The sequence below is a fragment of the Chlorocebus sabaeus genome, chromosome 21 (genome assembly GCF_047675955.1).
Source record: "Chlorocebus sabaeus isolate Y175 chromosome 21, mChlSab1.0.hap1, whole genome shotgun sequence".
NCBI lineage: Eukaryota > Metazoa > Chordata > Mammalia > Primates > Cercopithecidae > Chlorocebus > Chlorocebus sabaeus.
Window position 1 is genome coordinate 1,426,161 of NC_132924.1, and position 143,802 is coordinate 1,569,962.

At 50.8% G+C, this 143,802-nt stretch overlaps 2 protein-coding genes and 1 long non-coding RNA gene across 3 annotated transcripts; all 3 read left to right on the top strand.

Moving 5' to 3' along the window:
* The first annotated feature begins 1,725 nt into the window (after nt 1–1,725).
* On the top strand, nt 1,726–19,289 carry LOC119622726 (uncharacterized). Its single transcript, XR_005239302.2, has 3 exons — nt 1,726–1,815; nt 17,220–17,337; nt 17,869–19,289. It is a non-coding gene; the product is annotated as an uncharacterized lncRNA (long non-coding RNA).
* Nucleotides 19,290–22,969: 3,680 nt separating this feature from the next.
* Nucleotides 22,970–27,296, top strand: LOC119622725 (adhesion G protein-coupled receptor A1-like). The gene is given in 2 exon segments (XM_037995306.2): nt 22,970–23,300; nt 24,237–27,296. Coding segments are annotated over 2 exon segments (1,500 nt in total). The 5' UTR covers nt 22,970–22,983; the 3' UTR covers nt 25,420–27,296.
* Nucleotides 27,297–54,788: 27,492 nt separating this feature from the next.
* LOC140708587 (kinase non-catalytic C-lobe domain-containing protein 1-like) lies at nt 54,789–104,180 on the top strand. Its single transcript, XM_073008720.1, is given in 18 exon segments — nt 54,789–55,255; nt 64,741–64,939; nt 65,568–65,626; nt 82,038–82,184; nt 82,560–82,677; nt 84,735–85,450; nt 87,306–87,420; nt 88,628–88,689; nt 94,592–94,750; nt 96,039–96,116; nt 96,670–96,763; nt 97,327–97,489; nt 97,568–98,116; nt 98,118–98,254; nt 98,428–98,572; nt 99,386–99,471; nt 100,442–100,824; nt 101,166–104,180. Coding segments are annotated over 18 exon segments (3,609 nt in total). The 5' UTR covers nt 54,789–55,153; the 3' UTR covers nt 101,463–104,180.
* Nucleotides 104,181–143,802: the final 39,622 nt, after the last annotated feature.

A 143,802-nucleotide genomic window follows, 5' to 3' on the forward strand; every position in this document is an offset into this window, starting at 1 on the left:
GACTTAGTCCCCCAAAAAATAAAAAATGAAATAAAACCAAGAAGTAGAGCACTATTGGGAAGTCACTCCGGGGCAAATGGGAGAAAGAAATGGAAACAGATTGTCTGATATGTGTGATCATAGCAAGAGGAATTATAGTTCTGTCAGAAAGCTTATAGATGAACTGGTGATATGTGCATAAAAAACTAATACCCCAAAAAAGGCAATGCTTAATGCTAAGAGTTAAAAGAAATGTGTCCAATCATACTGGACTCAGCTGTGAACAATAGTCATAATGTTAATATCTGGTTGTGACTGATTGTTGGTTTAATCCAAGATTGCTGTGTCACTCTATTGAGAAGGTCAGGGGAGAAGTGTATGGGACACAGGTATGTTGAGGCGTGTTGGAGAACTAAATCCTTACCTTCCTTAGTAGGAAGTGACTAGATAATATTTAACAGTGAAAGATGAAGAAACATCAATATAAGCATGTTTGATTTTATAAACTTAAGTACATGTATTTCTTTTTTTTTTTTCTTTTTTTTTTTTTTTTCTGAAACAGAGTTTCGCTCTTGTTGCCCAGGCTGGAGTGCAGTGGCATAATCTCGGTTTACCGCAACCTTCGTCTCCCAGGTTCAAGCGATTCTCATGCCTCAGCCTCCTGAGTAGCTGGGATTACAGGCATGTGCACCACGCTTGGCTAATTTTTGTATTTTTAGTAGGGATGAAGTTTCTCCATGTTGATCAGGCTGGTCTCGAACTCCCAACCTCAGGTGATCTGCCCACCTTGGTCTCCCAAAGTGCTGGGATTACAGGCGTGAGCCATTGTGCCTGGCCAGTACATGTATTTCTTAGAGGCAAATAATTTTTTGAAAAATCCAGAGTTAAGAGAAATAAATTATAGAATATTTTAAAAGTATGTGTACCTATTATTTTGAAATTCCTCTGGTTATTTAACAGTCTTACTGCCTTTCTTTCCAGGACATAATTTCTGTTTTTGGGACATTCAAAAAGTGTGGTTAGCAAACCACAATTCTTCCATTTTAGAATGGCATTGTGAAACCTTTTTTAGAGGACTTAAGACATTAATTTAAAAAATAATTTTGTTCAAAAGAACATAATCTCATTGACTGCATAGCAAATTGTTCCAAATATATTTTAATAACTTCTGACCAAACAAAATCAGAAGATGATTTTTAAGTTCAGTTTGAGCCCATTAAAAATAGAATAGTCAGCTGTGTGCAGTGGCTCATGCCTGTAATCCCAATAGGAGGCCAAGACAGGAGGATGGCCTGAGGCCAGGAGTTCAAGACCAGCCTGGGCAGCATAGCAAGACCCTCATCTCTACAAAATAAAATATTAGCCAGGCATGGTGATGCAGGCCTGTAGTCCCAGCTACTTGGGAGACTGAGGCAGGAGGCTTAAGCCTGGGAGGTTGACGCTGCAGGGAGTTATGATCATGCCACTCTACTCCACTATGAGCAACAGAGTGATATCTTTTCTCATAAACAAGCAAATAAAAGAATAGTCAATGCAAAGCCTATTTCACTAATGCAAAAATATTTTCCAGACAGAATATTTATTTAAAGTACTATTTTTCTGGGTAACAGTAATAATATGTTAAAACAACAAAAAAGAAAAAACTATTTTAGCAATTTTTAAATAAGATTTATGAATAGCAAAAAGTCAGGGGCCTTTTTCTATAACTCAGATAATTAAAATACTTATCTGCTGAACACAGATTACATGAGTTATAATGAAAAAGGAGGACTCCAAGATTCAGAGTCAAAGACTTGCATTCAAATTCTGGCTTCATCATCAACTGGATGATTTGGGGTAAGTCATTTTATTTGTTTGAGCTCCATTTTGTCATCCATCAAGCACCTAGACTGTATTAAGCACTATTTTAGGCGCAGGTGCACAGTAATCATTGTGTGGTCTGTGCCCTCATGGAGCTTACACTCTAAAAGGAAGAATTATCCCAACATTTTGGGAGATCGAGGCAGAAGGATCTCTTGAGACCAGGAGTTTGAGACCAGCCTGGTCAACATAGTAAGACCCCATCTCTGTAAAATAAAATAAAACTAAATTAAATTAAAAATAAAATAAAAAAGGAGTACCAGAGGACAGTGTTTGTTGAAGTTTGAAAGCTGCAGTAAAGAGTTTTTGGTTGTATTTGAGATAAGCCACAGGATGATTTAAGCAGAGGAGTAACTGATCTGATTTACTCTGGTGGTGGTTTTGAGAATGAATTACGAGGGCATAAGAGAAGAAAGAGAAAGTAGAGAAACCTGTTTTAAGGCTATTGTAGTAGTGAGGTATAACAGTGGCTTGGATTATTACAATGACTGCAGAGGAAATAGAGATAGACACAGTGGACTGACTTTGGCTAGAAGGCAGAGATAGAGTGAAGCAAACTTGTGATGCATTAGGAAAAGAGGAAAGAGAAATGAAGAATTTTGTCTGGCTTTTCTTTTTATAACATAAGCAAATAGGTAAATGATGCTGCCATTTGTGAAATGGAGAAGTCTGGGGGAAGAGCAGGTTCAGTGGTGGATATCAAGGGCTTAGTTTTGGACTTATTGAGTATATGTAATGCCTACTAACTTCTAGGAAAAAAACATCAAGATGGCAGCTGGAGCTATCTGAAGTTTTGGGGAGAATTTGAGCAGAAGGTATCCTTTGATTAGCGTTAGTATATAGGAGATACATAAAGCCATGGGACTGGATGAGATCATCTAGGGAAGATGGGCATATGGGGAAATCTGTGGGGTTCAGAACAAAGCCCTGGGCCAGAGAAGGAAGAACCAGATGCTAGAAATTAAGAACTAAGAACCAAGGAAGGAGACTGAGAAGAAAGAGCCTTCATAGTTGAAAGAAAACCAGGAGAGTGTGGTAACACAGAAGCCAAAAGAAGAGTTTCAAGGAGGGTATGAACCCACTGGTCAGCTGGGTCAGAGGCTGCTGAAAAGTTCCAGAAGGTATGGCCCAAAAAGTGAGTGATGAATGTGGCAACAAGAAGGTCACTGGTGACCTCCATGAGGGCAGTTTGGGTGCAGTGGTGGCGACAGAATCTCTACTGGAGTGGGCTAAAGAAAAGATAGGAGATGAATGAGAATGTAGTGACTATAGGCAATGCTTTCAAGAAGTTCTGCAGTGAAGAGGAGCAGACAAATGGAAAGGTAGCCAGAAAGAAATGATGTGGGGTCAAGAGAAGTTGTTTTGTTTTTAAAAAATGAAAAATGTGGTCGGGCACGGTGGTTCACACCTGTAATCCCAGCACTTTGGAAGGCCGAGGCAGGCAGATCACGAGGTCAGGAGATTGAGACCATCCTGGCTAACAAGGTGAAACCCCATCTCTATTAAAAATACAAAAAAAAATTAGCCAGGCATGGTAGTGGGCGCCAGTAGTCCCAGCTACTTGGGAGGCTGAGGCAGGAGAATGGCGTGAACCTGGGAGGCGGAGCTTGCAGTGAGTGGAGATCGTGCCACTGCACTCCAACCTGGGCTACAGAGCGAGACTCTGTCTCAAAAAAAAAAAAAAAGAAAGAAAGAAAATGTTAGCGTAGGTTTCCTTTTAGATAGGAATGATCCGGTAAAGGGAGAGAAATCACTGATGTAAGAGAGAGGCGGTAATAGTTATAAGTCACGTTTTAAAAATCCTGACAGGTGAGTAATTAAATATGAGTCTCTTACATTATATGAAAAACTTTCAGCATGAAGTCTCCTTAACTGTGAATGGTTCTATGAAAATTTCTGGTATTTTGTTAGCTTCTTATTCCTTATATCCAAATATTTAACCTTGAGTTTATGTGTATCCATTTCATTGCTTCCTAAGAGTTTACTTTCTCCATAATTCCTTTCTGTCACATATAATAAGTTTGTGTCCACATGAGACATTATTGTGTTGTGATTTTGAGATGAAGTCTTGGAGTCAGATTGACTTGGATTAAATCTCAGCTCAGTTGAGTGATAACTCTGTGGCCTTGGGAAAAGTTAACTAAAATCTCTGAGCTGCAGTGTCCTTTTCTATCAAAAGTTAACAATAATACCTATTTCATTAGGTTGTTGTGAGGATTGAAAAAAAATATATACAAAGTGTCTGACATGTAGTAAGCCTTCCATAAATAACAGCTGTTACTGTCATTATTATCATTATTCCATAGGCAAATAAAAAAGCAAAGTGAAAAAAATATTCATTCATATTTAAGAGTTAAATTGTGAATTCAATAAACGACAGAAATTTCTTATGAACCAACCAAGTAATCTTTAACTTTGCTTTCATGCAGATTTCATTTAACTATGCTTTAAATGCTTTGAAACTAGAGAGAGGTGTGAACATAAAAAACACCACTGAATTGAACACTTTTATTTTATTTTTAATGTTTTTTAGAGACAAGGTCTCACTCTGTCATCCAGGCTGGGGTGTAGTGGCCTGATCATAGCTCACTACAGCCTCGAACTCCTGGGCTCAAGTGATACCCCAACCTCAGGGGTACTACAAGCTGGTACTACAAGCATGTGTCACCATGCCTGGTTAATTTTTATTTTATGCAGAGACAGAGTCTCACTATGTTGACCAGGCTAGTCTTGAACTCCTGGGCTCAAATAATCCTCCTGCCTCGGCTTCCCAAAGTGCTGGGATTACAGATGTGAGCCACTGTGCCTGGCCCACTTAAAAACACTTTAAAATGGTTAATTTTATGTTATGTGAGATTTCACCTCAATTAAAAAAAATACAATGAATACCTATTATGTGCCTTACTTTGTTTAAAAGTTATGGCCACATTGAACTTTCTTTTCCTTTCCTGGTCAAAAATTTCAAATTAAAGTGGATATTAATAGGTGACAGATGATGGATAGATAGGTAGATAGACACATAAAGGTTTAAGGGTTAAATCTGTCCCCAAGGATGACAGCTTTGAAACCTCAATACTCTTTCCCAAGCAGGACCAAGGACTCCAGGTATAGGCCAGCAATAAATACAAGGTATAGCCAGGCAGCAGCAGCAGAGTAGGGCGCAGTTACAAGTAAGCATTGAGACTGACATTTTTGACAAAAGCAGAAATTCAGGAAAGGCTCCTGTGAGGAAAGCAGACTTGGGGGAAGTCTTAAGCAGCACCAGGGAGAGCTCCCAGCCCGAAGTATATCTGCTCCTGCTATATGCTAAGAAGCTGCCCATTTTCCTCCAGAAATTAAGGTCCTCCCCAGGTTGTCCTGCCTTTGAAGCAGGGCCATCGTGGACTTAAGGATCTTTCTGACCTCCAGTGATGGGGTCCACATCTACTCCCACACAAGAGTCTTTGGTCAAGCTCTCAGGGATCTGCCTTTCCACTGAGCTCCAGTTCTACCTAGAACATTGCTCCTTGAAGTGTGATTTTCGCACAAGAACACAAACCCCTCTACTGTGTTAGGAATGCGGAATTCAAGGGTCCCAACCCAGGTCTACAAAATCAGAATCTGCATGTTAACAAGACCTCCTGCTGATTTGTATGCACATTTAAGTCTGAGAAGTACTGGCCTAGAGAAAGTGACCCCACTAGAACTTGGCAGAGCATGTTTCTCAAGAGCCTTCCTTGGCTTCTTCACTGGATGAGTGATCCTAGGGTAGGAACCCAGTCATTAAAATCATTGGGGATTATACAATAAATCATATAAAGCACTGGGAAGAAATGTGATAAAAATGAAGAAACAAAAGGAACAATTATCTCTAGGCTGATATTTGGTATGCAACAATATGCAACTAGTATTTGGTATAAAATGTGTTTGTTTTTCCATTAGTCTCAGCTATCCTAATTTGAAAGAGCCTCCAAAAATATCAGTTGCTCTTTAGCTTCCGTTAGTTAAGAATTGTTTAATTTTGTTAGACAGTGAAGTTAATTCCCATCACTGCAACAGGAAGAACAATGTCATGAACCCACAAAAGATGTCCCCACCTATATATGGTCACAGTGGCATAAGCTGGGGACACCGTGACTAAAGGCATGTCCTAGTCATTTAAGCTTAACCAGGGTTTAATGGGGACCACCAGAATCAGTGCTAGAAGCTGCATGTAAGAGATGTGTTTTCTGCTTGTGTTTGCTTCTTGCATTTTAATTTCCCAGCAGGAACATTTTTGCCCTGCTTCTTAGATGGCAGTCCCTAAAGAGTTATTCTCTATTTTTGTCCTGCAATGGATTTTCTAGACCATCATTTCAGGTGAATTCTCCGTGAATCAATCCAGTATTCATGAGGCACTGGCTCTGAGTCCAGCTCTGGGCTAGGGAGTGTGAAGGGGAAAGGGACTGGGTGGCAAGATCCGAAATACATTCCAGCTGCACGATTCCTACCCCCTAGAGAGGCAGAGCTGCTGTTGTTTTTTGGTTTCTTTGCTTGTTTGTTTTTTGTTTTTTAGATGGAGTCTTGCTCTGTCGCCTAGGCTGGAGTGCAGTGGCGTGATCTCGGCTCACTGCAAACTCCAGCTCCCAGAAGCGACTCTCAAGTGATTCTTCTGCCTCAGCCTCCCAAGTAGCTGCGATTACAGGTTCCTGCCACCAAGCCCATCTAATTTTTGTATTTTTAGTAGAGATGGGGTTTTACCATGTTGGCCAGGCTGGTCTTGAACTCCTGACCTCAAGTGATCTGCCCGACTCAGCCTCCCAAAGTGCTGGGATTACAGGCATGGGCCACTGTGCCTGGCCTGTTGTTTCTTTTAGTAGACTTCAAAAACAGGAAACCATTGGGAAGAAATGAAAGAGAGGGTAATGAAGTAGTAAATAATGTGGTTCACACTTCAAGTACTATAGAAGGTCAGAAAAGCATGAGTTCTTTCCTATGAAAAGAGGAGAGGAAAGCTTAAAATGGTCCCTGATGAATGTGTTGCAATTTCATACATAGAAGAGACATTAGGGGAAGTTTCTAGGGAGGAAACAGGGAGTGCAAAGGCACAAAGGTGAGAGTTATTTAATATCTCGTATTTTACCTTCCACTTCCCTAAATGAGAAGAAGAATAATCATAGGTTTTTGTGAGAGGGTTAAATGAGATGGTTTTTGTAATTGCTTTATAGATTAAAGGGTTATTAAAATTATTACTCACTGCTGCTGTTATTATCATTGTTACAGGCATGCCTACTGTGTTTAGGACATTACCTCAGACCTATGGATAATCAAACTAATGAACTGATTTCAGTAACCGACTGCAGTGACTTAAAACCGGAATAGCAATTTCTGATTTCTACAACTTACCATTAAACCAGCCAAGATATTTGAATCAGTCTTCTGCATTTTTTTTTTATAGTCAGTCTGTTCAGAAATCAAATTACAGATCAGAAGGATAATGGTGACAATATTAACACTGGCCGTCATTAATTATATAGCAATGGACTGGGCTCTCTGCACACATGCCCTTGCTAATTCCTCACAGCAGCCCTGTGAGGAGGAGACATCACCCCCATTCTGCAGGAAAGGAAGCTGGGGTTCAGATAATTTAAATAACCTATCTATCTTCACAACTAGTAAGTGATGAGCCTGGATTTAAACACATGCTTGTCTGGCTTCAAAGCCTAAGCTGTTTCCCCATGTTACCAGATAGGAACAGGAAATCACAGCAAGAAAAGTCGCTCTTTAGGGTTTCTCCTACCATGCCTGGGTAACATGAACAACAGACTAGGAGGAAAAAATAGCTGAATACGTGAACTAAACTGAACATTACAAGAAGCTTGGAAAACACCCTTGTAACCTGGATCGAGCTATTGATTAGACCAGATTCTAACACCCTTTCTAACCTTTCTTACTCTACTGTTGGGGAGAATGGATTCAAGAGAACCAACCAGCTTACCCCTATAAATTACAGATGTTTTATACGGGAAATGGCAGGGTTATAGCTGCTGAGCCTGATTGGTTGTAAAACTCAATTAGATAAATTACATCCAGAGCACCTCTTCTCCACATAAGGTAGCTTTTCTGTTGTCACTGTTTGTTGCCTCCGCCCCCATAGCTCATTTCTCATCACAGCCTCACAACTACCTCACAGCTCACATCTTGCCCTCAATGTGCTTGCACTGTGAAGCGAATGCTACTGTATTTGTTCTCTAGAAGAGAAAAAAGTGTCAGCTGTTTTCCTGATAAAGTTAGATTTAAAAACTTTTATGTATTTATTTTGGAGTTGGAATCTCACTCTGTTGCCCAGGCTGGAGTGCAATGGTGTGATCTCAGCTCACTGAAACCTCCGCCTCCCGGATTCACGCAATTCTCTTGCCTCAGCCTCCCAAGTAGTTGGGATTACAGGCGTGCACCATCACGCCTGGCTGATTTTTTTTGTGTTTTTAGTAGAGTTGGGGTTTCACCATGTTGGCCAGGCTGGTCTCGAACTCCTGACCTCAAGTGATCTGTCCACCGCGGCCTCCCAAACTGCTGGGATTACAGGAGTGAGCCACCGCACCCAGCCTAGAAAACCTTTAAAATATATATATATATAGTTACATTGATCATAAAGTAAGTTGAACAGTTAGAGGCTGAAGAGGCGACATTAAGAAAACCAAGTAATTATAATAGGGGAGGTGACAGTTTTGTATGGCATGTGACCACTAAGCATCCTCAGGCTCTGAGAGGGACAGAATCAGAATGTGGAGAGCCCAGCCTGGGTATTCAGCACGCATCCATCTGGACTTCCAGAAAGCTGAACTCATTTTCTATCTATAGCATCATTCATTCATTCATTCATTCATTCATTCATTCATTCATTCATTCATTTGAGATGGGAGTCTCACTCTGTTGCCCAGGCTGGAGTGCAGTGGTGCAATCTCGGCTCACCTCAAGTTCTGCCTCCCAGGTTCATGCCGTTCTCTTGCCTCAGCCTCCTGACTAGCTGGGACTACAGGCACCTGCCACCACGCCTGGCTAATTTTTTGTATTTTTTAGTAGAGATGGGGTTCCACCGTGTTAGCCAGGACGGTCTTGATCTCCTGACCTTGTGATCCGCCTGCCTTAGCCTCCCAAAGTGTTGGGATTACAGACGTGAGCCACCACGCCTGGCCTTATCTTTTTTAAAAAAATGTATTTCCCAGGATTATTTTAGGGCAACCACAGAAGTGCTTTAGTTCCTTCCCCATGTCTCTCCCTACCCCAGCCCCCATCACCCTCTTTAGTGATTCTGGGCATAGCACCGGTTGCAGACATGACACCACACATCTAGGATGGGAATTCTTTGGCTGCTTACTTGCAGAAAGAATTTTGAAAACTATGCACCTCCCTGTATATTTTTAGGTTGGCATCTAAAATTTGTCACCGTAAGTTCAAATAGTTTCACAAAATGTAATTTCTAGCATAATGATATTTGAAAATAGAATGGTTCCCACACCCTTTGGAATGATTCCAGTGACCACTAAGCATTACAGCTATGGGATACCTGCTACATAGGGTCATTATGCAGACTCAAGGGCTGAGTTAGAGGCACAGTGCCTGGCACATGATAAATACTATGTCTTTGCCGTATGTGTGGGCTATAAGTATAGAGAGGGAAAGAGACGGCCAGCTGTTAGCGGTAAATCTTTGGAGGGATTGTAGCAGATGATGTTGATGCCCCATCCCACATCCCCTCAGCTCCTGTTTGAGTTCACTGCCAGCTGTGGTTCACAGTTTCTGCCACGGGAAGACTTGACACCTCAAATGACGCATCTCACCGCTTCTCTGCCAGAGGGCTTTCGCCAGCACAGGGAAGCGTGCAATACTGTTGGTTAGGCACAACCTGGAAACAGGCAGTTGACTTTCTCAGGGTTGACTCTTAGCCAATGGGGAGAGGAGCCAGTGGATAAAAGCTCCCGTCTCCCCATCCTCTGGCGAGACAACTGGGGAGCTTATCGTGCTTGGTTTCCCAGAAGGTCCTCAGGAGGGAGCCCTGGTGGCACACACTGGTGACTGCCTGAGGAATGCACGTATCACTGTGTTTTCCTTTCCTGTCCCACGTCCTGCACCTTTTCACTTGTGCTTTCTGGGATCACCTCCCAAATAAACGTCCTGTACCCAAGTTCTCTCAGGATCTCCTTTGAGGGAAACCCAACCCAGTCCAGGAGATACGGGGGTTCATTGTAGTGCTCTTTCCATTTTTCTGTGGTTTGAAACTTTTCAAAGTAAGCATATAAACATTTGTTTAAATGTTTTAGAAGAGCAGCCCTACCGTATGTTTGGGGATTGTACCTGGCCGTGTGCTCCAGAACCTAGTCTGTGATCCTCCCAGACATTCTGTAAACTACTGAGTATCCCTTAATCAGCTCATTTCTGCTTAAAAACAAATCACTGATATTGAATGGCTGTAGTAGCAAGAGGTATAGGAGAGTGATTCTGAATGGGGAATTCTATCACTCAAGAGCAGCTAACACCTCTCAGGCTCTTTACTATTCCTTTTGCTGCCATTTAAAAAAAAATCATGAACATGGTGACTTAAAACAGCACAAACTTATCTTACAGTTCTGCCGGTCAGAGGTCTAACATGGGCCTCACTGGGCTAAAATCAAAATGTGTACAGAGCTGCATTCTTTCTAGAGGCTCTAGAAAAAGCTTACTTTGCTTGCCTCTGCCAGCTTCTAGAGGCTGCCTGCCTACTTTGGCACATGGCCCCTTTTGCCATCTTCAAGCCAGCAACAGTGGATTGAGTCCTTTCAATGTAGCATCTCTCCAGTCCTCTCTTCTGCCTCCCTGTTCCATTTTTAAGCACTCATGATTAGCTTGTCCCCATCTCAAGATCAGCTGATTAGCAACCTTAATTTCCTTTTGCCAGGTGCAGTGGCTCACGCCTGTAATCCCAGCACTTTAGGAGTCCAAGGCAAGCGCATCATAAGGTTAGGAGTTCAAGACCAGCCTGGCCAACATGACTAAACCCCTCTCTCTTCTGAAAATACAAAAGTTAGCCAGGCGTGGTGGCACATGCCTGTAATCCCAGCTACTCGGGAGGCTGAGACAGGAAAATTGCTTGAACCCAGGAGGCGGAGGGTACAGTGAGCCAAGATCGTGCCACTGCACTCCAGCCTGGGTGACAGAGCAAGATTCCATCTTGAAAAAAAAAAAAATTTTTTTTCCTTTTACCGTGTCAGGTAATGAAGGAGTGCAGGAAATGCCATCCCCAAATACGCCAATGTATTGTATTGATTACCTAGAGCTGGAGGTACTTGAAAAACAGCAAAGGCAAGGGGAGGCTTTTTCTTAACTCTCCATCTGTCTAAATACAGATCCTCAAAAAACTCAGTTGTCACCAGTGCCCTCCCCACGAGTTTCATCAGCCAGGGAAGATTAATTAACTCATCACAGGAGGGAAAACAAGAAGCCAACACCACAGCCAGCCAAAGGCCCATTCATTTTTATTCCAAAGTCACTTACTCTCTCCTAAATTGCCTACATATCTCCTCCCCTGTCGCCTGTGAAGAGGGCATACAGGCTGCTAAACCCCACTGGTTTTGGGGGTATTCCTTTTTCTTTCCTGTGATGCCACGTGTACATAATACATTTGTATAACTTTTCTCCTGTTAGTCTGCCTGTTGTCAGTTGGGACTCAGCTATGAAACCCTCAGAGAGTGGAGGGGAAGCCTTCCTGTCCTACAGTAGCATATTCACTGGTTCCAAAAATTAGAATGTGGGCTGTGAGTGGTGGCTCACGCCTGTAATCCCAGCACTTTGGGAGGCCAAGGAGGGGATCACTTGAGGCCAGGAGCTCGAGACCAGCCTGGCCAACATGGTGAAACTCTCTCTACTAAAAATATAAACATTAGCCGGGCATGGTGGTGCACACCTGTAATACCAGCTACTCAGGAGGCTGAGGCATGAGAATCTCTCGAACCCGGGAAGCGGAGGTTGCAGTGAGCTGAGATCACACCACTGCGCACAAGCCTGGGTGACAGAGTGAGACTCTGTCTCTAAAAAACAAAAAAGAATTAGAATGTGGACATCTTAGGGAGGGCCATCATTCTACCTGCCATTCTAGCTCACAGCAGCCTGACCCTCATCTCTTCCTTCTCAAGGATGGTAAAGAACACCTGAGAGGAAGCTGTGGGCTGTGGCTTCCCAAGCAGATAGGTTTGCTGAGGAAATGAAAACAGCCATTTGCCAATGGCTTAAACAGGAGGTCCTTTTTTTTTTTTTTTTGAGAGACAGAGTTCTCACTATGCTGCCCAGGCTGGTCTCAAACTCTAGCCTCAAGCCATCCTCCTGCCACTGCTTCACAAAGTGTTGGAATTACAGGCATAAACCACCATGTCTGGCCAAAACAAGAGCTCTTGCATGCTACAATAAGGAATAGCAGATAATGGCTTAGAACTCTTGTTTGCAAATTTAGGCTTAAGTATAGAGACTTCTATCTTCCCAAGATTATGTCCCCTAAGATAAGAAAATTAGCTATTCTTCAGTTCACAGGGTGTAATATAGGGTGTGTGTGTGTGAGAAATGCTGTCAACCCAGTTTTGAGGCCCTGGTCAGTTCCTTTTCTTAAGCAGCCAGTTACCTCCATACCTCAACCATCTCCCTGACTGGGCCCTCACGCTCTGGGCCACTACACACCCACTCTAACTGCCCTGGGTCAGGTGCCAGACAACAAGGGACAGTCTCTCTGTCCCAGAACTCAGTGAAATTATTCAAATTAGCTAGTAGTAAGCCATGTTCCTCCGCCTCCCACAGACACCACAAGAAAGGGGCATTCCCACAGTCACCCCCTCTCCCCCTTTGCCATGTGACTGACCCGGGCTTCACCTGAGTGGCCTTGCATGGAGTGCTGTTGCTCCCAAGGGAGCTGCAAGTATAACAAAACTGTAAAACTCTGGTTTCTCTCTCTTGATCTGCACCTTCACTTAAGGTAGCATGTTTACAACACAGGGTACGTGCGTTTGATTTTCTTTTTAATTTTTGATTTTTTTTTCCCACCCTGAAAAAAGGGGCTCAGGGAGGACCTTTCTTAACCAGTTCGAGGCTAATTTTAATGTCAACAGAGGGAAGTCCAGAAAGGCCTGAGGCAATACTCTGCCTTCCTACCCTGATGCCCAGAGTTTCCCTCGGGCCGCCCCGCCACAGATGGCAGCAGAGACAGTCCAGGGAGGGACCCAGTGTAACACCATTTTTTATTTGTTTATTTATTTTTAAGACAGGGTTGCCCAGGCTGGAGGGCAGTGGTGCGATCACAGCTCACTGCAGCCTCCACCTCCTGAACTCAAGCGATTCTCCCACCTCAACCTCCCGAATAGCTGGGACTCCAGATGCATACCACTGTGCCCGGATAATTTTTGTGTTTTTTTGTAGAGATGGGGTTTCACCATGTTGCCTAGGCTAGTCTTAAACTCCTGGGCTCAAGAGATCTGCCAGCCACAGCCTCCAGAAGTGTTAGGATTACAGACATGAGCCACCACACCCTGCTTGTGACACTGTTTCTTTGGAACTGTCTTTTGATTAATACAAAAAAAAAGCAGCCTGCAGGGTAGCAACATAAATTCTGACCGAAGAAAACTCCTTCATGAATAACTGCTTTACAGCAAGTCTTTTCTCTCCCCAACAAAACTTCTGAACCTTCTGTGCACTCCTAAACACTGAACTACCCCAAACTTGCAGCCTGACTGCCCCATCTTAGGAGTCCCAGCCCCCAGTCCACTATGCTGGACTGTCTCTACACTCGGAGGAACAGAGAAGCTGGACCCACATGCACATCTGGGCCAACAGCCCCCAGAATCGAAGTCCTCCTTGTGGCCTGTCTCCTCTGCCCCTCCCACCTCACTCTATCCCATTCTCCCCCCTTCTCTTCACCGCAGTAGCCTCTCATTTCCCATTTTTATTTATTTTTGTTTTGTTTTTTCTGCCCACTCAGGTAAAGGCTGCAGAAGGTTCCACCCTGGGGCATTCACCTAGGACAAATAAAGATTAAAGTATTTTTGTTGTTGAAACGGAATCTCACTCTGTCACCCAGGCTGGAGTGCAGTGACGTGATCTCGGCTCACTGCAACCTCCACCTCCTGGGTTCAAGGGACTCTCCTGCCTCAGTCCCCAGAGTAGCTAGGACTACAGGCGCCTGCCACCATGCCCGGCTAATTTTTGTATTTTTAGTAGAGATGGGGTTTCACCGTGTTGGCCAGGCTAGTCTCAAACTCCTGGCCTCAAGCGATCCTTTTGCCTCGGCCTCCCAAAGTGCTGGGATTACAGGTGTGAACCACTGCACCTGGCTGGTTAAAGTATTTTCTTTCTCCTAGTGGAGGGAGATGATTTCACACCTATGAGGGTGAGAGGATGGAAAGTTTCTGACACTTTCGTCTTTTCCCTGCTCTGAAGGAGAAGTGGGTACAGCTGTGCTGAGTTTGCTGCATTTGAGGGCTACTGTATACATTCCGATCAATACTCTGAGTAATTTCCTTCCCCTCTTCATGTTTCTGGCTGAACTATTTGTCAACTTTTCTTGTGGGAACCCCAGTGGTCTCTATTGGAAGATGCATATATCTGTATGTCTCTGCTATGGATTAATACTCATCTTGCTTCTCTGAGTCCAGCCCTGGGCTCCCAGCAACTATACATAGAGAGAGCCCTTCCCTCCAGCAGGCATCGTCTGCCCCAAGGACTGTTCCCAAAGCAAATCCCAGCCTGTGTTCTGTGCATTGTCCCTAACCCTCCCTGATCTGTGGATATGAGATTTGGGCTCATTCATAGGGCAAGATCTTAGAATAAAGTAATGATAAAAGCTAATATACTTCAACATAATGTTCAAAAGCCAAATGAAAAGCCTGGTGTAAAATATATGCTAAAGAAACATCTGGGCCTGGTGTGGTGGCTCACCCCTGTAATCCCAGCATTTTGGGAAGCCTAGGCAAAAGGATCACTTGAGGCCAGGAGTTCGAGACCAGTCTGGCCAACATGGTGAAACCCCGTCTCTACTAAAAATACAAAAATTAGCCGGGTGTGGTGGCGCACACCTGTAATCCCAGCTACTTGGGAGGCTTAGGCAGGAGAATCGCTTGAACCCAGCAGGCAGAGTTTACGGTGAGCCAAGCGCCCTACTGCATTCCAGCCTAGATGACAGAGCAAGACTCTGCCTCAAAGAAGAAAAAGAAAGGAAACATCTGTTGCTTGAGCTCAATTTAAATACAACATTGTTCATACTTATTTTCTAACTTTTAAAATGTTTCTTTCTTTCAAACACAGGGTATGGGACTTTTCTCTGGTTACTGAGTTACCCATTTCCCTATTGGCTCTGGGTCACCAGGAAGGAAGAGGAGTTCCTTCTCCTTCGGTCACTGTGTTTTTTTGGTTTTTTGTTTGTTTTTTTCTCTTGTAGTCCACAGCTCATATCCTCCTCTGTTCCTCACTCATCCCTGCCCATGCAGGAAACCAGGGGTGAGTGTGGGAGGCACAGAGGAGGGTAAGCTTTACTTAAGGTTAAGAGGTAAGTTATTTGTGTGGACTGAATTCAGCTGGCTGTACTCACTAACAGTGTAACCTTGGGTAAATTAGTTTAACCTCTGTAAGCCTCAGTTGTCTTCAAATTGGGGCTAGTAGTATTACTGACACTTTCTTCTGTACTGGTAATTTCTTTTTTTTTTTTTTTTTTTTTTTTTGAATGGAGTTTTGCTCTTGTTACCCAGGCTGGAGTGCAGTGGCATGACCTCGGCTTACTGCAACCTCCACCTGCCGGGTTCAAGCTGTTCTCCTGCCTCAGCCTCTGGAGTAGCTGGGATTACAGTTGCCAGTCACCACACCGAACTATTTTTTTTTTTTTTTTTTTTTTTTTTTTTTTTTTTAGTAGAGATGGGGTTTCTTTTTTTGGAGACAGAGTCTTACTCTGTCGCCCAGACCGAAGTACAGTGGTGCTCGCTGCAACCTCCACCTCCCAGCTTCCAGCTATTCTGCCTCTGCCTCTCAGATAGCTGGGACTATAGGCATGTGCCACCATGTCCAACTAATTTTGTATCTTTAGTAGAGACGGAGTTTTGCCATGTTGGCCAGGCTGGTCTCAATCTCTTGACCTTGTGATCCACTGCCTTGGCCTCCCATAATTTTGGGATTACAGCTGTGAGTCACCATGCCCAGCCTGTACTAGTAATTTTTGTATTACAATAATAATACTGATATCATCTTTGTATTAATAATTTATGTGCCTTAATAATGTCTGTACTAATACAGATATAGTAAAATGTCTGTGGCACCAATAATTTAATTCTGCACAATTTCTGTTCTATACCAGAATGCTAATTTTTTTTGTAAAATGAGGCTAATATAGAGTTATTCTGAATATTAGATGAGAAAAAAAGCAGATAAAGCATTCAGAGTATAGCATATAGTATGTGGTTAATAAATGTTAGCTGCTATTATTATTAATGAGGACATATGTCTTCTAGTCATTCTGCCTGAGCCTTTGCACCTACAGAAACTTGTGAAGAAGATCAAAACTGGCTTGTTTTCAGGTCTGTCTTAGTACAGAAAAGACAGTCCCTGTGAGTGATCTGTGGGGAAAGGAGAACATCCCCTTTCCCTGGGGCCTCTTCAAGGAGTCTGCGCACTACCTCTCCAGCTTTGAAAAGAATTAGTTCCTGCCAAGAAGAGAAATGGGGATGAAGGGGTTGGGATGGAAAACACATGCTTATGAAGCAGGGGCTTTTGTTTTCTCTCTGGATAGAATAGGGATTTTTCTCAGAAGGACAGGGATGGTGATCAGAGAGGGGAAAAAGGGGACCAACTCTCTGGTTTGGGGTTGTAACTTCTGACTGTCCCAGGGAAAGGCATTTTCAGGCACAATGGAGAGTCCAGAGGCAGGAGGGTGAGAGCCCCAGTGTCACTGCATTGGACCCAGGGCTGGAGTAGAAACAAATACTCCAAACCTTGCATGGCTGTAAGTGGAATGAGTGGGCGTCTGGAGGAGGGAATAGGAAGGAGTATCATCTTCCTCACTTCCCCTTTCAGGGAGGAGCCACCCGACTGGATAGAGATGAGCCAAGTCACTTCAGGAAGGCCCTTTTGATGACGTTTTCGTTTTTAAAATTATATTTAATTTTATTTTCAAAGATAAGTACAGTAGCAAGAAGGAGGGAAAGAGTAGTACAAGGTGTTCTATCTGTAACTGTGAACAAACTGAGATCACTCACTGCCTTCAGACTAGCTGGATTATATTTTTAAATCAGATTTTTAGGCCTTCATTTTGTTCTTGTATTTTATTTTATTTATTTTTTTATGTTATGTTATGTTATGTTATGTTATGTTATGTTATTTTATTTTTTGCTTTTTTGAGATGGAGTTTTGCTCTTGTCGCCCAGGCTGGAGTACATTGACTCAATCTCGGCTCACTACAACCTCCACCTCCCAGGTTCAAGTGATTCTCCTGCCTCAGCCTCCTGAGTAGCTGGGATTACGGGCATGCGCCACCACGCCCAGGTAATTTTTTGTATTTTTAGTAGAGACGGAGTTTCGCCGTGTTAGCCAGGATGGTCTCGATCTCCTGACCTCGTGATCTGCCTGCCTTGGCCTCCCAAAGTGCTGGGATTACAGGTGTGAACCACTGTACTCTGCTAATTTTTGTATTTTTAATAGAGATGGGGTTTCACCTTGTTGGCCAGGCTGGTCTTGAACTCTTGACCTCAGGTGAACTCTTGACCTCCGCCTGTCTCAGCCTCCCAAAGTGCTGGGATTACAGGCGTGAGCCACTGTTTTGTTTATTTTAAATGGAGCCATCCTTGAAATGGAGTTTAAAAGTCCATGGGTTAAAACCAATTATTTCAAATATTTTAAGAAGTAAAACAAAAACAACAACAACAAAAAAACCATGTATGATTCTCCAACCCCATAATTACTTCCACCCTGATTTCCTGCTTTCAGCCTGATGGTGCCCAGTCTCTATCCTCAGAAGTCTGGAATGGTTACCAAACAAAAACATTTTGTTTTCTCTCCTTCCTCCCACCACCCAAGATGCCAAAAGGAAAGAAGGCCAAGGGGAAGAAGGTGACTCCAGCTGCTGCTGTTGTGAAGAAGCAGGAGGCCAGGAAAGTGGTGAATCCCATGTTGGAGAAAAGGCCTAACAATCTTGGCATTGGACAGCACATCCAGCCCAAAAGGGACCTCACTTGCTTTGTCAAATGGCCGCGCTTTATCAGGTTGCAGTGGCAAAGAGCCATCCTCTACACATGGCTGAAAGTGCCTCCTGCGATGAACCAGTTTCCCCAGACTTTGGACCCCCAAAGAGCCACTCAGCTATAATACATAAGCTGGCCCACCAGTACAGACCAAAGACAAAGCAAGAGAAGAAGCAGAGGCTGTTGGCCTGGGCTGAGGAGAAAGCTGACAGCGAAGGGGACATCCTCACTAAGAGACCACCTGTCCTTCGAGCAGGAGTTATCACCATCGCCACCTTGGTGGAGAACAAGAAGGCTCAGCTAGTGGTGACTGGACATCATGTGGATCCCATCGAGCTAGCTGTATGCTGCCTGCCCGCAGCCTCAACCTTCTCATCTGGAAAGTGGGTGGTGATAGTGCATGTCTCTGTGTTGTAAAATAAAGGTCCCTGACTGCATTATTGAGGGGAAGGTAAGACTGGGACGTCTAGTCCACAGGAAGACCTGCGCCACTGTCACCTTCACACAGGCTAACTCGGCTTAGCTGGTGGAAGCTATCAGAGCCAGTTAGAACGGCAGATACAATGAGCTCCATCATCACTTGGTAGACAGTGTCCTGGGTCCTAAGTCTGTGGCTCTCATTGCCAAGCTGGAAAAGCCAAAGGCTAAAGAACTTGCCACTAAACTGGGTTAAATGTTCTCTGCTGTTTTCTGTACATAAAAATAATTAAAATAATACAAATTCTCCTTCAAAAACAAAAATACTTTCCTTCCAGACATCTTGCAGGAGTGGAGTTACAATACCTTCCTTCTTGTGCTAATCCAGTGCACACCTCTGAACTGAATGTTGAGAACTGAGCTGAATAGTCTTCCCAAAACAAATGCAACTTGTAGTAAAAGATCATACAGGATGATTTTATTTATCTATAAACAGCAAATTTATAGAAACAGAAAGTAGATCAGTGATTGCCTGGAGCCGGGGGTAGGAGTGGGTATGAACCAAAAATGGACAGGAGGAAACATTTTGGGGTAGTAGAAATGTTCTAAAACTGACTTGTGGTAATGGTTGCACAACTCTGCAAACTTACTAAAGTCATCGAATTGTACACTTACAATGAGTGAATTTTATGATATGTAAATTTGCCTTAATAAAGCTGATGTTTTAAAGTTAGCATAGGTAACTGATTTAAATTTGTATGCCAAATAACACTGGTTAGTATCTACATTAGGACCCTGACTCTACTGCTCACAAACCATGTGAATTGAAATAAATTATTTCATATTCCCCAGCCTCAGTCTCCTCATCTGCAGAGTGGGTGATGATAGGCGTATCTCATAAAGCAGAGTGCCAGTTGAATGAGATAATGTATAGATTCTTAACACATTATATTTTTCCTTAGAAATGAGAATGCGAGCAGGTAGGGAGGTGGGAGTGTTGATTCTTTCTTGACTTGTGGGGGGAAGGTCATTCTGAATTTTTCAATGACAATGATCTAGAAGGAGCATGCTCTAGCACTTTCAGACTCTCAGACCCACCCGTTCCTCTGTGCCCAGTGGTTTCACATTTCCACTTCTGGGTCAAGTTGCAAGGATAAAAGGAATAGTATTTGTTATCAGGCAGAAGGAGTGAGTGGCAGACTGCAGGAGCTCCAGGCTCCTAAGTGACTGTTCCAGACTGGCTGCCCTAAGAGACGCTCTAAGGGAGACATAATGGGGCAAATGAATGTACAACATGGGTCCCTAATGCCCAGATAAGCCCAGAAAAGTCAAGGCTGGCTATTGGGAGCAAAATGAGATAAAAGAGGCAGTGTGGGAGAAACGGGGATGGGCCCAAGGCCAGTTGGGAGGGCTCGTTCTCTCCTTGTGTGTGGAGTGCAGCCACTAGCTCACACCTGCCCTTTTGTTAGCCCTGCCTGGCTTCATCATGCACTCCCTTGTTGAGAGAGACTGACTGAGTTTCAACCACCAGCCATGCCCTGGGAAACAACATCCCACCCAGTTCAGAGAGTCCATTGTGCAGAACACAGACACATTGCATGCTAATAAGTGTGACAGCTGGTAGCAAAGTGCTGAGATAGCACAGCACCAGGGCTTCATTATCCTAAAGGTGTATAAATACCCCACTTCCCTTGCACTTGGAGCAAGTTAACTCTGAGGTCTGGGTTTACACTGGCTCCTGGATTTTCCACAGTGGGATTAAGCTCTGTCACCCACAGTACCAATCTTTTTAGGATGCCTTCCCTTCACAATCTTACTTCCCCACTCAGAGGTCAGAGGAGCCTTCTCTGAGGAAGTGCTCTGCTGGAGACAGCTGGGAAACAGGAGGGACTTAGAAGGATGATGAAGGGGGCCGCAGGAACAGGGAGTTCAAGAGGAGATTTCTGGCCTGGGGAAAATATAGAGGTAGTCCCTGCAGGGGCACATGGAAGCTCTGCTGGAGCAAGAGGTCTGTGGTAGGTGCAGAGAAAGGCCACAGAGAAGAGAGCCATGGGTATGTCAAGGAAAGAGACTTTGCTGCATGACTTAGAGGCTTCCAGGAATGATTGTCTCCTTGTGAGGAGGCTGAGCCCAGGCCCTGCTAGAACAAGCACAGGAATGAGCCTCTCCTATTTAATCAGCCTGGGAGCTGATGTCCCTGGCCCCTTCTGAACTGGCCGACTCTTCTGAAGGGCTTGGGTGCACCTGGGCCCAGTGGTATTCCTTCTCTGAGACCTCTGGCTTATAGACACGGGTCATTTACTTTGCCAAAGTCATGTGTGGCTCACTCCTCCCTGTCTTCACCTTCAGAGAAACATTGGTCTTTATTTCTCCCGGGCCCCCACCCCGCTCGGCAGGAACAAACCGCCAGACTGGCTGGGTGACAGCGCAGGGCAGGTTTTTCCTGCTTCCCATCCAGTGGGGTGGTTGGACGTCTTCTCAGAAAATCAAAGGACTGTCTCTGGTCCGTCCCGCACCACAGCTGTGTGCCGTGGGTCCGTCCCGGACACTTCTGCATCCATGGGCCCCTCTATCTCACTGTCTTATCATCGACTTTGCCTGGCATCGGTGTCACCGCTGTAGCTCTCTTAATCTCACAGTTGGCATTGCATGGCTTTTTCCAACCAGTTACTTTCAACCTACTTGTGTCTTATATTCAGTGTTTCTATTCTAGTCATCATGTTTCATGAGCTTACTATCTATCCTGATAATCTCTGCCTTTGGATTGGAGCTTTTAGCTTGTTAAAATTAACTGGAATTTTGATTTGGTTGGATTTAGTCTACATTTTACTCTTTGTTTTCTGTTTTTACCACTTTAAGTGATTGTTTTGCTCTTTGGAATTCTTCCATTTCTCCTTTACTTCCTTCTTTTGGATTATTTTAACATTTTTAAAATTTTCGTTTTAATGTATCTATTAGTTTTTTTGTTTGTTTCTTTGAGATGGAGTCTTGCTCTGTCACCCAGGCTGGAGTGCAGTGGTGCGATCTCGGCTCACTGCAACCTCTGCCCCCCAGGTTCACGCCATTCTCCTGCCTCAGCCTCCCTAGTAGCTGGGAGTACAGTCACCCGCCACCACGCCCAGCTAATTGTTTGCATTTTTAGTAGAGACGAGGTTTCACCATGTTAGCCAAGATGGTCTCAATCTCCTGACCTCGTGATCCACCCACCTTGGCCTCCCAAAGTGTTGGGGTTACAGGCGTGAGCCACCGCGTCCAGCCTAGTTTTTACCCAGTTTCCTATGGTTGCTCTAAGGGATTAAAATCCACAACCTTCCCACATCCTATGTAGAGTAAAATTGTTCTCTTCATATAACACGTTTATAGAAAACTTGCAGCTGCAGAGGACTGTTTCCTGCCTCCCAGCTTTCCTCCCACAGATGGTGGGCACAGCACCATCCCCACATACCCTGCACAAGGCGGTGCCCAAGTTCTGTCTTGAAACAGTCATTGAAAGAGGGAGGAAGTCAAGAAGGGGGGGACACAGCTTTTCTATTTATCCCTCAGCGTTTCTGGTGACTTCCTTCTTTCCGGACAGTCCAAGTTCCCCCAAGCAGCCCAGGGGTTCCCTGCTGTTCTGATGAAGTCCACAGCATGGACCCCCAGCCCAAGGCCCACCGTGCAGGTCTGGTTAGGGTTTTCCACAGGAGCGGTGCCTGGGGGAGTGTCCACTACCCCTCCACCCTGAATAATTTCAGCTAACATTTCCTGAAATACACGTCCATACATGGCAAGTGCTCTTAGTTTTATTTTTATCAGAAAGTGTCTTTATTTCATCTTTATTTCTGAAGGAAATCTTCTTGGGATATAGAGTCTGGGAAGCACAGGTTTCCTAGGGGGGTCCCCGAGAACTACCAGACCCAGGGCCACCCCTCCCACCCCTGCACCTTGGAGCCCACTGAACGCGTGGGGCAGGGGTCCGTGGCCGACCTGGGTGTTCCCAGCAGCCGGGGAGACAGCATCCATGGGGGATGGTCTCTGAGCCGGCCCCTAGGTCACCCATGCTCCATAGGGCTGGCGGCCAGGGGGTCTCATGGGTCAGGCCAGGGGCTGGAGGCGGTGAGCAAATGCACCTGGTCTGGGACACACAGCATCATGCATGGACCCCTGGGTGCCCTCAGCACGATTGCCAGGCCCTGCAGAGGGGAAGGTCAGCCCCTGCCCTGGGCTTGGGCCGCGCCTGTCAGGATGAGACTGCCCCTCCAAGGCAGGGTTCCTGGGTCTGACAGGGAGCAGAGACTTCCTTCCACCTTCCCAACTTCTTTCCCTGAGGCTAAGCGGGGCTTTAAAACTGTTTAAAACAGGGCACCACGGGTCACTGGCCACGCGCACTACCCGTGGGGAGGGGCCATGACCTGGAGACTCAGTGGGACACGCAGCTCCCTGTGTGACCCCACGCCGCCCCGGGGAGCGGTCCCGCCTGCAGCCAGGGGCTCCCTGCAGCTGCAGAGAAATCAGCAGCTAATAGAGCTCTCCCGGGGCCCACCTGTTCCGAGACATGGCCAGGGCCCTCTCCAGGCGCAGAGGCCCGCGGGAGGCCAGGCGAGGCCGGCACAGGCTGCTCGGTCGGCGGTCTGGGGTCGGGGGTCTTGGTCCCCTCCTGCTCCGCCCGCGCCCGCCGCTCTCCCTTGTCCCGCGGAGTGGGGGAGGGACAGCGCTGTCCCCGGAGGATGCAGGCAGCGACTGCAAGGGGGTCAGCGCCTTCCTCTCCGGCAGGTTTTACCTCGTCAGTGGAGGGGTCCCCTTTATCATCTGTGGGGTCACGGCTGCCACGAACATCAGGAATTACGGGACAGAGGACGAGGACGCGGCGTAGTGAGTACCGGGCGCCCAGAGCTGGGAGTTGGGAGCAGCGGGTGGGCTCTGCCCGAAGTCCCTCCCGGGCACCTGCAGTGGGGGAGACCAGGACGAAGCAGCAAGGCCTGGGCCTGGACCTGGGGCTCGCCCAGAGCTGCGCCCGTCCCAGCTCGCGCCCCCGAGGAGTGCGCAGTGCCCCCTCCTCTCCCAGGGACCCCAACCTAATCTTTGCCTCTGGATGAGTCAGGCCTGGTTAGCCTTCTATGGGAGGGGCCTGGGGACAAATAGCGATTTGGCAGCAGCACGGAGCTCAGCTGAGAAGGGAAACCCCATAGAGTAGAACGAACCCAGCCGTCCCGCCATCGGTGCCCAGAGCCAGCCTGGAACCCCTGATTCAGGCCCTCAGTTCCTTCTGTGGCCCCAGGATGGCCCGCCCGCCTGCCCTCCGCCTGGCCCCGCCCACCCGGCTCCACCTCCACCTGACCCCGTCCACCTCACGCCGGCCACGCCCACCCGGCTCCACCCCCCCCACCCCGCCTGGCCCCACCCATCCGGCGCTGCCCTCTGCTCAGCCCCGCCCACCTAGCGCTGCCTCTTCCTGGCCCCACCCACCCCACACCGGCCCCACCCACCCGGCTCTGTCCTCCCTGCTCCTGCCCACCCAGGCCCACCCTGCACCTGGCCCCCCGTCCGGCTCCACCTCTGCCCACACCTGGGACACTTTCCTGGCTCCCCGACCTCCCAAGCTGGTAGGGCCAATAGGGCCCCGTTCCCATCCACACTCTCAGCGACTCTAGAAGCGCCCAAGGCCCCCAAGCCGCAGTTGTGCAAAGCTACTTGCTGGTCCGGGCGGGTGCGGGGCCCTTTGCTCTGCAGGAGTCCTGAGTCCTGAGTCCCGAGTCCTGAGTCCTGGCCGTGCTGGCCCAGCTGACGCTGACATGCGTCTCCCCACAGCTGCTGGATGGCCTGGGAGCCTAGCCTGGGCGCCTTCTACGGCCCAGCCGCCGTCATTGCCCTGGTCACCTGCGTGTACTTCCTGGGCACCTACGTGCAGCTGCGGCGCCACCCAGGGCGCAGGTACAAGATGCGTGCACAGCCCGAGGAGCAGCGGCGGCTGGCCACGCCCGAGGGCAGCCGTGGGATCCCGCCCGGCACCCCACCCGCACGTGATGCCCCTGGCGCCTCGGTGCTGCAGAACGAGCACTCGTTCCAGGCACAGCTGCGCGCTGCCGCCTTCACGCTGTTCCTGTTCACGGCCACGTGGGCCTTTGGGGCGCTGGCGGTGTCCCAGGGCCACTTCCTGGACATGGTCTTCAGCTGCCTGTACGGCGCCTTCTGCGTGACACTGGGGCTCTTCGTGCTCATCCACCACTGCGCCAAGCGCGAGGACGTGTGGCAGTGCTAGTGGGCATGCTGCCCACCCTGCAGGGATGCCCACTCCGCGCTCGATGCCAACGGGGCCGCGCTGGGCCGTGCCGCCTGCCTGCATTCGCCGGGCCTCGGCCAGCAACGGGGCTTCGCGCACCCACCGGGACCCTGCAAGATGACCAACCTGCAGGCCGCACAGGGCCACGCCAGTTGTCTGTCCCCGGCCACCCCGTGCTGCGCCAAGATGCACGGCGAGCCACTAATGGCAGACGAGGCACACGTGCACGCGCAGGAGGAGGGTGCCTTCGGGCACGACCCCCACCTGCACGGGTGCCTTCAGGGCAGAACTAAGCCGCCCTACTTTAGCCGGCACCCAGCAGAGGAGCCCGAGTACGCTTACCACATCCCGTCCAGCCTGTACGGCAGCCCCCGAAGCTCGTGCACAGACAGCCCCCCCAGCTCTCTGGATGGCCCGGCAGGGGCACACACGCTGGCCTGCTGCGCCCAGGGTGACCCCTTCCCCATGGTCAGCCAGCCTGAGGGCAGCGATGGGAGCCCTGCCCTCTACAGCTGCCCCACGCGGCCTGGCAGGGAGGCAGCGCTTGGGCCTGGTCACCTGGAGATGCTGCGGAGGACACAGTCCTTGCCCTTTGGTGGCCCCAGCCAGAACGGGCTGCCCAAGGGTAACTTGCTAGAAGACCTGCCGTTTGGCACCGATGGGACTGGCAACATCCGAACAGGACCCTGGAAAAATGAAACTACTGTGTAGGCAGAGCAGGGGACACAGTGTTCCTGGAGGAGCTTCAGAGCAGAGCGGGGGGCCCATCTGCCACATGAGGTCACTGGGGGCACCAAAGTGACCCCACTTTTTGGAAGCAGTTCACACCCCTGCCCCTTCCTTGTGAAAGACCTCAGCGGGGAAAAGCTCTGGGCCATGCCCACTCCTTTTATCCCAGTTCCATGTGCTGGTCCCTGCACAAGGCCATCTGGTTTCTGTCCTGTGGCCTCCAGTCCTGGGGCGCCCCAGAGGCAGAGCAGGGGATTCCATCAAAGGACCCACCCAGACCCCAGCGTGGCCCTGCCCGAGATGCTGTCCACAGAGTCCTGGCTTCCCCTGGTGTGGCCAGGCGGGGCCGAGATCGCAGCAGGGGCTGCCCTGACCTTTCCCAGTGTTCAATGTGTGTGTCTTGCGTTCTACTCCAGGGGTGGTGGTGGCAGGTCTGTCCCCAGCATTCTCACCCTGGGCAGAACCCTTGGGACCCACTGCTGTCGTGTGTCTGAGCCACCCCTGCAGCTTCACGGGACCCCTGCACACCTCTGCCCACTCAGTGTCCCCTGTCAACCCTGTCCTTGTCATAGCCCCAGCCCTGCAGGGCTGAGAGCACCACGGATGCTGCGGGCTGCAGCCGCGCTCTGGACTTTGGGGATGGCTGTCGGCCTCAGAGGGCCAATGGTGCTCTCAGGGCCCCAAGCCTTGGGAAGATGCCCAGACATCCGTTAGTGAAGATTCAACTTCCAAAACCAGCCACCGTTGGGACTGGATTCCCCTCCAGTATAGGCACTTGGCAACAAGGTTTATTCCAAAAGGAAGAGGGGCTGGCAGACGGGACATTCTCATGGACAAAATTCCTTTCCCTTTTTCTCATCTCCATGAACATCTGGGCACCAAGCCCTGACTCAAAGGACAGATGTGGATGACAACAAGCCTTCTGTGAAAGCAAGTGGCCCGTCCCTTGGTGGAAGGGAGTCCAGAGGGCCGTGGGTGTGAAACGGAACACAGTTGTCCCTCCCTCCCTCTCTCCTCCTTGTCTGTGACACGTGTTCACCCACACACACACACACGCACACAAACACATGTGCATATCACACACGTATACATACACACAAACGTGCATATCACACACATACACATGCACAAACACATGTGCATATCACACACATACACACACACACAAACACATATGCATATCACACATGCACACACAAACACGTGCATATCACACATATACACGTGTGCACACACAAACACACGTGCATATCACATGCATACACACGCACGCAAACGTGCATGTCACATACACACAAACGTGCATATTGCACACATGCACACATACACGTGCATGTCACACACATACACATGTGCACAGATAGTTAACACACACACGCACCTGCCATGCACATGTGTGCATACACGTAGCGGTGTGTTTTCCAGCCGCCCACACACTGGGTTTTCATTGGAGAGTGTTTCACCCTGCAAACGTCCATGTCAGCAGACTCGTGGCTGCACTCTGCTATCCGGTCGGGAGGTCTCACCAGGCGCAGAGCCTCCCTAACGTGCACCTCCGCGAAGAGGGCTCTTGGGGAGTGTTCCCAGCGCCTGCTCGGTGGAAGGGCTCTCTGGAGGCTGGCACTTAGTATGTGAGTATGAGGAGCCCCACTCCCCGGGGTGTTGGTAAACTTGACCGTGACGCTGTAACCCACGGTGTGCTCCTCCCAGCAAACCCCGTGTGTCCTTACAGGTCAACCAGACGGGCCACCGGATGACTGCCAGGCAGCTCTGCCTCTGCCTCACCTTTTCACCTGCTTCCGTAGCTGGTGTGAACCCGAATCCCCATGCTGTGCTGTGTACACACTGTAGGTGCAGAACTGTCCACACAAAAATACAGTCTTGGCATCGTTGGTTCTTTGTGAGGCTGGTTAATAGCATCCCCGTGTGTTTTTCTCACCCTAGATGGGGGTAGAGGGACACCTGAGCGTGTGGCCCCCTTCTGTGTCCTGGATCTCGGGGCGAGGCTGCTCTGCCTGGCCCCTCCAGCCCCTCATGAACTTTCTGCCCTCAGTGCTTCTGGCTGAGCAGAGAGGCCTCCCACCATTCAACCAAAGAAAGTCAACATTAAACATTAAACCTCTGTGTGTTTCTATACTGACTTAGCCTCGTGAGTCCACTTGGGACCAGTGTTGGGCCATATCCATTTGCACGTAACGTTTTGGAGCATAAACATCCACAGCCTGACCACCCCAAAGGGCTCCTGGCTCAAAGTCAGCTTCCACCAGACCACGGAGCCAGAGCCAAACCCCGCGTTTCGCATCTGACTTTTGTGCCACTTCCTTCCTTGAGTGTGCCTGGGTGTTGGATGGGATGGAGCGTGGGTGCATGCCGACCTGTGTGGGCATGCTCATGTGTATGCGTGTCAGATGTAATGAAGTGTGGGTGCGTGCTGGCCTGTGCGGGTGTGTGTGCTCGTGTGTATGTGTGTCAGATGTAATGAAGTGTGGGTGCGCGCTGGCCTGTGCGGGTGTGTGTGCCTGTGTGCCTGTATGTCTGCGTCTTGGATGGGATGGAGCGTGGGTGCATGCCAGCCTGTGTGGGTGTGCTTGTGTGCCTGTGTGTTTGTGAGTGGCATGTGGGTTGTGTGGGTGTTGACGTGTGTGTGAGAGTGTGTGCCTGTGTGGTGTGCAGGTCCCTCTGTGGGAGTTGTGTGCACACATGCACGTGTGTTTGAGGGTAAGTGTGCATGTGTGTGCATGCTCTTCAGAGGAACATCGTGAGGCGGCCCCTCCGCCCGGCCTCTGGGCTGGTGTGTCACCTACCACACAGCAACACCGTGATGACTTTAGTCAGCTTAAAGGACTAGGAAGCAGAGGCCGCCTGTGCCTCCAGACCCTGACAGTTCTTCTCTGGAGCGGTCCTAGCTGAGGAGGCCTCCAGTCCTGGGAGACACACACACAGTGGCGTATGCTGCGTCTCTCGCGAAGGCCCCGACAGGGCTCAGATCTGGGCAGCTCTGTCTCTGAATGAGCTACCCCTGCAGGGGCTTCGGGCAGCTAAGGAGCCCCCACAGGGTCTGTGGGGAAGGGTCTGGGTCAGGGCCCACAGGCTCCACCTGCCTGACCAGGACTGACGGCAGCTGCAGGAAGCCTGTGTGGGGACCCTGGAAGGAGCTTGGGGCCCTGCCCGGATGTGGTGAGTGCACCCCACATGCAGAGACCGGCTGCAACAGGCACTTCCGCACCTACCCAGTGCCCAGATGGTGCCTGACCAGTCCTGTCACTTGCCCCCTGACCCTTAGTGCTTGCATTTCTCAGGGGACGCTGTCGGGACCAGCATAGGCCTGAGCTGGAACAGTGGGTGTGTTCACTGCGTAGGGACCGTGGACCCTGCTCCCCCGTATTCCCGGTGGACCCTGCTCCCCCGTGTCCCCCGTGGACCCTGCTCCCCCGTGTCCCATGTGGACCCTGCTCCCCCGTGTCCCCCGTGGACCCTGCTCCCCCGTGTGCCAGGTAGACCCTGCTCCCCCGTGTCCCCCGTGGACCCTGCTCCCCTGTGTCCCACGTGGACCCGTGGACCCTGCTCCTCCATGTCTCACCTCGCCACACTTCCCCTCCACTGCGCTGCCAGGGTTTGCACCGAGCCCAGAGGCTTCCACAGAGCCATTACCGCACAGGCAGCTTGGGGTGGAAATCCTGCCTGCTGTACTCAAGGCCAAAGACTGTTCTGTGGCCTTTGAGGCGGGTGGGGTGGGGGTACCTTGGGCAGGTGGAGGCCGGCCCTATGTCTGCAGGGGCAGCGTGTGCGCAGGGAGGCAGGGGACAGAGGAGGTGGGGAGAGAACAGGTTGAGCACCCCGTGAGGACAGACAAAGTGCTGTGAGGCCAGGTCAGTGGTGGGGTAGGGGCGGGGCCTGGTGGGCATCCGGGAAGGCTACTGGGGACAGGGACAGAGAAGCCAATTTGGAGGGTCCCTGGGGCCAAGTCTGAGCAGGCATCCGAGTACTGTCGTTCAGGGCAGGCGGAGCAGGAGGGGCATAGGAGGGCCTGGCACACGTGAGAGGCCTGTCCCTTGGGCCACAGTTAGAAGACCAGTGTCTCCCAGTGAGACAGGTCAGGCTACAGGGGCTCAGCGGCCAGACAAGCCCCTCATGCCCACCGTGCCGGCTCCTCTGGGCCCAGAGGGAGGGCTGCTAGGTGAGCTGGGGCCCAGCAGGGCAGCTCCCACCACCCAGTGCTGGCTGTCCAGGCCTCCTGGGGGCTGCAGGGCCAGAGCCTGAGCACAGACATGGCTGCCCACAGACGGTCCTGCATGGACCCAGGACCCCGGACCCCAGACTGCATCTCCCCGGCCACAGATCTGCAGACGGCTGAATTCCAGAGGACAAGCAGCGCAGCTCAGGCCCAAGTGGGCGCGGACTCAGACCTCACACTTCTGTCCTGTGTCCCAGGAAATGACCAGGGCTGCCAGGGCCTGCATTTCCTTTCCACTCCCGTCCCAGGATGTGGGTACTGGGGAAAACCAGTGTTAAGAGGACCCTCTTAAACTCACTCTAATTACTTCTCTTCTACATAAATACCAACAACTTCCCTTGTAATCACAGCAGACTCCATACTCACAACTCCAACCACACCCAGCATAGCGCTTCAGGGAGGCCTGCAGTGCAGAAGCAGCAGCAGAGGCACCCAGAGCTCACGACCCTCCCTGCCAGCCTCCCCCAGTCTCTTCCAGACGTGGTCACTGAACAAGCCACAAGGGGATGCAGGGCTGACCACAGCCAGGGACATAGCGGGTGAGTACCGCGTTTGTGCCCTGATTCAGAGATTTCTCCAAGTCCAGGTCCTAGATGGGTGAATACCCCTGGTGAGGGACAGTCTGGGTTAGTACTGGTGTCCCTGTCCTGGTTCGGAGAGTACCCTTGGTCTAGGTCCTATGGACTGAGTACCCTGGTGAGGGACAGTCTGGGTTAGTACTGGTGTCCCTGTCCTGGTTCGGAGAGTACCCTTGGTCTAGGTCCTATGGACTGAGTACCCTGGTGAGGGACAGTCTGGGTTAGTACTTGTGTCTCTGTCCTGGTTCGGAGAGTACCCTTGGTCTAGGTCCTATGGACTGAGTACCCTGGTGAGGGATTGCCTGGGTTAGTCCTCCTGTGTCTGTCCTGGTTCGGAGAGTATCGTGGTCCACGTCTTCATGGAGTGAGGACCTCTGGCACGCGGTGCCTCCCTGTTAGGGTTGATGCTCATGCTGGATTCACAGTGAGGCTGTGTTGCTGGGTGAAATACTCGAGGCGACAGTAGTGAGCTGTGCTGCTGCAAGATGAGGACACATTTTCTGGGCTACTTTGTTGGTGCCACTGATGTGGGCTGAACTTTCACCCTCCGTGTGCCCAGGTGGTGGAGGTGGTGGTGCGTTTGCATGCACTACGCCGAAGCTGCGCCCATGTGTCCTGTGTGTTTGGGAGGCTGAGTTCTCGTGGTCTGAGTCGTCTGAATTGAGTACTAGGTTCTGTGTCACGTGGGCTGTGTATCTGTGGTCTGTGTCTCCTGGTAAACACTGTTTAAAATGAGTTCTGGGGTCTGTGCCACCAAGAGCATGCAGGACGCTGGCATGGGCTCAGCTGCTGGGGTAAAGACTCCTGTCTCCACTGCAGCACCTGTGGCTTCGGTGCCTCGGTGGGGTGGGGCTGATGGCCTGCAGATGAGCAGCGTTAAAGGAAAAATGATTCAATGACGCTTGTTAAAACACAGCAGACTTCATTCAGGGCCATTGGGTCCCTGGGTGTGAGATAGCCTGGGTTAGCACCATTGGGGAGCTGGTCTCCCGGTCCCTGTTGGGGGGTTCTGGTCTCTGGGTCCTTGTTGGAGGGGGGCAAGTCTCTGCATCCCTGTGGGGGTGGGGTGCTGGTCTCTGGGTCCCTGTGGCGGGGAGCTGGTCTCTGGGTCCCTGGGGCGGGGGTCTGTTCTCTGTAGGGGGTCTGGTCTCTGGGTCCCTGTAGGGGGGTGGTCTCTGCATCCCTGTGGGGGGCTGCGCTCTGGGTCCCTGTGGGGGGCAGCAAGATAGTCAGTCAGTGGTGGGATTCTCACCCAGACTTGCTCTTTGGACCAGGGTGGGCTCATTGGTTAACTGGGGAGGAAGGAAGAGGCAGCAGCCAACCTCAGCAAGCAGCTGGGAAGGCCCAGCGGGGCCTCAGCTCCAGGCAGTGCCTTCGGGGGGTGCAAGGAAGGGCTGCCAGGTTGGGACAGCCCTATGCGCAGCCGCCCCTGCATCTCGAGCTGCTCCAGGCCTGCGGTGGGGCCCACTGCCTGCTCCTCAAGCTGCCTCAGCTCCTCAGTGGGTGTTGGTGCCTGGGCTGCAGGGAATTTCTCCTCCTTCTTCAAGGGTGACCCTGGGAGCGGGTCCCGGCAGCTGGGAAGGGAACATGCACAACTAAGTGCCCGCTGGACTCTGAGGCTGGACTTGCAGTTGGACAACCGACCTCGGCAGCCCTGGGTGGGTCGTCCCTGCCCTGCCTCTGCCCCTGCCCTGCCTCTGCCCTGCCCTGTCTTGCCCCTGCCCCTGCCCCAGCCCTCCTCTGCCCCGCCCTGCCCTCCCCTGCCCCTCCCCTGCCCTTCCCCTGCCCCTTCCCTGCCCCTGCCCCAGCCCTCCTCTGCCCCTGCCCTGCCCGTCCTGCCCCTCCCCTGCCCCTGCCCCTACCCTGCCTCCCTGGCCTGCACCCACTTCTCCATCCGGCCTGGTCTCTGGAGTGAGATGCAGCTCCAGCACATCCCTGACACCTCTGACCCTCCGGGGCTGTGAACTCGCGCCCATTCACACTCCTTCGTGGGACCCCCCGGCCCACAGGCAAACCGGGGCCAGAGAGGGCCAAGCTGGCTGCAGGGGCATGGCAGACCAGTGGACGTGGCCTTATGTGGCGCTAGCGACAGCCTCACAGTATAGCCACGGGCCCCAGTCTGTGGGGCTGCACATTAACCACTCTAGCTTACTGTGTCACTTACACGTCATTAAAGCTTAAAAATGATTTCACACACACCCAACAAGAAGCAGGGTGACGTTGGGGAGGGGCCAGGTGCCTGGGCCTGGCTGAGTAACATCAGAGCGGAGGGCAGGGCTGGAGGAGACAGCCCAGTTGCAGGGTGTCAGCCTCCTGGATGCGCTAAGGAGCAGCCTCAGGCTCAGTTGGATTTCACAGGTAGGACGGTCATCCATGGGAAGCAGAAATAAGAACCTTGTTAGTGTCTTGTGTGTGCAGGGCCTCAGGCCTGCTCTGGAGGTGCTGACCCAGGGGCCTCGGGAACCACGATGGGCTCCACGCCTCTCACATGCCAGGTCCCGAAGCCACCATCCCTCTCCTTTCGCATGCCTCCCGCCTTAGCACCGTGCCAGGGCAGCGACCCTCCCCTGCAAGGCTGGGGCCTCCCCAGGTCACAGGGGAGAAGGGTAGGCAGGATGCGGGGACAAGGGCAGGCAGGATGCGGGGAGAAGGGCAGGGAGGATGCGGGAGAGAAGGGCAGGGAGGATGCGGGGAGAAGGGCAGGGAGGATGCGGGGAGAAGGGCAGGGAGGATGCGGGGAGAAGGGCAGGGAGGATGCGGGGAGAAGGGCAGGGAGGATGCGGGGAGAAGGGCAGGGAGGATGCGGGGAGAAGGGCAGGCAGGATGCGGGGAGAAGGGCAGGCAGGATGCGGGGAGAAGGGCAGGGAGGATGTGGGGGAGAAGGGCAGGGAGGATGTGGGGGAGAAGGGCAGGGAGGATGCGGGAGAAGGGCAGGGAGGATGCGGGAGAAGGGCAGGCAGGATGCGGGGAGAAGGGCAGGCAGGATGCGGGGAGAAGGGCAGGCAGGATGCCGGGAGAAGGGCAGGGAGGATGCGGGAGAGAAGGGCAGGCAGGATGCGGGAGAGAAGGGCAGGCAGGATGCGGGGAGAAGGGCAGGCAGGATGCGGGAGAAGGGCAGGGAGGATGTGGGGGAGAAGGGCAGGGAGGATGCGGGAGAAGGGCAGGGAGGATGCGGGAGAAGGGCAGGGAGGATGTGGGGGAGAAGGGCAGGCAGGATGCGGGGGAGAAGGGCAGGGAGGATGCGGGAGAAGGGCAGGGAGGATGCGGGGGAGAAGGGCAGGGAGGATGCGGGAGAAGGGCAGGGAGGATGCGGGAGAAGGGCAGGCAGGATGCAGGGGAGAAGGGCAGGCAGGCCCCACACAGAAACTTCTGCGACCAGATCCATGACGCTGCCCTCTGACATCAGCGGTATTTGTGCCTCCCCCAGGGGCGTCTGGGAGCTGGTGGAGTCCAGGCCACAGCTGGGAATGCCTCAAGGGAAACCATGTGTCCCAGCCTCAGCCTGCAGCCCTCCTGGAAGGAGGGGTGAAATATCACAGCGTCCACAGTTGGAGTGCCTGGAGAGCACCAGGGACCCCAGCCTCCCGCCCCTCAGGCCACAGCATCAGGAAGGTCAGCAGCCCCTGTGGGAGGTGTGGCAGGGCTCAGGCAAGCAGCCTCCACTGTGAGTATGAAAGCAAGGCCGCCGGGGAAGGGCCTGTGGTCGAGAGCACCCAGTGAGGTCCAGATCCCAGGGGGAGTTTGGTTGGGAGACCTCTGGTCCGTGGGCAACAAGGACACGCATGGTCCTGTACCGTCCCCTTCCCAGGCCCAGGAACCACCGGCAGCAGCTGAGCCCTGGGAGCACCCCAGCCAGGCTCTAAGGGAACCTACAGGGGATCTGGTGACTGGGGCTGGGTTGGGGCTGGGACCTCCCGGGCTCTCTCACGTGTGTTTCGGCCCCATCTCCAGTGTTCAGATGAGGACGGGGCTCAAATCCCCGCACTGGGCAGGGGTGGAGCTGGGACCTTGAGCATCGGGTCCCAGGAAGGCCCCTCCAGCTGCTCATAAACACGTCAGGGCATCAGTGGGCTCTGGGACCCTGACCCTGCTCTGTGGATGGCGTCTGGGCCTCAGCCAGGAGGAGGCCTCCTGCTCTGAGCTGGTTTTTGGAGAAGCCATTGAGGCACAGAGGAAATGCTGGACTGCAGGACATCCTAGAGGCCGGGACACCCTCACCAGTGCTGGGATCTGGGGGCCCGACGCCCCCCAGGCCTCAGCCTCACTGAGCGGCCATCGTCACCCCGAGGGCCCACAGCACTACACAGCATCCCGGAGCCCCATGGCCTTGTTCTGTCCTGGACCAAGCACCCAGCTCCCGGGAAGTCCTGCCCCCACAGACACCCCGTGCTTGTTCTGTCCTGGACCGAGCACCCCGCTCCCGGGAAGTCCTGCCTCCACAGACACCCCGTGCTTGTTCTGTCCTGGACCGAGCACCCCGCTCCCGGGAAGTCCTGCCTCCACAGACACCCCGTGCAGGCCGGGACCTGGACCTGCAGAGCCACACACCGAGCAGCCCTGGTTTCTGCTGCTGCCCTGGGGGCGGGAGCCAGAGTGTCCCGGTGCTGAGGAGCACGGTCCCAGAGAGAAAACATGAGCGCATTAAGTACGTACCTGCTTCTCAGGTCTTTTCATCTTTTTCTGAGAAACGTATCCTATTTAATTGAATGAAAAGGAGCGTTCTGTTATTTTCCAAGAAACGACCTTTCATCCAGGAAAGGTGATGGGCTTTTTGAATTTTATTTACAGAACACTGCAGTATAAAATCAGTTTTGCTGTTCATGCATTTGGGAACGGCATGGCTGATGAGCTAGACATGTCTTGTTTGGATTCAGTTGGAGCTTATTCTGGAATTTTGTTTTAAAGATAAACAGTCATTTATAATGGCTCAGTCTAAAGGCCAGGAAGGTCTCACCTGGCCCTGCCCCTCAGACACGCACCCACCTCACGTCACCCTTTGCCTCACAGTCTGACTGCCACCTCCCCCATCACCTAGTAAGGCCCCTTATGAAACCATTTCCACGAATAGAGCAAGAGGAACAACAAGCTGTTCTTTATGCATTGAGAGAACTGTTTCTTGTAAGCGTCTCCGTCTTCTTGCACTAAGTAGTGCATGTAATCTGCAACGTTCTGGCCCGTGATGCACTTCCATGTACTTCTGCATTAAATTCCTTGTTTTCAGAATCGTAACCAGGGAATTGTTTGGTGCTGTGAGGGACAGACCAGCCTCCGTCCACAGCTCCATCCAGGGTGCCAAAAATTCATTGCCAGTGGTAGTTCTGGCAAGGCCTGCATCCACATAGCAGGTAAAGGCACCTGGCTGACCATCAATGCTTTCCACATTGTATTCATCACCAGTCACCTCCACTTCGCCTTCTTAGATCCTGTCCAGGCCAGACCTATTGAGAAGCCTGCGGGCCAGCAGCAGCCAGGACAATACCCTGCAGTACAATTTATCAGGACAACCTTCACATGGTGTTTTGGCAGTTCATGTGCATATGCTGCACAGACTATCATATCCCCCTCTATCTGGGCATAAGCAATCTGACAAATGATTTCTCTGTTTGTTACACGAACGATCATCCTGTATTTGGGTGTGTTGTCTTTATTTTTATCCTGAATCACCAAGTGTTTCCGAGCATAGTAATCAGTTTTACCCTCTCATCGTCTTCTAAATTTCACCTGGTATCTCTTAAAGTAGGTCTTATTCTTAACAACTTGAACAAACCCCATCCTGCGAAACAGAGACCTGCATCTGCAGCTTGACAGAGACCAGCCTCTTGTCCCTTTTTTCACTTTTAAAAACCTGCTTGTAAGAATCAATCCAAGAAGTCCAGTAACTCAAGTGGCCAGAGTGCTGTGTGTCCTCGAAACAGCCACACCAGCTCTCTAAGACGAGGTCTTCACCAGGCTGGTGAACTGCCTGGAGTGACAGAAATAGAATTCAGAATATGGCTAGGAGCAAACATCGTCGAGATTCAGGAGGACAGCAAAACCCAACTCAAGGAAAATAAGAATCACTATAAAGTGATACAGGAGCTGAAGGACGAAAGGGCTAGCATGAAAAACAACCCCATGGATCTGACAGAGCTGAGGAAACACAATACAAGAATTTCAGGCTGGGCTCGGTGGCTCACACCTGTAATCCCAGCAGAGCCAAGTCACACAGTACAAGAATTTCAGGCCCAGCGCAGTGGCTCACACCTGTAATCACAGCACTTTGGGAGGCTAAGATGGGTGGATCACCTGAGGTCAGGAGTTCAAGACCAGCCTGGCCAACATGGTAAAACCCCATATTTACTGAAAATACAAAACTTAGCCAGGCATGGTGGTAAGTGACTGTAATCTCAGCTACTCGGGAGGTTGAGGTAGGAGAATTGCTTGAACCCAGGAGGATGAGGTTGCATTGAGCCAAGATCATGACACTGCACTCCAACCTGGGTGACAGAGTAAGAATCTTTCTCAAAAACATTCTTTAAAAAAGAATTTCACAATGCAATCACAAGTATTAACTGCAGAATAAACCAAACTGAGGTAATAATCTCAGAACTTGAAGACTGGTTATCTGAAATAAGACAGACAAAAATAAAGAAAAAAGAATGAAAAAACCTCCAAGAAGTGTGGAATTATGTAAAGAGGCCAAATCTATGAATCACTGGCAACCCCGAAAGGGAAGGAGAGAAAGCAAACAACTTGGACAACGTATTTCAGGATCTCATTCGTGAAAACTCCCCCAACCTTGCTAGAGAGGCCAACAGTCAAATTCAGGACATGCAGAGAACCCCTGCAAGATTCTATACAAAAAGATCATCCCCAAAATGTCTGACATAATCATCAGATTTTCCAAGGTCAAAATGAAAGAAAGAATGTTAAAGGGAGCTAGAGAGAAAGGGCAGGTCACCTACAAAGGGAACCGCATCAGCCTAACAGCAGACCTCTCAGCTGAAACCCTACAAGCAAGAAGAGATTGGGGGCCTATATTCAACATTCCTAAAGAAAAAAGTCTTCAACCAAGAACTCAATATTCAGCCAAACTAAGCTTCCTAAGTAAAGGAGAGATAAGATCCTTTTCAGATAAGGAATTACTGAGGGAATTCATTACCACCAGGCCTGCCTAAAAAAGATCTTGAAAGGAGCACTAAATACAGAAACAAAAGACCAGCTAATACAAAAATGCACTTAAATACACAGACTAGTGGCACTATGAAGCAACCACACAAACACACCAGCATAATAAGCAGCTAACAGCACAGGGACAGGATCAAATCCACACAGATCAACACTAATCTTGAATAGAAATGGGCTAAATGCCCCCACTTAAAAGGCGTAGAGTGGCAAGCTGGATACAAAACCAAGACCCAATACTATGCTGTCTTCAAGAGACCCATCTCACACATAATGATACTCATAGGCTCAAAATAAAGGGATGGAGGAAAATCTACCAAGCAAACAGAAAACAAAAAGCTGGGGTAGGAATCCTAACTTCAGATAAAACATTTCAAACCAACAAAGATCAAAAAAGACAAAGAAAGGCATATATGGTAGAGAGTTCAATTTAACAAGAAGACCTAACTGTCCTAAATATATATGCACTCAACACAGGAGCTCCCGGATTCATAAAACAAGACCTACAAAGAGACATAGGCTCCCACACAATACTAGTGGGAGACTTCTACACTCCACTGGCAGTATTAGACAGGTCACTGAGGCAGAAAATTAACAAGGATATTCAGGACCTAAACTCAACATTGGACTAAATGGATCTAATAGAACTACTTATAGAACTCTCCACCCAAAACAACAGAATATACATTCCTCTCATTGCCACATGGCACATACTCTAAAATCACATAATTGGATGTAAACTAATTCTCAATAAATATGAAATAACCAAAATCATACCAAATATACCCTCAGACCACAGCACAATAAAAAAAAAAAAAGTCAAGACTATGAAAATCACTCAAAACCATGCAATTACATGGAAATTAAACAACATGGCCCTGAATGACTTTTGGGTAAAATTAAGGCAGAAATCAAGAAGTTATTTGAAAATAAAGAGAACAAAGATACAACACACCAGAATCTCTGGGACACAGCTAAGGCAGTGTTAAGAGGGAAATTCATAGCATTAAATGCCCATATTAAAAAGTCAGAAAAATCTCCAATTAACAACCTAAATTCACAAGTAAAAGAATTAGAGAAGAAAGAACAAATCAACCCCAAAGCTAGTAGACGAGAAATAACAAAAATCAGAGCTGAACGGAAGGAAATTGAGACACATAAAACCATTCAAAGGATCAACAAATCCAGGAGATTTTTAAAAAATAATAATAATAAAATAGGCCACTAGCTAGACTAATAAAGAAGAAAAGAGAGAAGATCCAAATAAACATAATTACAGATGATGAAGGGAATGTTAGCACTGACCCACAGAAATAAAAGCAGCCATCAGAAACTACTATGAACACTTCTACACACACAAACTAGAAAAGTTAGAAGAGATGAATAAATTCCTGCACCCATACACCCTCCCAGGACTGAGCCAAGAAGAAATTGATTCCCTGAACAGACAAATAATGAGCTCTGAAATCGAATCCATAATAAATAGCCTACCAACCAGAAAAACTTCAGGACCTGATGGATTCACAGCCGAATTCTACCAGATGTACAAAGAAGAGCTGGTACAATTCCTACAGAAACTATTCCAAAAAATTGAGGAGGAGGAATTCCTCCCCAGCTCATTCTATGAGGCCAGCATCATCTCAACACCAAAACCTGGCAGAGACACAACAAACAAGAAAACTTCATCCCTGGGATGCAAGGTTGGTTCAACATATGCAAATCAATAAGTGTGATTCATCACATAAACAGGACGAAAGACAAAAACCACATGATTTTCTCACTAGATGCAGAAAAGGCTTTCCGTAAAATCCAACACCTCTTCATGTTAAAAACTCTCAATAAACTCGGGATTGAAGGAACATACCTCAAAATAATAAGAGCCATCTATGACAAACCCACTGCCAACATGATGCCGAATGGGCAAAAGCTGAAAGCATTCCCCTTGAAAACCGGCACAAGACAAGGATGCCCTCTCTCACCACTTCTATTCAACATAGTACTAGAAGTCCTAGCCAAAGCAATCAGGCAAGAGAAAGAAATACAGGGTACCCAAATACGAAGAAAGGAAGTCAAACTATCCCCATTCGCAGACAATGTGATTCTGTATCTAGAAAACCCCATAGTTGGCCCCAAAACTCCTCCAGCTGATAAACAACTTCACCAAAGTTACAGGATACAAAATAAATGTACAAAAATCACTAGCATTTCTATACACCAACAACAGCCAAATCAATATCCAAATCAGAAAGGCGATACCATTCACAATTGCCACAAAAAGAATAAAACATCTAGGAATAGAGCTAACCAGGGAGGTGAAAGATCTCTACAATAAGAATTCTAAAACACTGCTCAAAGAAATCAGAGAAGATGCAAACAAATGGAAAAACATCCCATGCTTGTGGATAGGATGAATCAGTATCATTAAAATGGCCATACTGCCCAGAGCACCTTACAGATTCAATGCCATTCCTACCAAACTATCAATGACATTCTTCACAGAACTAGAAAAAAAACTATTTTAAAATTCATATGGAACCAAAAAGGAGCCCAAATAGCCAAGGTAATCCTAAGCAAAAAGAAGAAAGCTGGAAGCATCACGTTGCCCAACTTCAAATGATACTGCAAGTCTACAGTTACCAAAACAGCATGGCACTGGTACAAAAACAGGCACATGAACGGAACAGAAGAGATCTCAGAAATAAGACCACACATCTACAACCATCTGATCTTCAACAAAGCTGACAAAAACAAACAATGGGAAAAAGACTCCATATTCAATAAATGGTGCTGGGATAGCTGGCTAGCCATTTGCAGAAGACTGAACCTGGACCCCTTTCTTACACCATATACAAAAATTTAACTCAAGATGGATTAAAGACTTAAATATAAAACCCAAAACTATAAAAATCATGGAAGACAACCTAGGTAATACCATCCTGGACATAGGAATGGGCAAATATTTCATAACAAAGACACCAAAAGTAACCGCAACAAAAGCTAAAATTGACAAGTGGGACCTAATTAAACTGAAGGTTTCTGCACAGCAAAAGGAACTATCAACAGAGTAAACAGACAACCTACAGAATGGGAGACAATATTTGCAAACTGTGCGTCTGACAAAGGTCTAATATCCAGCATCTACAAGGAACTTAAACAAATTTACAAGAGAAAAACAATCCCAATAAAAAGTAGACAAAGGACAAGAACAGACACTTCTCAAAAGAAGACATACACGCAGCCAACAAGTATGTGAAAAAAAGCCCAGTACCATCGATCATTAGAGAAATGCAAGTAAAAACCACAATGAGATACCATCTCACACAGGTCAGAATGGCTGTGACTAAAATGTCAAAAAATAACAGATGCTGTTGAAGTTGTGGAGAAAAGGGAACACTTGTACACTATTGGTGGGAGTGTAAATTAGTTCAACCATTGCAGAAAGCAGCATGGAGATTCCTCAAAGAGCTAAAAACAGAACTACCGTCCGACCCAGCAAACCCATTACTGGGTATATATCCAGAGGAATAGGAATCTTTCCACCATGAAGACACAAGCACGCAAATGTTCATTGCAGCACTGTTCACAATAGCAAAGACATGGAATCAACCTAAATGCCCATCAATGGCAGAGTGTATAAAGAAAATGTGGTGCATATGTACCATGGAATACTATGCAGCTGTAAAAAAGGAGATTGTGTCTTTTGTGGGAAAATGGATGGAGCTGGAGGCTATTATTCTTAGCAAACTAACACAGGAACAAAACACCAAATACCTCATGTTCTTACTTATAAGTGGGAGCGAAATGATGAGAACTTATGAACACTAAGAAGGGAACCACAGACACCAGGGTCTCGTTGAGTGGGGAGGGTGGGAGGAGGGAGAGGAGCAAAAAAGGAACTGCTGGGTACTGGGATTAGTACCTGGGTGATGAAATAATCTGTACCACCAACCCCCGTGACATGTGTTTACCTGCGTAGTAAACCTTCACATGTTACCCCAAACCTAAAATAAGAGTTAAAAAAAAATAAAAACCTGCTTATAATAAAGGCTGAATGGAGCTCACAGCCAAGGCAACCTGGAAGGGTGTCCCGGCTGGCTGCTCCCAGCTTGGCTGAAGTGAACTCTAAAGTTGTGTTTTGTGCCTCAGTTTCCTCCTTTGGGTCCACAGAGATGTGCAGTCCAATGAAGGGTGGCGGCCAAGGCACCCCCAGGGCCCAGAGCCTCCTCTCCAGCCGTGCCTCCCTTCTGGCACCTCTCAGGCTCAAACCCGGAAGCTCATCGGATCTTGTTGCTTGGGGTTTTCCAGAGTGTGGTCTCCAGACCCCTCTCCGGGAGGGCAGCGTTTCCCAGAAATTTCCCACCTGGATCCTATCACTGCTGGTCTCCCTGAGGATTCCCGTCCTGGGGCCTCTCCAGGGGGCCCACCTGTCCACCTCATTGCCATAACCGTGGAGTTATCACAGGCCTCCTCATGAATAACAAAAGATACTCCCGTCACTCAGAACCTTCCTGGGGTCAGGGATCCCCATCCCACACACGCTGACAAAACCAAGTGTGTTTCATAAAATACCACAAATAAAGAAAAGAGGGGTGAATTCCTGGGGGCAAGGGGCATCAGCTGGGCGTGGGGGCAGACGCCTGTAATCCCAGCAACTCAAGAGGCTGAGCCAGGAGAATCGCTTGAACCTGGGAGGCGGAGGTTGCAGTGAACCAAGATTGCGCCCCTGCACTCCAGCCTGGGCTACAGAGCAACACTCCGTCTCAAAACAAACAAACAAACAAAAAAGTAGTGCCAAAGGAGCAAACTAAAACTCTCTCTGGAGGAAGATAAAGTAATCCTAGGCCTCAAGTAATTTCCAAGAATACTTTTGCAAACACAGTAGCCAGCACACAATTTAAAATAATCAGGCACCCAAAGAGAGAAGATCACACCCATAAAAGCCATCAAGAAACAGCAGACAACAGGAAAGACGCGTGGGGCCGCAGCTCATGGAGTTCTCAGACAGGCTTGTGAAGGTGACCCGCGCTTGCCCACCATGCTCAACAACACACAGGAATCAGTCACTCAAAACCAAGGTCCCTGGAAATCCGCATGATTTTGAGCCCTTACGGGAATCAACAACGGGACCTGACTCACAGGACAGGCAGCTGCAACCTTTGTTCCCTGTTTGCAGATCAGCCTTTTCTTGACCGACATTGTTTTGTAAAATGTAGAAAACTGAAGGCGCCCGGGGAAGACCCTTCCTCTTCCCTCCCGATCTTTGTTAGAATTAACTTGCCTTTCTTCCCTGACTGACAGAGACCTCATGACCACCACATAGTGTAAGTCTGTATGCTAAATATGCTCTTCTAAATGGAAAACAGAAAACAAACAAGGTATAACTAATCAAATTGCTATCACTCACGAGCCAGCCTTGTATGAAAAATGTTGTAACCCTTTTAAAGTTCTCTGTTTTCTGCATATATAAGGGAGACCTTAACTTTTCGGCTTTTTCTTTGGAGTCTGTGTTATCCGGATGGCTATTTTCAGCTTCACCCTTGAATATACTCTTTTAAACTGGATTCTGATCCTTTTGATGTTTGAGAGTTGACAGACATAGAAACTAAGGTTGAGAATTTTGGCAGAGAATCAGAAACTATTAAAATTTTAAAATAAAAGGCCTGAAAAAGAAATAATGGAAAAAAATCCAATGAATGCATTTAATGGTAGATTAGACATAAAGAGAGTTTGTGAACTGGAAGATAGACCATCTGAAAACATCCAAAATAAACCTAAAAGATAAACTACAGAATAGAGGGCAAAAGACACACAGTGCAGTGTGCACAGATCCATCACGCATGTGTCCCTGGAGTCCACGAACGCTGGGACGAGCTGGGCAGAACTGTCTGTCACACATGCATCCCTGGACTCCACGAATGCCGGGACTAGCTGGGGGCCAAGAGAGAGAGAACAGGAGGGAACGCTGAAACAGCGTCTAATGACAGAATGGTGAAAACTTTCCCAAACTGATTAAACACACAAGCCATGGATTCCAGCAGGTCTACATGAGGAGGGAGAGAGACCCTCTCATATTGTGTTATATTGTTTTATACTCAGTGCCTGTTTTAAGAAAAAAACAAGGAAGTAAAACCAAGGACAAGCAGCCCGGTACCCAAAACCAGGCCTGGGCCTGCCTGGCCTAAACCCAGTAGTTAAAAATCAACTCATGACTTAGAAACCGATATTAGTCATAGATTCCAGGCATTGCATAAAAGAACACAGTGAAACTCCCGGCCCTGTTTTGTTTCTCTCTGACCACCGGTGTATGCAACTCCTGTCATGTACCCCTTGCTTGCTCAAATCGATCATGACGCTTTTTTTAGTGTTGTGAGCCCTTAAAAGGGACCGAGATTGTGCCCTCAGGGAGCTCGGATTTTGAGGCAGTAGCTTGCCGACGCTCCCTGCTGAATAAAGCCCTTCCTTCTACAACTCGGCGTCTGAGAGGTTTTGTCTGCGGCTTGTCCTGCTACATTTCTTGGTTCCCTGACTGGGAAGGACAGCCGAGGCAGCCCCTTAGGCGGCTTAGGCCTGCCCTGTGGAGCATCCCTGCGGGGGACTCCAGCCAGCCTGAGTGACGCGATCCAAAGAGCGCTCCCAGGTAGGCAATTGTCCGGTGGAACTCCTCACCAGAGCAGCACGTCGCAGGCCCCCGCGGAGGATTAACACCGTGGCTGAACACTGGGAAGGAACTGGCACTTGGAGTCCGGACATCTGACACTTGGTAAGACTAGTCTTTGGAACTTGCCCCACTCCATCTGAGTGGAAGCGTGGCCTGATCACCCATGGTGTGCCTGGATTGACCCTTTTGTTCTGGTTTTGTCTTGACTTGAATTGCTGGATACTTTGGATTTGGTTTTGACTCGGCTTAAATCTCTTGGTACTCGATTTTGAATTTTGCGGTATTCTGATTTGGGTTTGGTATAAAGGATAAAAGTGTGTGTGCCCTCTGTACCCGTTCTTTGTTTTGTGGTGAGTGTGTGTGGTGAGAACGTGGTAGTTTGTCTTGGGAAAACATGGGTCAGGTGCAAAGTAAGCCCACCCCACTAAGAACCATGTTGAAAAATTTTAAGAAAGGAAAAAAAGGGGGGGAAGCAGAATTTATATAAAAAGAATGTTATATGGTAAATTCTTGTCCTAAAATAAATTAACTGGTTATTTTTTTAAAAAATGTTTGTAATAAGTCAAAAATTGAGGCATGTCAAAAAAATTGCCTGTGGAAGTTGTAAAAGAAAAAAAGTTATAAAAAAATCTGTATGCAAAAAAAGTTATATAATTTAAAAGTAATAAGGCCTCCTGAGCACTCTTGAAAAAACAGTTTATGTGCAAGTTGTATAAAAAAGTAAAATATACATTTAGTGAAAAGATTATAAAGAGGCATAAGAATGTGGATTTTTACCTACATTAAAAGGTCAAAAAAATATTGTTTTGAAAGTTTAGGCAAGTTTTAAAACGTTAATTGTAAAGAAAATTCTATGTGTAAACATAATAGCTAAAGTTAAAAAGGTATCATCCAGTTTTTCTGTGAACTGGACATTAAAGTAAAAATGCAAAATGCAACAGGTTTTTCTTAAAACATCAACCTGCTCTTTAACAAAAATTATAAAAGGTTAACAAGAGTCTATAAAATCTTACCTTATGCTCAAACATGAAAAATTGGATGAATATGTCTACAAGGTTTTATTAAAATTAATAACACACTAATATAAAGGTAAAGTTTAGCTTATCTGGTATAAAAATCATACAAAAAGAATTATTAAATATAAAATGGTGTTTAGCTTTTTTTTTTTTGGTCTAAAAACTAATAAAATTAGGTGCTAAAGGAAACATTCATTTTACTAGAGGATCATAGAAGTTAAAGACTTAAAACAAACTTTGGCAATCAAGACAACACACCAAAATGCAAATGCCTGTTGAAATGGATCAAATATTCCATCTGCATGTTAAACAAAAGCAATTGTTATGCTTGTGCACATGGCAGGCCAGAGGCTCTGACTGTCCCCCTTCCACTGAGGTGGTCCTCCAGTCGACCAGGCGTGGGCTGCACAGTAGCTCTTCTCTAGAATTCTACAGCCTGGAGTAATAAGTCATGCCAGCCTGTCTCTGCTATATCCCAGAGTCCCTGCGGGTCAGCCCCCAGGGGCCATCCAGCTTCCGTCTCCCAACACTAAGTTCGCTTCATGTCTCTCACGGCAGGGAGGAAACTTAGCATTCCTTGGAGACCTGAAGGGATGTGATGAGCTTAAGAATTTTCAAGAGCTTATCAATCAGTCAGCCCTTGTTCATCCCCGAGCGGATGTGTGGTGGTGTGTGGTGGACCTTTACTCAGATGTGTGGTGGTGTGTGGTGGACCTTTACTGGGATGTGTGGTGGTGTGTGGTGGACCTTTACTGGGATGTGTGGTGGTGTGTGGTGGACCTTTACTGGGATGTGTGGTGGTGTGTGGTGGACCTTTACTGGGCACTCTGCCGGATAACTGGAGCGGCACCTGTGCTTTAGCCCCTTTCACCCTGGCATTTCATCAATCAAAAAAAAAAAATAGCAATTGGAGTTTTAACCCAGACTGTAGGACCCTGGCCAAGACCAGTGGCCTATCTCTCAGAACAACCAGATGGGGTTTCCAAAGGCTGGCCCCCATGTCCAAGGGCCCTGGCAGCAACGGCCCTGTTAGCACAAGAAGCAGATAAGCTAACTCTTGGGCAAAACCTAAACATGAAGTCCCCCCATGCTGTGGCGATTTTAATAAATACAAAGGACACCATTAGCTAATAAATGCTAGACTAACTAGATACCAAATCTTGCTCTGTGAAAATCCCCACATAACCACCGAAGTTTGCAACACCCTAAACCTGCCACTTTGCTCCTGGTATCAGAGAGCCCAGTTAAACGTAACTGTGTAAAAGTATGGGACTCAGTTTATTCGAGTGGGCCTGACCTCCGAGACCATCCTTAAACATCTGTAGGCTGGGAGCTGTACATGGATGGGAGCGGCCTCGCTAACCCCTGCAAAGCGACTCTGAAAAAGACGACAAGCCCTGCTCCAGTCACACCCGGCAGCTGACTGTTCCACGCATGGCTGAAGCATGAGGAAACTCAGTGCAGGACTCATTTTCCTTACAATTTGGACTTGTACAGTAAGGACTTCAACTGACTTTCCTCAGACTGCGGGCTGTTCCCACTGTATACGTCAAGTCACTGAGGTAGGACAAAAGATTGCTACAGTTCTATTATTTTATGGTTATTATAAGTGTACCTGGACTCTAAAAGAAACTTGTTTGTATAATGACATTCTATCCAAGTTATGTAGCCCAGGAAATAACCAACCTGATGCGTGTTATGACTCATTTTAAGCCTCCCATGATCACAGTTTTTAAAATAAGACTAAGGACTGGTCCTTTTTGAAGTGACACAAGTAAAGTAATAGCTACAACAGAAAAAAAGAGGGGTCCCCAAAAATGTAACCTTAAAATTTGACACCTGTGCCACTGTAAACAGTAAGCAGCGTGGGATGAGATGCGGTTCTCCAGATTGAGAAAAAAAAAAGTTACACAGCAGAAAATGAGTACATCTGTCAAGAATCCTGTTTATGTGAAATATGTCAATACTGGTCTTGTGTCATTTGGACTACTTGAAAAAAAATAAAAAATAAAAAAGATCCTGTTTGGCTCCAAAAGGGAAAAGTCAGCCCCTCCTGCATGAGTAAGAGCTGCACCCCTTTAGAACTGGTCATCACAAACCCTCAGACCCTGAAGCCATGTTTAAAAATTAGTTGCCAGCACTGGGAGGATTTAAAAATCTTATAATAAAAGTTATAATAGTAATAAGAACCTGCTTACTGCTCCCTTGTTTGCTACCTGTACTTCTTCAAATGATAAAAGAACTTCATCGCTACCTTAGTTCACCAAAATGCTTCAGCACAAGTGTACTGCACGAATCACTATCAATCTATTGCACAAAAAGATATAAGTAGCAAAAATAAGAGTGAGAACTCCCACTAATAAAAAGTGAGAGTCTCAAAAGGGGGGAATGAGGTGAGAGAGAGACCCTCTCATATTGTTTTATATAGTTTTATACTCAGTGCCTGTTTTAAGAAAAAAACAAGGAAGTAAAACCAAGGACAAGCAGCCTGGTGCCCGAAACCAGACCTGGGCCTGCCTGGCCTAAACCCAATAGTTAAAAATCAACTCATGACTTAGAAACCGATATTATTCATAGATTCCAGGCACTGCATAAAAGAACACAGTGAAACTCGCGGCCCTGTTTTGTTTCTCTCTGACCACCGGTGCATGCAACTCCTGTCATGTACCCCTTGCTTGCTCAAATCAATCATGACGCTTTCATGTGAAATCTTTAGTGTTGTGAGCCCTTAAAAGGGACAGAGATTGTGCACTCAGGGAGCTTGGATTTTGAGGCAGTAGCTTCCTGATGCTCCCAGCTGAATAAAGCCCTTCCTTCTACAACTCGGTATCTGGGAGGTTTTGTCTGTGGCTCGTCCTGCTACATATAAACTTCCAACTAATATAGAATAGAAATGAAACAATACAATATTAACTAATACAAAATAAGTCAGAAGGAAAAGGGAGTAGAGAACAAGTGGAAAACAGAAAACACTTAACAAATGGTAGATTTAGGCCGAGCGCAGTGGCTCACGCCTGTCATCCCAGCACTTTGGGAGGCCAAGGCAGGTAGATCACTTGAGTTCAGGAGTTCAAGACCAGCCTGGGCAATATGGCGAAACCTGGTTTCTACTAAAAATACAAAAATTAGCCAGGCATGGTGGCACATGCCTGTAACCCCAGCTACTCGGGAGGCTGAGGTGGAAGAATCACTTGAACCCAGGAGGTGGAGGCTACAGTGAGCCGAGATATGCCACTGCACTCAAGTCTGAGTGACAGAGTGAGTCTCTAAGAAAGAAAAGAAAGAAAGAAAGAAAAGAAAGAAAGAAAGAAAGAAAGAAAGAAAGAAAGAAAGAAAAGAAAAGAAAAGAAGAAAAGAAAAAGGGTGAAAATCAGTGAGTTATACAATCATCTCAAGAATTTAGGAAAATAATAACAAATTAACCAAAAATAGAGAAATGAAATCGTAAAGGTAAGAACAGTGGCCAGGTGTGGTGGTTCACATCTATAATCCTAGCACTTTGGGAGGCCAAGGCAGGCAGATTGCCTGAGCTCAGGAGTTCAAAACCAGCCTGGGCAACATGGTAAAACCCTGTCTCTACTAAAAATAAAAAAAAATTAGCCGGGCATGGTGGCATGCACCTGTAGTCCCAGCAACACGGGAGCTGAGGCAGGAGAATCGCTTGAACCCAGGAGGTAGAGGTTGCAGTGAGCGGAGATTGCACCACTGCACTCCAGTCTGGGCAACGGAGTGAGACTCTGTCTCCACAATAAATAAATAAATAAATAAATAAATAAATAAATAAATAAGAGCAGAAATTAACAAAGTAAAAAATATACACCCTTTTAAAGGGTTCATAAAATGAAGATAGTCCTGGCAAATCCAATCAAGAAAAAAGAAAGAAGGCACAAGCAAGAAATATCAGGAATTAGGGGGGCTATTCCTTCAGACCCTACAGAAATTAAAGGGTAAAGAGCAGACAGATAATACATGCGAGTTGATGCCAATAACGTGGAAAAGAGAGAAATTCCTAGGAAATATGAAAGCTTTTTTTTTGTTAGAGATGGGGTCTCACTATGTTGGCCAGTCTTTAACTCCTAGCCTCAAGTGATCCTACTGCCTCAGCCTCCCAAAATGCTGAGATTATAGGCATGAGTCACTGTGCCTGGCCTGAAAGCATCTTAATAGTTGTATAAGTATTAAAGAATTGAATTCATAATTTGAAACCTTTGTGTTTAAAAACAAATGCCTTTAGATCCAGTGATGGCCTCACCAGAGAATTCTATCAAACATTTAAGGAAAAAATAACAGTAGTTTTACTAGAACTAGAACTCTTTCCGAGAATAGAAAAAGAAGAAACGCATCCCAATTATGTCATGAAGAAGCATAATCTTGAGACTTACAGCTAACAAGGACGTTATAAGAAAGACACATCACTGGCCAATGAAAATAAACGCAAAAGTTCTTACACAAAATGTTAGTCAACCACATCCAGCATGTTCAGTAAAGAGCCTATATCACAATCAGAGGGAGGGAATGCAAAATTAGTTCAACATCAAACATCGAGCCATGTAATCTAACACGTTATTGGAAGATGAGAGAAAGTCACAAAATCATCTTAGTAGATGCAGAAAACACATTTGATAAAATTCAGTGCCTATTTGTGATTTAATAAAACACTTGGCAAATTAGCAAGAGAAGGAGACTTAATTAATCTGCTAAAGGAAGTTAAAAAACCTGAAGCAAAATTACACTTAATGGTGAAATGGAAAGCTGGCTTTCTCTCCCACGGGGAACTCAGCAGAGTGGACGGCCACTACACCTGCTGTTCCATTGTTCAGGAAGCCCTGGCAGGGACAGTGAGGAGGAGGAAGAAAGACACATGAGAAGGATTAGTGATGAAGAAGTCAGCCTGACATTATTCTCAGATGATATGGCTGCTTACATAGAAAATTCAAAGCAATGTGAAGATCCGAATTAATAAGCAGGTTTAGCAAAGTTGCCGGATACAAGGTCATTATACAAAACCCAACTTTATCTTTATAGGCCAGCACTAAACAGAAAAGAAGTGTTTTGCAAAGACAGAACCTACAGTAGCACCACAAAATATCAGACATTCATGCTAAACAGAATAAAAGATGCCTAAGGCCTTTTCACAGAAAACTACAAAATATCACTGAGAGAACACGATGATGATCTGAACATGTGGAAAGAGATGCACGTTCACAGATGAGGAAGCTGTGCAGGTCAGCGCAACCCCAGCTACACTCCGAGGCACACGACATGCTGCTTCCAGGTGGGTCTCAAAATGCAGAGGACTGCGGGCAGCCAGGACCTTCTTGAAGAAGAAGGAGGCGGGGGAAGAGGCAAGGGTGGGCTCTGTGGAGACTTCTGTGTCTGTTGCAGAACTGACAGAAAGACCGATGGGAAAGGACACAGTCTAGAAACAGACTCACACCTGGGCACACTCCACCCAGTAGAAGCCAGGCTGGCAAAGCAGAGGGTGAAGGGCACCTTCCCAACACCTGCCCCCATGCCCAGCCATCGCCAGTGCGGGGAAAACAGGAACTTCATATATGTGTAACGTAGGACCCGGCAACCCCACTCTAAAGATAGGCCCCACAGAAACACGGGCACCCGAACAAAAGATGCCCCAAATCTAGAAGCCTCCCAAGTGCCCACCAGCAGTGGAAAGAGAACTAAGACTATAGAATATTCATGTAATTTAATACAATCCAGTAACAATAATCAATCAATTACTACTGCCCATAACAACATGGTTGAACCTCAGAGACAGTGAGTGAGGAAAAATGCACGCGCACACACACAAATACACACACACACACAAACACACACACACACACACAAACACACACACATACACACACATACAAATACACACAAATACAAACACACACATACACAAATACACGCACATACACACACAAATACACACATACACACAAATACACACGCATACACACAAACACACACATACATACACATACAAATACACACATACACACACATACAAATACACACATACACACACACCCACAAATACACACACATACACACATACACACACACATACACACACATACATACACACACACACAAATACACACACAAATACACATACACACAAATATGCACATACACACACAAATGCACACACAAATACACACAAACACACACATACACACACAAATACACACAAACACACACATACACACACATACACACACACAAATACACACACATACAAATACACACACATACATACATAAATACACACACATACACCCACAAATATACACACATACACACACAAATACACACACACAAATACACACAAATACACACACATACACACATACACACACATACACACACATACATACACACACATACACAAATACACACACAAATACACATACACACAAATATGCACATACACACACAAATGCACACACAAATACACACAAATATACACATACACACACAAATACAAACACACATACACACACATACAAATACACAAATACAAACACACACACAAATACACACAAATACACAAACACACACAAAAATACACACATACACAAATACACATACACACAAATATGCACATACACACACAAATACACACACAAATACAAATACACACACACACACACAAATACACTCACACACAGGGGGACGGGGGGCTCCGTCTGCTCCCAGTTGCCCTGGTTACCCTGTGGGGTGAGCCTGGCAGGACAGGGCCAGCCCAGCAAACCGAGACAAAGTGAGGAGGCCGTGTTGCCGCCAGAGTCACAGGGCAGCTCCCTGCAGAAGGCGGTCATGGTCCACCGCCATTTACTTCAACATTTACTTTTTTCTGTATTAAATATCTGATTTATTGAAAATTACATGTGTGTTTGCTGCAAAGTGTGATGAGGAGTTAACAGAAACTAGGGCATAAAAATAAGTCATCATGAGATACAATCTGGGCAAAAACCAGATGGCTATGATGCGTCTAAGGAAAAATGTTAGCATGAAGATCTCGGACCGTTAAAGAAGACTGTGTTTACGGATTCTTTAAATGACTGACAGTAGGTATCAAAACCATTTTGGCATTTAGCTCCCTAGATACATTTACAGGAGTGACTGACAGTTTTATTTCAAAATGTGAGTATTTACATCACACCAGAAATGACATTATTAGCCATTATTTACATGTCTGGATTTTTAAAGAAACGTAGATGTTGACGTCAACACGTGCGAGTGGTTTGGCAGCTTTTCAAAATTGTTTTAGGGAAAATGAGAGCCAAGGCCCTGAAGACCCCTGCTCCACCTGCCTCAGCCCAGTCCAGCTGAGCGCCGACTGCGGGAGACCAAGCGAGAAGGACAAGGCCCATCCTGACAGTGTCCAGCCATAACAAGGGCCCAGCAACCCCCTCCGAGCAAGGTCTCAGGAGAAGAATCTGGGTGTCCTACCCTGGCCCCCTCGTGGAGGAGGGAGGATGGGCAGGGCCTGGGCAGGGAGGGAGGAACCAAGTTCTTCGCTCCAGCCCGGAGCCGCAGTTCAGGCAGTTGCCTCCAGCAGAGGGGAATGTCTGGTGGGAAAGGGCAGTGAGGTGCGGCAGAGGATGGATAGCGGCCAGGGAAAAGTTGGAAGTAAGAGGACAAGAGTGCCACCAAATCATGGGCCTGGACCACGGACCTGATCGTGCAGCCGGGAAGCCCCTCAGAATTCCGACACCACTGCAAGCGTCCTCAGGAGGAAGCCATGCCAGCACATGCTGGGCACACAGGGCTGGCACCGAGAGGCAGGAGGGCTGGATGAGGAGGCCGTTCCTTGTGGCTCACGGAGGGCTCTTGGCCGTTTCTGCGTGGCGCCCAGAAGCTGCTCACCAGCTCTGGAAGACACGGGGCATTGAATCCAGATCCTGGATGATCTTCAGAACTACGCCCTTATCCAACACAACTGAGGCGCCAGGACCAGGACCGACATCACACCCTCTGCTGGGGTCAAAGCTTTAGCAGGAGAGGGTGCAGCACCTGGAATGACTCGCAAAACGTCTGGAAGTTCCCACCACTCCCCGAAATAACAGAGACCAAAGCCCACAGATCTTTAAAGGAAAGCAGCAGGTGGGTAAAAGAAAGAGCCTGCGGCCCCTGCCCGAGGCCCCTCCCCACACGCCCACACGCCTGGTCCTGAGCAGAAGCAGCTCCGAGTGACCTAGGTGCGGGAAATGCCTGCTGAGGGGTTTTAGGCTGCAAGAACCGAAACTTCCACGGCCGACTCCAGGAGCCCCTGAGTTCTGCATTTTACCAAATCGCATGCACTTCTTTCCAGGAGTGCTTGCCGTGTGGCTGCCCCCCAAATTATGGGGCTACCTTTGCCCCCTATTCAGTTTCTATGTCCTCACTCCTAAGCCTGCGAGGTGATGTGAGCACTCGGTGACAAAGTCCTGTGTTTGTGGGGTCCCTGGTGCCTTCCCTTTGGGGTCACATCAGCCCGGCGTTCCCCCAGAGGCACAAGTCTGGATGGCCAGAGGCGTCAGGGCCACATCCAGACCTGACAAAGGAGGCTGCACCCGACTTGCAGCAGAGGGCCTGGAAGCCCAGGGCTCAGCTCAGTGTCCAGGTCTGAGCACCCGCGTGCAGCAGGACCAGGCTCCTGGAGCAGCATCTGCCTGCCACGTCGGCCTCCTTCCGAGACGGGGATGGGGGCACTGCAGGCCCTGTGGGGCCCACAGAGAGAGCTCGGGGACAGCTGGCTGAGGCCACACTTGGTGAGACGACTCCTCTCCAGCTGTACCCCACCCCACCTTGGCTGCTGCCCAAGCTTCCAAACACCCAAGGATGGGGGAGGCTGCACCCGACTTGCTGACTCGGTGGACCAGGGTGGGCCCCAGGGTGGGTATTTTGAATAAGGTGGGGCTGCCTGGCTGGACGCAGAGAGTCTGCCCAGCACCTGCCCCACTCCCAGCCTCGGGCTTCAGTGCCCACCTGGCTGCCGGGGAGCTGAGCCCCCCGCACTCCCTGCCAGGCCTGAGAGCCCGGGTGACCTGACCCAGAGACAGTGCTGGGAATTCACGTCCCTGAGCACACTGCACCCTCCGACTCTTCGGTCAAAAGCCCTGCCTCCTTCAAGCCAGGAGCATGTATTAAGTGCCTACTGTGTGCCTGGCCAGTCACACGGTGGGGCCAGGGGGTGGGGGGAGCTGACAGCCTGGCCCTGAAGCCGCCCCTCTACTGTGGGAGTACTGGGGGTGGCCGGGAAAGGTGAGATTCGCCTCTACCCTCCTTGCCCCGTGGCCAAGCTTGGGGTTATCCTGGCTCTTCTGACCACCCTGGCGCTGAAGAAAGCCCTGGGGGGGCTTTGGGGCAGGAAGAGGTAGATCAAGAGCCCCAGGCCCCCCCGGGACCGGGGAAGGTCGGGTACCCCGTGGGGTCTCTCTGACGCCTCCAGGTGGGGATGAGGCACCGTTGTTGCCCCCCCAACACCCCCGGGCCTCCGAAAGACCCTCGCTCAGGAGGGACCCCGGTCCAGCGACCGCCCCGCCCCTCCCGGGCCCCGCCCCTCCCGGGCCCCGCCCCCTGTGGCCCCGCCCCTGCGGCCCCGCCCCCACCCCGGGCCCCTCCCGGCCCTGCCCTGCCCGGCCCAGCGCTTCTGCAGAGGCCACCCCGGGACTGCGGCAGCCCCGCCCGGCGGCAGCGGGCGTGGGCGGGGGAGGTGGGAGGCGGCGAGGGGGTCGGCCCGTCCGAGCTCTCCTGGGCGCCGACTCCACCCCTCGACCGTTGGGGCCCAGGTGGGGTGCAGACCCCGGGCCTCCCCACGGAGGCCACACGCCTGGCTCCGCCCCCGGTGCCTCCCCCAGGAAGGAGCGACGTCCCCTGGGCGCTGGGTCCGGACAGCGCCGCGCAGCCCCCGCGCCCCCGGGGCCCGCCCCGTATCCCTGCCCGCGTCCCCCGGAGACACTGCGGCAGCTGCGGGCGAGGGCCGGGCGCGTCTCCATGGAGCCGGGGTGCGCGTAGCCGAGCCCAGCCCAGCCCTGCCGGAGGCCCCGGGGCCGGTGCGCGGCGCGGCCGCAGGATGCAGGCCATGGACCCAGCCGCGGCGGATCTCTACGAGGAGGATGGCAAAGACCTGGACTTCTACGACTTCGAGCCGCTGCCCACCCTCCCCGAGGACGAGGTGAGCCCCCGGCCCCACTGGGGGGCCCCTTCCGCCGCCGAGGGCTCCGCAGAGAGCGCCCGGGGGGTGGACCCGGGAGGGGCTGTGAGCTCCCGCCTCCCCAGGCGCCCTCCTTGGCCGGGGGGTGTCCCACCGCCGTTCTCAGCCCCGCGTTAGGATTTTCACCTGGAGGGGACAGCACCCGCTAATGCGCACGGGACGGCGGCGGGTGGGCAGCCCCTGCAGAAGTTGGCGCGCCGTGGCTCCTGGTGGAAACCCTGGTGGGACAGTGTGGGGGCAGCAAGGAGGACGGTAGGGGGTCTGCTTACTCCCTGCCGGGCCCCAGGAGGCCAGCGGGGCTCAGGGCAGCAGATCCCAGTCAGGCGCGGTACAGGAGGCCCCAGAGCTGAGGTTCAGGAGCCGGGGGTGGGGAGAGCGCTGGACGACCGCCCCCCCAGACTGAGAGCTGCTTCCCTCTCTCTGGGTCTCCGGGCCTTCACCCAAGACCCCCCTACCCCGCAAGGTGCAGAGGGGCTCTGCCTGCCATCTGCATACCCTGGCGCTTCTGCTCATGGACCGCCCACCCTACAGCACTGACTGCCCAGAGCCCACCTTGGCTGGGTCTGACCCTGTAACTCAGCTCTGGCTTGACTGGGATGGAGTGGACAAGGCAGCGTGAGAGGTGGCCCCGCAGGGATGCAGCAGCTCCCAAAGGGACCCTCATCCTCCAGGGATTCGAGATCTGCCAAACCTACAACAGGCAAGAGCCCAGACGCTGGGCCCCTGTGTCTCCAGTGACAGCGTCGTCACCTGCAGCCATTAATGGGATGCTGCGGCGGCCTCTGTTTAAACAGCCGGCCAAGCAAGGCTGGAGCAGGGAATCCCGGGTGCAGCAGCCCCGGGCCTCACCCCCTCGCAGCCCCCACCTGCTGCCCCAGGGGAGTGGGCTCTGAAGGGATAGGGAGTTTCTGCTGTGGAAGCCCCGTCCTTCTGGGAAGGTTCAGCCCCAGGAGGCTCTCTGCTCAGCCACCTAGAAAGTGCTAAGGCTGTGCGGGGGTTGGCGCTGCCCCCGCCCCCACCATGGCCTGGATTTGGTGCAGTTGAAGGCTGCAGAGAGGAGCAGCCAGGGGAGTCAGTAAAGCTTCGAAGATCACCATGGCTCTGACTGAGAGGGAAGCGCAGCCCGCAGCCTTTAGAAATGCCCCAGGATACATCCCAGGGTATCTGTTAGGAGGCTGCCTCCCCATCACTCTGAGAGGTGACCCTGAGGACGCACCTCTTCCCACAGCCCCATCGCGGATCAGGGGCCTGAGCCTTGAGGGCCTCCCCGCTCCATATGGAGGCAGCAGCCGGTGCCCCGAACACAGAACATGCCGCACCAGGCATGAGCCCACTTGAAGCCACAGGCTGTCTTTCTGCATGCTCCCCACCCCCACGCACACACCAGTGTCCTCCGGCCGGCTGGACAGCTCCCGCCTGGCACAGTGCTGGGGTGGGGGCTCCACCCTGTGATGGCCACAGAGGCCGTTGAGTTAGCAGCGTGCAGTGGGAACGTTCAGGTGGGCCCATCGCAGACACTCCTGGAAAGCATCAGGGGTGGTCCCTGGCCCAACCCTGTGCCCAGCACTGAGCCCAACATGTCCTGTGTCTCAGAATTCCCCTGGCGTTCAGACTCTGCTTCCTGCACATGTTCGGCTTGGAAGGTTCTGAAATCTCCATCAGGGCACGTGGCTGCACCTGACTTGCATTGGAAAACCATCCTGGGTGAGGTGAGAGCACGGTGAGGCTGCATCATCATCCCAGAGTGCCAGGAAGGCCAAGGGCGCAGGGCAGCTGCTGGGAAAGCACGGTGGCGCCAGGCCCAGGACACACGCAGGCTGCGTAAGATGTAGGAGCTCACTCATTCTACAGCTAGTTGTAACAGCTGTCTCCACGATGGGGCCAAGAAATAGACCCTTATGGACACCCACCAGAGCCCCTGGAATGTCCCTCCCTTGATATGATCCCAGAGAAAATCCAAATGGCTGCTGAACATGTGAAAAGATGTTTGCTCATTGCAATCAGGGAAATGCAAAATACACCCCCACAAATGCCTTCCCAAGACCGCCAGGCTGGCAAGAACTGAAGAGCGGACAGCGGCGTGTGCTGGCAAGGACGTCGCAGCAGCTCTCCCTCGCGCCAGTGGGAGGACAAATGGAGCAACCTCTTTGGAAAACAGCCCAGCATTCGCTGGCAAAGTAGAAGGCACCAGTGCCCTGTGTCCCAGCAACTTCACTATGGTGTGGGCCCCGGAGACACATGGCCGTGCATGTGTGAGAACACTCTCAGCTGGAACCCACCAGAGCATCAGCAAGTGGGCCAGCAGGTCCTGGAGGATTGGATCCCTGGCCAGGTTGGATCCCTGGCCACTTGCAGGCAGCACCACTGGGTCAGCACAGGCAAAGAACCACCAGCACACAATAGACAGGAGATGTTCTGTAGGGGTGATGCAAGGAGGGCTTCCTGGAGGAAGTGTCCTTCCCGGGATTCCCATGAGATTTCATCTACTGTGGATGGCAGTATGGGATCTGAGGCAGAACAGCGTGATCCAGACAGAACAGTGGCTGCAGAAGAGGCACACAGGCCAGGCGGCCGGGGTCGATGGATGGGCAGTGCTGGCTGCCCCACAGGGATGCAGATGAGACAAAGCACGTGCACCGGTTTGGGTGCCAGAGCAGGACGTGTCCCAGGTCCCTGAGAGGCAGGCAGCACTGTCACCCCTTCTGGAGTTCAGCAAGTGCCTCCCAGAACCTCCTGTGTGCCGTTGTGAGGCTGCACTCAGAGTCTGAGGGTGGACGGGATGCAGTCACTGCCTGGAGGGGCACACAGCTGGGGGCTCCCAGTAAAGAAGAGCATGTTCCCTCTACAGGGTCCATATGGCATCTGTGCCAGGACGAGCTCACAGCAGAAGGCACCTTGGGAGCTGAGGTGGTTTTGTGGTGGGGGCCTGGCAGTGTGGAGAGAGCTGTCCAGAAGGTGGTTTTGTGGTAGGGGCCTGGCAGTGTGGAGAGAGCTGTCCAGAAGGTGGTTTTGTGGTTGGGGGGGGGCCTGGCAGTGTGGAGAGAACTGTCCAGAAGGTGGTTTTGTGGTTGGGGGGGGCCTGGCAGTGTGGCGAGAACTGTCCAGAAGGTGGTTTTGTGGTGGGGGTCCTAGCAGTGTGGAGAGGACTGTCCAGAAGGTGGTTTTGTGGTTGGGGGGTGCCTGGCAGTGTGGAGAGGACTGTCCAGAAGGTGGTTTTGTGGTGGGGGGGCCTGGCAGTGTGGAGAGAGCTGTCCAGAAGGTGGTTTTGTGGGGGGGCCTGGCAGTGTGGAGAGAGCTGTCCAGAAGGTGGTTTTGTGGGGGGGCCTGGCAGTGTGGAGAGAACTGTCAGGAAGCCTCTGGGGATTGGCAGCCAGTGCTCCCAGCAGTGACTGGAGTTTTGTATTGGTCCCGTTAGAATCCCACGGCTGAAAGAATCGGTTGGTCATAAGACAGTGATTCGAAATGTGCCAAATGATCCAGGCGTCCCTGTGTAACCCTGGCTCAAAGTCTGCCTGGCCGTGTGGCGGGGGGTGTTGGAGCTTTCTGAATGCACAGAAGCCCCTAATGTGGACTTTCATGAGATGAGGGTCCCCGGTGGGAAGTGTGCCCTGCCCTCTGAGGCCCAGGGACTGGCTGATGTGCTGCTGTCCTGGAGAGCAGCCCAGTCCTGGGGGTTCATGTCCACCTGCCTTCCCAAATCCCTCCTCCCACCTGGGATGGAGGTGGAGTTCGTGGCCACACCATTGCAAAGTGGGGACCAGTCTTTCCTGCCCTGCAAGGAACAGGTCTTAGGTGGTCCACGCTCTCAGACCTACCCCATGGCTCACCCAGGCACACCTTGCTAGGGATGGCGAGGGGCAGGGTGGGTGGTTGGTGGGCTGGGCTGGGTCATGAAGAACCCTCTGGGCCTGCTCAAGAGGCTGGGTCTGTGCCAGCAGATGGAGTCACTGAAGGCTGACCAGCCACGACAAGGTCAGACTGTATTAGCAGGGGCAGGAGAGGCTAAAGTGTGGAAAGTCACGAGGCCCTAGCCTGCCGTGGGGCCCTCATGGGTGCTGGGCATGCAGATGCGCAGGAGGGGGCGCTGGGCAGACAGACAGGCGTCCGCCAGCCGAGGCCGGCGTTGCTATTCACAGCACGTCACCTCCTTCCCAAGCGTCTGCCACAGCCCATTAAACTCCTGTCCAGGCCACCTCGGCAGCCCCGCAGCCCAGCTGGGCATATTTTACTTGAGCACGAAGCCTTCTGGCCTAGCTGTGGACTTGAACCCACCTGGTAGCAAGGCTTAGAGCCCCAGGGTCTCCAAGGGCCCCTTCTGGAGGTGACTGTAGGACGCCCAACTGGCTCCTGACCTCGGAGGTGGTCGTGGGGGTGTCTGCTGGGATGTGGGTGGGCCCCCGCGGACTTGGGGTCCCGAGGCTAGTGAGTGCTGCCTGTGTCTCTCCCAGTCTCTCTCGTCCTGTTCCGGCCTCTTAGGCCTGTCTGACACCCTTCTTCGCTCATCCAGCCACTGTGGATTCAGGCACGCGGGAGTAATTCCTCACACCTGTGGCAGAACAGGGCGGAGGCTGCAGGTCCCAGAGGGCAGGTGACCTGGGCCCAGAGTTCAGGCCTGGGAGCCCTCAGCACATTGCAAGACCCCCAGGTGGCTCCGGCCCCTGTGTGAGCGGAAGCCCCCCCTCTAGACAGCGTGCACCAGAGGGGCTGAGACAATCCTGAGGGGAGGCTTCAGCCACAAACCCCATGGAATTCACCCCTAAAATCATCCAGAGAATCTCCGATGGAATTCAGACACGCCCGCCTCTCCTAGGCGCTAGGGGCTCCAGGTATCCGGCTTCCCTGAGGGGAGGAGGGGGCTGCCCACCGGCAGGTGTCTCCCCTCTGGGTCTGAGCAGGAGGGCGTGCTGTGCGCGAGGGGTGGCCCTGCTGGCACGGCTGACCTGGCTCCATTCCCGGGTCCACAGGTCTCGACACTGCTGTGTGAGCTGGCAGCAGGCCCCTGACCCGTGAGCAACAGCCAGAAGGCCCCCCAGGGCCCCGCAGGGGGACAGGGACCGGCTCAGACACGTGTCATGCTGGCTCCCTTCCTCCTAAGCAGCACAACCTATGGGGTCCTCAGACTTATTTACCGCTTAGTGCACGTCTGTGCCCATGTTTGCAGGCATGTGTGCGTGGGCACATAGCGCTGTGTGCATGTGTGTGCCAGTGCACAGGAGTGTGTGCATACGTGTGTGCCTGTGTGTGCAGGTGCATGGGTGCGCGCACGTGTGTGCATGTGTTTGTGTGTACACAGTGCCCAGGCGCCTCTTTAACCAGCCCCTCAGGTGTCGCTGGGAGCTTCAGGCTCTCTGGAATCCTGAGGAGTCCTGGGCGGTACAAAGAGGACGGCAGGCTTGAGCGCAAATCAGAGACACCTTTGATCAATCAGCGAACACAGGAATGGGGCAGGGAGATTCCTGCGATAGAAAGAGCTGGAAGGGCCTGGGTAATGATGTCATCAAGTCCCTCCCTGGACCCCAAGAAGGAGATGGATGGGGGATGTGCCAAGACCCCACGGACAGACGCAGACCCAGCCGCATGGCCAGGCCCCACCAGGCGCCTGTGCCCTGATTCCATCACTTGTTGGCCTCCTGCTTTGGTTTGAGCCCTTCATCCCTTTCCTGTGCCTAGAGGGCCTCTTGCAGTGCCAGCCGCTGGGGCATGGTGGGGGGACCAGAGGTGGGAGGTGCCTCTCAGGACCTCAGCCCAGTGGCACTGGTAGAGCCAGAGCCGCCCTGTGCACTGGGAGAGAGGGGAAGTCAGGGATGGGGGAGAAGGGGCCTCTGCCACCTCCTCACCTGCCCTGTCCTCCGAGGCCCCGTGTCCAGAGCCTTTCTTGATCTCACCCACGTGCATCCAGGCTGCAGCCCCCAGCCACCCCCTCCTACCTCCACATGGGGTGCCCTGGCCGGGAGCAGCACACCCAAGAGGGCCTTCAGCTCCACATCTGGGTACGTGCGAGTGTGGATTGTGCAGCCTTGGGTGTTCCTGTGAGGGTGTGTGCACCAAACGTGGGAATGGGTGTGTGCGTGTGTGCGGGTATACGTATGTGTCTGAGTGTGCCTGCATGTGGTCAGTGTTAGGCATGTGTGCAGTGGCATGTAGTATGTATGTGAGTGTGAGGTCTGTGTGTGCATGAGGCTGTCTGTTCATGTGTGTGAGACGCGGTGGGACTGTGAGTGCGTGTGAGACACGGTGGGACTGAGTGTGTGTGAGAAGCGATGGGACCGTGAGTGCATGTGAGACGCAGTGGGACTGTGAGTGCGTGTGAGACACGGTGGGACCGTGAGTGCATGTGAGACGCAGTGGGACTGAGTGTGTGTGAGAAGCGATGGGACCGTGAGTGCGTGTGAGATGCGGTGGGACCACGAGTGCGTGTGAGACGTGGTGGGACCGTGAGTGCGTGTGAGACGCGGTGACTGAGTGTGTGTGAGAAGCGATGGGACCGTGAGTGCGTGTGAGACGCAGTGGGACCGTGAGTGCGTGTGAGACGCGGTGGGACCGTGAGTGCGTGTGAGATGCGGTGGGACCATGAGTGTGTGTGAGACGCAGTGGGACTGAGTGTGTGTGAGAAGCGATGGGACCGTGAGTGCGTGTGAGACGCAGTGGGACCGTGAGTGCATGTGAGACACAGGTGGGACCGTGAGTGCGTGTGAGACGCGGTGGGACCGTGAGTGCGTGTGAGACGCGGTGGGACCGTGAGTGCGTGTGAGACGCAGGTGGGACCGTGAGTGCGTGTGAGACGCAGGTGGGACCGTGAGTGCGTGTGAGACATGGTGGGACCATGAGTGCGTGTGAGACACGGTGGGACTGAGTGCGTGTGAGAAGCAATGGGACCGTGAGTGCCTGTGAGACGCAGTGGGACCGTGAGTGCGTGTGAGACGCAGGTGGGACCGTGAGTGCGTGTGAGACGCAGGTGGGACCGTGAGTGCGTGTGAGATGCAGGTGGGACCGTGAGTGCGTGTGAGACGCGGTGGGACCGTGAGTGCGTGTGAGACGCGGTGGGACCGTGAGTGCGTGTGAGATGCGGTGGGACCGTGAGTGCGTGTGAGACGCAGGTGGGACCGTGAATGCGTGTGAGACGCAGTGGGACTGAGTGCGTGTGAGAAGCGATGGGACCGTGAGTGCGTGTGAGAAGCGATGGGACCGTGAGTGCGTGTGAGACGCGATGGGACCATGAGTGCGTGTGAGACGCGGTGGGACCATGAGTGCGTGTGAGACGCAGTGGGACTGAGTGTGTGTGAGAAGCGATGGGACCGTGAGTGCGTGTGAGACGCGGTGGGACCGAGTGCGTGTGAGACACAGTGGGACCGTGAGTGTGTGTGAGAAGCGATGGGACCGTGAGTGCGTGTGAGACGCAGTGGGACCGTGAGTGCGTGTGAGACGCAGTGGGACTGTGAGTGTGTGTGAGACGCGGTGGGACCGAGTGCGTGAGACGCAGGTGGGACCGTGAGTGCATGTGAGACGCAGGTGGGACCGTGAGTGCGTGTGAGACGCGGTGGGACCGTGAGTGCGTGTGAGACGCGGTGGGACCGTGAGTGCGTGTGAGACGCGGTGGGACCGTGAGTGCGTGTGAGACGCAGGTGGGACCGTGAGTGCGTGTGAGACGCAGGTGGGACCGTGAGTGCGTGTGAGACGCAGGTGGGACCGTGAGTGCGTGTGAGACGCAGTGGGACTGAGTGCGTGTGAGAAGCGATGGGACCATGAGTGCGTGTGAGACGCGATGGGACCATGAGTGCGTGTGAGACGCGATGGGACCATGAGTGCGTGTGAGATGCAGTGGGACTGAGTGCGTGTGAGAAGCGATGGGACCGTGAGTGCGTGTGAGACGCGGTGGGACCGTGAGTGCGTGTGAGACGCAGGTGGGACCGTGAGTGCGTGTGAGACGCAGGTGGGACCGTGAGTGCATGTGAGACACGGTGGGACCGTGAGTGCGTGTGAGACACGGTGGGACCGTGAGTGCGAGACGCAGGTGGGACCGTGAGTGCATGTGAGACGCAGTGGGACTGAGTGCGTGTGAGAAGCGATGGGACCATGAGTGCGTGTGAGACGCGATGGGACCATGAGTGCGTGTGAGACGCGATGGGACCATGAGTGCGTGTGAGACGCGGTGGGACCATGAGTGCGTGTGAGATGCAGTGGGACTGAGTGTGTGTGAGAAGCGATGGGACCGTGAGTGCGTGTGAGACGCGGTGGGACCGTGAGTGCGTGTGAGACACAGTGGGACCGTGAGTGCGTGTGAGATGCGGTGGGACCGAGTGCGTGTGAGACACAGTGGGACTGTGAGTGTGTGTGAGAAGCGATGGGACCGTGAGTGCGTGTGAGACGCAGTGGGACTGTGAGTGCGTGTGAGACGCAGTGGGACTGTGAGTGTGTGTGAGACGCGGTGGGACCGAGTGCGTGAGACGCGGTGGGACCGTGAGTGCATGTGAGACGCGGTGGGACCGTGAGTGCGTGTGAGACGCAGTGGGACTGTGAGTTTGTGTGAGACGCAGTGGGACTGAGTGTGTGTGAGAAGCAGTAGGACTGTGAGTGTGAGAAGTGGTGGGACCGTGAGTGTGAGAAGTGATGAGACTGAGTGTGTGTGAGTAGTGCTGGGACTGAAGTGGTGAGACTGAGTGTGCACACACCTTGCACCAGTGTCTGAGTGTCGATGTATGAGTGTGCCCTGTGTTGTCATGTATCTGTGTGGGATGCATGTATGGGGATGTGTGTGTCTGTGTGAGGGTGAGCACATGTGTGCTAGGTGGGGATGTTTGTGCGTGTGCGTGTTCATGGCGGTGTGGGTGTTGGTGGCAGCCATCATGGTCACAGCTGAGCCCTCACGGAGTCCAGGAGCCCACTCAGATTTGGAGGTGTGTCCACATGGGGGCGGCCAGGCCATGTGGAGGGAACCGCCGTGATTGTGTCCTCGGTGTGAACTGCCTGGAACAAATGTTGGCAGCACGTGTGGTTGTGTGTTGTGTGAGTGTGTCAGCGTCACGCCCCGTTAGCTCTGCACAAGTCCACAGTTGGGCATCTCGACTCAGTCGCCTCACTCATCTGTTGGCAGCCTCCACAGGCCGGTCGAGCCGTGAGCCTGTGGGGTCAGGGGTGCCCCAGGGCACAGGTGACCCAGCAGCTCTGGCTGAGCCTCCAGGAGGAAGGCCCCGTGCCCAGCTCCAGGAGCAGACACCTGCTACAGGCAACCCACTGATGGTGCCACCAAATGTTCCATGACTCTGACGTCCAGGGAACAGCAGGACAACTCTTGAAACAAAACGAGACGTGGCCTGAAGCCCTTTCCCTGACCCACGCATTGAAACGCTGCCACGAGCCGTCCCTTTCCCCGTGGAATAGTCTCGGCGGGGGTGCTGGGGCCCGGCTGAGGGTCCTGCTGGGCTCACAGCCAGGGCCTGTCTTGACAGGAGAATGTGTCTCTGGCTGACATCCTCTCCCTGCGGGACCGCGGCTTCAGCGAGCAGGAAGCGTGGGCTGTGTGCCTGGAGTGCAGCCTGTCCATGCGGAGTGTGGCCCACGCCGCCATCTTCCAGAGCCTGTGCATCACGCCGGACACCCTGGCCTTCAACACCAGCGGGAACGTGTGTTTCATGGAGCAGCTCAGTGGTGAGGCAGCCGCGGGCATGGGGCAGAGGTGCCTTTCGGGGTGGGTATGAGCACAGGCTCTGCGGGGCAGACGCTTGGAGTGTGCCTGGACCCGGGTTTCCTGTGGAGACCTTCTCTTCCTCAGGAGGGACTCAGGCCGGAGAGTGGCCGAGGGTCCGTGGGGTGCCTGCTGGGCCAGGGCAGTCAAACCCACCCTCAGACGCCAGAGGGACACTCAACCCACCCCAGCCCCGCTCCGCTCGGGACTTCCCCTAAGGGCAGGCCATGCGCCTCTTCTGTCTCCCTCGGGCCAGTCCCGCAGGCCCTGCTGTGAGTGGACGCCGGCCCGGGAGGGTGGGACACCCCTGCCTCGGTGGGCCACCTGCTCCCACTGCGTGGGCCCTGCCTGGGAGCTGGTTTCCCCTGGTGAATGTCTTCAGCTTCCTTCTTGGGGAAGTGGTAGAACCCTTCCCTCTTTCACTTTGGAACCCATTTCCCACCATAACCGTTAAGGAGCTAATTTCCCTTTTTCGCAGCCTAAAATGGTCTGGGGACGCCAGGTCCACGGGGAGGGGACCTTCCCGGCTGGCGGGTTCAGGTTCACAGGTGTGACTAGAAGCCTTCTCTCCTTCTCTGTCTCCTCCCTAAGACGACCCTGAGGGTGCCTTCGTTCCCCCGGAGTTCAACGTGACCGGGAACACCTTTGAGGTAAGTGCCGGTGGGGGTAATGTGCCACGCCCCCCCTTACCTCTAAGGTGGCCTCTGCCATTAACTCAGAAACGCACCTGCCTTGGGGCAGCCTCTGCGAGTGGCCTCTGGCCAGGAGCAGAGCCCGGTTCACTGGGCTGTAGGGATGGCCTCTGGGACACACCCAGCTTCGTCCCCTGCAGTGTCCTCTGCGGGTCCACACAGACTGTGGGAGCAGCGGCTTCGGCCACGTTTGTTGTCATTATCATTTTATAGCATGTTTTCTGGAATGCGAACTTACTACACTTAACATGTTAAAAGTGACCACAAGGCCTCCAGGCACAGCTGCGGGCATGGGTGTGGGCGTGGGCCACCCTGGGTGCCTCATCGCCCAAGTCATAGAGGCTGCTGCTCCCAGAGCAAACCCCCGTGTAGCCCCTCAGGAACCCTTTGTGTGGCACGAGTCGGGCAACAGCAGCCCAGCACCTCAGGGTCAGCACCTGCGTGGTCGGCTGGAAAGGGGCAGAGTCACCCTGCGGCCCTTAGGTTTGGTCCGTCCATCAGGCTGGGCTCTGTCCCCAGGCAGGGAGTGGCCCATTGGTGGTTCCTACTGTCACAAAGCCCATGGCAGAGAAAATAACACAATTCTTAAGAAATAAACAAGTAACTAGGAACTCAAAGATCTTCCCAATAAAAGTCCATCGGCTGTGTCATGACCTTAAAATTTGACCTTGAAAGTAGAGTCTGGGGGCCAGGCATGGGGACTCACTCCTGTAATCCCAGCACTCTGGGAGGTCGAGGCGGGTGGATCACTTGAGCCCAGGAGTCTGAGACCAGCCTGGCCAACATGGCGAACCCCGTCTCTACTAAAAACACAAAAATTAGCTGGACGCAGTAGTGCATGCCCGTGGTCTGAGCTACTCAGGAGTCTGAGGCAGGAGGATCTCTTGAACCCAGGAGGTCGAGGCTGCAGTGAGCCTAGATGACGCCACTGCGCTCCAGCCTGGCTGGCAGAGCAAGACCTTGTCTCAAAAACAAGAAAAGAAGAGTTTTGGGATGGCTCCCCGTGTCCCTCTTACTTTCACTTTGAAACAAGTGAGCCTGGTGCCCTTTGCCATGGGAGGCAGGCAGAGTGCCCCAGGGGGCCTCTGCTGCGGGAGTCCTATGTTTTAGTGCACCCCAGTGTCCAGAACCCAAGCCCCTGTGGCACGTGGCCTGGTGGCTGTGGTGTGGAGTGTGGCCTCATGGCTGTGATGTGGCATGTGGCCTGGTGGCTGTGATGTAGCGTGTGGCCTGGTGGCTGTGATGTGGCGTGTGGCCTCATGGCTGTGATGTAGTGTGTGGCCTGGTGGCTGTGGTGTGGCGTGTGGCCTGGTGGCTGTGATGTGGCACGAGGCCTGGTAGCTGTGGTGTGGAGTGTGGCCTCATGGCTGTGATGTAGCGTGTGACCTGGTGGCTGTGATGTGGCATGTGGCCTGGTGGCTGTGATGTAGTGTGAGGCCTGGTAGCTGTGATGTGGCGTGTGGCCTGGTGGCTGTGATGTAGTGTGTGGCCTGGTGGCTGTGATGTGGAGTGTGGCCTTGTGGCTGTGATGTGGCGTGTGGCCTGGTGGCTGTGGTGTGGCGTGTGGCCTCGTGGCTGTGATGTGGCACGAGGCCTGGTAGCTGTGGTGTGGAGTGTGGCCTCATGGCTGTGATGTAGTGTGTGGCTTGGTGGCTGTGATGTGGCATGTGGCCTGGTGGCTGTGATGTAGTGTGAGGCCTGGTAGCTGTGATGTGGCGTGTGGCCTGGTGGCTGTGATGTAGTGTGTGGCCTGGTGGCTGTGATGTGGCGTATGGCCTCGTGGCTGTGATGTGGCATGTGGCCTCGTGGCTGTGATTCCTGGTGCACATGAGGGTGTTTTAGTTTTGTGCTTGCATTCCTAGTTACGTCATAATCCAGCTCAGACCTGGACGTGACCTCAGTCCAGCCCGTGCCTGGCCCCCCCCACTCTGTGGTTCCCCCGTGGGACTCTCATTCCTTCGTTTTTATCCCACGTTGCTCGTTCCTCCAAGTCCTATTGTTTCACTGGTGCCGTTTTTAACTTTCTGAAAAGAGTTCAGGCCATGTGTGATCTTCTGGGACTTCCTTTTATGTATTCTTGTTAAACTTCATCTGCAGAGCACTGTGTGGCCATAATGTGGCACCTGCTGTGTGTTATTCTGTCGGGTGGAGGCCACGTTTAAATCCCCGCTTGTGGGGGCACCAAGGGGTGCAGGTGTTTCCTGGTGTGTACACCGAGAACAGATCTGGGCGAGGTTTCTCTAGGGTGTGTGCCCAGGAGGAAGTGTGGCTCGTGGGAGAGGTGGACGTACATCTGTTCCTGGAACTCCTCCAGCCACATGCTGGAGAGCACAGTGTGAGGATCGCTGGCTCCCACAGGACGTGAACGTGGCAGGGGACTGGGGTCTGGGGTCTGGCCTGGGGTCTGGCTTCTGTAGGACACAGGTGTGGCAGGGGCCTGGAGTCTCATGCATGGGAGGGCACCACGCTGCATCTCTTTCCTGTGTCATAGGGGATGTGGGTGAGGAGTGCCTCTCTAGTGAAGGTTTATAACTCTAAAATGTATTGACTGCCCCTAAGAGCGTTTGCTTATGTGAGTTCTGTCTCTTCATATTTACGATGTTATAAATTAAAACTAAGACATTTTAAGTTATCTATTAATTCATTTAAAAACCACAATGCCCATTGTATGTTAACATACATAACACTTTTTTGAAGAATATTTTCCCTCCAAAATTAGTGAGAAGAGTGGCATTGGGTTGCGTATTTGTAAATCTTTCACATCTGGGTTGTGGAAAATGCCTGGATTTTCACGGCAGCTTCTGCATTCAGTCGGCTGTGATATCACATTGCGTGGCCCCAGCCCCAACCCCAAGCCCAACCCCAGCCCTAACCCTAACTCCACTGTCCGCTCGGGAGGGAGGGGGAGTGACTGAGGCGAATGCCGTCTCAGCATCATTACAGAAAGAGTTTAACCTCTTGAGCCACACTTGGAGAAAAGCTGGCTGATGGTGTCCTCTGCCGAAAAGTGGTTGCTCAATTTTAACATCATCAAATATTTTAATGGTTCTTCTGTTAGGGTCTAACCTTCACAAGAAACCTTTCCTGTTTCAAGGTTGAGCCGATAGTCACTACTATTTTCTACCAAGAGTTTTAAGTTTTGTTTCACATTTCATCCACCTGAAGTTAGTTTAACGTTGCAAAGTTTTGTTGTAGGGGTCTTAGATATCGTTTATTAGATTTTCCTCAGGAATGTGATGTTTTCTGATTCTATTCTAAAATTCATTGTCCTCTTTTTGTTTTGGTTTGGTTTTGAGGCAGGGTCTTGCTCTGTCACCCAGGCTGGAGTGCGTTGGAGCAATCACAGCTCACTGCAGCCTCCACCTCCTGGGCTCAAGTGATCCTCCCACCTCAGCCTCCCAAGTAGGTGGGGCTACAAGCATGTACCACCATGTCCAGTTAATTTTTCAAAATTTTTGTAGAGACAGGGTCTTGCTCTGTTGCCCAGGCTGGTCTCGAACTCCTGCCTTCAAGTGATCCTCTCTCCTTGGCCTCCCAAAGTGCTGGGAATAAAGGCATGAGCCACTGGGCCCAGCCAATTGCCCTCTTTTTAATTACGTTTTCCTGTTTGTTTGTTGCTAGTCTACAGAAATGAAATGCACTTTTTTTTTTCTTTTGAGATAGGGTGGAGCACAGTGGCATAGCTCACTGCAGCCTAAAATTTCTGAGCTCAAGCAATCCTCCCACCTCAGCTTCCTAAGTAGCTGACACTATAGGCACATGCCACCACGCCCAGCTAATTTCTTTATTTTTATTTTTGTAGAGGTAGGCTTGTGTTATGTTGCCCAGGCTGGTCTCGAACTCCTCGGCTCAAGTGATTTTCTTACCTTGGCCTCCCAGAGTGCTGGGATTACAGGCATGAGCCACTGTGTCTGGCCACAATTCACTTTAATATCTTTATTTTATATCCAGCCATCCTGCTAAAGTTTTTTTTAATATTTCTAATAACTTATAGATTCTTTCAGTTTTCCTATTTAACTGATTAATCACTGATTAAAACAAGTGTCTTTCCTCCTATCCCATGGTCCTGCTACACGTTTTCCTTCCTTCTCTTACTCAATGCTGCAAGGAACAGCAATGAGTCTTGGAACAGAAGCAGAGTGAGGCTGAGCACTGTCCCATCTCAGGGAGAAACTGACCACTCTCCCCATCTCCCATTCTAAAAAGAGTGCTTTTCACCTTCCTCATCCAGAATGGTGCCTGCCTCCACCACGAGTCCCCCTCGATGCTGAGTTTTATCATGAATGTGTGTGTCAATTTTACAAGATGTTTCTTCTGCATCCTTTGACATGATCCTTTAATTTTTTCTTAAGATTCTCATAGTCACATCTTTATTTTCTTATATTAAGTCATCCTTTCTTACATAGAAAAATCTAAATTGGCCTAGTGTCTTGTCTTTCTTATACACTGTTTAATTTGATTTACTAGTACTTGCTTCAGATTTTTGTGCATATTTGAGCGGACTGGCGATTTTCCATTCTGTTGATGTTTTCACTGGTGTTGGCTTCAGGATTGTTCTAATCCTGTATGGGCAGCACCCCTTCCCTTTCTTTGTGCTGTTTATATAAGAATGGGATGATCTGTTCCTTGAAAGTCTGGTAAAACTCACTTACAGGGCCATCTGTTTTCTTTAGGAAAGATTTTTAACTACTGCTCAGTTTTTAATAGCTACAGGACTGGCTAGGCACAGTGGCTCATCCCTAGAATCCCAGCACAGGGAGATTTGGGGAGGCTGAGTCAGGAGGATGACTTGACGACCAGAGTTAGAGACCAGCCTAGGCAACAAAGTGAGACCCTGTCCCTACACAAAATTTTAAAAATTAGCTGGGTGTGGTGGCATGTACCTGTAGCCCCAGCCACTCAGGAGGCTGAGGCAGAAGGCGACGCATGAGCCCAGGAGTTGAAGGTTGCAGTGAGCCAAGATTACACCAGTGCACTCCACCCTGAGCAGCAGAGTGAGACCCCACCTCTTAAAAAAAGGCTTACAGGACTGATCTCTGGTGTTTCTTACTGAGTCAGCTGTGGGTCTACTTTTTATGTTTGTAAAATCTCCAGCCTTCAGCTGCAGGTGCTCTCCTCTTCAGCCGCTGCACTAGCTGCAGGTCACCCTAATTCTCTGACTGGACAGTTAATTTGTGCTTTCTCTTCTCAGTCTCACTAGGGCTTGTTTACTACATTCATTTTTCCGAAGAGCCTCCTCTGTGTCCCGTCTGCGCTCCTGGCGCGTCTGTGTTTTCTTTTCCATTGATTCTTGTTTTTCATTCTCTCTTTCCTTTCCTTGTTCTGAGTTTAGGATCCATCCCTTTTCTGACTTGAGCTGGACATTTAGGTCATTGGCTTTCAGCTTTTCTTCCTTTCCAGTATCAGTAAGAGTACTTAGGGCTATGAATGTTCCTCAACATGTAAGTTTTGTTGCATCCTGTGAGTTTTACTATGTAATGTTTGCATTATCATTTACTTCTAATTTTTTTATTTCCACTGGGATTTCTTCTTTACCCCTGAGTTATTTAACAATGTGAACAGATTGGTTTTTTCTTACTTTTTATTGAGATATACATGCAGAAAAATGTATATATCACAGACATACAACTTGATGGATTTTCACACTGAACATCTGTGTAAGCAGCACCCAGATGGACGGCAGCAGCCCCTGCCTGTCCCCCAGGTCACTGTCTGGACAGCACAGAGCAGAAGTTGCGATTTTCCTGTTTTTGTGCCTCTTGTGGGTGGGCAGGCTCATGCAGCACTTGTCTTTGGTGGCTGGTCCTCCGCCCAGAGCCACGGGTGTGAGATTTATTCTGTGTGGCCATGGGTGGCTGGTCCTCCACCCAGCGTCCAGGTGTGAGATTTATTCTATGTGGCCATGGGTGGCCAGTCCTCCGCCCAGCATCCGGGTGTGAGATTTATTCTATGTGGCCATGGGTGGCTGGTCCTCCACCCAGCGTCCGGGTGTGAGATTTATTCTATGTGGCCATGGGTGGCCGGTCCTCCATCCAGCACCATGGGTGTGAGATTTATTCTATGTGGCCATGGGTGGCTGGTCTTCCACCCAGCACCATGGGTGTGAGATTCCCAGCACCATGCGTGTGAGATTTATTCTATGTGGCCATGGGTGGCCAGTCCTCCGCCCAGCATCCGGGTGTGAGATTTATTCTATGTGGCCATGGGTGGCCGGTCCTCCACCCAGCACCATGGGTGTGAGATTTATTCTATGTGGCCATGGGTGACCGGTCCTCCGCCCAGCGTCCGGATGTGAGATTTATTCTGTGTGGCCATGGGTGGCCGGTCCTCCATCCAGCACCATGGGTGTGAGATTCCCAGCACCATGGGTGTGAGATTTATTCTATGTGGCCATGGGTGGCCGGTCCTCCACCCAGCATCCAGATGTGAGATTTATTCTATGTGGCCATGGGTGGCCGGTCCTCCGCCCAGCGTCCGGGTGTGAGATTTATTCTATGTGGTCATGGGTGGCCGGTCCTCCGCCCAGCGTCCGGGTGTGAGATTTATTCTGCGTGGCCATGGGTGGCCGGTCCTCCGCCCAGCATCCGGGTGTGAGATTTATTCTGCGTGGCCATGGGTGGCTGGTCCTCCGCCCAGCGTCCGGGTGTGAGATTTATTCTGTGTGGCCATGGAAAGCATTTATTTCCAACAGTCGTCTCTAAACTTCCAAACACACTAGGGCTTTTATGTGTCATTTTCATTCTCTTCTTAACTTCTCCAGCCTCCACCCCATGTGGCTCCCCTCTCCACCCTGCTGCCCTGAGCACCCATGGGCTCAGTGGCCCGGCCTGGAAGACTCAGACCCCTCCCCCATTGCTGGCCTGTTTGCTTGGCGTTCATCCCCGACATGCAGGCTTAGCGAGTGTCTGGGCTCACAGAGAGCAGGGTGAGTGGGGTCCTGCCTCTTGCTGGTTCCGGTCTACACAGGTGACAGACTTGATGTGAGACCCACAGGCTGGGGATCCACTAGTGCTGGGACGTGAGAATGGGGCTCCAAGGCTCTTGTTTGCATCAGAGGCCTCCAGAGGCCACTGTGAGAAGGTGGAGTTTAAACTGGGACCTGAGGTTGAGTAGGGTTCACTAAATGAAGACGGGGAGCTTCCAACACAGAAGGGCGGATGGTGAGTGAGAAGGTTGCTGATTCCACCAGGTGTGTAGCAGGCAGTGTCAACCAACAACTAGCCAGAAGGTTATTTGCTAAGTTATTTTCTAAATAAATAGATTGATGGTTGGAGCATAGATGATTGATGATGGATGAATGGAGGGATGGATGAGTGGATGGACAGGTGGGTGGATAGGTGGATAGGTGGGTGGTTGGGCGGGTGGATGGGTAAATGGACAGGTGATGGTGGATATGTGGATGGATGGGTGGTGGATAGGTGGACGGGCAGATAGATGGTTAATATGCGGATGGATGAGTGGATGGATGGGTGGATGAACAAGTAGATGGTGGATATGTGGATGGATGAATGGGTAGATGGGTGGATAGTGGGTATGTGGATGGATGGGTAGATGAACAGATGGATGGATGGTTGGATGGAAGGGTGGATGGATAGATGGATGGTTAATTTGTGAATGGATGGGTGGATGTGTGGATGGGTGGGTGGATGGGATTATGAACAGGTAGGTGGTGGATATGTGGATGGATGGGTGGGTGGAAAGATTGGTGGACAGGTGGATATGTGGATGGATGGCTAAATGGCTGGGTGGGTGGATGGGTGGATGGACAGATGGATGGTGGATATGTGGATGAATGGGTTGGTGGATGGACAGGTGGGTGGACAGGTAGATAGGTGGGTGGATGGGCAGGTGGGTGGGTGAATGGACAGATGAGTGATGGATATGTGGATGGATGGGTAAGTGAATAGTTGGATGGACGGATGGATAGTTAATATGTGGATGGATAGGCGGATGGGTGGATGGATGGTGGGTGGATGGGTGGATGAAAAGGTAGATGGTGGATATATGGATGGATGAGTAGGTGGATGGTGGATACATGGATGGATGAGTGGATGAACAAATGAATGGATGGGTGAGTGGATAGATGGGTGGACAGGTGGATGGTGGATATGTGGATGGATGGGTGGATGGATGGGTGGGTGGGTGAATGGGTAGATGGACATGTGGTTGCATGGATAAGTGGATGGATGGGTGGGTGGGTGGATGAATGCATGGAGGATGAATGGGTGAGTGGGTGGATGGGTAGATGAATGGATGAGTGGATGGATGGGTGGGTAGATGGTAGATGAATAGGTGGATGGGTAGATAAGTGGATGGATGGGTGGATGAACAGGCACATGGATGGGTGGGTGGATGGGGTGTGTGGATGTTTGGGCGGAGGACAGATGAGTAGATGAATGGGTGAGTAAATGGATGGGTGGGTGGGTGGGTGGGTGGATGGATGGATGGATGGATGGATGGATGGATGGATGGATGGATGTACAGGCAGATGGATTGATGAGTGTATGGATGGGTGGTTGGGTGGATGGATGGGTGGAGGATGGATAGGTGGGTGGATGGGTGGATGAACAGGCAGATAGGGATGGATGTGTGGATGGATGGGTGAATGGACCGATGAGTGTATGGATTAGTAGAGGACAGACAGGTGGAGGATGGGTTGATGGTGGGTAGGTAGATGGGCAGATATGTAGATGGATGGGTGGGTGGATGGGTGAATGGACATGTGGATAGGCAGTTAAGTGGATGAATGGGTGGATTAATGGATGGATGGGTGGATGGTTGGGTGGGTGGATGGATGGCTGGGTGAATGGATGGATGGATGGATGGATGGATGGATGGATGGATGGATGGATGGGTGAATGGATGGGTTGATGGATGGATGGGTGGATGGGTAGATACATGGATTGATAAGTGGATGAACAGGAGGATGGATGGGTAGATTTGTGGATGGATGATGGGTGGGTGGATTGATGGAGGATGGATGGGTGGGTGGATGTGTGGAGGATGGGTTGATAGATGGGTGGATATGTAGTTAGATGGGTGGATGGATAGATAAGCGGATGGATGGATGGGGGATGGGGAATGGGCACACATATGAATGGATAAGTGGATAAATGGGTGGACGGATGGATTCCAGGTGCCTGGATGGAAACAAAGGGGAATGGAGGGAAGGAATGAATACCCTGGCTTTCCGTGTGCTATGGAGCTAAGTTCTATTCTCAAGGCTGAGAGAATCACTGTTGAGAGCATGATCTCAGGAGTGGTTGTTGCTGGTCTCCTGCCCTCTGTGTGTGCAGTGCCTGGTAGGCATACGTGCAGTGGGCCCTGGCTATCTGGATGCTCAGCCAGGTTTGCAAACCTCTGGTCCACACTTTTGCCTCCACATCTTTGCCCAGGTTGCTCCTTTGTCCTGGAGTGTCCTCTCTTGTCTTCTCATAGCTTCACTCACATCTCCTTCATGGAATCCTCCCTGACCCGTAGCCCACAGAGGCTGGCCCTGCTCCTGTTCCTTGAAACTTGATGTAGTATTGCTAAATGTTCTCTGGGTCTTCAGGTATTAGATCCCCTGGAGATCTGGGCTGTGCTTGGTGCTGCTCAGCACCCCTGTGTCCAGGCTGAGGGAGATACCGTCTGGGGTTATTCTGCTCAAGCCATTGGCCACAGACAAGAATGCTGCTGCCCACTCAGAAGGAACACTGTCCACAATCAAGCCGAGCCCAGCTCAGAAATGTGCAGACGTGCCTTAGCTGGACTGGCCAGGCCATGGCAGGGCCAGAATTCAGATGCAGCCTCTGCCATCTGAGTCTACATTCCCTGCTGCCCTGTGTGGCAGCTGACCCACAGTAGATCACCCAGCTGTGTGCCAACCTCTGCTCACAGTCTTCTGCTGGGGACCCATGCAGCTGCTGCCTGGCAGAGAATGTATCCACGTCCATGTCCAATTGTGTGTCTGTGTCTCTGTGCACATGTATACAGTATAGTGTGTGTCATGTGCATGTGTATGTAGTACAGTGTGTGTTTGTGTGCAAGGTGTGTGCATATGCATGCAATATGATATAGTGTGTTTGTGTGCACATGTATGTGGTGTGGCGTAGGTGTGCATCTATGTAGTATAGTGTGTGCATGCATGTAGTGTGGTGTGTCGTGCTGATGTGCACATGCATGACATGCTATGTCTGTGAGTGGGTTGTGCATACATGTATGGAGTATGTGTGTGGTGTGTTTCATGCACATGTGTGTATGATGGTGTGCATGTATGTACTGTGGTATGCATCTTGTACATGTATGCTGTGTGTGCATGCATGTAGTATGGTATGTATCATGGGCACATGTGTGTAATGTGTGTGCATGCACATAGTGTGGTGTGTGTCATGAGCACGTATGTTGCATGATGTGTACGTGCAGGTATGGTGTGTATCATGGGCATGTGTGTAATGTGTGTGCATGCCTGTAGTATGTGTCATGAGCACGTATGTTGCATGGTGTGTGTACATGCATGTGGTGTGGTGTGTATCATGGGCACATGTGTGTAATATGGTGTGTCCGTGCATGTAGTATGGTGTGTGTTGTGGCCATGTTACATGGTGCACATACATGTGTGTTGTATGGTGTGTGTAGCATGCCTGTGTGTGAACTACAGTGTGTGCATGTTTGTGGTGTAGTAAGTGCATGCACGTATGTAGTGTGTTATGTGTCACGGGCACATGTGTGTAGCATGGAGTGTGTGTAGCATGCATGTGTGTGCAGTGTGGTGTGTGCATGTATGTGGTGTGTGTGCATGCATGTGGTATGTGTCATAGACACGTGTGTAGCATGGTGTATGTGTAGCATGCATGTGTGTGCAATGTGGTATGTGTGCATGCATGTAGTGTGTTACATGTCACGTGCACAGGAGTGTATCACAGTGTGTGTAGCATGCATGTGTGTGCAGAGTGGTGTGTGTGCATGTGTGTGCAGTGTGTGTAGCATGCATGTGTGTGCAGTGTGGTGTGTGCATGTATGTGGTATGTGTGCATGCATGTAGTCTGTTATGTGTCACGGGCACAAGAGTGTATCATGGTGTGTGTGTAGCATGCATGTGTGTGCAGTGTGTTGTGTGCATGTATGTGGTGTGTGCATGCATGCATGTAGTGTGTTACGTGTCATGGGTACACGTGTGTAGCATGGTGCGTGTCTGCAGCGCTGGATTGATTCTCAGTCTTTGGGTGAGAACAAGGCTTTCAGTGGGTGGTACTTTTTATGTTTTAATGTTCACAATGAAACGTTTTAAACATACAGAAAAGAGAGAATAAGAACAGCACACGCGAAGTCACATTAGCGAAACTACAGCAAGTTTCAAGAAATAGACTTTCCACCCAGCCTCAGAAATGACCCACAACTGACTGGGCTCAGATTTGCCTCTAAAAGATCAGGCCCGTCTTAACATGTAACCACAAAGCCTCGGCCACACTTGGAAACGTTCACAGCCACTCCCAGCCTGGGTGGGTGTGGACTGAGGGTTCGGGTCCCCCCTCCGCCGCCCAAATCTTGCTCTTCCAGCCATTTCCCTGCGGGATCTGAGTGGGATCCACACACCTGGCTGCCTCCATACCTCCTGAGTTTCGTATGACCCCACACCCCTGCCTCTCTTCCTTATGGTTTTTGTTGAAGAAAACCTGGTTTGTCTCTGAGGCCAAGTCCAGGGTAGTCAGGGGCTGTTGGACTCAGGTTCCTACCAGGGCCCATCGAGGGCGTGTGGCCTCTGCTCCCCGACAGCCGTCAGTGGCCGCCACGAATCCTTGGAGCCGCCATGGTAGTCCTTGCCTCAGTTTGTGAGCAGGGCTCCCACTGTCAGGAGAGCCACCCTCATTGACACCAGGCAGCCGCAGCAGACAGTCCCTGCGGACAGGGAGGTGGCAGGCTCGACTCCTTCTCTTCATCCACCCGTTTTCAAAGCAGCGAGTGCATCCAGTGTCCTCCAGCGCTAACCAGTGAGCTTGGTTTTATGATTTTATGAATTTAAGATTCACACGTCTTTGATGGGATTTGGTCCATTCTGCTGATGCCAACTGAAGCTCAGAAGGCGCCCCGGTCCTTGGCACCCAGCTCTGCTGGGCTCCGACCCACTTCCTGGTGTGGCAGGATGCTCCAGCCCCTTCTGTGGGGTTCCTGTCCCAAATCTGCTCAGCCATTTGTCTGCAGAGCCCTGGCCAGCGAGGCCCTGTCTGGGCCCAGGCGGCCCTGGGAGCCCCCGGTGCGTGTTCATGGTGCCCTCCTGAGGCCCGGGCTGCGACGGATGCGCCGTGCTGAGTGCTGCAGCCAGCACTTCTCTGAACCGGTCACCTCAGGTCCACCGGAAGTGCTTCCCAGGGCCACGAAGAGCCTCCCAGGCTGACCCAGACCCTGACCCAAGGATCTCTGGCAGAGCAGAGGAGGGGCTTCCTGAAGTGAGACTCGGGAGAGTGGAACCCACTTGCTACCCGCTAGAGAGGGGCCTTTTCAATTTGGAGAAAAACTTTAACCAGTGCTGAACCGAAGCCCGTTTGGCTTGAGTGCATTTGCTCAGGAATCGCATCTCGAGGGGGTTTTTGCGTCCACTTCCCGCGGGTGGCCAGGCCCTGTCCCCACTTGAGGCAAGAGCCACCGGGATGCCCATCGTGAGTGCAGGCGCCGTGGGAGCTACAGGCTCATACCACACTGAGGCCTGGAGCAGGAAGCTGCATCGTCCACCTCCTCGACCTGGCTCCCCGTCGCCCTGTGGCCCGAGGTGTGATCATTTCATGCCTGATCAGCCTCCCTCTGGCCTGTTCCCCTCCACTGATGGCCGAGCCCAGCCAGGCAGGGCCACTTGGTGCTCCCAGGACAGCCTCCAGGTTCTCTGGCCCACAGGCCTGGAGATCAGGCCCAACCCTCCCTTCCTCTGCCAGACGCCTGCCCACGGTCCAGCCTTATCCCGCTGCCCTGGGGCCTCTGATGTCCTTGTTTCCTGAAAGGGGCCTTCCTTAACAACACAACCTCCAGGGAACTCACTCAAACAGCTGCTCTTAGCCGGCAGCTCAAATACTGCAGTTTCTCAGATTCCGGCACAGTCTTCCCACAGAAAGCTGGCGGCTTCATCAAATACTGCAGCTTCTGATTCCAGCACAGTTTCCCACAGGAATCTGTTTCTCCGTGTGTCGCCATCTCCTGACCCCGCCGGTGGTACACAGCTGTGCTTCCCTCCTTCAGGGCGCACCGCCCTTCAGGCCAGAAGCTTCCAGAAGGCAGAAATGCTGAGCTCCCTGCAGCAATGCAAGGCGGGCCCAGTACGGCTCTGCACCTTGAGGGCCGACTGCGTCCTCTGGGCTCCGAGGGGCCACTCTCCCGCGGCCATGCAGAGACCCGGAGATCTGAGGCTCCGCGGCTGCAAGGACAGCGTCTCGGGGCAGGAGTCGTCCTTCCTCACGGTGCCAGCCAGAGGGTACTCTCCAACTTCACACCCCAGAGAGTGAGGCTGCAAACGGATTAGGTCTGGATTTAAAATTATAAAAATATTAGCAGAAACAAAGGAAAGCTGACCCTGTCGCCTTGGGGTGGAGAACATCCTCCTACAAAGCTGCTGAACACAAACAGGTTGGATTCCACACGTTAGAGCGTAGAGCTCTGGAATGTGAGAAGACGCATAAACAACGTCAGAAGCCGGCAACAGACGCAGCAAGCGTGTGCGGCGACCAGGCTGAGGCGAGCCCTGATGTGCACAGGCACCCAGCAGCCCCACCTCAGCGGAGAAAGCACAGTCCTTGCATGGGGATTTAGAGGAAAAAATTAAAACTGTGAGTCAATACAAACAGATGCTTGGTCTCATTCATAATTACAAAAATGCAAATTAACTCGACGAGTGAGTTTCCCCTAACAGATTGGCAAAGCTGCAGAGACTGGTGCTTCGGCTGTGGCTGGTGAGTAAACCGGTCAGTCATTTATCAGGACGGTTTGTCACAGCTGTCAGAATTGTAAGTGGATGTGACCTGGGACCCAGCATCCCCCTTCCTGGAATTGAGGCTTCACACACCTGACGTGGCTGCACTGACATCACACGGGGCCCCCACTGACGCCACACGGGGCCCCCACCGACGTCACACGGGGCCCCCACCGAAGCGTCAGTCATGACAACAGAACATGAGAAGCACCCACAGCGGCATCAGAGCAGAGGGGTGGACCCTGTGTGCCCAAACACGCATGTCACAGGTCCCCCAGGGAGGCGGATCCCAGCCTGGGCACAAAAGTGTGGCAGGTCCCCCCAGGATGGCACAGGAGACCCCAGGAGTTGGCAGCAGAGCAGCCATTGGGGCTCCTGGCCCAAGGTGCAAAGGGGCGGTGGTTGTGGCCAGTGCCAGGCGAGCCGTGAGGGGACGGGGAGGTGCCAGGTCCCCTACCAGAGGCACGTGCACAGCAGGGAGTCTGTGGGGATGGCCAGTGGCCGGGGGCCTGGCTGGTGTGCCAGGTGGGCTGCCCCAGGGCACCAGGAAGGGCACAGGAGGGAGGGAGTAGAGGAGAAGCTGAAACCAGCCTGCGGGGAGGCAGGGCCAGGCATGGGGCAGAGAAGGTCAGTCTGGGTTCCTGACCTGGAAGGAGATTCATGCCGTGAAAAACCCAGGATGCAGGGCAGAGTGCAGCTCGGGAGAGAGAAGAGATGCGTGTCCGGCTGCCTGTGTGTGCTGGGTGTGCACGTATGTGTCTGCATGTGTGCCCATGTCTAGACTGTGAAGCCCCAGGACCGTCCACACACACACACACACACACACACACACACACGCCAGACTGTGGAAGTGGAGCCGTCTGCGAGGTGCCGTTCATGCCCCAGAGAAGAAAGTGTGGGGTGCTGCGTGCTCCTGGTTTCTTCGTGACACTTTCTGTCTTGCTCAAATAAGACATCTCAGGAGAAAAAGGAGTTTGAGGCAGAATTGGATGAGCTTGGTGATGGTGGTTGGAGCTGGGCTCAGGTGGAGTCAGGGGCCCTGGGATCTGGCTGGGTCCCTGCAGCCTGACCCTGAGACAGACCCTGACAGAGAGGGGGGGTCGGCCAGGATGACCAGCTGGCCTGGGGCCCCGGGATGCAGGGCTTTCTGTGAAGACTGGACGCTCCCTGGTCACCCTGGACCTCACGACGGAATGGAGAGGCAGGTCTCAGGGTTCTGTGACGACATCTCGAGACCACTCAGGGAGACGCCTGGGGCCAGGGCAGCCCAGGACACAGGTGCATGTCCACTCAGCCAGCCCAGGACACAGGTGCATGTCCACTCAGCCAGCCCAGGACGCAGGTGCGTGTCCACTCAGCCAGCCCAGGACGCAGGTGCGTGTCCACTCAGCCAGCCCAGGACGCAGGTGCGTGTCCACTCAGCCAGCCCAGGACGCGGGTGCGTGTCCACTCAGCCAGCCCAGGACGCGGGTGCGTGTCCACTCAGCCAGCCCAGGACGCGGGTGCGTGTCCACTCAGCCAGCCCAGGACGCGGGTGCGTGTCCACTCAGCCAGCCCAGGACGCGGGTGCGTGTCCACTCAGCCAGCCCAGGACGCGGGTGCGTGTCCACTCAGCCAGCCCAGGACGCGGGTGCGTGTCCACTCAGCCAGCCAGGACTAGAGTGGACACTGAGGGACACTTGGGGACCCCAGACTCCCCTCGGGAGGGGAGCACAGGTGCGGGGGCAGAGCAGGCCCTGGGTCAGGTCCCAGCTCCACACATGAGCTGTGTGACCTGCGACGTGGCCCTGGGCAGGTTCCTGAGCCGCCCCGGGTTCTGCTGCTGCTTGTGGGGAAGGCACACGCAGCCGTCCTGGGAAGAAGCATCCAGGCCTGCGGTGCGGCTATGTCCAGGGCGGACTTTGTGCAGAGCCCACGTTCTCAGGCAAGGGAGGAAAACCCAGACTTTCAAACAAAAAGAAAAACCCATCTTTGCTTCTACTGAAATCCAGTTTTTGAAGTTTTGAAGTTTTTGACCTAAACACTGAAAGGCTTCGCCCTTGAGAGACGCGGCAGCGGGAGGAGTCTGTGCCCCTCAAGGCTACTGTGGGCAGGAAGCCCAGAGGGGTGGGGCCATGAGCCAGCACAGAGCCAGGCCCAAATGCATGGGTGGCGTGGGCGCGAGTGGCGTGGGTGCAGGTGGCGAGGCCATGGGTGGCATGGGCGTGGGCAGTGTGGGCACAGGTGGCAAGGGCGTGGGTGGCGTGAGCGCAAGTGGTGTGGGCAGTGTGGGTACAAGTGGCGAGGGTGTGGGCGGCATGGGTGCGGGTGCTGCTTCCCCTCAGGGGAATCTCCACGATGCCTGAAACTCGAGCTCCTGGCCCGGAAAAGCGGTGGCCACGGTCGGGGTGGCACACACGCACAGACCCCAGAGCTGATGGCCCGTCATGCCCACAGGCGCACATCTACTCCCTGGGGGCCACACGGAAGGCCGCCGTCAAGTACGTGGCAGAGCCCACACTGGAACTCAGGCTGAGCCAAGACCTCGAGGCGCTGCTGAGCCGGATGCAGGCGGAGGACCCCGGGGACCGGCCAGACCTCGAGGTAAGTGAGGCTGCCCTGGGCCGCCCAGGTTGTGACCCTGACCTCACAGGCCCAGACACCATGTGCTCACCCCACACACGCCCGGCAGCCTCCCCTGGGTTCCATGACCACAGTCCAATGGCATTTTGCTTAAAGGAGGACTTGGTTTTTTATTGTCCGTTTTTGATATAAAAGGTCTTGCTTGTGACAAGCCTCCCGGTTCTCTGCAACCTGGATGTGCTGCCTTTTCATACTAGAAAATTGGCAAGACAGGCGCAGGCAGGCTGTGGGGACTGTCCCCAGGTCACCTTCAAAGGATCCGGCCCTGTTGGGTGGGCGGCCACGGGAGATGGCCCCTCCTCCGAGCCTTCCTGTCTGAGGCACTCACGTCCCCAGAGCATCATCGCACTGTGTGAAGAGAAGCTGCAGCTCACGTCCTCCTGCCGCGTGTGCCGGAGCCTCTCTGCCGTGGGGAGGAGGGTCCTCTCCATCGAGTCCTTCGGAGCACTGCAGGGTGAGCTCTTGAACCCATACACATGCATCCTTGTGCGTGCACATATACCTGTGTACCCTGTATACACACGTGCACACGCATGCACACACGCTGCACACACCCATGCACACACACACGCTGCACACACCCATGCGCAGACACACTGCACACACACCCATGCACACACCCATGCACAGACACACTGCACACATCCATGCACACACCCATGCACACACTGCGTGCACACCCATGCACACACACTGCACACACACCCTGCACACACACCCATGCACACACACACTGCACACACACTCATGCACACACACACGCTATACACACCCATACACCCTGCACACACACCCTGCACACACACCCATGCGCACACACACTGCACACACACATGCACACACCCACTCATGCATTCATATAGATCACACGCACTCGTGTACTCACACAGCCACACACAAGCGTTCAAATAGATCACATGTGCCCCGTACACACATATTCACACTTGCTCACAGTCACATGCAAACTCAGACACGCCTGTTCACATTGCACACGCCCACACCAGAATGCACACATTACATGCCCGCTATCATGCCTACCACGTCCACTGTCTCACACGTGGTCAAACACGCGAACATGCTGGTCCTGTGCACACACCCGTTTCCACACTCTCATGTGTATTGATTGTGCCAGCCTTGCAGGCACCCATGCAGGCAGAGGTGACTCTGGGTCAGCTTCAGAAGTCCGTGGCATTGGTGCCGGGCACATGGGTGTTAGTCTCACAGGCATTTACATAAACGAACGCGTTGATGTGTCACAGCTGATTTTCACCTGCCCCCACCACGGGTGCCAGGCGGGTGCGTTACAGAGCTGCGACCGAAGCATTTGGGGTATTCGTGGCTCACGCGGATTCTGGCATCTCTCAGGCCACCTTTGAACAGAGGCCGTGTCTGTGGGGCCTCAGGAGGGTGGCCGGGGGGCACCGTCCCGAGGAGCCTCACGGTGGCCGGCAGGGCCCTCCCTGCCGAGTGAGCACGTTTGCAGCTCAGGGTTTGCGCTGCTGCGGGAGGGGCGCAGTGTGGAGCAGGCAGTTTGTGCAGTGTGGAGTAGGCAGAACAGAGACACGCACGGCAGAGAGAGAGCAATGCCGTGTGTGGGAGGCGGCCACTGACGGCTGTAGCCACATCAGGTTCTTCCTGTGGGGACTCACGTGTGTAATCCTCGTGGAAAACGACATGCCTTTGGGTGAGATAATTCGACAGTCCCCGGCTCCCATAGGAAGCCCCAGCAGGAAGCCCCACCTGGCCTGGGGAGAGGCAGCCCCAGCCTCTAGTTAGCCAGGATGATGTGATGAGTGGGGCAGGTGAGGAAGGCGGGAGCCTCCTCCTGTGAGAGCCTGCAGTGGGGTCTGTGGTCAGGGGAGGGGAGGGGAGCGGCGCCCAGCAGCCGAGAGAGCCTGTGCTGCGGTCTGTGATGGGGGAGGGAGGGGAGGGGTGCCTAGTGGTCGTCCAGCGGTGGTGAGAGCCTGCACTGGGGTCTGTGGTCAGGGGAGGGGAGGGGAGGGGAGGGGAGGGGCGCCCAGCAGCCGTGAGAGCCTGCGCTGGGGTCTGTGATTGGGGGAGGGGAGAGGAGAGGGGGAGGGGAGGGGAGAGGAGGGGAGGGGAGGGGAGGGGCGCCCAGCAGCGGTGAGAACCTGTGCTGGGGTCTGTGATGGGGGAGGAGAGGGGAGGGGAGGGGTGTCCAGCGGTGGTGAGAGCCTGCACTGGGGTCTGTGGTCAGGGGAGGGGAGGGGAGGGGAGGGGAGGGGAGGGGCGCCCAGCAGCCGTGAGAGCCTGCACTGGGGTCTGTGGTCAGGGGAGGGGAGGGGAGGGGAGGGGAGGGGCGCCCAGCAGCGGTGAGAACCTGTGCTGGGGTCTGTGATGGGGGAGGAGAGGGGAGGGGAGGGGTGTCCAGCGGTGGTGAGAGCCTGCGCTGGGGTCTGTGATGGGGGAGGAGAGGGGAGGGGAGGGGAGAGGTGGGAGGAGAGGGGCAGGAGGGGTGCCCAGCTGTGACCACGTCTTGCTTGTGCCCAGATGTCAGCGAGAGCAGCTGGCGGGAGAGGCCTGTCCCAGGAAACGCTGGGCCCAGGAGGCCACCTGGGAACCCCAGCGCTGACCCGGAGGTTCTACCGGCCCCCAAAGGCTCAGAGTCTGAGGCCAGCCGGGGCCCCAGAACCTCCCCAACCAAGGTTCTGCTGTCCACCCCGGTGAGAAATGGCGAGAGCCACAGCCGGGAGGAGCTGGCCAGCCTTGTCCTGGATGCCGAGCGCACCCTCGGGGACCTGGACAGAGACGCCCTCAGGAGGAGCCACCTGCGGAAAGTGCAGACATTCCCCAGGCTGCAGTCCGACAGCCCCGAGGCCACCCCCTGCCTGCCGCTGACCCTCGGGAAAAGCCAGCTGCCCATATCGGAATTATTCCCTCCGGACCCCAGGAAGGCCTTTCTGGACAGGAAAAATGGCCTTTCTAGCTTCCAGGCTCAGCCCAAATGCAGGCTGTGGCCGGAGTAGGAGCTGGAACACCAGCTGGGAGGGGTTCCCTGTGCAGGCCGCAGCGCGGACAGGGGCCCTGGGGCGCCCGGCAGTCCAGGACAGCCCGAGACTTCACACCCGAGTCCGGGGCCAGCAGACGCCAGACCCCCAGCCTGCCCTGCACACCCTCGAGATGCTAGCGGTGAAGCCCAGACTCCTGGGGACGATGAGAGAATTCCGGAAGGAGCCAGGCAGCTGGAAAGCGCAGCCGCAGAGCAGGTGGGTGGCCGGGTCTGGCCGGGTCTTGTGTGTGGGCGGAGAGTCAGTGGTCAGTGAGTCCGGGCTGGGCCTCTCCACAGCCACAAACGCTTTAATGCAGGGAATTAACCTTCACCCTCGCTCCATAATTAAGACATTTTTGTTGAGCTGCCCCGTTTCTGAAGGAAGCTGTGGCTGCGGCTGGGGATGCCGTCACCCAGGCATGGCCTCTCGGGTGGACATTTGCCTCAGGATGACCCAGAAGGCAGCCGCCGCCTCAGCCTGGCCCAGGCTCCTCGCTCCTCGCACAGCCCTGCACGGCCGTCCCGAGGGTTAATTTTCTTCCGGGAAGCAAGGCCAGCAGCCCCGGCTCCATGACGTCATGTCAGGGGCTGTCTCCCCGGTCCTGACGCTCACAGCCTTCCTCATCTTCCTGTTCCGATGGTTTTAAAAGTTAGAAACCAAAGCTGTGGGCTGAGCTTGCTCATCTGTGGGGCTTGGTGGTGTCGGTGCTGGGCCACCTCCACGGCCTCCACAGGGACACTGGGATCTGGAGCAGCTGCCCGGACGTGGCATCTGTGCAGGATGGGGCCTCCCCAGCCCAGTGCTGCCCCTGGTCAGCTGCTGCTCGTGAGGATGGAGGATGCTACTGGAGCCAGTGTTCTGGGGGGCCTGGCCTGTCGGCCCCTCTGTCCAGCTGAAGACACTTGGGCCAAGGCCTGGCCAAGGGCATTGCCCTCCTTGGCTCCTCGGTGAGCCACCCCCAGCTGTGTCCCTGTGAGCAACTCAGGGCAAGGACACCTGAAGCCAGTGGCCCACACGCAAGTCCGTCTGCCAGGCAGCGCCTGGCCCGGGAATGGGGATGCCCTCAAGCCACCTGTCCCACCAGGCCTTGTTGACCTGAAGGACAAGAGCAGGTCATTCTGTGGCTCGGGCTTTTCTGCATATCCTGAGCACGTGTGCCCCGTCACCCTCTACCACCCTCCCACTGCTCTCCCTGGCAGCACGCCGTCCCACACAGGGCACACGGAGGCACAGGGTGGCTGAGCCACCTGGCAGAGGGTGGACTTTGGTCCCAGCTGTCCATGGGGCCTTGGAGTGGAGAGTGGCCTCCCAGGCTGAACGCATGCCTGGTGTCAGGGTGTGTGTGTGCGTGAGAAAATGCACCCAACAAAAGCCACCACTTTCACCCTCTGCAAGAGCCCAGCTCAGTGGCACCGTGTGTGTTCACGCTGTTGCACAGCTGTCCCCCCACCAGCCCACACGAAACCCCAACCCCCCAGCCCGGCCCCTGCACCCCAGCCCGCCCTCCGCCTCCTTGAGCTCCGTCCAAGGGACCTCGTGGGAGTGGGATGGACAGTTCTTTGTGTCTGGTCTCTTCACTGAGCCCACTGTCTGCACAGTTCCTCCCCGGGGCAGCCTGCGTGAGAACGCTCCCCGTCCCGAGGCCAAGCGCCATCCACACTGCCCCTGCATCCGTCCGTGGATGCCTGGGTGCTCCGTGCATTGGCTGTTTCGAGCCGTGCTGCTGCGAACATGGGCGTGCACATATGCGTGAGCCCTGCCCTCAGTTCCTCGGGGAATGTGGCCACGTGGAACTGCTGTCACCTGGGAGGTGTATGTCGAGCTTTTTGAGGAATGGCAGCACTGTGGTCTGCAGTGGCTGCACCATGGGACGTTTCCATCCACAGGGCCAAGGGCCCCAGTCTCCCCACGCCCCCCACATGCTGGGTTTGACTTGGGACCTCCCCAGCCCTTCTGTCAGGTGTGGAGCGGAGTGGGCCTCGCCCTGGCCTGTTCCCCCGGTCATGTCTCTGCAGGCAGCGGGCCCCGGCAAGCGGTGTCCACACTGACCTCACCGCTCTCCTGTCCACAGTGGGTGTCCCTGCAGGACCTCCTGTCCCAGCTGGGCCGGCCCTTCCGGGAGTACGAGCTGTGGGCCCTGTGCCTGGCCTGCCTCCGCGCACTACAGATGCACCCCAAGCACCCAAGTGATGCATCCCCTCGCCGTCCCATCGCCCCTCCGTCCTGTTCCCCCGCCATCCCATCGCCCCGCCGTCCTGTCCCCCTGCCGTCCCATCGCCCCTCCGTCCTGTCCCCCCGCCGTCCCATCGCCCCTCCGTCCTGTCCCCCCGCCGTCCCATCCCCCTGCTGTTCCATCCCCCCACCGTCCCATGCGTACTTGGCCCCCACCTGAGCCAAGGGACCCAGGGGCAGCCAGTACGGTGTCTCTGGTGAACGGAGCAGGCGGCTCCCATCTGGAGCACCGTGGAGGTGCCTGCTGGGTTGCAGCACCAAGGGAGGTGTGGGGACAGATGCCTGCAAGGCGGGCCTTGAAACCGGTGACCCTGTCCTAAAGAGGAACGGGGACCTTGCCATGGCCCACACATTCTCAACACAGTGACGTTGTCCCCAGGGAGGCAGCAGTTGGCTGTGGAGTGGGGAGGGAATCTTCAGCATTGTACTGGTCTGCCCCGTCAGAGCCCAGCCCTACCAGACATCAGGGCAGACAGATGGTGCGTCTGTGACGTAAAAACACCCTGAGGGTGATGAGGGCAGCATCTAAAAGGGCTGGGGGAGAGGCCATGGGAGACACACCTGGCTCCAGTGTCCGTCCGCCGTGGGCCCAGAGCTGGGGGAGAGGCCATGGGAGACACACCTGGCTCCAGTGTCCGTCCACTGTGGGCCCATGGCTGCCCCGTGGGCCCTGACCCGGGACAGGAACTGCAATGCAGGGGCTTCGGCTGAGGAGCTGTTGCCTGTGTTCTCCCTGCTGCCCAGCTCCCTTTCGGCCACAGTTGTGCTGCTGCAGCCACTGTGTGGGCTGGGGCAGTGTTACCCACAGGGAGGGCCAGGAGGGGCAGCTCCAAGGACCCCAGGGGCTGGGGGCAGGCCGTGTGCGTGCCCTGGCAGGTGCGTGCCCGTGCCATGGGGAGGCTGGGGGTCTGCGCAGCCTGACCGAGGCTCTGCAGCTCCTTCCCCCCTGCCAACCCCAAGTGCAGGGCAGCACGCATGCCCGCCCTGACCCAAGCTCTGCCACAGCCTGCCTGTGTCTGGACTCCGTGCTGGTTGCTGAGGACGGGGCTGTGCTCTTCCAGCCACCCCCTGCCAACGGTGAATGTGTGGGGTCCCCCTCAGGCCGAGTCCAGCACCGGCTCGCCAGGGGTGAGGAAAGCTCAGCCGGGTTTTCTCTCTTAGGTCCCTATGACTCGTTCTTTCTGGCTCCCGAGCTGGTGGAGGAGAGGCTGGTAACTGAAAAGGTACCTGGGGCCTCCTCACCCTTCCCCAGCCCTGCCCTCAGCCCTCGGGGGTGCCACGTCCCCCATCTGTCCAGCAGCCCCTCGTCAGGACTCAAGGGAGTCAGGGCAGCCCTTCCTGGCCAGGCGGCCACAGGCAGTGTCTGCCAGCAGGGCCGTGGCTCTGGCCGGTGCACTAGGACCGGGCTCAGCGTGGACAGCACTAGTCATGTGCCCTAGAGCTCACGAGAACTGAGGGCTCAGCGTCCAGGGATGTGCATAAGGTGCCTGTGAAACAAGAGCATTATTAAAATTTAAATTATACAAATTTAAATACAATTAAATAAATTACATTCAAAATCAAGGTAGAACTTCCACTCAGGAAGGATAGAAATGTGTACTTCCCCGCTCCTCCCACCAAGGAGGAGCACTAAGCACCCTGCACTAAGCACCCTGCACTAAACACCCTACAATAAACACCCTACACTAAACACCCTGCACTAAGCACCTTGCACTAAGCACCCTGCACTAAACACCCTACACTAAACACCCTGCACTAAGCACCCTGCACTAAACAAACACCCTGCAGTAAGCACCTTGCAATAACCACCCTGCACTAAGCACCCTGCACACTGTGCAAAAAACAAGCACCAGGCCACCTGCAGGAGGAGAAGGCAGCTGGCAAGGGGCCTCTGGACCAAGGAACAAGGCAGCCGTGAGTGGCCTGGATTTTCTTTCTGCCTCATATATTGAGACTTGGATGTAAAGAAGCCAGAGACTGGGAAAAACCAGTGGGCACACACACACTAAAAGCTGTGCTTTTTCATCTTCTGGGGATGTTGTCTAGAGAACTCGGAATGGTCCACCATTTGCCAAACCATTGAAGGCTTTCCTGCAATCTAGTCTGTAATGAAAAGAGGCTGTCGCGAACCCCAGCAGTAGATGGTTCACCTTTACACCAAGAAGGCTGGGAAAGCGCCACAATCTGCAGGTGGCCCAGGCCGACCTCAGAGGGTTGGTGCTGTGAGACCTGAAGCTCTTACGAGATTTCTCAAACAAAAATCGCGTCCATGAGGCTGCAGTGGCTCTGGGTGTGTGTTCCTGTAGGATCTAGCATCTTTCCTCTTCAAGGAACAAAAATCGCTGGGAAAGTGTTGAGGCACAAGCACAGAGTCAGAAAACTAAAGAAAAATATGAAGCTTTTTTGAGTAATAAAAAAGAATTTAAGCCCCAACAGGCCAGACACGGTGACTCATGCCTGTAATTCCAGCAATTTGGGAGGCCAAGGCAGGCAGATCACTTTAGTCCAGGAGTTTGAGACCAGCCTGGGCAACATGGCGAAACCCCATCTCTACTAAAAATAGCCAGGTGTGGTGGCGCATGCCTGTAATCCCAGCCAGGTGTGGTGGCACACGCCTGTAATCCCAGCTACTCAGGAGGCTGAGGTGGGAGGATTGTTTGAACCCAGGGGGTTGCAGTGAGCTAAGATCATGCTACTACACTCCAGCCTGGATGACAGAGCGAGACCCTGTCTCAAAAAAAAACCAAATACCCCAACAGGGCCAGGTGTGGTGGCTCACGCCTGTAATCCCAGCACTCTGGGAGGCCGAGGCAGGCGGATCACCTGACGTTAGGAGTTCAAGACACCCTGGCCAACATGGTGAAACCACATCTCTACTAAAAATAAAATTATCCAGGGGTGTTGGTGTGTGCCTATAATCCCAGCTACTTGGGAGGCTGAAGCAGGAAAATCGCTTGAACCCAGGAGGCAGAGGTTGCAGTGAGCAAAGATGATGCCACTGCACTCCAGCCTGAGTGACAGAGCAAGACTCAGTCTCAAAAAAATAAGTAATAAAATAAATGCCCCAAAAAAAGCCTGGGTCTGTAATCAGAGGACCAGGGAGAACCAGGATGCGCTTATACTCCCTGCTGTGCACCAGCCAAACCCCACGGGAGCACTGTGTCCCTGCCCAGCAAGGGCCGAGCCTGGAGCCTGGACTCATCCTTGTGAGACTGCAGAGAAGTGCCCAGTGCCTGCCCTGGCCCCAGGTGGCCTCAGAGAAAGTGAGCAGGAGCCAGGACCTTCCTTCCCTGCAGCCTACCCTGCAAGGACAACTGGAAAACATGGCTGAAAGGAATCGGAGACTGCACAAGCAAGTGGAAACGCATCCCATGCTCACAGATGGGCAGGATCAGTGTTGGTAAAGTGGCTACACTGCCCAAAGCAATCCGCAGAGTCGATGCTATTGCTATCAAACTACCAATGTCATTTTTCACAGAATTAGAGGAAACTATTCTAAAATTCATATGGAACCAAAAAAGAGCTGAAATAGCCAAAGCAATTTTAAGTGAAAAGAACAAAGCCAGAGGCATCACGTTACCCAACTTCAAACTATACTACAAGGCCACAATAACGCAAACAGCATGGCACTGGTAGAAAAACAGACACATAAACCAATGGAAGAGAACAGAGAGCCCAGAAATAAGGCTGCACACCTACAACCATCTGATCTTTGACAGAGCTGACAAAATCAAGCAATGGGGAAAGGACTCATGATACCAAGAATCAGGAAGATGTCAAACTGAATGAAAAAAGGCAACCAATAGATACCAACCTGGAGATGACAGAAATGTTAAAAATGACTTTAAAATTTTTAAAGCAACCATCATAAAATGCTTCGTTGGGCAATTGCAAACATGCTTGAAACAAGTGAAAAAGTCTCAGCAAAGAAATAGAAAGTTTCAACAAAGAAATAGAAAATGAAAAGAAAAAGCTAATGGAAATTTTAGAACTGATTTTTTTAAAAACTCAACGAATGGGCTTAAAAGCAGAATAGAGAGAGCAGAGGAAAGAATTGGTGAAATGGAGACAGAACAATAGAAATTACACAGTTTGGACAACAAAGAGAAAATAGACAAAAAAAACTGAACAGAGACTGAGAAGCTTGTGGGACTATAAAAAAAGATCTAATATCCATGTCATCAAAATCCTGGAAAGAGAAGAGAAGGAGGGTGGGGCATAAAAAGTACTCAAAGAAATAATGACTGAAAACTTCCGAATTATGGCAAGACTTATAAAGCTACAGATTTACAAAGGTGAGAAAACCCCAAACGTGATCAATGCAAAGAAATCCACACCAGGACATATCATAGTCAAACCTCTGAATACTAACCCTCCCCTCTCCAAAACAATAAAAGTAAAAAAAAGAAGAGAGAGAAACAGCAACTTACATATATACATATGGGGGGAAACAGCTCAAATGATCAGATTTCTCATCAGTAATTGTAGAGGAAGTGCATAGCATCTTTTTAAGTGCTGAAAGAACTTTCAACCCAGAAACCTATTTCCAGAAAACATATCCTTCAGAAATTAAGGAAACAGGCTGGATGCAGTGGCTCAGGCCTGTAATCCCAACACTTTGGGAGGCCAAGGCAGATGGATCACCTGAGGTCAGGAATTTGAGACCAACCTGGCCAAGATGGTGAAACCCCGTCTCTACTAAAAATACAAAAATTAGCTGGGTGTGGTGGTGGGTGCCTGTAACAATCCCAGCTACTTGGAGGCTGAGGCAGGAGAATCACTGGAACCTGGGAGGCAGAGGCTGCAGTGAGCCCAGATAGAGCCATTGCACTCCAGCCAGGGCGACAAGAGTGAGACCCTGTCTCTTAAAAAAATAAAGGAGGAAGAAGGAAGAAAGAAGAGAAGGGAGGAAGAAGAGCAAGAAGAAGGAAAAAGGAGAAGGAAGGAGGAGAAGAAGAAGAAGAAAGGAAGAAGATTGACAGAGTAATGTTTAGAAACACGACCTAACCATGTACTGTCTACCAGAAACTCACTTCAAATAAAACAATGTAAGTAGGTTTCAAGTTAAAGGAGTTAGAAAAGATACATTATGAAAATGATAAAAAGAAAGCAGAAGTGACTGCATTAATATCAGGTAAAGTGTACTTCAGAGCAAAGAAAATTACCAGAGACAAAGAGGGACATTATATAACAATAAAGGGTCAATCCACCAAGAAGACATAGCAATCCTAAATGTATATGCGCCACATAACAGAGCTGCAGAATATGTGAAGCAAAACTGATGGAATTAATGGAGAAACAGATGAATCCACAATTATGGTTAGAGATTTCAGTTTCCCTCTCTCAACACTTGATAGAACAGTCAAGCTGTAAACCAGTAAAAATATGAAGGAACTGAACACCACCAGCAATCAACAGGGTTGGGTCAACATTTAAAGGACACTCCACCCAACAACAGCAGAATCCACATTCTTCTTAGCTGCTCACTGACTCTACACCAAGCTAGACCAAATCCTGGGCCATAATGCAAACCTCAACACATTTAAAAGAATTTAAGTCATACAAATATGTTATCTGACCACAGTAACAAAAATAAAAGGGAAATTTTCCAAACACTTGGAAACGAAAGAACACATTCTAAATACTCTATGTGTCAAAGAAGAAGTTTCAAGGAAATTTTAAAAACATACAGAACGGAGTGAAAATGAAAATGCAACAGATGGTATACCAAGATTTTTGTGCCAATGGCGATGTGCTGGCTAAGATACTGGACTATAGTTTTGCAAGCTGCCACTGTTGAGGAAACTGGATACAAAGTACATGAGCTCTCTCTATATTATTTCTTAAAACTATGTCAATCGACAGTTATCACAAAATAAAACGTTAATTTTTTAAAAGTGTAGCAAGTGCTCAAAATGGGTAATTTCCTACTTATCTGACTCTAGTTGGCTGTTACTGTGCTCACAGGGCTGTCTGCGTCTGCTGTGCCTGGATGGTGGGAACTCTATAAAGGGGAGCTTCCTCTTCCCAGCTCCACACTCAAGGGCACTGTGTTGGTAGCCGGAAGTCAGCCACGTGGGAGTACTTACACCAGGGAAAGCAGCCAGCGCTACAAATGTCTTGTTCTGTTGACTCTCTGGACTTAACTGAAGTGATGGAGAGCACGTGGATAATGTGATTAAACTTAAAAGTGTGTCATGTCTGTAGCCGCTCCATTGCGGATAGCCCGAAAGATGGAGGACATGGTCTTCCAATATCCACCACGATCATCTGATTCAGCAAAGACGTCGCTCAGAGCAGTGCCCTGAATTCCAGCATGGGTCTCTCCTGTTTCACTTCCATCTCATTTACTGAAATGAATGAAAGCATCAACCAACACTCATGTTGGAAGCACCTGTGTATTGCGGTGGACCGCAGATGAATGTCAGTAAAAATCAATGAAAGCCTTCAGTGAGAATCGACAGGCTCTGTGGATCTTACAAAAAGTGCATGAAACAGTGCGCTGTGCATCCTTTCCGTCCGCAACGGGCCGAATGAACTCAGTTTGCACAAAAAGTGTGTGAAACGGTGCGCTGTGCATCCTTTCCGTCCGCAACGGGCTGAATGAACTCAGTTTGCACAAAAAGTGTGTGAAACGGTGCGCTGTGCGTCCTTTCCGTCTGCAACGGGCCGAATGAACTCAGTTTGCACATAGGCGGTGCAGTCGCTCGGAGAGCCGGTTGTTAGCCATGTAGCAGCACAGCACCGGGAGGGGGGCTCCCGGGAGCGGGGTCTGTGAGGTGGGAACTGTGCCAGCCAGTTCTCCTCAGACCCTCGAGCTGCTGCCTTCGTGAGGAGGGCGGAAGGCGGGAAAGTCCAGTTGAGGCTTCCAACCCTCAGGTGTTTTAAAACACGGACAGAACCACAGGGGAGAGTTCGACCGGCAGGTTCCTGGACCATGACCTGGAGGCAGATGTGGGGGTCCAGGGTGGGGCCCGACAGATGCTGAGGAGGGTTCCTGAGGAGAGGCCCTCTGTGGGGGCAGTGCCTGGGTGCCCCTCAGGGTGCCTGACGTGGGCAGGTCTGCTGGGCACAGTGGCCCACAGCCCTGCAGTCACCACCACTGTTCTGTCCCCACCCGCCCAGGCCTCTGTGTACTGTGTGGCCGCCGTCCTGTGGACCGCAGCCAAGTTCAGTGTCCCCCGCAACCACAAGCTGGCCCTGCCACGCAGGCTCAAGACCCTCCTCCTGGACATGGCCAGGCACAGCACCCCGGAGCGGCCGTCCGCGGCCGAGGCCATCAAGGTAACCACACCGCTGTCATAGTCCCAGCCCAGGGTCTAAGGACTGTGGGCAGTGGCCACCCTCAGTGAGCTGGAGGTGGAGGAGCACAGGCTGCCAGTGTGCAGGTGATGAGGCCACCAGCTCTGTTTCCAGGTCCTTGTTTCTAGACGTCAGCCAGGTGATGAGGCCACCAGCTCTGTTTCTAGTCCTTATTTCTAGACATCAGCCCGGCCATCACATGGGGAAGGGAGTGGGTTTTGCGTCATGGCCACATCCATGCGGGCGGACAGCATGGGGGTCTCTGCTGCTCCCCACCACGGCCATTCCTCCTGTGGAGCCTGCTCTCTCCAACTTGTCCAAGAAGCCAAGGCAGGGGCAAGGGGTGTCCTGTGACCACGTACAGACCCCTGCTCTTAGGCCCTGCTGGAGGGGAGCAGAGAGAGGCCTCCACACCCCACCCCCCACCCTGAACCCCCACCTCCTCTGAGGATCCCACCAGCCCCGCCCCTCCCTGCCTGATCTCCCTGCTGGACTCAGGCTTTGGGGCTGGGTTCTAACACACTCCTGCTGGGACCTGCGCCCACCCCCAGCAGTTGGAGCTGAGCCGTGTGTGGGTGATCAGGAGGACCTCCTGGGGAGGAGCCGAGCCGTGTGTGGGTGATCAGGAGGACCTCCTGGAGAGGAGCCGTGTCTGGAGGAGCGGAGACGGCCATGGAGCTGGGGACCTGGGCCCAGCCATCTCCGCCTCAACTGCTCTGTGGCCTTGGGTGGGTCGCTCAGACCCTCTGGGCCTCTCAGGCCTCCTCTGCCATGGGAGGATGAGATCTAGAAATGGCTGGATGTCCGCTAAGCAGTGAAAGCAGATTTTATTTGGTGACTACCGAGAGCCAAGGAAGCTGAGCTCAGTTCCCACATGCACAAGGCCTGGGCTTATAAAGGGAGAACAGGAGTGGCCGGGGGCAGCGGGTACGGGGCTCAGGTGAACGTGACCAAGGGCTGCTAGTGTCCAGGCGCCGAGGCCACCAGGTCTGTGGCCAACGTTGGGTTTGGGATTCTGCCTTGCAGACAGCCTGGCGGCCAAGGGATTCTGCCTCCCAGAGAGCCTGGTGGACAGTGGCTGACTGTGAGCCCTTTTCAGGAAATGCTCTAAGAAAGGCTCGTCCTGGGCCTGTTGTCAGGTGTCGATGAGAACAAACAGGAAACCCTCCTGGCAGCCCTGAGCTTTTTCAGATGGGGACCCAGCGACATGGGGACGGTCGCAGCCGTAGCTGAGGCCTGTCGGGACGTGTGAACCGTCTCCTCCCTCCAGGTGTGCGGCAGCTACCTCCTGCAGCGAGGCATGGACAGCCGGAAAATCCTCGCCCACCTCAGGGCTTCCACTCGCCAGGTGGGGCGGGGCTAGAACAGCTGGGCCGCCTCCTCCCCCACTGCCCTTAGCTTCCTCCCACCCGCATGCGCTTGCCCCTGCCTGGCCGCCTCTGGCAGCCCCACACCCAGGTCTGCTGACCACCGAGCTGTGGGCGGGTGCGTCTGGGGGTGCGGGTGCATCTGGGGATGCGGGGGACACTGGGGTTCTATCTCCTGAAGGCCCCACAGTGGCCCCCAGGGAACCAGATCAGGATTGGGGCAGGGTCCTAAGGATGGCCGCCCAGCACCCACCCCGGGCACAGAGAGCTTTGGGAGTGTGGGCCCTGAGTCTCGCCTGGTGCCGGCGTCTCCCACTCCCCGGAACCCACGGAAACCTGGTTGGATTGGGAGGCAAAAGGGCCCCAAAGGCTCCCTCTCCAGGCAGAGCTCAGGCCGTGCGGCCGCCACACCCAGCTCCTCCCCATCAGGAAGCTCCACCGCACCAGCGGGCGGGTGGGGGGTGCCCCGTGGGTGTTGCCGGTGCTGGCGGAGTTCCATGGTCACCTGGCCCAGGGCTGTCACCTCCTCCCCAGGTGTACCAGGAGGAAGAGACCATCAGCCTCCAAAACGCCTTCTCAGTGGTTGAACTGAAGCCAAGTGTGGCACCAGTCCCAGAGCCCAGCCCAGGTGGAGGCCCTGACCAGCCCCTGCTGCCCCACTGGCCCCTGCACCCCACACCACAGCTGCCACCTTTGCATGGACAGACACAGCCGGGCACCTCCCGGAAACCCGGGCAGCAAGTCTAGAGCTCGGCCAGCGTGGCCAATGCAGCCCAGCCTGCCTGCCCCTGCCAGCCCCCATCTCTCCCAAAACTCCCGGTCCCTCAGGCCCCAGTTCCAGGTTCTCACTCCCATCTCCCAGCAGCTGGCCCTCCCAAGCCCACATCTGGAGACCCCCCCTGCCAGGGTCCACACAGAGCCCACCCACCCCTGTACTGAGCCCTCCTCAGCAGGCCCTTCCAAGCCACCTGGTGAGGCCTGGTCTTTCTGGCCTGTCCCCGCCTCCTGGCCCTCCCCCCAGCACCAGCCACACCCACCCTCCCATTCCAGGGCCAGGCCGGGCACAGAGGAAGCCGCTGGGGACATGCGGGAGGGGACGTGGCAGCCGCACACCGGGTGGGATGAGCCGGTGGTGTGGCACGTGCTGGGGCCACTCCGCCCGCCCGCACCCTCAGCCCCCTGGGTCCCCAGGCTTCCTGCCGGTGAACAGCGACACCAGGCTTGTGGCTGTGCCAGGGCTGGTGCCCAGCCAGTGCCCCTGCTGTGAAGAAGCCACCCAGCTGCCTGCAGCGTTCACCTCCGAGGCCACGCACTTCAAGCCCATCGTCCTCGCGCAGGACGCAGTTATGGCCAGGTGAGCTTCGTCCCCACACCCGGGAGCTGCTGGGTCCTGGGCATGGGCAGCCCCTCCTGAGCTCCGCTCCTCCCGTAGGGACCAGCCTGCCTTGGCCCAGGAGGAGTCCCAGGAGAGGGGCAGCCAGAGAGAGGGAGACGGTGAGGAGAAGCTCTCCCCAGAGGCCCTCGCCAGGTCCCCCAGCCTGAAGACACCTGATGGGCCGGCGCCTGGTCCAGGGTCCCAGGGAGCAGCCCCAGAGCTTCCTGGGGAGTCAGCGCAGCGTGACCCAGCCCAGGGCTGCCCCTGCCCTCCACCCCGGGCCCCAGCAAACCAGCCAGAGGAGGCCTCATCGGCAGCTCCCAGCTCTCCAGTCCCCTCCCCGCCCATGAAGGCATCTGCGCTGCCTGAAAGGCCAGGGCCATCTGGGCAGGCCCCACCTGGAGTCACTTCTGGGGGTCTCAGGCCCGACACCCTGGGGCCCACCACAGCCCACCATGGCCCACGCCACCCGCCCAAGCCTCCCCGGAGCAAGGCCACCGAGCGCCCGGGCCAGGACCCAGAGGGCCCCAGGGCCACCCCTGCCGGGGAACGTGATGACCAGAGCCCAGACAGTGTCGCAGAGAGGCCACGGCCCGCAGACCGGAGGCCGTCTGCCCTGCATGGACACCTCACCAATCCCAGGGAGGACGGCCTGCCCGTCGCTAAAGGAGGCCACACGCCTCATCCAGGAGGAATTTGCCTTCGATGGCTACCTGGACAATGGGCTGGAGGCTCTGATCATGGGTACGTGGGGGCTGCAGATGCCCCAGAGGAGGCCTGGGCCTGGGAGAGCCCCACAGGGGACTCAGGGCCACCCCACACCCACCCCCCAGCCCCGCAGCCGAGATCAGCCACGAGGAATCCAGACAAGCAGCCTTGCCACCATCTCACTTGTCTCCATCGTTTTGCAAAACCAGGGGAGTACATCTTCGCCTTGAAAGATCTCACCTTTGCCACTTTCTGTGGCGCCATTTCTGAGAAGTTCTGCGACCTGTACTGGGATGAGAAGTTGCTGCAGAACCTCTTTAGAGTGGTGAACGGGCAGGCGTCGCCCTCCCCAAGGTGGGTGCCCAGGTTGGCCCTGCTTCCCCCCGCCCCGGACGCCCACTGTGCTCGGGCTCTGCTGTCCCGACGCGGCCCAGCCTTCCCCTCCCAACCCTCGGCTTCTGTCTGGCTGCCGTCTCCAGGGGGCCACCCTTGGTGGAGCTGGGGTGGGGGGTCCCAGCAGCCCCTCCTGGGCCTGACATCGACCCACAGCCCCTCGTGGGCCTGACGCTGACCCACAGCTTTCCCATCGGGCCTAAGTTTCTTCTGGAGGAAGAAAGGGCTTGTAGGGAATATGAGGCAGGGGCTCTCCGGGAGGCTGCAGGGGGCCTGGGCAGTGGTGGCCACAGGGCTTCCTGCTCAGAGGGACCAGTGTGAGGGCCCCAAGGAGGAGAGGAGACTCCCAAACAGGCGGCCCCAGACCCTGCAGGGCCCAGCACTGAGCCGTGTTGGGTGAAGCAGCAGCCACCCCACATTGCCTTGCTCACAGCTCCATGCAGTGCTGGCAGCCCGGGCAGCTCCTGCGCCTGTGTGTGGCGTAAACTCACAGCTGTGAACAAGTGCACCCACCCCAGTCCCGGCCTCCTCAGCCCCGCAGCCCTGAGAGGCTGCTCCAGAGCCCCCCAGGGACCCCAAGCAGTGAATGATCCAGGGATCCCATTGGCTGCTATGCCCCTTAGTGACCGGGAGGGTGAGCTCCTGCTGCCTCCATTGAGGGCTCCGCATGGCGGTGTGGGCCTGTGGGCCTGGCCCTGTGGAGACTGAGCCTCCTCCCAGTGGGCAGGGGTGGAGACGTGGGGATGGCCACCTGACCTGCATTCTTGCTGTCAGCACGGTTGAGGACACTGGGTCACAGCTCGAGGGCAGCCAGAGCCCCCGCTCCCCGTCCAGCAGGAGGCCCTCGCTGCACCCCCTGGGTAAGTGCTGGGCAGGCCCCGCGGCAGGAGCTCTGCAGGCTCCTCCTGTGTGCTCTGCAGGCTCCTCCTCTGTGCTCTACAGTTCAGGGGGCACCCCGGGGTCCTGGCAGCCTCGGACTGCGCGGCTCTGGCGGCACTGCCTTTGCCCCACGGGTGCCCCAGCCAAAGGCCGTCCTCTCCTGGGGGTGAGCAGGAACCCAGGGCCTTGGAGGTGAGGGGTCCTCTGTCACCAGTCACTGGGACAGTGGGAGCCGCCAGGAGCCAGGCGGGATCCCCTCTCCAAGCAGAGGCGGGCCTGTGAGCCCGGGGCTTTGGTAACAAGGCAGAAGCAGCTGCCGAAAGACCCTGGGGCTGGGCTCCTGGCTCGTTAGCCCCGGGCTCCCAAGGCACATGAATGCCAGGCTGGGAAAGTCCCAGCGTCCGGCCAGCAGACTCGGTGTTAGGGACAAGGTGGTGGCAGTAGTCACCCTCAGGCTGTCCATGGTCATGGCCAGGTTTGGTGATGGACCCAGTTCCTATTACAACAAGTCGGAGACCAGGCAGGCAGACTGGGGCATGAGGCCTGTGCACTCCTGGATGGCAGGAAAGCCAGGGACAGAGCTGGGGACCACTTTTTAAATTCCAGAAGAAAAGAGGAGAGCGTGAGGGGGCAGAGGGACACAGTGCTGATAGTGGAGTCAGCGAGGACAGGGCCCGGCCCCACCCCAGGCCGAGTAAGTTTGGAACCAGTGAGGGCCCAGAGAGGGGCTCCATCTGGGGAGAGGCCTCTCGCTGTAACCCGGCCCGTGCGGCAGTTCAGGGTCCAGCATCTCCCCGGCACTGGGAGGCGGCAGTGCCTCGGGGGTGCCTGTGGTGGGTGCAAGAGAGAAGGGCGTCGGGCACGAAGGCACCACCAGCCTCCCATTAAAGCCTGCCCGGGCTCCGCCCACAGGAACTGCTATCCATGTAACCCGTGTCTCTTTCTTTCAAGGAAAAGAGAAGCCAGCCATGGCCAGGACCAGCAGCAGCACCTTGGTGTCGGATGTGGACTCGGAGGCACTCTCCCGGGGAAACTTCGAGGTGGGGTTTCGGCCTCAGAGGTCCGTAAAAGCCGAGAGAGCGCAACAGCCTGAGGTTGGCGAGGACAGACGGCCAGCTGGTGGGGCTTCGGACGCGGAGGCAGTGACCCGACTGGCCAGGTCCAAGGGGGGCATCCCGGCCCTGTCCCCTGGCCCAGCCGGATTCCAGAGCTGCAGCCCCGGCTGGTGCAGTGCCTTCTACGAGGCCGACTGCTTCGGGGCCGACGTCCACAACTACGTGAAGGACCTGGGGCGGCAGCAGGTGGACGGGGCCCTGCCCAACGCCCAGAGCCCGGTGAGTCCCAGGCCTCGGCACTGCAGGGTGGTGCAGGGGCCTCCTTCCAGCAGGGCTTCCCGGTCACTGCAGGTGACAGATGGCACCGTGTACCCAGAGCCCCTACCAGGATGACACTGTGGTCCTGGTGCCCCCACCCCGTGGCCGTCAAAATGGTCAGGGCCCCCTCCCCGGGCTGAGCTCCACGTCGGGGCAGGCTCGTCTGCACGGGTGCTCCTGGTGGCTCCAGGTCTGGGGGCACGGAAGGGCTTTTCTCTCATGGTTGCTGGGGCGACGGGTTCACAGGAGGCCCCTCCATGCTCGTGACCCGGTTGCGTTTGGCCGTGTCTCCCGTGGGACAGGCACCGTCTCCGGGCGCTTGGGCAGCCTCGCTCTGCGGTGAAGGAAAACACCAGAAACGCCTGCCCAGCAAGTCCAGGCTGGGCCTGGTCACCGAAGACTGGCCTGGGCTTTCTGGCCAGCAGTGCCATCCTGGGTCAGGAGCAGCTGCAACTCCTCCCTGGCCAGCAGGGAGAGGTCTTAGACCGGGGAGTCCTGGGTGCAGGAGAGGCCTGCAGAGCTCTGGACTCAACGCGGGGCCAGTGACCCAGAGCCCCGACTGGGGCCGCAGCCTCCAGAGCCCCAGGACTCCAGGGTAGGTGACAGGAGGGGCCCAGTGGCCATCAGCTCCAGGAACCTCTCCCACCACCATCTGCCTCGAGCCTCGAGCCACAGTGGGAAGCCTCCCCCAGCCTCTGGGCATCAGAGCTCTTCCTGGGGCTCCTACTTGCTCATCTCCTGCCGCCTCCCAGCCTCCACTCTATGACTCGGTCCAGAACATGAGCCGGCGTCTCTTCAGGGCAGGTGAGGGGACAGGGGTTAAGCTCTGTGAAGCGTTCACTTTATTCAGCTTCTGGGCCACGTGAAAGACCCACATGGTGCTACAGCCTCTGCACCTCGGACACCCCACACAGGGCCTGAGGGGGCTTCGAGGACACAGGCCTCCCCTGAGGCTGGGGAGAGAGAAGGGCAGCCTGCACAGCAGACACCAAACGACCTGGCCCCCAAACACACGGCATCCCCCAGGGAGCACTTGGCCCCAAAACTCACGGAGTCCAGCAGGGAAAACTCGGCCCCCAAATGCCCAGTGTCCTGCAAGGAGCACTCGGCCCCCAAATGCCCAGCGTCCTGAGGAGCACTCAGAACCTTAAACGCCCAGTGTCCAGCAGGGAGGACTCGGCCCCAAGTGCATGGTGTCCTGAGGAGGACTCGGCCCCCAAATGCACAGCGTCCAGCCCGTGGCCACAGCCTCACATTTCTCTTGGAGGAACTACTGTGTCTGTTTCAAAACAGGAGGCTCAGAAACACAGCAAGGGCAAAAACTAGCTGGAGACAGATTTTCACGTCTGCAGTCCCGAACACGCACAGCGCAGCCCCGAACACGCACAGTGCAGCCCCAAACACGCGCAGTGCAGCCAGGGCCATTCGCTAGGGCAGCCGGAGCAGCTGGTGGTTGGGTGTTTCCTCCTTTCAGCGCTGACCCGCACCTGCCAGCGCCAGCCGTGTGCCCTGGGGCTGTGGAGCCGGCATCCGTGTCTCCCAGAGTCGGGTGAACAGCACTGGTGTGGGTTCCTCCCCCATCTGTCTGCACTGGTGAAGCCTGGCCTCGTGTTTCCCTCCTCACCGCCCTGCGTGTGATGTGGATCTTAGTTCCCGTAGATTTATTAAAATCAGTCAAGACCGTCCTTCTCAAGGAGTCTGCCTGTGGTTCCCGCATGAGGGACGCCCCTAACGGACGTCGAGTCTGACTGTGAACGGAGGCTGTGGAGGTGCCGCCCCGAGACGAGTCTGCGTGAGCTGCACTCCAGCCGGGTGGGCATCCGGGCTCGCAGGCACCCACCTCTGGGTTCTCAGATGCCTCAGGGTACACAGACCTTTCCCGGGAGATTTTCTCGACATCAGCATCTCTGCAAATGGACGGGGGTGAGGGAGCCTGATGGAGCCTGGCGCGGGTGACCTCTGGGGCCCAGACGAAGGCCCTGTGGTGCAGGCCATGGGCGACGTGGCCACCACCGTCCTCAGAAGCCAGGACCAGGTGCCCCAGCAGCAGAACACAGCTCCGTGGGGATACCTGCGTTTACCAACCTCAACCTGCCCAGCCCAGCAGGTCCCTTCCTTGATGATGGAATGTTCTAGATGCTGTCCACGGGGTAGCCAACACCCACGTGTGGCTCCTGAGCTCTGGAAACATGGCTCATGTGACCGAGGACCTGATACTTTAATATCGCTGCACTTTAGGCAGCCACAGGCAGCCTGCAGCCCGGTGTGGGAGGCGGGGTTGGGCAGTGGGATCCAGACGGCTTGGGGAACCTGGCTTAGTGGCCGAGGTTCTGCAGAGGGCCTGGTTTTTACGCAGCTGGGACCACGGCCCACACCGCCGTAGCCGGGAGCCTGGCCCTCCGTGGCACCCCCACTGCCGTCGCTGAACCCGTGCACGGGAGAAGACAGCACAGGGACCCCATCTCCATGAACCGCCAGATAGAGCGGATTCAAGTAGTTACACAGAAATGTCGCCTGCATTTTTTTATTTTGCAAAAAACATTCAAAAATAAACACTATCAACAGTGTGCCCTGAGCCATCCCTGTCACAGCTGTGCCTGCTGAGGATGCCAAAGGGGACTTCAAGGCCAGAACCTGTAGCTCCGTCTCCTGCAGAGGGTGGAGGGCTGGCTCGGAGACAGTGGCCTCCTGTGTGTCCAGAGCGGGGTCTAGGGGATCCCTGTGCCTGGCAGCAGCAGGACCCTGGGGGGACTTTCTGTGCCACTGTTGACTGTGGGAGCAGAGCAGAGGTGCCCGTGCTGACATCACAGGCCGGCCGGGTGTGGACAGCTGAGCCACAAGTGGCAAAACAGGACACGGAGTGAGAAAGCAGACCCAACTTCTTATAGAGGCCACGGGGACCCTGCCAGGACAGTCTCATCCAGAGCTTGTTTAGAAGAATCTGTAGAATCTGTAGAAAACTAATGGCCAAATGTAAGATATCCTGAAGATAGTCCAGTTTTAAACAGGACCCATGGCATTGCCTTCTCCTCACCATCTTGCGGACACCAGAGCAGCTTGCAGGGTAATCCCTCTCCTACCCAGCAAGATAAAAGGAAGGGGTTTAGTCTACTCCTAATCCTGTAGTTGCTCAGAAGATAAGCTTTCTTGGCCTTCAGGCACTCACTCTAGCTGGCTTTCTTTTGGGGGTTGCTCCCAGCAGTGAGCACAGTGAATTTTGCAGGCTGGGAGCCAACAGAAAGGCACCATTAACAACACCCACCCCCATTGCCCTGAACACCACGCCTTTGTCCAACTATTAAATGTCTCCAAGGTCCTCCCAGGAGTTTTGTTTTTGACATGCAATATTTGCTTGTTGTACATTTTTTATTGAGCCATCATTCTTAGTAGCGCTGAATTCCAGAAGATGAGCAAACACCACTCATTTCTACTTAAGATCATTTTGGGCTAAGTGGCCCAGAGGAGAATTCCAATGTAGGTAAAGAGTTCCTAACACAGGATGGAATTCTTTATTTTGCTTTTTGGAGAAGGACAACAAAGATGAGGTGTGGGGTGGGGAATGGAGGAGGAATTCAGCCCTTCACCGTCATCTGCTTTAGGTAATGCGAAGAGGGAAGTCCATCTAGATCCATGGCCAGTCAATGATTCTTACGAGCCCTAGAGCAGTGGTCCGCAGCCTTTTTGGCACCAGGGAGTGCATGGAACGTGGGGGTCAGGGGAGATGATTTCAGGATGAAACTGTTCCACCTCAGATCATCAGACATTAGATTTTCATCAAAAGTTTGCAACTAGCCAGGCGCGGTGGCTCATGCCTGTAATCCCAGCACTTTGGGAGGCTGAGGAGGGCAGATCACCTGAGGTCAGGAGTTCAAGACCAGCCTGACCAACACAGCAAAACCCTGTCCCTACTAAAAATACAAAAATTAGCCAGGCATGTTGGTGTTTGCCTGTAGTCCCAGCTACTCCAGAGGATAAGGCATGAACATCGCTTGAGCCTGAGAGGTGAAGGTTGCAGTGAGCCAAGATTGCACCACTGCATTTCAGCCTGGGTGACGGAGTGAGACTTGATCTGAAAAAAAAGGGGTACAACCTAGATCACTTGCTTGTGCAGTTCACGATAGGGTTCATGCTCCTATGAGAAGCTAATGCTGCTGCTGATCTGACAGGAGGTGGCACTCAGGCAGTAATTGGAGCAATGGGGAGTGACTGTAAATACAGATGAAGCTTCACTTGCTTTCCTGCCATTCACCTCCTGCTGTGGAGCCCAGTTCCTAACAGGCCACAGACTGCTACTGTCCATGGCCCTGGGGTTGGGGACCCCTGCTGTAGAGGACTCAAGGAATAACAGACCCGGGTATGCCTAGATGTCTTCCTCTAAAAACAATCTTGGGCTGGGTGCAGTGGCTCACATCTGTAATCCTAGCACTTTGGGAGGCTGAGGTGGGAAATCACCTGAGGTCAGGAGTTCAAGACCAGCCCGACCAACATAGTGAAACCCCATCTCTACTAAAAATACAAAAATTAGCCGGGTGTGGTGCCAGTGCCTGTAATCCCAGCTACTCGGGAGGCTGAGGCAGGAGAATCGCTTGAACCTGGGATGCAGAGGTTGCAGTGAGCTGAGATCATGCCACTCCCATTCCCCAGATATGCTCCAGGGACCAGGAGACACAGATGCTTGGGCTCACGTTGGAATGAAAGTCGCATTTCCCCTTGTTGTCATCATGTCCTGTGCACAGGTCAGCCACCCCTGTACCTTTGTCGCTCTTGTCATCCACCAGAATGATTTCCTTCAGCAGGTGTGTGGGTGTGTGATTGACAGAACTGTGCCCTGACCGCAGGATCACCGACAGGGCCTCGTTCACAAAGATGAATATGATGGATATCTGGGGCAGGTCCTTGGAGTACTTGAGCTCCTTACACCTGGGGAAGGAGAGAGCTGAAACGCAGAGTCAGAGGAAGGATAAAAGCTCAGGCGCTGCAGCTCAGGCGCTGCAGCTGGACACTAAAGATTTCAGCCGAATCCTCATCCAGTCCCCCAAGGCGTGAATCACTGGTTCCCTTGGGCTTCTCCTTGGCTAAGAACTGAGAATAAACCCTAAGAAGGATAGCATTGACAGATGCAGCCCCACTTCCCCAAATTCACCACCCTACAGGAAAGGCTCAGCATCAGTACCAGGCGTATGTCTACCTGCATCTACCTGTGCCGCCTACCTGTACCCTGCGCTTCAGGGCACACCCACACAACTGCTGACTCCAGCCCCACCATTTCCTTGCCTGAAACCACCTTTGCTGATGCCTAAGCAATTACTCCACCTCCTAAATCTCTCAACTAGAGACCACTGGGGAGTGGGCACAGTGGCTCACGCCTGTGATTTCAGCAATTTGGGAGGCTGATGGGGGAGCATTGCTTGAGGCTAGGAGTTTAAGACCAGCCTGGGCAACATAGAAAGATCCTGTACCTACAAAAAAATTTTAAAATTAGCCAGGTGCAGTGGTGCATGGCTGTATTCTCAGCTACTTGGGAGGCTGAGGTGAGAGGATCACTTGAGCCTGGGAGGTCAAGTCTGCCATGAGCTGTGATCATGCCACTATACTCCAGCCTGGGTAACATAATGAGACCCTGTTCCCCCTCTGCCAAAAAAAAAGAACACCAGGAATTGATGTGTTAGGTTGGTGCAAAAGTAATTGCGGGTTTTGCACCAAGCTAATACAAATACCCCCAGCTCCCTCAGCACTAGAGCAGGTTAAATGTCAATTCCTGTAGCAGGATTATGCCCCCATCACCCACAGGAGCAATCTTCATAACACACCCTTTGGAGTGGGGGGTGCCTTTCCCTCCCAGTCTTACTCCCCACTCCCCTAGTGATGCTCTCTTCACCTCCAAAATAAACTACTTGCACTCAAACCTTTGTTTCAGGTTCTGTTTCTGGGGGAATCCAAATGAAGACATCTACTGAACCCACTAAGTGCTCCGTATTATATTATACTAGAGGTTCCTGCTGTCACAGAGGTAACATTCTAGGAGAGGAAATAAAACACCCATGCCAGTCATAGTAAAGGAAAAGTACCCTACACCTGGAGGAGTGTGCAATCTAAGGCACACCAGCTATTCTGCGGGCAGTCCTAGAATCTCCCTGGAGACCAGAGACATGACAACCTGCCGACATCCCTCCCTCAGAATACCCAGCAGCCCTCACATGCCTGAGCGCAGAGATTATAGGGAAGAATTCCTCTCATTCAGGCTGGACTCCAGAGCACACAGCTTTGGCCTTCTCTATGGCTCCAGGTGATGTAAGAGATGATTTAGTACCCGGGGAACGTGCTCTGCTTTTCTCAGTCACAGGTGCACCAAGAGTCTGTCCAGGCAGCACTGAGGAATTTTATTTTATGCTTACACCTGAGCCACATTGGAAATAGCAGAGAGAAACACAGTAGAATGGAGTGCCGAGGTACGTGCACTTTAATGCGTGCGTCTTCTCCTTGTAGGAGATTGCACAACATACAGCACAATAGGATAGGGAGCAGAACAAAGAAAACAGATGAAGCCATGGAGTGAGGGAGGAGCAGAGCTGAAAAGGGAGCAAGAAATAGGCTGTTTCTCATGCTGAGCAGCTTGAGCTACGTCAGGCCATATTAATCATGTAGGCAATTTTCAGAAGAAAATAGTTTTGTTAGAGTATGTGTTTGTGTCTCCTGGAGGAGATTGTCCAGTGATGCATTGATCAAGCAGCCTCATTTTTACCGTGCTGCTGTAAATCTACTTCTGAGGGCTGCCAGGGAGATGACAGTGATTACTGACAGGCTCGTGGGCAGTTGGCAGGAATCATCTCATTGACTGTGTGGTGGTCCGCAAGTCAAAGGCACTCCAGAGGGTCCCTTGGAGGCCCCTCGACCAGAGGCCAGCAGCTGTCCTGTGCCTGGTAGTGTGGCAGCTGTCCCATCTCAGCTCACTCTCACCAGCGGTACACGTGTGTGTGTTACCAGAAAGTGGTCCTGATTCAGACCCCAAGAGAGGGTTCCTGGACCTTGAGCAAGGACGAACTTGGGGCGAGTCCGTAAAGTGAAAGCAAACTTATTAAGAAAGTAAAGGAATAAAGAATGGCTATTCCATAGGCAGAACAGCACCCAGGACTGCTGGTTGCCCAATTATATGGTTATTTCTTGATCATATGCTAAACAGGGATGGATTATTCATAAATTTTCTGGGAAAGGGGTGGGCAATTTTCGGAATTGAGACTTCCTCCCCTTTTTAGACCATGCAGGGCAACTTCCTGACATTGCCCTGGCACTTGTAAACTGTCATGGTGCTGGTGAGACTGTCTTTTAGCATGTTAATGCATTATAATGAGCATATAATGAGCTGTGAGGACAGCCAGAGATCACTTTCATCGCTATCTTGGTTTTAGTGGGTTTTGGCCAGTTTCTTTACCACATGCTTTTATCAGCAAGGTCTTTGTGACCTGTACCTTGTATTGACCTCCCATCTCATCCTGTGACTAAGAATGCCTTAAACTCCTGGGAATGCAGCCCAGTAGATCTCAGGCTTATTTTACCCAGCCCCTATTCAAGATGGAAATCTCTCTGGTTCAAACACCTCTGACACACGATGTCAGAGGCTCACAGAACACACCCACTGACTCTGTGCATGTCTTCCTGGGGCTGGTTTCTCTGATCCTTTGCTTTTAACAGCTTCTGGATTTTGAAATTGAAAAGAAACGAGGCCAGATTGTACAGTCCTAGCACCATCTTCTCCACCCACAAGCAATGGGGTTACACTGCAATCAAGGATCTGGTTCTAAGTCAAGTCTCTTAGCTGAAGCAGACAACTCCCCCTGGTGAAATGGGAAACCTAGCAGCCTTCAGGGTATGGCGTCCTCAGTCCTGCCCTTTCATGGGTCCAGGTGGCCATTTAATAAATCACAGGGGATTTCGGAAGTGAAAAGTGCTGCATTCCACCTGGGACCTGTAACCCTGGTCACGCTGCTCACACCACCTCTCTCCACAGCTCAGCTTCTTCATCTGTGAAACTGTGGCAGGCCAGGTCTTACTAACAGCTGGACAAGCAGACCTCTGTAACAACTGTTTCAGCACTCAGTGCTTAAGTTAAATATTAAAAGCTGAAAGAGCCGGTGTCCTTATACAAAGGCTGGAAGGTAACAAAAGCCCACTGAGAGTTTTGCCCAGGCCTTTCCTGGGCCTTGAAGCAGGACAAGATAACAAAGGAATTCTCAACAGGACTCATTTAGGATGAAACAAGTTTTCAATGGAGGTCTGAAGAAATTCCCCAGACCTCCACAAACAAGTTTTATTGAGGGGTCTAAAGGAACTCCCTCCATGATTTAGCAGGAGACAAGATAAGGGTAATCACCCCTAGCACAGGGACCCATGTAGATTAAGTAAATTTGCTGAGGCTCCAGAGGGAGGTCTTCAGGGCTCACACCTTAGTTATAGATTAGAAGAAGCTAAGCTGGGTGCAGTGGCTCATGCCTGTAATCCCAGCACTTTGGGAAGTCGAGGCAGGTGGATCAGAAGGTCAGGAGTTCAAGACCAGCCTGGCCAATATAATGAAACCCTGTCTCTACTAAAAATACAAAAAAAAAAAAAAAAATTAGCTGGGCATGGTGGCAGGTTCCTGTAGTCCCAGCTACTTGGAGGCTGAGGCAGGAGAATCGCTTGAACCCTGAAGGTAGAGGCTGCAGTGAGCCAAGATCGTGCCACCGCACTCCAGCCTGGGTGACAGAGCGAGACTCCATCTCAAAAAAAAAAAAAAAAAAAAGAAAGAGAAAGAAAAAGAAACAAAAAGAAGCAGCAGCTAATCACTTACGTCTTTAGGTGAATGCATGCTTACATGTAGACATATAGCTTAGAAGGTATACAAGTTCTAAAAACTTCGTGATTTTGAGTTGGTCTAGTGATATTTTCCAGGCCTTCTCCCTGTACCCAGTTACAGAAATAAACTCTCTTCTTTCCCATTTCATCCGCGTTTTGTTGTTCAGCTGAGGGAATAAGCAGCCCTGACCCTCAGTTTGGTTCGGGAATAAAACTGTCGAAATAATCCACCCCATGCCTAGCTCCAGGCTTCCTGTAAGAAGCAATGGAGATACAGCCTGTGAGCCCATGAAAATGTCCCTGGGTGTTAGTTTCCTTTCTAACCCTCAGTCAGGACCCTCAGCTGCAGGTCTGTTGGAATTTGCTGGAGGTCCACTCCAGACCCTGTTGGCCTGGGTATGAGCAGCGGAGGCTGCAGAATAGCAAATATTGCTGAACAAACAGAAAGGACATCCACACCGAAACCCCATCTGTATGTCACCATCATCAAAGACCAAAGGTAGATAAAACCACAAAGATGGGGAAAAAACAGATCAGAAAAGCTGAAAATTCTAAAAATCAGAGCACCTCTCCCCCTCCAGAGGAACACAGCTCCTCGCCAGCAATGGAACAAAGCTGGAGAATGACTTTGATGAGTTGAGAGAAGGCGGCTTCAGATGATCACACCTCTTTGAGCTAAAGGAGGAAGTTTGAACCCATCGCAAAGAAGCTAAAAATCCTTGAAACAAGATTAGACAAATGGCTAACTAGAATAACCAGTGTAGAGAAGTCCTTAAATGACCTGATGGAGCTGAAAACCATGGCATGAGAACTACGTGATGAATGCACAAGCTTTAGTAGATGATTTGATCAAGTGGAAGAAAGGGTATCAGTGACTGAAGATCAAATGAATGAAATGAAGCGAGAAGAGAAGTTTAGAGAAAAAAGAGTAAAAAGAAACAAAGCCTCCAAGAAATATGGGACTATGTGAAAAAAACAAATCTACGTCTGATTGGTGTACCTGAAAGTGATGGGGAGAATGGAACCAAGTTGGAAAGCATTCTGTAGGATATTATCCAGGAGAACTTCCCCAACCTAGCAAGGCAGGCCAACATTCAAAGTCAGGAAATACAGAGAACACCACAAAGATACTCCTTGAGAAGAGGAGCCCCAAGACACGTAATTGTCAGATTCACCAAAGTTGAAATGAAGGAAAAAATGTTAAGGGCAGCCAGACAGAAAGGTCGGGTTACACACAAAGGAAGACCCATCAGACTAACAGCAGATCTCTCAGCAGAAACTCTACAAGCCAGAAGAGAGTGGGGGCCAATATTCAACATTCTTAAAGAAAAGAATTTTCAACCCAGAATTTCATATCCAGCCAAACTAAACTTCATAAGTGAAGGAGAAATAAAATCCTTTACAGACAAGCAAATGCTTAGAGATTTTGTCACCACCAGGCCTGCCCTACAAGAGCTCCTGAGGGAAGCACTAAACATGGAAAGGAATAACCAGTACCAGCCACTGCAAAAACATGCCAAATTGTAAAGACCATCGATGCTAGGAAGAAACTGCATCAACTAACGAACAAAATAACCAGCTAACATCACAATGACAGGATCAAATTCACACATAACAATATTAACCTTAAATGTAAATGGGTTAAATGTTCCAATTAAAAGACACAGACTGTCAAATTGAATAAAGAGTCAAGACCCATCAGTTTCCTGTATTCAGGAGACCCATCTCACAAGCAGAGACACATATAGGCTCAAAATAAAGGGATGGAGGAAGATCTACCAAGCACATGGAAAACAAAAAAAGGCAGGGGTTGCAATCCTAGTCTCTAATAAAACAGACTTTAAGCCAACAAAGATCAAAAAAGACAAAGAAGGCCATTACATAATGGTGAAGAGATCAATTCAACAAGAAGAGCTAACTATCCTAAATATATATGCACCCAATACAGGAGCACCCAGATTCATAAAGCAAGTCCTTAGAGACCTACAAAGAGACTTAGACTCCCACACAATAATAATGGGAGACTTTAACACCCCACTGTTAACATTAGACAGATCAATGAAACAGAAAGTTAACCAGGATATCCAGGAATTGAACTCAGCTGAAGCCATTCACTGACAAAGCTAGAATTTGACTTATAGGAAAACTGTAATTGTAATGAAGTGATCTGAAAAAAAACAAGAAAAAGGATCACTCCTGTTTTCACCACATGAACACATCAACTGTTCTCATTTTCTCTATGTTCCTTTCAGGTACTATCTGCACATTTCTGTCTCTATTTTATATATAAGTTACAGTACAGTTGACCCTTAAATAACACAGGTTTGAATTGCATGGGTCCACTTATACATGGATTTTCTTCTGCCTTGACCACCGCTGAGACAGCAAGAGCAACTGATACGGTTTGTCTCTGTGTCCCCACCCAAATCTCATCTCAAATTGTAACCCCCATGTGTCGAGGGAGGGACCTAGTGGAAGGCAACTGGATCATGGGGGTTTCCTCCATGCTGTTCTCATGACAGTGAGTTCTCACAAGATCTCATGGTTTCATAAGTGCGGTTTCCCGTGCTCGCTCTCTGTCTTTTCTGCCACCTTTTGAAGAAGATACTTGCTTCTCCTTCACCTTCCACCATGATCCTAAGTTTCCCGAGGCCTCCCCAGACATGTGGAACTGTGTCAATTAAACCTCTTTCCTTTATAAATTACCCAGTCTCGGGTCTTTCTTTATAGCAGTGTGAGAACAAACTAATACACCAACCTCTCTTCCTTCTCCTTATCAGCCTACTCAACATGAAGGTGATGAAGATGAACACCTTTATGACAATCCACTTCCATTCAATAAACAGTAAATAGATTTTCCTCTTCCTTATGATTTTCTTTAAAAACATTTTCTTTTCCCTGGCTCACCTTTATTGTAAGAATATGATATATAATACATATGACCTACATAGTATGTGTTAATTGACTTTATGTTACTGGTTAGGCTTCTGGTCAACAGTAGACTATTTGGCCAGGTGCAGTGGCTCATGCCTGTAATCCCAGCACACTGGAAGGCCAAAATGGGCAGATCACCTGAGGTCAGGAGTTTGAGACCAACCTGGCCAACATGGCGAAACCCCATCTCTACTAAAAATACAAAAATTGGCCAGGCACGGTGGCTCACGCCTCTAATCCCAGCACTTTGGGAGGCCGAGGTGGGAGGATCACGAGGTCAGGAGATTGAGACCATCCTGGCTAACACGGTGAAAACCAGTCTCTACTAAAAATACAAAACATTAGCCAGGCCTGGTGGCGGGCGCCTGTAGTCCAGCTACTGGGGAGGCTGAGGCAGGAGAATGGCGTGAACCCAGGAGGCGGAGCTTGCAGTGAGCCGAGATCGCGCCACTATACTCCAGCCTGGGCGACAGAGCAAGACTCTGTCTCAACAACAACAAAAAAAAAATGCAAAAATTACCCAGACATGGTGGCACATGCCTGTAATCCCAGCTACTCGGGAGGCTGAGGCAGGAAAATAGCTTGAACCCAGGAAGCGGAGGTTGCAGTGAGCCGAGATCACACCACTGCACTATCAGCGGGAGAGACAGAGCAAGACTCCATCTCAAAAAAGAAAAAAAAAAAAAAAAAGTAGACTATTAGTAGTGAAGTTTCTGGGAGACTAAAGTTATATGTGGATTTTCAACTGCTAGGGAGGTCAGCACCTCTAACCCCTGCATAGTTCAAGAGACAATTGTAGCCATCAAAAAATTTTTCTCATATTTTCCCCTTCTATCTCCAAAGCTACAACGAGGCTGGTATTTTTGTCTATGATGGTACTATTTAAAAACATTCTCCAGTACTTCTTTAATTATGTTTTCACTTTTCTTCAAGATAAATACTAACACAAATAAAAACATAAACTTTAAAAAAAAAGTCTGAAAGAGCATAAATAGATAATCTAAGCTCACACTTCAAGGAACTAGAGAAACAAGAACAAACCAAACCCAAACCCAGCAGAGGAAAAGAAGTAACAGGCTGGGCATGGCGGCTCACACCTGTAATCGTAGCACTTTGGGAGACTGAGGCAAGTAGGTCACTTGAGCCCAGGAGTTCGAGATCAGCCTGGGCAACATGGCAAAACCTTGCCCCCTATCCCCCCACAAAAAAGTCAATTGTACAGACAAGTTTTTACATTATGCTTATATCATAAAAAGTACTTATTTCAGATAGATGCAAGCTTCTACATATTCATATTTATAATTATATGAATTCATATTTATATCATAATTCATAATTACATATTCATAATTATAATCTTAATGAATATATAGTAGTCTGTTGATCCAATATACCATAATTTAAATGACCATTCCATTCCTATTAATGTTTTAGGTGGCTTCCAAATTCTTAGCATTAAAAGCAGTGAGGGGCCACGCAGAGTGGCTCACACCTGTAATCCCAGCACTTTGGAAGGCCAAGGTAGGCAGATCATTTGAGGTCAGGAGTTTGAAACCAGCCTGGCCAACATGGTGAAATTCCATCTCTACTAAGAATACAAAAATTAGCCAGGAGTGGTGGGTGGGTGCCTGTAATCCCAGCTACTTGAGAGGCTGACGCAGGAGAATTGCTTGAGTCCAGGAGGTGGAGGTTGCAGTGAGCAGAGATCGTGCCATTGTACTCCAGCCTAGATGACAGAGGAACGCTCTGTCTCAAAACAAAAACAAAAAGCAATGAGGCCATCAGCATTTTCATGCATGTGGCACTTTTTCCCCTTTATGATTGATTTCCCTAGCTTAAATTACCAGAAGGAAGATTACTAGTTCGGAGGTACGAAATATTTTTATAGCTCAGAGTATGTACTTCCAAATGGCTTTCCAAAGGTGTGATTCTGATTTTACAAGGCCACCAGCTATGGGTCCAGGCAAAATTTCACCTATACAGGCTAGGAATGCAAAGACACCTTTGCAAAAAAAAGTCCTGCTCTCTGCAGACCTTTCCCAGTTCACACCAGTCCTCCCCCATTGATTTCTCCTGTTTTTACTAAGTGATCTCTGTGCTCCTCTTTAAAGAATTTTCCACCTCCAGAAGCTAATTTGAAATACTAATTTACACATAGAACTCACCTTCATTATCTCTAGCCTTTGCCCATTAAAGAGACAGAAAAATCTAAACCAGTTCAGTCCCCAGTGTCCACAGGGTGTTAACCTTCAGAGACGCAGAACTAGAGGTTGCACATACACCCAGGGGTTGCTCCAAAGTCTCCACTCTTTCACAGCAAAGCATTATATTTCCACCTAGACTTGGCCAGACATTGCCCAATCTTCCAGTTGCCTCCCCCCTTCCCAAACATCCCAAGGACAACAAATGTACCTGGAATGTCACCATTAGCATGGACTACTCCATACCTGTGCCCTTCCTTATACCCGTGGACGACAGGCAGCGCAAAGTAAAAATGGCAACATTCTGACTCACAAAATTGGGATGGTTTTTTAAAATAGTCTCTCTTTTTAGCTCACTCTCTTTGCATGGCCCACAAAGAATCTTCCCACTTGGTATACATCATGTGTGGGGTTAGAAAAGCCCACAGACTTCAGTCATATTGTTGGCAATGACAAAGGTTCCATTAAGTGAGTGAATGGAGGACAAGGGCAGGTGGGTGCCGAAGACTTAGAATGTAATTATTTCAACCACTTATTATCCAGGAGCCAAGAAAAGAACACCGATACCAAGAGGCATTTGGAAGGTCCTAGAGTGGGGCTGGGTGACATTGATTAATTGCTTTTCCTGAGAAATATACATTTCTTCCTAGGGGTCCTTCCCAAAAGACAGATTTTTTTTTTTTTCTGGAGATAGGGTCTCACTCTGTAACCCAGGCTGGAGTGCAGTGGTGCCATGATAGCTCAATGCAGCCTTGAACCCCTGGGTTCAAGTGGTCCTCCCGCGTTGGCCTCCCAAGCAACTGGAACTACAGGCGTGCACCACCATGCCCAGTTAATTTTTATTTTTATTTTTGTAGAGATAGGGTCTCACTATGTTGCCCAGGCTGGTCTCCAGCTCCTGGCCTTAAATGATCCTTCCACCTCAGCCTCCCAAAGTTGTGGGGTTGCAAGCATGAGCCACCGCACCCGGGCAACTTTTAATCCAAGTCTTGGGAATGGGAGGGATCCTAGTCTCTGCCTTCATTCTAAAATCTTCATTCCACAAAATTCTCATGTAGTATCTCTTCATTCCTCACCATAAGCCTAAGAGGTTGGCATTTTTATTATCTCGTTTTATTTACAGATGGGGATAAAGGAGCTGGATGACTTGCTCAAGATCACAGAACTAATAAAGGGCAAGTTAAGGTTCAAACTCAGATCTGTGTGGCTCCAAAGACTCACATACTGACCACCAAGCTCTCTTCTCTCTTAGACGAATGCTCCCAGAAAATAAAAGAGCCATGAAACCAAACGCTACAGTGTTAGGTGTTAGAACTCCAAATGCCAGGAATTACTGAAATTTCTTAGTGTCAATCAACCCTGAATGACCTTGGCAAGCATTCTCCATGATGACAGCTGACCCAGAGAGAGTGAGCAAGTGGGAGCCAAGATGGATGCATTGAACTAGAAGAGTTCGGGGTGTCTGTGCAGCCGGGCAGGATCTGGATGGAGCACAGCTGGGCATGTAGTAGCAGCAGGTGGATGCTGGAGCAGTTCTGTATTCACACTCTCTTCTTAACCGCTAAACTGCTCTAGTCACTCCCTTCCTAAACACGGGCACAGCAAATGCCACCTCTAACCCCGCACCTCCATCTCTCTTTCCCTAGTTCTCAATCTAATTTCTTGGCATAGTCATCCACATCAGTTCCATTTTAGCATTTTTTTCATTTTGCACCCTACCCCGCTTCAATCTGGCTTCCAAGAACCCTTGATCCTGCCAATGACATCATGACCTCGGCTTGGCCAAATTCAATAGACTCATTTCAGTCCTTATATGAACAGACATTTTTCATTCTTGCACAAGTTTGGGTGTTGTTTTTTCTCATTCCCCATACAATCTGCCCCCAAATGTGTTGTTTTGTGAGGTCTCAAAGAGGAAAATAGGGACAAGATCAAAGGAAGTTAAAGGGCTGGATGCAGCAGCACCCATCTGTAGTCCCAGCTACTCTGGAGGCCAAGGTGGGAGGGTCACTTGAACTCAGGAGTTTGAGTCCAGCCTGGGCAACTTAGCAAGACCCCATCTCAATAAGAAAAGAAAAGAGAAACAATAGCAAAGGAAGTTAAAGGATTGCATATTTCTGCTTGTGGAAAAGACACCTTTAGTAGAATTAAGATTGCCCAACATGTGATACATCATAAAGCAGGCAAGAATTATATTGGACAAGAATGATGAGCAGACACTGAAATCATTGAAGGGTGGATGTGTTAGTCTATTTTCACACTGCTATAAAGACATACCTGAGACTGGGTAATTTATAAAGAAAAGAAGTTTAATTATAAAGAGGTAATTTATAGAGAAGAGAGATTTAATTGACTCACAGCTCCCACATGGCTCGGGAGGCCTCAGGAAACTTACGATCATGACAGAAGGGGAAGAAGCACATCTCACATGGTGGCAGGCTAGAGAGGGCAAGAAAGATCAGAGAAAACTGCCTTGTAAAACCATCAGATCTCGTGAGATATCACTATCACAAGAACAGCCTTGAGGAAACCACCCCCAGAATCCAATCACCTCCCACCCGGCCCCTCCCTCAACATGTAAGGATAGGGAGATTACAATTCAGGATGAGATTTGGGTGGGGACACAGAGCCAAACCATATCAGTGGACTAGATAGATTATCTAGAATATTCTTCCCAACTCAGATTCCAATGACCAACTAGTTGTAGGCCACAGAAAGGTAAAGTTCACCTGCAGTAGTTGTGTTTTTACCTCAGGTGGTGACTTGTTAAACTGTACAGATCAATGAACATTGAGTGTCTTCTATAGTAGGCCCAGTAATGGGCACCCTGGGAGACATAAAAGGATGTGAGTTAGCATACACTTTCTGCTGTTTATGACAGAGACCTAAAATGACACCAGCTTTACCAGGGAAGATGGTAGTCTTGCACGGCAAAGTCCTCAGGGGCCCAACCTGTAAGTTCCTCCCCACTATCCCTAAATGTTGCCCTCTTCCTTGTGGTCCAAGCTGGCTCAAAACTACATCTGCATTCCAGCCAGTGGTAGATAAGAGGTGATTCAGTTTGGACGTTCATCCCCTGCAAATCTCTATATTGAAATGTGGTCCCTAAGAGGTGGGCCTAGTGGGAGGTGTTTGGGTTTTGGAGACAGATGCCTCATGAATGACTTGGTGCCCTCCTCATTGAATTGAGCAAATTCTTGCTCTACTAGTTCACATGAAAACTGGTTGTTTAAAAGAGCCTGGAACCACCCTCTCTCTCTCTTGCTCCCTCTCAACATGTGACATGCAGGCTGTCCTCCCTCTTCGCCGTGAGTGGAAGTTTCCTGAGGTCCTCACCACAAGCAGATGCTGGCACCATGCTTCTTGTACAGTCTGCAGAACCATGGGCCAAATAAACCTCTTTGCTTTATAAATAACCAAGCCTCAGGTTTTTTTTGTTTTCTTGTTTGTTTGTTTTGTTTTTGAGACGGAGTCTCGCTCCGTCACCCAGGCTGGAGTGCAGTGGCATGATCTTGGCTCACTGCAAGCTCCACCTCCGGGGTTCACGCCATTCTCCTGCCTCAGCCTCCCCAGCAGCTGGGACTACAGGCACCCGCCACCACGCCCAGCTAATTTTTTTTGTATTTTTAGTAGAGAAGGGGTTTCACCGTGTTAGTCAGGATGGTCTCAATCTCCTGACCTCGTGATCCGCCCACCTTGGCCTCCCAAAGTGCTGGGATTACAAGCGTGAGCCACTGTGCCTGGCCTCATTTTTTTTTTTTAGATAAGGTCTCATCCTGTCACCTAGGCAGGGGTTGAGGGGCATGATCATGGCTCACTGCAGCCTGGAACTCCTGGGCTCAAGCAATCCTCCTGCCTCAGCCTCCCAAGCTGCTAGGACTACAGGTGCACACCACCACATCTGGTTAATTTTTCAATTTTTTTGTAGAGACCGGGTCTCCCTGTGTTGTCCAAGCTGGTCGGGAACTACTGGCTTCAAGCAATCCTCCTGCCTTGGCCTCTCAAAATGCTGGGATTACAGGCATGAGTCCCTGCACCGAGCCTCAGGTATTCCTTTATGGCAACACAAACAGACTGAGAGGAAAAGGGAAGAGTAAAGCATGCTCCTTGCCTTTAAGGACAAAATTGGAAATGAAACATGGCACTTTGGTCCACATCCCTGTTCTTTGGTTTATATGTCCTTAGAGAAAAGGATCTACTCACCTCCATGCAACCAAACTGCAAGAGAAGCTGGGAAGTGTCATCCTTCTCTGGGTGACCACAGGCCCAGCTAAAAAGCCTATCTCTAGGGAAGGTGAGGTGGACAAACAGCGCAAAGGGGGAAGGATACAATAAAAGCTGATGTTTATTTCTTACTTACCCAAACAACTCTACCATCAGAGCCCTTACCAGATTGGCCAAACCAAGAAGGAGAGAGTGAGAAAAGTATAGAGTCATCCGAGGGCATTTGTCTCCTGAAAATTTTTAACTTTAGAATATTCCAAGTATGATGGCAAACCAAGCCACTTGCAAAGAACTTACAGAGAACATCATCATAAACACAGCAAGCTCAGAGCCAGAGCAACAGAACTGCCTGATCCCCAAAATGCTGCTAGAAAAAAGTGCGCTTCCATTCCCAATATCAAAGACATGGAATCAACCTAGGTGCCCATCAACAGTGGATTGGATAAAGAAAATGTGGTACATATACACCATGGAATACTATGCAGGCATAAAAAAGAACAAAACCGTGGCCTTTGCAATATCCTGGATCCAGCTGAAGGTCATTATCCTAAGAGAATTGATGCAGACACAGAAAACCAAATACTGCATGTTCTCACTTATAAGTGGGATCTAAACAGTGGGTACCCATGAACTTAAAGATGAGAACAACAGACACTGGGGACTCCAAACAGAGGAAGACAAAGGGGGAAGTAAGGATTGAAAAACTATCTACCAGATACTGTGCTTGCTACCTAGGTGATGAGTTCAGTTGAAGCCCAAACCTCAGCATCACATAGTAAACCCTTGTAATAAACCTGCACATGTACCCCTTGAATCCAAAATAAACACTGAAATTAAAAACAAAGAAAAATGCACTTGATATCTGAGACTGTATCTCATCTAAACACAATTGACAATTCTCTGGTCTCGGCAGAGGCAGGCATGCATCTCTGTCTACTTCTGTCTTCTCCCCAGGCTGTGAAGTAGCTACTAGGTAAGGATCCAAAAGAGTTAGGTCAGCTTTTAATGTTTCATCCTCTAAAAGGAAAACGTGGGAAATGTCACTTCTGTGTAACTGTGAGGCATTCTTTTATTTCAATATGTCCAAAGTCTCTTAAAACACCCAAATGAAAGAAAACTGAGTTTTAACTTCCAGTGACTCAAATGTAATATAGGACAGAAATGACAGCTTATTTTTAATAAACTCGACAAACAACCACTTCCCCTTACTCTGAAGACACTTATCACTTTGTTCTTGAAGAATAACAATGTAAACCTCATTTTTCTAGCCACATTCAGCATTTCCTAAATGGATGGCTTCAATTTCAGAGTGTGAGCTAGTAAAGTTATTTTTAAACCTGTTTTCCAGAGCCTCATCCATGTCCCAGCTTGTCTATGTCTCTACTTTGGGGCCTGGAATGAAAAACAATCCCAAGCTCTGCTTGGCTGTGCAGTTTCAGAGATGCAGCCCTGCTTCATGAAATCAGAAGCCTTGGAGTTAAAGCATCACTGGCCCTTCTAGGTACGGCTGACATGCATGAACCTTTAAGAAGAAAAGGGAAAGGGATCTGACTTTAGATCTCTCTCACTGCATAACAAGTTACTCCAACTGAGTCGTAAACATAGTATTGTTTTAAAATTTCATTTATTTATTTATTTTTCAAGACAGCATCTCTCTCTGTTGTCCAGGTTGGAGTGCAGCAGCACAATCATAGCTCTCTGTTGCCTTGAATTCCTGGGCTCAAGTGATCCTTCTTCCTCAGTCCCCAGGTAGCTGGGATTACAGGTATGTACCACCATGCCCAGCTAATTTTTTTTTTTTTTTTTTTTTGTAGAGACAGGGTCTCACCATGTTCCTGAGGCTGGTCTTGAACTCCTAGCCCTAAGTAATTCTGCCACTTCAGCCTCCCAAAGCATTGGGATTATAGGCATGAGCCACCGTGCACAGCCCAAACAATATTACTATCCCACAGTTTCTATGGGTTGGCAATTTGGACATGGGGTTGCTTGGTGCCTCTGACTCAAGGGTGTCTCATTAGATTGCAATGGAACTGTCAGCTGGGGCTGCAGCCTCATCTGTAGGCTTGTCTGGGGATGAGGGAGAATTCTCCTCCAGTCTCACTCACACAGTTGCTGACAGATCTCAAGCCCTTGCCCTGTGGCTGATCCACAAGGGGACCTTGTGGCATGGCAGCTGAGTTCTCCCAGGTGAGTAATGTGAGAGATGGAGAGACAGCACACCTCAGATAGAAGCCACAGCCTTCTTATAACCTAATTTCAGAAGTGGCTCACATAGCCTCTGCTGCATTGTAGTTATTAGAATGAGTCAATAGGTCCCACCCACACTCAAGGGGAGGGGATTAACAAGGTATGAATGCTGGAGGCAGGGACCCCAGGAGTCACCAGATAGGCTACCGACCACAACCTCCTTGTGATATGAATGGGCCTTTAACTGTACAGACAGGCATCATTTTATTATTCCATTTGGAAGCCAGAGCAAACACAGAAACCCAGTCATTCATAGAGCTGGGGAGACCTGCATTTCCCCACCTTTCGATATTTAGCCCAGCATTTAATAATAAATACTGAATGTAGGCCAGGTGCAGTTGGGGGATGGCTCATGCCTGTAATCCCAACACTTTGGGAGGCTGAGGTGGGAGGATCATTTGAGCCCAGGAGGTTGAGACCAGCCTGGGCAACATAGCAAGACCCCACCTCTACAAAAGAAAATAAATAAATAAAATTAGCTGGGCATAGTGGAGCATGCCTGTATTCCCAGCTACTCAGGAGGCTGAGGCAGGAGGATCACTTGAGCCCAGAAGTTGAAGGCTGCAGTGAGTTATGGTCACACCACTGCACTCCAGCCTGGGAGACAGAGTGAGACCATGTCTCTCTAAATAAATAAATAAATAAATTCTGAATGCAACCAGATGGAAATGTGAAAGGCTTCTGGGAGAGACCTCTTTCCTAACCCCTCACTTTCCCTGCCTCCCACGCTGGAACCGGAGTCCCCTCCATGCCTGAAATATTGCAGAAGAAAGTAACTGTTCTTGGCTCAGTCCCTCTGGGCTCTCTCTTGACAGTTCTGCCTGCTCAGAGAGAGGGTGTGGCTGTTCTGCCCTCTGCCTTATGGAATGTGCTCTGTGCAGAATACATTTAATAGTGGAGTGGATTAGTAGGAGACTCACTGTGACCATGGATCTAAGCCACGCCTTTAAGCCCAGCTTCTCTCAATAAATAAAGTGGATATTTTTCACTCCATTGGTCAGATTCCTGTGCCTATTTCTCAAGTGATTTCAAACTCAGCAGGGATAGAAACGGGTGACCCCTAACTCATCCCCATTACACACAAAGATTTAGTCCACACTCTTATTCGACAAGTGAGTAAACTGAGGTATTAAGAGGCAGGTGCATGGAAAAACACCCCCCAAAATTTCCCAAACTCTTATTTAGCCACTAATTACTTATTGAGCCCCTGGCTGTGTCCTGAGCTCTGTGCTTGGGCTGGCTGTTTTCTGTTTACTTGTTTGTTTGTTTTTTGAGACAGGGTCACACTCTGTCACCTATGCTAGAGTTCCATGGTCTGATTATAGCTCACAGCAGCCTCAAACTCCTGGGCTCAAGCAGTCCCCCCATCCTCCCATGTCAGGCTTCTGAGTAGCCGGGATTACAGGTGTGCACGACTATTGCCCTGCCTTTTTTTTTTTTTTTTTTTTTTTTTTTGAGACAGGATCTTACTATGTTGCCCAAGTTGGTCTCAAACTCCTGGTATCAAGCAATCCTTCTGCCTTGACCTCCCAAAGCACTGGGATTACAAACATGAGCCATCACATCTACCCAGGGATGGCCCTTATTCCAGACATCTTCCTGCTCCATCCCAGGCAAATGACTACACCCCTCTGAGCCCCAATTATCTCATCTCAAAAACAGGGATCAAGTGAAGTGGTGCACACAAAGTTCGCACATACAGTAAACAGTCAACAAATGTCAGCTACTCCCCTGAACTTGCGGGGGGAACGCCTACTTGCATTACATACAGAGACAATAAAGATATTTTTCAAACGCAATTTTAAGAAGGAGAAAATCTACCTATGATTGGAAGAATGGGGGCATTTCAGTTCCACTCCTGTGGTTTTTGACCCTACCTCCAACTCTCCGGAAGCCCAAAAAGAATGTGGCAGTGTGTTTGTGCATTATCAGGGAGCCAAGAGATTCCCTGGGCATTCCGGCAGGTGACGCATGAGATTTTGCCAGGGCAGTAACAAACCAAGACAAAGAACTCAGGCAACTCCCTCAAGGACACTCAGTGAGTGTGGAGCAAAGACAAAAATAGAGCAGAGGATGGATCATTCCCTTCCCCGTCCTGGCTTTCTTTTCTTCTCTTTCTCTAATGGCTTAGATTATTATTTTCTCCCAGCATGACCATCAGCTATTAGAGCAGGTGCAGTTTTTGTAAACAGCCGGCAGAAGTGCTGCGAGGGAGGTCAAGGGCAGGTGCTCCTGCCGAGGGCTGGCCTGGATTCCATGTTTCTGGTTCCTGTTGCTATTGTTCTGTTGCATCAGCACACACCCTGGAGGTTGCATCCTGAGATCCAGGAGTGTTTGGCAGCAGAGGGAACACTAGCCCATCCCTCCCAGGTGGGGTGGATGACAGAAAGTCTAAGGCAGAGTGATGCAGTCCCCATCTTATACAAAAAGATAAAAAGGCGCCCCTATAGGCAGCGAATTATGCCATCACCCAGGATGTGTAGTTTGCAGAGCCCTGGAGAAAAACGCTCTAAGCAGGAGACTGGGCCCGTCCAACAGTGAGGCTATGAGGACAATGGTATTGCTGAAACCTACAGCCAGTGGCCCTGACAAAGCACAATTTGCTTTCTGGTGCAACCAGTTTCAGTTTGGTCTTTGGAGCTCAGTTTTACACCATTGAAAATTAAAATAAACTGAGACAGGGTAGCAATGAAGCCCTCAGCCACTCCTTACACCTCAGTGTGAGTTTGTCAGCTCTTTTCCTAAGAGACTAGATTTTTATTTTTTATTTTATTTTATTTTATTTTTTTTGAGACAGAGTCTTACTTCGTCACCCAGGCTGAAGTGCAGTGGCATGATCTCGGTTCACTGCAACCTCCACCTCCTGGTTTCAAGCAATTCTCCTGCCTCACCCTCCCGAGTAACTGGGATTACAGCTGCCTGTCACCGTCCCCTGCTAATTTTTGCATTTTTAATAGAGACAGGGTTTCCACCATGTTGGCCAGCCTGGTCTCGAACTACTGACCTCAGGTGATCCACCCGCCTCAGCATCCCAAAGTGCTGGGATTACAAGCATAAGCCACTGTGCCCAGCCAAGAGCAGACTTTTAAATGGCACAAGAGATGCAAAGACAAGGACACTGGGAACCAGATGGAAGGAAGGGTCCCTCTGAAGGGGGAGGGGGCTTGAGGAGAAAGGTGCCCCCTTCCTCATGCTTCCCAGTACTGGGCCTCTGGGAATGCAGGCCACAGACTAGACTAAATAGAAGTTTGTTTTCGTTTGGTGCAAGACCCACTACTTTCCATCACTGGGAGCCTGAATGCGGTGCTGGGAGATTGATAAAAGCCTGATTTTTCAGTAAATCTGGAGAAAAATACCGGATGACGCTTTGTCTTATTCGTCTGTATTTTCTGGTCTTATAGAAACTAATTCGGTATAACAGTGGTTCCATCAAAGCCTTTCTTTTCTTCTCTCCCTCCCCCTTGCAACACTGGACAAAGATTTCTCATTTCATATACCATTTATTCCAGCAGTAATTCCATCCAAGTCACTTCAGGTCCTTCACAAACAAAAACAGCAAAATGAAATTCGGTGGCAGTATTAAGATGACGGATGCGGCTGATGCAGCCTTCTGTGCAGTAAAGTCACAAAGCCTGGGCAGAGGGTCTGATTCTCAACCACGGGCAACACCTAAAACGAACAGACCTGTGTTTTGTTTTGTTTTGTTTTGTTTTTGAGACAGTCTTGCTCTGTCACCCAGGCTGGAATGCAATGGTGCAATCTCAGCTCACTGCAACCTCCACCTCCCAGTTTCAAGCGATTCTCCTGCCTCAGCTTCCTGAGGAGCTGGGACTACAGGCGTGTGACACCATGCCCAGTTGATTTTTTTTTATTTTAGTGGGGACAGGGTTTCACCGTGTTGCCCAGGCTGGTCTCCAACTTCTGAGATCAGGCAATCCACCCGCCTCAGCCTCCCGAAGTGCTAGGATTACAGGTATGAGCCACTGTGCCCAGCTGAACATTCCTTAAGATCAAAATCAAACCTCCAGTGTCCTCTGCACAGGCAGGAGACCCAACAGTCACTATGCAGGAGAAGATGAGGTACAAAAAGGCACTTAGACACCCAGGCCACCTGGCAACACAGAACAAATTTCCCAGTCCCCACATTCAGAAATCAGCATCCCTAATACTGAAACCTGCTTTAACAGTGGAAATAATGCAACCTGGTTCAACACTGTGGTGTATCTTGGTAGAAAGTTCCATGTCAACATGGTTCATTATGACCATGGATGAAAGCAAGCTCTGTTCCAGGACAGGCAGCTCAGTCTGTAGGGGGTACAGTTTAGTTTCTCCATTCACCCTACCCCTTCCCTCCTCCTTGGCTTGTACTTCAAGATTAAATGCAATGGGCCGGGAGCGGTGGCTCACACCTCTAAACCTAGCACTTTGGGAGGCCGAAGTGGGCTGATCACCTGAGCTCAGGAGTTCAAGACCACCCTTGACAATATAGCAAAACCCTGTCTCTACTAAAAATACAAAAAATTAGCTGGGTGTGGTGGCAGACACCTGTAATCCCAGCCACTTGGGAGGCTGAGGCACGAGAATAGCTTGAACCCAGGAGGCGGAGGTTGCAGAGCTGGGATCGTGCCACTGCACTCCGGCCTGGGAGACACAGTGAGACTCTGTCTCAAATAAATAGATTAAATAAAAAAGATTAAATGCAATGTCCTTACAGACAGCTTAGAAACTGATCATGCAAACTACCTAAAAGTGACAAGAGAGCTCTCTGATTGTAGCCTGGTTGGCTGGGCTAAGCCACCCAAAGCAAGAAGTGTGTTGATATGGTTTGGATTTGAATTTGTGTCCCACCCAAATCTCATGTCAAGTTGTAATTTCCAGTATGGAAGAGGGGCCTGGTGGGAGGTGACTGGATCATGGCGGCAGATTTCCACCTTGCTGTTCTCATGATAATGAGTTCTCATGATAGTGAGTTCTCATGAGAGCTGGTTGTTTAAAAGTGTGTGGCACCTCCCCCTTCACCTTCTTCATCCTTCTCCAGCCATGTGAGATGTGCCTGCTTCCCCTTTGCCTTCTGCCATGATTTTCCTGAGGTGGAGGCCATGCTTTCTGTACAGCCTGTGGAACTGTGAGTCAGTGAAACCTCTTTTCTTTATGAATTACCCAGTCTCAGGTAGTTCTTTACAGCAATGTGAGAATGCACTAATACATGTGTGCTCCCAAGGGCTGTGGGTCAGCACAGAACCAGAGAATGACAGCCTCAAAGGCAAGGCCACCCCTACCACAAGGCAGTAGAGATGCACCCACTGTCCCAGACTCCTGCTGTCACAGGCTGGATTCATTCGGCTCCCCTTGTCCTCATTCCAGGCTCCCAGAGTGACCTTCTGATCATCCTGGCTTCCCATATGGCCAGCAGAGCACTTTTGCACTGATCATACCAATAAGAACATGCTAGGCTCTGGGACAGTTCTCTCTCTCTCTTTTCAATTTAATTCATTGGCCTTCTAAGGCCTACTTTGTTAAAGGTAACTTTCAGCTGATATGAGTCCCTCACAGGCACATTATCTAGGGAGCCTTCAGAACAGAAGACATGATGCTGATGGAGTATGAATTCATCCAGGGGCTGCCCAGCTCCCTCACAGTCCTCTCTCCCTCCAACACCCCACCCCAGCCCTGTGAACATGGGATAAAACCCACAAGGTAGGGACTGGCTCTTACCCCTGACACTGCCCCAGGCTTGTCAGCTCAATGGCTCATAGACTCCACACTTGGAAAGGAAGGTGTGAGAAAGGTGGAGGAACAGGAGTGTGGGACAGAGAACTGCCAGGGTTAGCAGCCGAACATGGGAATATTTCAAACGGCTTTCCTCCTGGTTGGTGAAGAAGCCCTTCTTCAGCTCTCTGGACCTTAGTTTCCTCCTCTGTAATGCTGGGAGTAAAACCTTCTTTGCAGGGTTGTTGAGAGGATTAAAGGAGACAAAATGTGTGAACTTGGAACTCACTGTGGAAATGCATGCTACTTCTGAGGTAGGAGATGAGACTGGACTTTGGACCAGATTGAAGACTGCCTAAATTAGGGAAGAGGCACCAAAAACACCTCTCCATAACACACGCCCATCAACACCATGACAGCCCACCACTGCCATGGCCATACCCAGAAGTTACCACCCCTTGTCTAGAAATTTCTGAAAAACCCATCCCTTAATTTGCATGTAATTAAAAGTGGGTATAAATAGGACTGCAGCACTGCCCCTGAGCTGCTGTTCTCCACACACTGCCTACGAGGCAGCCCTGCTTTGCAGGAGCAGTCACAGACCTGTAACACTAACGCCTCCATGAAGCTGGTTTCTTCTACCACTGGCTTACTCTTGAATTCGTTCCTGAGCAAAGCCAAAAACCTTCCCAGGCTAAGCCCCAACTTCCAGGCTCACCTGCCCTGCATCACTTCCAATCACTTATAAAATCACCCCAGTCCCTGACTCCTGCTTTCCTGTGCCCTGTATCTATGATTCCCGTACTCCCCACTGCCTTGGCTAAAATAGAAGCAACCCTGGAATGGTCAATGGCAGTACAGCATGTTCTGCAAGGCTGCACCACCCCCACTGACCCTGACCACCAAGGCTCCCAAGAGGTGTTCAATCTTTCACCCTTGCACAAATGAGATGGTGGGGCAGGGGCAACAGTGAGCAGTAATTACAGAAAGAAAGAACAAGAAGTCTAAGGACAGAAACGTGGAGGCCTCAGGGATTTAGCAGATGATCTCAGAGAGAAGGACTGGACATCCACCCACTTTAACTTTATGACTCATGATCTCACATCCCAAACTCTCTTTCTTAATACTTGCTCATACTCCCAGAATCTCCCAATGTTCGCTGGCCTATGTAGCAATCCTAGAATTCTCTAAAGCAAATGGTGACTCTGAGTATAACTCAGGGAATTCTGGGAGTACTATCTACCCTCATATACCCCAAGGGAGATGAGCCACCCAGAACCTACTTCCCCAATGTTATGGACTTAATACCTGTGCCTCCCCTAAATTTCATGCTGAAGCTATATCTCTACAATGTCACTGTATTTGAAGGTGGGGCCTTTGGGAGGTAATTAGGTTTATATGGTGTCATGAGGGTGGGCCCTCATAATGGGATTAGTGCCCTTATAAAGACAGACTAGAAAGTACTCTCTCTCTCTCTTCTCTTTTCTTTCTCCTTTCTTCTCTCCTTGCTCTATCTGTCATGTGAGGACACAATGAGAAGGTGACCACCTGCAAGCAAGAAAGAGAGCCCTCACCAGTATCTGACCATGCTGGCACCCTGATCTTTCTTTTCAGCCTTCAGAATCATAGGGGAAAAAGATGTCTGTCGTTTAAGCCACCCAGTCTATGGTATTTCATTACAGCAGCCCAAGCTGACTAAAACACCCATCTTTCCATCCACCCTCTCTTCCACAGCAAGCTCTGTACTTGTACTTCTCTAGGTGCAGTTTGCAGATTACCTGAATCCAAATCACCTGCCATATTGCAGATTCCTGAGGCCATCCTAGATCTAAATCCTAAATCCAAATCTCTGGAGGAAACCCCAGAGACCAGCTCAGAAATGTGCATTGTAAACAAACTCCCAAAAGATTCAAGTCTAAAGTCTACCATCCCAGGGTGTACTGGAAAAAAACAGCAAAGACGTCCTTTAGTCCAATGTGAACCATGGACAGATGAAATTCCCTCATGAATTTCACTGATTATCACTAATGGGGAACGTGAATTAGATGCTTAGATCACCTTAAGAAAAAGAGGAATAATTTACAGATGTGAATGAATTTTTTTTCTTTTTTTTTTTTTTTTTTTTTTTTTTGAGATGAAGTCTCACTCTGTCACCCAGGCTGGAGTGCAGTGGCGCAATCTCGGCTCACTGCAATATCTGCCTCCTGGGTTCACGCCATTCTGCTGCCTCAGCCTCCTGAGTAGCCAGGACTATAGGCGCCCGCCACCACACCTGGCTAATTTTTTTGTATTGTTAGTAAAGACAGAGTTTCGCCATGTTAGCCATGATGCCCTTGATCTCCTGACCTCGTGATCCGCCAGCCTTGGTCTCCCAAAGTGCTAGGATTATAGGCATGAGCCACTGTGCCCGGCCATTAATTTCTTACTATCCCTTTTCTTTCCCTTCCCTCCCCAGAGATAGTCATATTTCAGAAATCCTAAGTCTAAGGTTCTCAAATATGTTCATGCCTCATACCTAGCGGGCTTGTTCAGACCCAGAAAGCTGGTCCTCACTCTAGGGTTTCTGATTCAATAAGTCTGTGGTGGGGCTCAAGAGTTTACAACTCTAACACATTCCCAGGTGATGTTGATGATGCTGGTTTGGGGCACACACTTTGAAAGCCATTGTCTCATGTGCTTTATCTTTGGACAACCAAGGTGGACTCTCCAGCATGCTCACGTAGGGGATCTGAAAAACCAAAAACACACCCAGGGATGGGACTGGATGCCCTCCTAACCTCCCTGTCAGGGTCCATGGCTCCAGTGAAGATGGTTGTCTGCTCTCTTCCTATAGGTGCCCAGACACCAAGGCTCCTTAAGCAGCACTGTGCCAACACTATCGGTTATCTAACCAGGCGTCATGCCCAGCCCCCAACCACTCACCATGCTGGCCTCCTCTGCAGCTAAGGGTGGCCAAGTGACAGAGTTCTGACCAAAGGGACACAGGGAAAGTCTGCTGGTGGCAGGGAAGGGGGTGTGCATGGAGAAGAAGAGAAAGCTGTTGTTCTCCTGATGCTGCTACCAACTTCCCTCCCTCTTTCTTGAACGTAGACTGCATGCCTGGAGCTATGGCAGCCTCTTTGCAGCCATGAGGGGGGCCTTGACCTTCAGCTTCTCACTCCATGCAATGGCAGCCCCTTCCCATACTCTTGGTTGTATATAAAACAAACCCTTATTCAATCTGCTATTAGTTGGCTTTCTGTTTCTTGAGGCTGAAAGTATTCTGAATTGATATACTACTACTCTACTTTAAGTTTAACCAGTTATCTGATATTTGGACGTTCTGTCTCCTGGGGGAATGAGAGACACACAGAGCAAAAGCAGCAATAATTATACCAGAGACACCCTCTGCTTTCTCTTCTCCACACCAAATCCCTCCGTCCTCTCACTCCTGTACTCACTGGGCCTATTCCCCTTGACTCTTCCTCACAGTCTCTGTCTGACACATGCTCATCACCATGTTTTCTCCATAGCCTGTGCTGGGCAACGCCCGACATCCGCTCTGCAGCTAGAGCCAAGCAAACAGGCCCAGCGGGCGTCTGGCTTGGTCCAGAGACACAGGCTGCTGCTCTGGGCTTTTTTCCATTATTACCCTTCCAGCCATGGGAGTAACCCAAGTAAGAATGTGCCCTACCTGGAGCACAGCTTGTCACAGACATAGAGCTGAGCGGAGGTGGAGGGTCAATTCCATGACTTCTCACAGGTCTCAGATGGGACTAGGGATGGCCACTAGCATAAAGTTTGCTGGTCTGAGTTAGGCACCTTTAGCAGAGTCAAGCCATCCTGTACTCCTGCTCGACTGGGACATCAGGGGCTGTTTGGAGACAGCTGGGAGACTCCTCTCCACTGTGAGAACAGAAATGGATCATGAGTGTCCCTAAATGTGCCTCCTATATGTAGATTTCCTTGCTTTGGCCTTACTCTTCAGACTAATCGGCTACCAGAGAGCCAAGCTCACAAACACCATGAAACCATGCAGCTGGCAGCTGCCCAAATGCACTGAGGCTGACGAAAGAGCCAGGAAATGCTCCAAAAGATGAGTCTGGGTCCAGATGGGGCCATCTTGGTCCTGCCTTCCCCGCTAAAGCCACTCAGGCCAATGCCAGCTGGTCCGCTAAGGCAAAAGGAGCCTCCCAGGGGAATCCTGGGTCCATTGACAGCCTTCTGGCTGCAACTCCCAAGTCTCAGTGGCCTGAGCCGGAAAGACGCAGAGGCAGCAGCAGCACCGTCTGATGCTGGGCCATACCCTTCGCGATTCTCTTGGCCATCCACCCATGACCATAAAACGGCTACATCACCTCCAAGAATCACGCCCTCGCAGTGCAGCACTCAGGGCAAAGAGGAAAAGGCAGGAGGACTCTTTGTGCATACTACCGTGTTTGCTGGGGAAGGAAGCATATCCCAGGTGGCCACTGTTGAAAATGCCGTTCATGTCATGTGTCAGAACCAAGCCACAGCCCTGGATGATCCAGGCATAGGAGAATTGAAAAGACTGAAATATAGGTATTGGCCAAGTAGGATCAAATCAGCACCTTACCGAGGAGGGAAAAAAAAAAGCCGGGGTGGGGGGAGGTTTTTGTAAGCTAAGGACTGCCACCCAAAGATAGCAAGTCCTAATCCCTAGAACCTGTGAATGGTAATTTATTTGGAAACAGGGTCTCTGCAAATGTGATCAAGTTAGGGCTTCTGAGATGGCAACATTAGCCTGGATTATCCAAGTGGGCCCAAAATGCAACCACGAGTCTTTATAAGGAGGCAGAGGGAGTTCAATAGACACATGCAGGAGTAAAGAGTTGAGGTGAAGACAGAGCAGAGGGAGATTGGAAGGTGCTGGCCCAGGAATAGGGCGATGCCGCCACAAACCAAGGAATGTTGGGAGCCACTGGAACCTGGAAGAGGCAAGGAAGAGATTCTCTTCTAGAGCCTCTGGAGGGAGTGTGGCCCTGCTGACACCTTGATTTCAGCCCTGTGGTACTGATTTTGGACATCTGACCTTCTTAACTTGGAGGATACATTTCTGTTGTTTGAAGGCCTTAAGTTTGTGGCAATTTGTTACAGGGGCTACAGGAAACAAATTCAAGGACAATGGCTTCTAGACAGGACACCAGCTGTGTTGACCCCAGGTCAACTGAGCTGAGTGGAGGTGGATGGTTGATTCTGTGACTTCTCACAGGTCCCAGATGGAACTAGGGCTGGCCACTAGCATAGATGTAACGTTTACTGGGTTAAGTTAGAAGCCTTAAGCAGAGTCAAGCCATCCTGTGCCCCTGCTTGGCTGGGACATCAGGGCCTGTTTGGAGACTGCTGGACTGTGTGTGGGCCCCTACCCACCCTGGCCTTCAACACCCATGTGTACATCACACACACACACACACACACCAAGGAAGTCCCTCCTCATTATCTGCCTTGCTATATCCTGAAGATGAGCCCTGGAGCAAACACCAAACTGGGGTCCTCTTAGGCCACTGTCTCCTCCTCTGTTGGGCTGGATAACTCCTATGCATACCCAGGGAAGAAGGCATCTGATAAGCCACCAGCACAGAAGCAGAGAAGCTGACATAGCACCTAGCATGGAAAGCCAGGCATGCCACGGCCGGCAGAATCTTGCCCTGTGTTTCTTCCTCAACCCATGAGCTGGAACCAGGACTCTCACTGAGACTCGCTCAGCCAAACACAGAATGTTACCAGGCGATGTGCTTTTCAGCAAATCACTCATAAAAAATTCATGGGTGCAGCTGACCCTCATTAGAATGTGTTTCATTAAATTAAAACATCAATCCCAGAAATATATATTTGCTTAACAAGCAGAAATGATTTGGGAACCTCATGCTATATGCCATCAAATCAAATCAAACGGTGAGAGCAAACGAAATTAAGCCATCAAGCGAGGGGGGTGGGAGGGATAACAGGGGTCTCTTGCCAAAAAAACATTAATCATGGCCCCCAAGCACACATGAGTAAGGATGGGAAGTAAATTCAGGTTACTGTTCTTAGAAGGATGAGAACTGGAAGCACTCCCTCAAACAGATGTCCACTGTAGAGATTATTTGTTTAGATGACAGCTAATTTAAATTAAAATAATGGAAAACATCATAAGAAACAAAGAAAATCTTCATGATCAAAAAGGTTTAGGAAAAACGTATTGAGGTTGGGCGTGGTGGCTCATGCCTGTAATCCCAACACTTTGGGAGGCCCAGGCGGAGGATCACTTGAGGTCAGGGGTTCAAGACCAGCAGCCTGGCTAACATGGAAAAACTCCATTTACTAAAAATACAAAAACTAGCCAGGCATGGTGGCATAAGACTACCCTACTCAGGAGGCTAAGGCAGGTGAATCACTCCCAGGAGGCAGAGGTTGCAGTGAGCTGAGATCGCACCACTGCACTCCAGCCTGGGCAACAAAGTAAGACTCTGACTCAAAAAAACAATAACAATAAAAACAAAAATGTATTGAACACCTACTTCTCTGCTTCCTTCTGAAACCTCATCAAAATAGAAGTAAAATAATCGAGACATGAATAAACCTAAATGCCCATCAATGACAAACTGGATTAAGAAAATGGGGTACATATATAACACAGAATACTATGTAGCCATAAAAAGAATGAGATCATGTCCTTTGCAGAAACATGGATGGAACTGAAGGCCATTATTATTAGCAAACTAACGCAGGAACAGAAATCCAAACACCACATGTTCTCACTAATAAGTGGGAGGTTAAATGATGAGAACACATGAACACAAAGGGGGAAGAACAGACACTAGGGCCTGCTTGAGCATGGAGGGTGGAGGGTGGGAGGAAGGAGAAGAGCAGAAAAGACAACTATTGGGTACTGGGCTTAATACCTGGGTGACGAAATAATCTGTACAACAAGCCCCCATGACATGAGTTCACCTGTGTAACAAACTTTCACATGTATCCCTGAACCTAAAATAAAAGTTGTTTTTTTTTTTAATAAAAAGAAAGTAAGTGCTAAAAAAAAAAAAAAAAAAAAAAAAAAAAAAAACCACGTCGGGATTATGGGGTCATGTCAAAAGGGCACAGAAAGCAACCTGAAAGAGGTCCCAATGGTCAAAGCTAGAACAATTTGAGCAAGAAGAGAAATAAACATAGTATTAGACATAGCTTAAAGATTAAAATAAATATTCATAAGTCCATACTGATATAAATACATGACTGAAAAAACAAATAACTGGGATAGAAGGGACAATTCTCCCTTACAGAAGAATTTCAATTAATAAATGTGGGAGGAATGAGAGAGCTAGAAATGCACCACTTAGACTGCTGGCAACGTCCAACTGCTAAAAATAGTGGGCAAAAGTTTAAGAAAAACTAAGACATTTGCATAGCCTCTGAGTATGTACTAACTATAAAAAAGGAAACCTCTACACTCCACTGTAACTTTACAGGGGAAAAATCTGAAAGAAAACAAATTTTTTTTTTAAGACCGGGTCTCTCTTGCCCAGGCTGGAGTGCAGTGGTGTGATCATAGCTCACTGCAGCCTTAAACTCCTGGGCTCAGGTGATGGTCCCCATCAGCCTCCAGAGTAGCTGGAACTACAAGTGCGTACCACCGTGACCAGCTAATTTTGGACGGTTTTTTTTGTAGAGGCAGAGTCTGGCTATGTTGTCCAGGCTGGCCTTGAATTCCTGACCTCAAGTGATCCTCCCACCTTGGTCTCCCAAAGTGTTGGGATTACAGGCGTGAGCCACTGCACCCAGCCAAAAACCATCTTAAGCTAGGAATCAGTAACAATGTCACCAGTAATAAGACATATTATGCACTCAGAAGGACGCATCACCTCTCTGATGTCCTTCCCCCAATCTAAATCAAATCATGAATAAAAGCCAGACAAACCCAAATGAAGAAACATTCCACAAAACACCTGACTAGTCCTCTTCAAAAGTATCAAGGTCAGGTGCTGGGCATGGTGTTACATTCCTGCAATCCTAGCACTTTGGGAGGCTGAGGCAGGCAAATCACTTGAGGTCAGGAGTTTAAGACCAGCCTGGCCAACATGGAGAAACCCTGTCTCTACTAAACATACAAAAATTAGTCTGGCATGGTGTGGGCAGCTGTAATCCCAGCTACTCGGGAAGCCGAGGCAGGAGAATCATTTGAGCCTGGGAGGAAGAGGTTGCAGTGAGCCGAGATGGAGCCACTTTCAGCCTGTGTGACAGAGCGAAACTCCATCTTGAAAAAAAAAAGTATCAAGGTCAGGAAAGACAAGGAAAGACTGTGAGGCTCAGATTAGCACCAACTAAGGAACTCTGACAATGAACTACAATATGGGATCCCGGATTGGATTTGGGGACAGAAAATAAGGCATGTTACTGGGAAATCTGGCAAAATCTAAATAAGGGCCAGGCATGGTGGTTCACACCTGTAATCCCAGAACCTTGGAGTCCGAGGCGGGTGGATTACATGAAGTCAGGAGTTCAAGACCAGCCTGGCCAACAAGGTGAAACCTCACCTTTATTAAAAAATCAAAATTAGCCAGGCGTGGTGCTGAGCACTCATAAGCCCAGCTATTCTAGAGGCTGAGGCAGTAGAGTCGCTTGAACCCAGGAAGTGGAGGTTGCAGTGAGCTGAGATCATACCACCACATTCCAGCCAAGGAAACAAAGTGAGACTTTGTCTTTAAAAAAAAAAATCTAGCTGGGCGCGGTGGTTCACACCTGTAATCCCAGCACTTTGGGAGGCCAAGACGGGTGAATCACGAGGTCAGGAGATCGAGACCATCCTGGCTAACACGGTGAAACCCCATCTCTAATAAAAAAATACAAAACATTAGCCAGGCATGGTGGCAGGTACCTGTAGTCCCAGCTATTCAAGAGGCTGAGGCAGGAGAATGGCGTGAACCCGGGAGGCGGAGCTTGCAGTGACCTGAGATCATGCCACTGCACTCCATCCAGCCTGGGCGACAGAGCGAGACTCCATCTTAAAAAAAAAAAAAAAAAAAATGTAAATAATGTCTGTAGTTTACTTGACAGTATTGTACTAGTGCTAATTTGCAAGCTTTGACCATCATACCACGGTTACGTAAGATGTTACCATTAGGGAACTCTCTGTACTATCTTTGCAAATATTTTAAAAGTCTAAAATTATTTCAAAATACAAAGTTAAAAATGAATCTTACGTCAAAGGCAGCAGCGTGGAGACATGCAAAGAGATGAGTTTCTGGGTCAGATTCCTCCATTGCAGGAGTATGCTGACATCAGCCTGACCACTGGACTATCAATTAGTCCCTTATGGTCCGTAGCAGGGATAATCTATGGATTTACGAGGACAGGCAACATGAACGAAAGTTTGGATTTACGAGGACAGGCAACATGAACGAAAGTTTGAAAGAAGAAATGAAGGAGAAGTCAGCTGAGTGGAATACCAATTGGGTACGGAGGGAGATGTTAATTCATGCCCAGGACCTCAGAGAGGAGGCTCCAGAAGGTGAGGAGTAAGTTGCAGGATTGGAAAAATAAAATAAAGCATGGCTGCAATTCTGTATAAGGTTACATGGAATCAACCTAAATGCCCATCAATGACAGATTGGATAAAGAAAATGTGGTACATATATACCATGAAATACTATGCAGCCATAAAAAAAGGAGATCCTGTCTTTTGTGGGAACATGGATAGAGGTGTTGCTCTCCCCTTAGTCCTCCATAGTCCACCCCTATGCCAATTCCACCCAGATAGCTGAGTACCTCCCACTAGGGGCTCCAGGGCTGGGGTCCTAGGCACACAAAAGGGCAAGGGGTAACGGGAGCAAAGGAAAGTTCCATGAAAGTCTAGATCCCGGATGGAGAGCCCTGAGCTCCTTCATGAGGCTCAGCCCCCAGCATGCACACAGCAGGCCTAGACTCCCAGCAGAAGACTAGAAGTTTCTTCTCTAGGAAAACTGAATAGCCCTAGAAGAAAGATCTATAGATACAGGTATTTGGGCTTCACTCCATATATTAGTTTGCCATTACAAACTAATACAGAGCGGGGTGTCTTGAACACCAGAAATTTATTTTTTCACAGTTCTGGAGGGTGAAAGTCCAAGCTGTCAGCAAGGCTGGTTTCATTCTGAGACGTCTGTCCTTGGCTTGTAGATGGCTGTATTTTCCAAGTGTCTTCACATGGTCTTCCCCCTGTGTGTCTGTGTCCTAATCTCCTTTTCTTATAAGGACACCAGGCATATTGGATTAAAGGCCACCCCAGTGACATCGTTTAACTCCCATTTTCTCTTTTAAAGCCCTATCTCCAAGTACAGATACATTCTGAGATACTTGGGGTTAGGACCATAAAAGTATGCCTCTGCTGACAGATAAAATGGTCTACCCCCCATGGCTAATTAGGGTGTTAGAGCAGAACCAGGTGGTCATGGCTGGGTGAAGGTTCAGTCACATACACTGTGTTCTCAGAAAGATGTTATAAAAGTCACATCTATTGTGTTCTCAGAAAGATGTTATTAAAGTATCACAGGACATCCGTTTCTACAATCAAGTCAAACCAGTTTCTGTTGTTGGTGCCAAGATAAAGTGAAGCAAGAAGTCCCCCACCTCCCAACTGGCCTTTTGAAAGGTCTAATAGAGACTTCTGGTTTGGGGCTTGGAAACCAACCAATCAGAACTCACCTGCTCCATTCAGTCAGGGTTCAACCACATCAATCAGTCATGATTCAGCTGCATAACCAACTCGAACTAAGCAAGTCTGAAGCCTTCATTTGCATAAATGGACTTGATTGGGAACCTCAGCAGGGAGTTTTGCTATAAACCCTGAACACATTTGTTCTCTGGAACTCACCTTTGTTTTACACCAAAGACGTGGGTCCCTTGTTTGCAAACTATTCACTGAATGAAGTCTCTTTCCTCCAAATTGCTTTTCAGAGATAACAGGACTCAAGAAATGAATTTCAGAGGGACATAATTCATTTCATACACCCAGCAAAACAGTCATCCACCTGCCAGAGCACCTACCAGTGAGAACCTTTGGCTTCCCCTTACCACCACAATGCACAGAAAGCTACCAAACATCTTAGTTCCTTCCTCCTAAATACAAAAGAACAAAGCATCTTCAGGCATTTGAGGAAAATAAAAATCATGAGGACAAACATAAAAGCCAACAAATAGGTAAAATACACGGGGAGCAAGAAGCAGGCAGACCCCTTGCAGAACACAAGGGAAACCCACTTATCATCCTCAGAGAGTCAAGGGAAAGATACCATACTCATGAAACAAGAACAGGATACTTAGAAAAAGGAAAAGTTAGGGAATAAGAAAGGCTCTTGGAAATTAAATATAACAAAAAATTTAAAACTCCAAAAGAGTTGGAAGATCAAGTTGAATAAATTTTTCAGAAAATTAAATGAAAAGCCCCCCAAAAAAGTGAGAGAAATAAGAAAAAACAAGGGGTCAACTGAGATCTAGCACCTGACACAGAAGCATTCCAGAAAGAGATAATAGAGATGGCAGAGGAAAAAAGATTTAATTTTAAAAATCTACTAGAACCAAAGATGCTAAGAAAGTAAATCAAAAAAAGAGAAAGAGATACACATATTAGTAAAACCTAGAATGAGTTTGGCTCTTGGGCACTTCATCACTCTTAATAACAGTGCAGTAGACAGCAGAGATTGTTTGGGTTTGAATCCGACTCCACTCCCTCAGAAAAACGACCCTCAAATTATTTAACCTCTCTATGCCTCAGTTCCCTCATTTGTAAAATGGAAGCAAAGATAGTGTTTACCTAATAGAGTTGCTGCAAATATTATGTGAGATGGGACATGTGAGGTGACTGTCACATAGTACCTGGTCAATAAACGTGAGTTATTGTCACCACAGCAGTGTCCAACCTTTTTGGCACCAGGGACCAGTTTCATAGAAGACAATTTGTCCATGGACTAGAGGGGAGGGGTGGTTTCAGGATTATTCAAGAGCATTACATTTATTGTGCACTTCATTTCTATTATTGTTACTTACTCAACATTATACAGAATCAGTGGGACCCCTGAGCTTGTTTTCCTGCAACTAGATGTCATTGTCTCCCACCTGGCCTACCATTTTGAAAAGCCAAAAAACTCAAACATTTATTTTATTTCTGCATGTGCCAATATATGTAGATCAATGTGCAGAAAATATTTTGAAAGGTGCATGATACATTATCCACAGTGAAAATTAGCATGGAGCTGGAAAGCCTGGAGATGGGCTGTTGCTTTACTCTATTTCCCTATTATTGAATTTTGTTCAAGAACGACATATGTACATATGACTTAGGTACTTCTTTAAAAATAAAAAAGAGGGCATGACTTATAGAGGTAAGAACAAAAAAAAAGAGGAAACTAGAATGATATAAGATATTTGAAATCTAACAATTATAGTCCTAGATAAAAGCTACCTAATTGGTCTCATAAAAAGAAGAAAATTCTCCATCTGTGGTAAATCAAATGCAACAATATGCTGATTACTGAAGGCTCATGAAAACTAAACACATCTAGGATTAAAATACAAAATTGGGTTAATCAGACGCAAGTGCAACAATATACCCACAAATGAAAATTGAAGCCAAAAATACAAAGTTAAAAAAAAAAAAAAAAAGGCACCACCAGGCACAATGACTCATGCCTGTAATCCTAGCACTTTGGGAGGCCAAGGTGGGTGGATCGTTTAGGAGTTAAGCCTGGGCCACATGGCAAAACTCTATGTCTACAAAGAAAAAAAAAATTACAAAAAAATTAGCTGTGCATGGTGGCATACACCCGTAGTCCCAGCTACTCAGGAGTCTGAAGTGGGAGGATCACTGGAGCCAAGAAGGTTGAAGCTGCAGTGAGCCAAGATCACACCACTGCACTGCAGGCTGGGCGACAGGACAAGACCCTGTCTCAAACAAAATAAAACTAAAAACAAATTAAAAATGTTTTTTTAAATGGAAAATCAACACACACACACACACAGAAATTACATAACAATAAAGGAGAAAATAAATGACTAAGGTGTTAAAGTTGTACTCCCAGACATAAAGTAGTTATATAACTATTACAGTAATAAAAACACGTGAGCCGGGCGCGGTGGCTCAAGCCTGTAATCCCAGCACTTTGGGAGGCTGAGGCAGGTGGATCACAAGGTCAGGAGATCGAGACCATCCTGGCTAACATGGTGAAACCCCGTCTCTACTAAAAATACAAAAAACTAGCCGGGCGTGGTGGCGGGCGCCTGTAGTCCCAGCTACTCGGAGGCTGAGGCGAGAGAATGGCGTGAACCCGGGAGGCGGAGCTTGCAGTGAGCTGAGATCGGGCCACTGCACTCCAGCCTGGGTGACAGTGAGACTCTGTCTCAAAAAAAAAAAAAAAAAAAAAAAAAAACAAAGTTAAAAAAAAAAAAAAAAGGCACCACCAGGCACAATGACTCATGCCTGTAATCCTAGCACTTTGGGAGGCCAAGGTGGGTGGATCGTTTAGGAGTTAAGCCTGGGCCACATGGCAAAACTCTATGTCTACAAAGAAAAAAAAAATTACAAAAAAATTAGCTGTGCATGGTGGCATACGCCCGTAGTCCCAGCTACTCAGGAGTCTGAAGTGGGAGGATCACTGGAGCCAAGAAGGTTGAAGCTGCAGTGAGCCAAGATCACACCACTGCACTGCAGGCTGGGCGACAGGACAAGACCCTGTCTCAAACAAAATAAAACTAAAAACAAATTAAAAATGTTTTTTTAAATGGAAAATCAACACACACACACACACAGAAATTACATAACAATAAAGGAGAAAATAAATGACTAAGGTGTTAAAGTTGTACTCCCAGACATAAAGTAGTTATATAACTATTACAGTAATAAAAACACGTGTGTGTGCATATATGTGTGTGTATATATGTGTATTTGTGTGTCTGTGTGTATATAAGTGCATTTGTGTGTCTGTGTGTATACGTGTGTGGATATGTGTGTGTATTTGTGTATCTGTGTATATATGTGTATATGTGAGTGTATTTGTGTGTCTGTGTGTATATATGTTTGTGTGTCTGCATATATATGTGTGTGTATGTGTGTGTCCGTATATATGTATGTATATGTGTGTATTTGTGTGTCTGTGTATATGTGTGTAGATATGTATAACTGTGTGTACTTGTATGTGTGTGTATATGTGTTATATGCATATGTACATATATGTACATATGCATATATATGTGTGCATGTGTCTGTGTATTTATATACATACATATAGTAAAAATGTCATAAATTCCAGAAAAAAAGTTTGTAGAAAGTGTCATATTATAACACTCTATCATAATATGATAATCAAGTGAAAAATCAAAATATTTAATTTAAATAAAGCAACTGAGAAAGTAGGATGACTATAAGCATATAACACGAGAAACAATAGAGATGTTTTTCAAAAGTACATGAGATCCCAAAAGTTGGCCCCAATTCTATGGCATTCCCTGTACCCATGGATCAGTGGTCTCAGCATCACTAACAGAGGGACAGCCACATATCCTATGCCTCCTGATGTGAGGCAGTAAGAAGCACACATTACCACCTAGGAGGTATTCTTGCCCTCTCCCCTCCAAAAGCAAAGATGAGGTTGAATGTATCTGAGTCACCTGATCAGTGGTTCTCAAAGTGTGGTCTGAGGATTCTGGCATTCTCCCAGAGCTACTTCACAAAGTCCACAAAATCAAAACTACTTTCTTAATAATACAAGGACTTATTTGCCCTTTTCACTCTCATTCTCTACAAAGTTTACAGCAGAGTTTTCCAGAAGTTGCATGATATATGATGACAACATCTCTCTCTCTCTCTCTTTGTTTTGGTGTTTGTTTGTGACAGGGTCTTGCTCTGTTGCCCATGCTGGAGTGCAGTGGTGCAATCTTGGCTCACTGCAATCTCCAATTCCCAGGCTCAAGTAATCCTGCCACCTCAGCCTCCTAAGTAGCTAGGACTACAGGTGTGCACCACCATCTTGGCAATTTTTTTTTTTTTAAATTTTTTGTGGAGACGAGGTCTCATGATATTGCCTAGGCTAGTCTTAAACTCCTAGGCTCAAGCAATCCTCCCACCTCAGCCTGACATCACCTGTCTAATGGCCTCTCTTATGTCTCCTTGTGTGTTAAATTTTTCTATTTAAATTTCCAATATGCAAAGTATCAATAGGTACGATCCATGTCAATGAAAGCATTTTGGGGGTCTTCAATAAATTGTAAGATTGTGAAGGGTTCCTGAGGCCAAAATGTTTGAGAACCCTGCCCTTGTTCTAACCAGCAGTTTACAGCAAATATAGGGGTCTACAGAAGCAAGTTAAATTCCATGAGGAAGCATCAGCAAAGCCCCAGAACATAATATCTGACATTTATAGGTGACATGGCACAGTATCTGGGATTTGCTTTAAAATACTCCAGGATGAACAAGGGTGTCTGTGGAGTGGGAGTGAAACAAGATTGAAAAACTGATCATTAGTAAAACCAGGTGATAGATAGGGTTTGTGGGGGTACATTTACAATCCTCTCTACTTTAAGATAGAATTTTTAATTTTATTGTCACAATACAATAAAGATAAAAATAAATTCAGTAAATTGTCTTCATTTTTTTAGAGTAACAGTTACTTCAGGAAAAAATATGAAATATAAGACCATTTCAAAACATAATAATAATGACAACATTGTCTAAAAGTTAAAGATGACAAAACAGTCTCCTTCACTAAGAATATCAATAAACAGAAAAAAAACAACAAGGTGGGAAAAAAAAGGATCAATGAAAATTCATCATGTAGCAGGAGCTCTTGAGCCCTAGGAGCCAGCAAGGGAAATGAATCCAGAACTGGACTCTGGTAACCAACATGGAACAACTACAAGATTCAAACAACATTATGCAGAGAACACTTGGCACTCACTCCCGAAAAGATGAAAGGTGGCATTTCAAAATCAATCTAGGTTACACTGGGGTTTAAAAGAAGCTTAGGATAAAATAAGACAATTAAGAATATCCCAGAAATGCAGTCCAAAAAAGAATTGGTTCTGTAAAACATCAAATCAATGAAACGTATTACAGAGAATCAAGTAGAACTCAATGAATGCAAGGGAGCAAATGGTGTATGCAACGAGGAACCTAATCTTCATGTTGAAGGGTGTCTGTAAAAGCTGAATCAAGAGGCTGGGTGCAGTGGCTCATGCCTGTAATCCCAGCACTTTGGGAGGCTGAAGCGGGTGGATCGCCTGAGGTCTGGAGTTCGAGGCCAGCCTGGCCAACATTGTGAAACCCCGTCTCTACTAAAAATACAAATATTAGCCAGGCGTGGTGGCAGGCACCTGTAATCCCAACTATGCAGGAGGCTGAGGCAGGAGAATCGCTTGAACCCGGGAAGTGGAGGTTGCAGTGAGCCAAGATTGTACCATTGCACTCCAGCCTGGGCAACAAGAGTAAGACCCCATCTCAAAAAATAAAAAAATAAAATAAAATAAAAAAATAAGCCAAATCAATACGTAACAAAAAATGTGCCCTGGGAGGAAGTCGTTTTTCCAGATTGTTTTAAAATCCAGTTTGGAGATGAAAGGGGCTCATGACATTCTTCCAGAACTGTCAAAGAGTAAGATATCAATCCCTCTCTTGGGAAATGCCTTCTTAATGCAAGGAAAAAGAGATACTAGATCACCTTTAAAGAAACACAATAAACAAGACATTTCTCAGAACTCTCATCTGAGACTTCAGTGATATATACAAACCCTCAGAAATAAAAGCAGAGCAACTTCAAGGTACTCTTTGTCCAGCAAAGCTGTCATTTAGCAG